This window comes from Nymphalis io, chromosome Z (genome assembly GCF_905147045.1).
Source record: "Nymphalis io chromosome Z, ilAglIoxx1.1, whole genome shotgun sequence".
Lineage (NCBI taxonomy): Eukaryota > Metazoa > Arthropoda > Insecta > Lepidoptera > Nymphalidae > Nymphalis > Nymphalis io.
The window spans coordinates 13,693,395-13,816,032 of NC_065918.1; the positions used below are offsets into that span (position 1 = coordinate 13,693,395).

Consider the following 122,638-nt stretch of genomic DNA (forward strand, 5'->3'; position numbering starts at 1 on the left):
GACAGCTAGTGCCGCTGCTGTTGCTGGCGAGATCATGTTGGGAATGGAATACTACATTCCTAGCTCAGATCTCGTCAGTAGGAGTACGCGTAACCGTTGATTCACTCGTGAATGTGCCGATGCTGTATCATCTAAGCAGGCGGCATATCGCAAGTGGATCAACGGCTGCATTAGCGGGGCATCTAACATTGACTCACTGAAAGCAAACTATAATAAAAATTCCAAGTCCTGTAGAAAGGCATACATGAGAGCGGATGCCCAGCGCATTGTACAGATTGGTCATGACCTTGTTTCGCATCCTAGGGGCTCCCGTAGCTTCTGGCGTCTGACCAAGTCTGTGCAAAACAATTTCTGCCAACCTTCGCTGCCACCGCTCAGAAATCCGGATGGATCGCTAGCTCACAGTCCGCAGGAGCAAGCTGATCTCCTGGCTAAACTCTTTGCTGACAATTCCGCCATCGATGATTGTAGTGCACTGCCACCTACAATACCTTCATGTGGCCATACGATGCCTGTCATTAAAATCAGGCAACGTGATGTGTGTGCGGAGCTGCAATCACTTGATGTACGGAAAGCTAGCGGTCCCGATGGAATACCAGCCATAGTGCTGAAGAAGTGCGCAGCGGAGCTGTCTCCTGTGTTAACGCGCCTGTTCCAACTTTCTCTCTCTTCGGGAAGTGTGCGGAGGCTTGGAGAAGAGCTAATGTGCAAGCGGTTCCCAAAAAAGGGGATCGGTCTGACCCGGCTTATTATCGGCCAATAGCTATCACCTCAGTACTTTGTAAGGTGATGGAACGGATTTTAAACAACCAACTGATCCATTACCTAGAAGATCACTCTTTAATTAATGATCGTCAATACGGGTTTCGACCAAAACGGTCCACAGGTGATCTTCTAGCGTACGTAACACACCTCTGGGGTGAAGCTATCGACAAGCATGGAGAATCGTTGGCTGTCAGCCTCGATATCTCCAAGGCTTTCGACAGGGTCTGGCATAGAAGTCTTCTCTCCAAGCTGCCGGCATATGGTCTGCCTGCTCAGCTATGCACCTGGATTGCTAGCTTCCTATACAAGCGTAGCCTTCGTGTTTTAGTTGATGGTTGCGCTTCACAATTCTATGTAGTGAATGCTGGGGTCCCCCAGGGATTTGTGCTATCTCCCACACTCTTTCTTTTGCATATCAATGATATGCTCTCTCTTGGGAACACCCAGAGAGAGCATATCATTGATATGCAGACGATAGTACAGTGCATGGTGGATACCACGGACGCGCAGTGGCTGGGCGAGCGGAAATTGAGGAGAGGCGGAAGGATCTTGTCATTGAACTCGATAGGACGTTAGAGCTCATCGCCAAATGGGGCTCTGATAATCTTGTTGAGTTTAATGCCAAGAAAACACAGGTATGCGCTCTCACGGCGAAAAAGTCAACATTTTCCCCTCTTCCCTCCCTCTGTGGTACACCGCTGGTGATGCAAAGCAAAATCGCCATGCTGGGGATTGACGTTCGCTGCGACCTTAGTCCAAGGGATTACATCGAGGCTGTTATAAAAACAGCTTCACGGAAACTCGGAGTTCTGAACAAGGTGCGGCGCTTTTTCACGCCACAACAACTGTGCCTGCTGTACAAAACACAGGTACGGTCTTGCGTGGAATATTGCTCGCATCTTTGGGATGGCTCCGCTAAGTACCTACTTGAGGCCTTGGACCGGTTGCAGCGACGTGCCGTACGCATTATTGGCGACGTAAAGGTCACAAACACCCTTGAACCTTTAGAATTGCGTCGTGAGATAGCAGCACTGAGCGCTTTCTATCGACTGTATCACGGCGAGTGCTCTGAGGAATTATTCTCTCTAATTCCTGCTTCCCCCTTCCTGCTTAAGTCCACGCGAGCTGGTTCTTGATGTCACCACCTAACTGTGACATCAATTCCATCGCGAATAAAGAAATTTGGCAACTCCTTTCTTTGTCGCACTTCCAAAAAATGGAATTCCTTACAGCTCACGTGTTCCCCTCCTCTTACAACCCGGGTTCCTTCAAACGAGGTGTGAAGGGGCATCTTGCGGGCCGGCAAGGCGAAGGCGGCTAGTGCAGAACATTTTTCCCGTCTGTACTGGCCGTCGTCGCGTTTGGACTCTACTACCACTTACCATCAGGTGGAGTAGAGTCATTTGCCCTCCCGGCGAATATAAAAAAAAAAGGGGCGTGAGAAGGGTGCTTCCGCTAACCCAGTTTGCCAAAGAAAAGTTATAAATGTTAAAAATTTATAACATTTATAAGTTTTTGTGAAATTTACAATTGATAAATATATAATAGAAAAAATAGTAATTTTATTGAATAACAAAATTGTGTTTATGGAAAAAAATCTGACGAGTTTAACTCACCGGTTACTTCTAGTAAAACCGGTAGCAGTATTTTGAAAATAAGTTAAATATATGTCATAAAAAATCAATAATGTATTTGAATTTCAAAACAGGAAGTATTTCCTTTACGATAAATAAAAAGTAATTATTTAAAATAGATATTAAAATAAAACATCGCATTTTTGGATATCTATTTAATCATTACATAGAATAAGTATTACATTTCAAAATTTAATTTAAGTAGTATCCAGTATTATATCGTAAGTGCAATCATACTATTTATGAATTAGATTTGGAATAATATTTATTTTAATTATTAATCTTTTAATATTAATAAATCGACTACGAAGAAGCAAATCTTAATTTTAAGTCATGCGGGCTCACACATGAATTAAAATTTCACTTGACCGTAGTCGGTTATTAAACAACAAACTAGAACATTCAATTTACGGAATTACTCTTACGTACTATTTGGTATACATAACTGTTATAACATTTATTTAAGGACTAAAATTACATAATATGCATAATATGATATATTTTCCTCTACAGATCATTTAAATCCCTACAATATCTATCACCACCATAACAATCATTAAAAAAATATAATAAGAAATGTCTGTAGCTAATATGATATTGTATTTTAATTTAAGGTTTATAAGGCCAGTCCCTGCTTCCGTTTAAGTTTTTAAAAAAATAGATTCCATTTATAAAATTAAATTTTGTACATTTGTGAATAATTATTTGCAGAAAATATTTAAATATCTTTAAAATGAAAAGCATAAATCAAATATTCAATGTTTTTCCAAAAATATACTTCATTCTTCTTTACCCAACAATTACTTACATCAATTATATTTTGCATGTCATTTGTCAATGATTAAAATTTAATAACTATCGAAAATTTTAACGATAATTATTTTTAATAATAGTAACTTTGAACCATGCCTTTCGATTTTACAATTTACTCTTAAGTATTACGAGAGTTAGTAGAGCAACACATATACATATTATGCGAAGCATTTTTTATAATCAAATAAAATATATATTTATTTATGGATTTTAGTATGAAGTTCTACTATTTTCTGTTGGTACTCGTAAATCATCAGGTCATCTTCACCAAAGACGATGACCATTATAAAACAAAAAAAAAAAAAAACCATCATATCTGTTACTTGAGATCAGCCATCAGTGAGATATTAGTTAGTAAGATTTATTAATTAAATTTCTAATTTTTTTTTTAATAAATTTTCTACGTAAATACGTGTTCAAATCTACGGTCGCTACACGACTACATTTAATAATAGTAAAGGTTTTTAGAATATATTAATTATGAATTAATTAAAACATATTTTAAAGTTAATTATTAGCTACTCATAGACGGCGACGTCCTGAAGATGGATATTCAGCTAACAGTAAGCAGCCGAAGAATGTCCACGCAGGGACATCAGTGGTCCGCAATCCGTGGTCGTTACAATCGCAAAACGTGAATTGAACAGGTCATCCACGCGAAAATGCTTTACTTTTTTCTTTGATTTGGTTCTCCGACGACCAAAATATCGAGAACCACTACAATGTTTTCATAATTAAGAGAAAATCTGTTATAATTAACAAACAAATTGTGTATGTCCAGAAATTTATGGTGTAAGTTAAATGTCAATTTGTATATGGAATATTTGAGACGGTTACTTATTTTGCAATGAGTTCTTATAGGAAAATTAATTTTAATTAATTAGTTAAAATAATAATGTTACGAAATAATAAAAATATATGAAATCTTTCGATATTGAATCGGTAGTTTTTCTTTCGAAGCAATTTGGAAGTTCGTATCGAAGGAATTCAGTACCGCCTGCGCATTGCTTTTTTAAATTATTAGGACTTCGTATTTAACTGATTGAAGTGCAAATTAATAGTAGTGTTGTTAGTGTAGTGAAAAATATCGGCGCATGCGCAGATTTTAGTTTCAACGTATGGAAAAGGTCACGTACGTGTTTGTATGCATACGAATGTTCCTCAAATAACGAATTCGTTGTCAACCATGGGATCTGAGGTGTTATGTCCCTTTTGCCAAATAGAACTGATTCATTCGCCATAAACAAGAACACATAATTACAAAGAATTCCTGGGTTATGTTTAGTTATTCTACCGTCAGATAGCAGTATAGCTAATATGCGATAGAACAACTGATCAGTGGGTAACTCCCCAGGTGGGCTTGCACATAAATAATACACTAGGTGGAAGGGACGTCCCTTCCACCTAGTGTATTATTGATTCACACAAAAATGATAAAATATTAAAAGTAAAAAAACATTTTAAGCGACACGTCTTCGATTGGATTAAGGCTGCCTTACATACCATATCGACCTTCTCCACAGACCTGCTACAATTTAACTTTAAACTCTATCGAATAACACCAATACTATTTCAATACAATTAATTATCAACGCTAATTAATTACTACTGAAAATTTAAAAATTGAGATTAAATATTAATATTACTACTGATATTTGGTTAAAATTTAATTACAATTATTATTACCTAATATATTCGTTCGATATATGTAAAATAAATTATTAACATCATTTGCTGTTTTATATTCATTTATAGTCTTATAAATTTATAGCCATTATCTACACTACTTAAATAAATGTAATTTTTAAAACTCCTAATGCTACATTTTCTTAATTTAAATATATATTTTTTGAAGTTTAATAAACGTCCATATCGTTAAACATTCGCACTACGGTCTTACGCTGGTGTCAGGAAACTTGAATAACAAGGTAACGGTTCTGGCTTTTTCACCAACCGATGTCGCAGATCTAAGCCTGCCTGTAACAAGAAAAAAATGTTTAAAATAACACTGTTTACTACTAATATGAATAATTTTAAATATAAATCTTTATAATAAAATAGATAAATATAAAATTCGCATACCATCAAATGATTATTATTAATATTTCGCAGTGCGCAAATAACGCGTACAATAATAAAATAAATAAAAAATAAATATACATATATACATTCAAAATATAATAGAATATTATAAGTTACATAAATAATCATAGAAAAAAAAGTTTATGAGTAAATGGCGCAGCGGTTATAATAGGGAAAGGACGGTTGCACTCTCAACGAGAATTGTAAGAGAGAGATTAGGCTCAAGGGAAACTAATATATTTTGCTAATTCAACCTGGAACTCGAACCTACGAGCCTTTTATAACTAGACATAATTACTAAACAAACTCAAACGATGATGTATGACCCCTAGGGCACGTACTCTTTTGGTCATAGGGTAAATCGCTGGACCTGCGTCCGACCATTGATGACAGAATACATCCTAAGACGATATATCAAGATCGGTTTGTCATTAAAGCGTTAAGCTCTTTTCGTAACATACAGACAAATAAACGCGTGAATATATCGTCGTATAATACGACAACTTACTTTCCATTTTTAACACAAATATTTCGTACATTTTAGTTTCACCTGGCCGTCCTGTTAACATGGATCAGATCGTGGTTTGTTTTTTTACATTCCCGACGTGGCGGTATGATGGTGAAGTGTGACGACGAAATTCTCCACTACTGTAAAAACATATCAAGAATTAGTATTCTTCTTTTTAAAGACCCAATATTGTCAATCATAAAAAATAACAACCTTTTTTAGAAAATTTGCTGACATGTGTTATATTCGTCACATTGCGACTCTGATTCCTTCCCTTGGTCAATCGAAAGATTAAGCAGCTCTTGTTGACTCAAGTGTAATAAATTTAAAAAAAAAATACATAGCCTATAATAACATATTCAGAAAACATATAATAGAAATACAATAACAAAACATAAAATAATCTTCATTAGCCTGAAATTTTTATAAACACAAATTACACAGAATTAAAAATTTGAATATTCATAAGTCAATTCTTATTCCGACCAATAAGAATTCGACTTATGATAATTTTCCAACAGCTCATAGCAAAATCAAGGTATTGTAATGGTAGAAACACAAAAAAATAAAAGAATAAAGGAGAGTATATCGATATTATTTAGCAAACAATATGTAAATATGTAATATATTTGTTATAAAATGAAGCACGTAGATAAGCTATTCTTTATAATGTAAATGAAAAAGATATTGCAAATGTTTTAAACTTGAACCTACTTACTTTTGCTTACTAATTATTCGTTTCAAAAAACGAGATTAGTAGCAACGTAAGCTTGAAGATAAAACTAATTTAACTTACCCAGACCAATATAGAAATTAAATTAAATCGTAACCGGTATTGGGTGTATAAGGAGAAACTAATAAACTATAATCGAAAACCTTAAGTAAATAAATGAAATAAAAAATGAACTGAAAATTAACGATAACAAAATATAAAAAATATACATTACAAGTAACAAACATAGTGAAAGTATATTTTTAAATATTAACAAATGCTAATACATCCAAACCGTAACCAATAATTCGAAAATATCATAAGATTATTTATAAAGTCTTTGCGTATAAACCATGTAGGCTATAACGAATTATGTGCAATTTAATTGTACATTAATTTTAAAATTAATATATACAAACAGTCGAATTTTGACTAGTATGTGAAATATGAAATCTGTAAACAGCAAATGAAAAAAACGCCTTTGGCAAATAAAGTTCGGACTTATTCTAACGAGATTACAATTAAAAATTATAATTAAAACAATATTTGGTATTCTTATGTTATACCCACTTAACATAATTCCTTAAATAAGTATTATAATAATATTTAAAATATAAACTAAATATTATCTATACTAAGAAAAAAGCACCAAATATTATTAATAAACGAGACAGATAACAGACAGTATGAGAAAGATTATTCTGTTTTTGCACAAGTAGCCTAAATATTTTAAACATCAAATTATTTGATGACCATAGAGCAAATGTCATCATGATAATATAATATTTGAATTGAATAAATAAAAGATTTATTTGTAAATACTAGTAATAATTAAAATTAGTACGTTGCTCTAACAAATACAATTTTGACAACGTGAAAAGACATTGTATTGAAATCAGAAGTGTGTATTTTTGTTTTCAAATAATTTGAAGCTTATAAAAATTTTATTAAATTAAGGAGGAAATTATTATAATAATTGGGTTAAAATGTATCCAAAAAGAAAACAAAAAGAAATTTAACATACTTTTACGGCCAGCCGCCTGACGCCAGAATGAAATAATTCCCAAAGAGGCTTGGGAATTATTTCGTGGGTATTTTTATTTCCCGATACCAAACGGGTTATTGGGGCGTTTATTCGATTGATTGATTGGCCTCAAAAAATTCCCTTAGTCGCCTCTTACGACACCCGCGGGTAGAGATGGGGTGGTTCTATTCTGCTCTGCCGGAACCACACGGCTAAATACATAATAAGTATATTCTAAAATAATATAAATAATAACTTCGAGTTAATAAGATTGTCAATATAATAATAAAATATATAATCATTTAGTGTAAAAATTCCAAATATCCTAATTATAATTTATAAAAGAGTTAAAAAAATAGTAAACCAAGTATATACAATTTCCTTTGGTAGGCATACAAGAAACAAACTAACAAACATTTTAAATACTAACTTTTAGTGAAAGTTGTACCGTCACTAAAACATTTTTTTTTTGTTTTCAACCCTGTTTATTGATTAATTATTTTTTGTAGAAACATATTTGCATAAATTGTTCCGATTAGTTATACCATTCGAAACATATTTCGAAATATTTATAATGAAATTTTAATTTATTGTAGTCATTTAATATTGTGCGTATATTAATTATGTACGAGTCCACTCACAAAATTTATTTTAACACAATGATTAAATTTAGAGCACAATTGTATTGTTTAACGTTAATTGCAATAGTGTAATAATTTTTTTCTTTTTAATCTACCTACAATTTAACGAGAGGTATACATACTGTCAATATTAAGTGTTTTATGTTTTAAGAATAATTTGATCTTGAAAGTTATATAATTATGATAGTTACACTATCGATACAATAAGAATAATTTAAAGATATTCACGAATAAACTCGCATCACTATCATTTTTTTTTATATTGAAATATTTCATTTTCATTTGCTTTAGATAAATTATAATACAATGTCGTTACATTTTCAATATAACCAGATTTTCTATATCACAGGTCAATTTTTAAAGTTTATTTATCAATATTTGTATAAGTATGAGATATTTAATTATGTAATGGTTTCACAAAGAAATCACTATACATTTTAACGTTCATTTCAATAATCAAAATGATTTCGTTGTACTAAGTCAATCGACGTACTAATTCCTTTTCGATAATTATTTCAGTACTTAGTCTAACTGCTTAGTCTAGATAAGTTTTTTAGGAAAAACTCCATAGTTGATTTCACTAAAAATACTTATTCTAGTACCTATTTTGTTCAATGATAAATAATTTCTTTCTGTTATAATTTCCAAGAGTTTTGTTGTTTAATAATCTTTATCCTCTTTAGTCTTCTATCTCTAATTGCTGCTCAATATTTTCACTAATGTATGTATAGTATATGTATATATAGTTTGTTCTGACATTCAGTCAGAATTTATTATCCTCGTTCTTAATAGAAGCTCTTTTTTTCATTAGAAAAATCAGAAATATTTTAATTTTATTTATCAGGTTGCTTGTTAATTTTGATGATCTTAAAGAACATATTTTTTTATTTTTCATGTAGTTTGTATTACGATCTTTTAAGCTTCATCCTGTTTCTAAACATTTTCCAAATTTATTTTTATACTGTAAATACTATCTTATTTAAATTTAGTATTTAATATATCTAAAACTTATAAATTTGTTTTCAAATGTACGTATCTTATGTTTATTTATTGATTGTTGATTTGTCATCAAATATCTCTTATGTATGTATTTAACTTTCTGTAATTTGTTACAGCCATTATAGATGTCGTTATTATTTTCGTTTAGTTCTCTAGCTTTCTGCTTTACATCAAATTCCTTATCAATTTTAATTTTATGCTTGTATAATAAACTAATGTTTTGATTAAAGTTTTTAAGTTTAAAAGTCTTTACTATTAGTTCACATTTTTAATTATCACAATGTCCAATATGTGTTTACTTTTATAATTTTCTTCACTTATGCCTAACACTGTATCACTAAGGTGTATTATAGTGTATACATACACTACAATATTCTAGATGATATCAAATTATATAGTCAGCTTAAGATCAATAGCTTTATTATTATATAATAAAGTTATTTATGCACTACAATTAAAATATATTTTTCTACTGCGCATTTTTTAACTTTTACATTTTTATTACACACATATGTATATTATTTCGTAGCTATGAATGCCACAGGACAATCTTTTAGACGGCGTGTTTCTGCTTTAAATTTGTAATGTGTATTTTGTTCTTTTTATTTTAAGTTTGTATTTTATAAAAATGTCTGTATACTACTTTACTACTCCGCATTATAATTTTAGATATTTAACTCGAAGTTATTATGTAAAGGACTTTATTTTTCAATTTAAAATTGATATACTATTAAATTCATTGATCTTATAATCGATTTTTGTATTAAGCATGGCAATAATATCATTAATGGGATTGAATTATTTTTTTGCGATATCTATTTATTTAATATATTTTTATTTATCTTCTATTGTTGATATCTGATAATCAAATATTTAGTCTGAAGTTTGTTTATAACTTAAATACTATTTAGGAATCTAGCGTAAAATTTGAATTCATATCTTTTTCTGACATTTATGTCAATCACAATTTGCATTATCACTAATAATTGTTCTTTCATATAACAGTTAGTCTATAGTCTTTAGTGTAAGAGTCTTATTTTTATATCCTAAGTGTCTGAATGTCCCGGTCAATGAAACCATCACGTAGACACTTAAGAGGCTTTACACTAGTTTGTTTCGTCATCCTTAAATTCGTAAATATCGGTATGATTATTTCTGCGGCCACTAGCTCTCTTTTTATTTCTGGATTTTCTCGAGGATTTTTTCAAACGTTCAATTTCACAGTTCAGTCTTACAGTTTCAGTTTCAACATCTTCGGTTTCCGAAAAACAATCAACCAAATTTCGACTATCAACACCGTCTTCTGCTTCAATTCTATTTATGGTGTTTACCAGTTCATCGTCACCCTGTAATAAATTATTTGATGTATTTCCTATATTAAAATAAAATTACCGTTTCTTGAGATACAAAAGCGAACATTGACATACGATATCGGTATAATAATAAAGGAAAATCACTAGTTTACTTTAATCATTCATATCAAAATATTCATTCAACAAACGAGGATAAGCAGCGATATAATAATTAATAATGTTATGTTAAAAAAATTAAAATAATTGCATATTTTAACAGATATATATTATCACATTGTATTAACAGATATATATTATCTGTTAATATAATGTCAACTGCAATGTCGAAGATTGCAGGTGTTTCAGAATGATAATCGTATATAATGTAGTCTTAAGTGAGTCATATATAATCAAAGGTTTCATTTAGTTTTACAAAAGTAAAAACCAAAACTAATATCTTTTAAGGTGTAAATGCAGCAATGACTGATATCTAAAAGAAAGTAGATAAGAAGTATAAAAGCCGTTTTAGAAAAGTACCGTAAAAGGAAAACCTAATTTCCTCAAGAATAGTAACCTTCAATTGTGTACGACTCAATTGTATGCTTACCCACACACATGCATTGCCTTTATTACATTTGAAACAACAATTTATTATTATATTTCTATTTAATTTTTTTTAAAGTAAACAAAGAAATAAGCGTAAAAATAATGTGTAAGCCCTTTATTTTTCTCTCAAAGGTAATTGAAAAATCTAAGAAATCTTGTACCAAGACATGCTTCTCGTTAACACATACATATTTCACTTGTACTTTGTATATTACGACAAAAATAAGAAAAGCTGTGTAAAAGTAACATGATATATCTTAAAAAAAATATTGGATAACAAATATTCACTTGATCATGTAAATACAATCGCAGCTGCTGCTCGTATATTAAAAAGATAATGCGAAAATAATAACATCGCCATAGCAAGTAGAATTAAAACAGCAATAGCATTCCTCATAGAGTTTTCAATTCTCAGATAAACGGACTGAAAACTACACAGGGTGATTGCAAGAACCCTATTATTACTAGTAACAAAACTTTTTGCCTCACAAAGCCTTGAATTTTCAAAACGAAATTTTGTTTTAGTTGTTACTTCAACTTCGTTTATAGTCTAATAAAAAGAAAATACGAGTTTCGAGTGAAATTTTTTGAAAATAAATAAATATTCAGATTTCTAACTTAAATTAAATATAAAATTGTTTGAAGCATTTATGGTTTTTTTAAAAAACTTATGTAAAATTTACAACAACTGTAAGTAGTGTAATATATAATATGGTATATAATTATATAATAGTACGGATGGCGCTGCGCTGGCGCACCAACTCAGGATTATTGCAAATCTACTTGCAAATCTTTGTCTCTCCTTTTTCTGTATAACATGTTACAGCTAATTAAGGACGACGTACGTTTGTTTTCTTTTATTTTTATAGATCAAGATTGTCTTTTACTTTAACTATATTTAGGTTATCTGAGCATTGAAAAAATCATATAAGGAATAAATATATACAAACATCAAATTTGGCATCAACGCGTTGCTATGTAAGATATTAGAATATAACTTTACTAATAAAAAGCTTTAATTAGTTTTTGACTATAAACTCGTTGTCCAAATTATTGTTAAAAAAGATGTGTGTATATTTTAAAATATGATTATCAGAGTGGTTTTACCTCTAACAATTGTCTCTGCATGTAAAAAATACATTAAAAATTTTAGTTGCATTAATAAAAATATACATAACTGAATTGATATTAAATAACGTTGTATTACACGTACAGCAACAGACTACTTGAGCTTTAAAAAACCGTTTGAGGGAAATTTACTGATAATATATTTATTTATTAACGATGAAAAAATTATTACTGACTAATTACTAATTCAAATAGTAATTCAATTAAATGATGCTTCACTGACTAAAATCATCGAGTTTATTATATGTATAAACATGTACTGATGAATTTTGATAATTGTGGAAATTTATATGGAAATGATGTTAGTAATGGCTTAGCCCTGTGAGCTTATTCAGCGTTGTTCGTTGTTTTAACCTGAAACAAGCACAGCGGAGCTACTTGTTATTTATCGCGAGCATGTTGCAAGAAGCATTTAAGATTCCTTTATTTTATGATCAATAAAATATTTTTATAACACTCCCATAACATTTCAGTCCGACCGAGATAGACCGTAGCTAGTCATAATTATACACAATAACAGAAATTACTATTATTAATCAGGTCTGTGTATGACGAACAACTGGATAAGTTAAAATAAGCACGAATAGTAGAATATTGTCTTCATAGTTAAAGCGACGGAAATATTCTTAGAATTAAAAACTCACCAGTATCGTGTTAGATGGAGTAATTCTACCTCGTTCTAGGAAGTAGCTATCCTCAACTGAAACAAAATAATTAATATATAATAATTTTAATCGATTGTAATTATTCTTCATGATGAGAGGCTGATTGTTAACGTCCGCTGTAAGGAGTTGGATGCGCGTGTATGTGGGTTTCAGAAAAGGCTACTTACTCGCTAAATTTAACATGAAATCTAAGTCAGGTGTGTCATTCAGCCTTTCTGAGCGACCCCCAACATTAACATCTCTTTTGTTGATATTCTTATTATCGATTTTACGTTGTCTTTTCAAACCTGATGTTCCGGGTGTCGGGTCTACGTATGGGTTCGGTGTACAAAACGATGGTGACACCGCAGGATGCTCATGTAAGTTTGATGGTGAAAATCCGAGGAAAGTGTTAGTGCTTTGCTGAGCTGGTTCATTGATCCGTTCAGTTCTGATGGGTTGTCCAATGTTCTGTATATATGATGGTTTGCTTTCTTGTTCACAAAATAAATCAGACGAAAAGTTCGAGTTGTTGATGTTAAACTCTATTGGCAAATCACGGGAGTCGCTCAGATTATTAAAACTGGTCTCGTCGACGCTCGTATTAGGTGGAGTATTCGCAAAATAATTCATGTATAGGTCGTTCTCAGTAGGGGATATAGGGTGGTTATTGCCTTCAGGGCTCTCCGATGTACACGTACACGACGGACCTTGGCAGATTCCAAGACAAAGCGCTCTGATAATATCGGAGTGATCATCCTGGGAATATATATCACTCATTTGATTCCGTGCGACTTTTCCTGATTCCACCGTCGACGGCAAATTTTTGCTCCTCCGTTCCCTATTGCCTGCCATATCTATAGTTTTAATGACACTATAGCTTTTCTCGATCGCCCTTTGTATACGTTCTCGCTTCGGAGGTATAATAGCCAAATGTGATGAAATTTCTCCCTTACAAGGGTTTTGCGTGTCTGGTGATGGCAAGTTTGTTACAAGGTGTAGAATAACCTTTTCAAGTTGTCTTGGATCTTCTACAGGTAAAGATTGCTGCGAGTCTTCCTGCGAGTACTCCTGTAGGGAAAAAATAAAAAGGTTAATAATTATTTAATGATATAAATAGATTAAAGCATTTATCCGAGATATACTACGGTAAACCGAAAATGAATTGGTCACTTAAATAATATATATCAATAACGTAAGCGTTTTAGACTATAAATTGAATGAATTTACATCAAATTAATGCAAATTTAGATCAGATCATTATAATTTAATTCAACTATATTTTTTATCCATTTCCTGACTTTTGCACTATTTTGTGTGTCTGTATGTTTATAGGTATGCCTGTTTATGCTTTGATGTGCTTAGAGTATTGTATTTACAAACGTACAACCAGTTGAAGAAAGATTTAGCTAAGTGGAAGCATAGTCCATAGCATTTCCATAATAAACATTTTCAAATACATTTCTTCATCTCTTTCTTTTCCACTGCTGGAAACAGGTCTCTTCAATGGCACGCCATTGAGCTCAATCATCAGCTCTCGATTATTTATCCATCCATTTTGCGTATATTGTCTGTCCACCTAGCTGGAGACGTCCATCCTACGTGACGCTTTGGCAAGCGTCACGTAGGAAAGGCGTGGTCTTCACTCCAGATCACGTCTACTCCAAGAGTTGTCAGTTCTGCGACACTTGAGACCAGCCAGTTGCCGCTTCAGCTTACTTATCCTTTGGGCTATGTCGTTAACTTTAGATCTTTTTCGGAATGCCACATACAACTTCGAGAGGAACTCTGTTAGAGATATTGATTCCGAGTTAACGTGTTCATTGAAAATTATCTCGGTATTGTCCATGATCATCAGGAAACCAATTCCAGCATAATAATCAGCCAAGCTGCTCAGCCTAATACACTGCATGTCCTCTACGGTTTCTGCCACGATGATGATATATGAAAGGTGTTCACCGATTAGGCTTATACTCCTCTCTTGCAAAGTCTTAAGCATGATAGTTATGGTATGAGTGAACAATTTAGGATAAATGACATCTGCTTGTCTTACTTTTCGCTGCATGAGGATAGCTTCAGACTGCTGATTTTGAACTTTGACAGTTATAACAGTTGTGTCATACAAATACAATCAATTTGGCATCGTTGTAAGGACTCCATTACATTACGAAAGCACTCTTGCTCCATGCCTTTTCCTCAAAAAGATGATAGAATTAAATATGTGTTTGAGCTGTGCTATTAAAGGATTTCGCCTTTAGTAGCTTCATCGTAATTCCATCTTCCCTAGATGCTTTTCTATTTTTAAGCTGTTCCGAAGCCATCACTTAGGCTTAGGGGTTCAAGCAAGCTTAGGGGTTCTAGCAGCTGTTCTTTGAAGTTGTGGGTTCTTCTTGGAAGTGATGGGTTTGGGTAAATGGCTCTAGGATCCATAGGGTCGGGTTAAGGACGAGGCGCTTCTGATGTTTATTATTAACCGTAGAAGTCCTGCACTTCTGTAAAAATTTAGAGCTTAGTAGCAACTACTTTTATCTTCAAACAGGCAGACCCTCTCAGAGGCAGCTCTATATTTTAAGGTCGAGAACCTTAAAATATAGAGCTGTAGGTGCGTGAAAAGGGGTCTTGCATGTCCTATTTCAGACTGCCCTGAGGAGTCTCTCCAAATCGTGAAGAGGACGGATATCACAGTAGTTTCAGTAGGTATGACTCTTACATAACCTGCTTCCCCCTCAAGGTAGCTGCCGAAGTCTATGTGAAAGATACAACAACTTGAAAAAAAAATGTATCCCCCCCCACGTTAGGTAAGAAGCCGTCCAAGGCGGCAGCAGCTTTGTTGAACTTTTAGCCCATTTGGACAAAGTGCTGCCTAAACTACCATTTTCCGTTTAGGATCAGGTCCAGATAACTCCATTTTTGAGACACAGCAGCTCGACGCCATCTTGGATTACGAAGCCGTGCCCAAGGATGTGGTTCTGGAGGTATCGCACACACATCTGGAGGATCCCTGTACCCGGGAACTCCCTTAAATTTTAGAGTCACGTCGCGTGTGCAGGCTATTCATTGGCACCTCTTAGTAGACAGATGGGTATGGTCGTATGGATGGGTATGGTTGGTTTTTCAGTCCAGCAATCCCTACTTACCCCCCCAACTTTATATGGGAGAAATAAAAAAAGGGCAGGTCGCCTCTTTTAAAATCGCCCTAGCTACCTTAATGAGATTATCGTCCACGTAGCTCAACAATTCCATTCCGGGAAAAGCTAGTCGAAGATGACGTACCACAGGATTGGCGAGAGAACATATCGTATGGATCATCGCAGCCTACCTAAAATTGGACAAGTCGGCAAGCACCCCCCTTCCAGAGGAGGGGGGTGCTCCTCCTTCCCTCACAACCTTCTGAGATATGAAGGTGCCCCTTGGTATCGGAGTGCCTTCTTATAGTCTCGAAGGGAAGGCTGTTGAAGGCATATACTACATCCAGCGTTGCTACCAGGACCACGTCCCCTCAGACCAACGCCTCCATAGTTCAGGCGTTCAGTGCTTTGGAGGTTGATCAATCCACTCGCAACCACCTGAAACGCGATAAGGCCTCGCTTCCTAAATATTTAAATATGATGAGCAGCGAGAACCTTCTCGAAGAGCTTGCCCGCCTTATTCAGCAATACAATTGGCCTGTATGCCGAAGAATGGTCTAATGGACGTCTCTCCCTTGGCAACAAGCCCCACTTCCATGGGCTCGGGAATGGGCCGTTTAAAAGGCATTTGTCGTTTTGGAGAAGAGTGGCTTTGATGAAGAATACCAGGGAGAAGGTGTTGTTGCTATACACAACTTCTTCCTCCCCACTTCCCTGTTTCCCCACCCAGGAATCCCTTATACCAGGCGCTGTATTTCTGATCTCAATCCATCGAGGGCGATAGCCCTCTAGCTAAGCTAGTTCTTGTGTGGAGCCACACCTTCTTTTATCATGGAGTAATGAGCCAGTCTTGATGGAAGCTTTCCAGGGTGGGCAAATAGTTTTCCCCAACCAGGAACAGGAGGAGTTCAATTAGCCGCGTTTCCATCGAGGGTTTTGAATTTACCTCGAACACCACGGTACGTTTGCCCCCACGGGTCCTCCAGGCTTGACTTATTGTCAGCTAAAAATGGAGCTGCAGCACATCTAAGGTCATGTCGGGGTCGTTTTTCCTGCAACAGCAGACCTCGGTCCTTCACGTCACGAGCGAGGCACCGCCATTTCGGGCGACCACCAGTACACCGACGGCGCGATGCCCTATGCTAGGTTTTTGGTACGGTCACATCGTTCACCTCCTTTTAAGCACTGCGCATGAGTATCAGTTTTTCGAAGCGTCTATAGAATCCCATCATTTCCCGATAGCAGCCTCCTTCACACAACTGGTCAAGGGACCACCTCGAGACTGTGGTTGGCACCCTTAGAGGTTCCGTCGGCCTCTGAGAGGTGGAGATTTCGAATCGGAAGTAACTGTAGTCCGACAGATTATCAACCTCTTCTTCTAAAATTTGTGGTTACCTAACTTAGTATAAGCAAATAGCTGATTTTTTTCAAGAGCTGATATAGAAAACGATGAACCATAACTATGATAATTTTATATACGCACTACCCGACCAATTTTCGTTATTTTCAAACAGCCTGTAGCTGTGATTAGAATGTTTTTGAATATATTTGACTTTAGGTGGGTAGTTCAAATTATATTAAGAATAGTAGACTTTTTTTAGGAAAATTTTGTATAGTAAATAAAATAATAATAAATTGCGAGTAAATGTAAGTGCAGTGTAAATGTAATGTAAGTTCTACGTACCAACAGCTTCACGCAGGAGCAACATCACTGAGAAAATTAATATTTTTGAAAGTTGTTCTTACACCGCGTCGTTTTTTTATTACGAAAATTATATACATATATTAAAAAGGCTTTCGAAATTACTAATTTATCACTTTTTCATCACAAGAATTACCAACTTTACTGAAGAGTTTAAAAGTTAAATCAGTTTTTCACTGTTCAATCTGTTCGTCACTTTTTACTTCAAGAAGAAATACCATCATTTAAATTTTTAAAAATACTTGGAGAAATTAATTAAACGTATTTGAGCAAAATATTCACTATCACAAACTATCAATTTCACAATCTCAACGGAAAGCGGGGAATTTTCCTCCACGAGCTTTGATGTTAACTATTGCGCGGTGTCTGGTCCTTGTAACGTCCGCCCATTGCACCTGCATTTATATTCTAGTCACTCACACATAAACAAATAAATCAGACACATAGCCCATATTCCAATGAAGTAGTGTGAAACAGGACGAGGCGTTTAATCTAGGACCCTACGTTGTAAGCCTTACAGTTGATATTTGCAAACCGAAAAGAAATTGGGTCGAGCATACACCAAAGTTCATAATGCACTCGTGAAAACTTTACTAGAATTTACACGTACTACTGTAATCTAGATAGGCGGTAGGCGGAGTCTTCGGTATCTGCCCCTTTTATCAATAAACGAGAATATGCAATATGGCTGTTTTTTACATTAAGAAAGTTTAAAACGTTACCGCCCATTTAAAGGCTAAACTTTTTTAGTTATATACATTTGTAACGATGTTTTCTTTTACGTTTAAGGTTTTTAAGCTCCACCTCCATTAGGAATGTTCTATACAATGCAAAAAAAAAAATATTTTAAGACATGGCATTATTTACGAGTTTTATAGAGGATGAGTAAATGTAATTTCATTTTGAAAAAAAAGATAATACTAACTGTTGTTTTCTGTAGAGTCGAATTGCTTTACATTTAATTTAATTGTAATACAGAAATGCTTCTATAATCCTACTTGAAGTGTAATTTGATTTTTAAATACGTTTTATAATTTGCGTGACAATAACAAAATGTTGATTAGAATATTTTAGAACTTTATCATATCATAAATCAACTCTAAAACTAAAATGTTTTTCGTTGTAAAGTATTTTATTTAATTTTTGTAAAATGAATGGGTTCGTAAATATACCGCAACTGTATAACAGTTCCAGGTATTTACAAAGGCGTCATCTCCAATTAAAATTAAGCTGGGAGCTTAATCATTCATCATGCTGCTATTCAGTAAAATTAATATCGATACATTCAGATATTCGCACTAATAGATATGTTAAATGCGACATGTATAATACAAATTAACACAAATGAATTACGTAAATATTAAATTATTAATTTAAGTAGAAATTAATTTTACAACCGATGTAAGTAAATAAAATAATTTCTATGAAAACGTTCAAATACTGAAGTAATAAAAACACTGCAGAAGGATTCGTTTTACAAATAAAAAATAACAATTTTAATTTGAACATGACGGAATAATTAAAATATGACAAAGGAGATCGTACACCACTCTGCCTGAGTTAGACTGCATAGAAAATTTCCTATTCTGCTAACGGAACGGTGTTACAAACAATATAAAACAACAGATTTTTTCCTTTGTTTGCATGAAAAAGTTAAGAAACTCGACGGTCTTTGTATATAACTGTACAGAATTTATGATTTCATTTTCCATACAATTTAAGTAATCTAAAACTATCGTATTAATGTTTTTTCCTTTATTAAATAAGTTTTGAAAATCAAGTTTCGTTTTTCAATATCAGATAAATGAGTGTAGCACTCATCTTAGTTGCCTTCGTCAATATAAAATATAATTAATATAATATATATTATAATAATGAAATTATATTTTTTAATTATAATATACAATAATGTCCTCCATACCGATTTCAGCCACGGCGGCCAATCTCAAGAGAGATTAGCCAAGGAGAAATTATAGTGCACAAGTGTGTGGCGCAAACACAGGTGCACTCTCTATTTCCTAACTTTCATAATCCGATGGGGTGGATTTGGCTGGTCTTGCGGCATCTAACGGTTTCCCGCGACTCTTTCTATGTCGTCGGTCCACCTTGTAGGGCGCCTGCCAACGCAGCGTTTTTCAGTTTGTGGTCACCACTCGAGAACCTTTCTGTTCTTTTTTCTTTTTAATTCTTCTAATTCTTCGGGCTATATCGGTTACTTTGGTTAGCCTGCGGATTTCATCATTTCTGATTTGATCACGCAGAGAAACTCAGAGCATAGCCCTTTCCATTGCTCTTTGGGTAACCTTGAGCCTTCTTATGAGGCCCATAGTGAGCGACCACGTCTTTGATCCGTAAGACATCACTGGCAACACACACTGGTCGAAGACTTTCGACTTAAGACACTGCGGTATTTTGGATGAAAAGATATCGTAGCTTCCCGAACGCTGCCCAGCCGAGTTGGATTCGAAGATTGACCTCTTTCTGGAAGTTGAACCTACCTAGTTGGATGGTCTGACCTAGGTAAACAGAGTTGTCTACAACTTCGAGTGCAAACTTTCTAACCTTGACTTGAGTCGGTGCAACATGGATGTTCGACATGATTTTCGTCTTGTCCATGTTCATTTTAAATCCACTTGTTGGGAAAACCTGCTGAGGTCATCGAGCATAGTGGCGAGGTTTTCCAAGGTCTCAGCCATAATTACAATGTCGTCGGCGAATCGAAGATGAGTGATGTACTCGTGGTTGATATTGATGCCAACTCCGTTCCAGTCCAGAAGCTTGAAAACATCTTCCAATGCAGCGGTAAACTGGTGGTAGGGCTTTGTGCAAGCTCGTCTGGGTAGGTACCACCCACTCATCAGATATTCTACCGCAAAACAACAATACTTGATATTGTTGTGTTCCGGTTTGAAGGGTGAGTGAGCCAGTGTAATTACAAGGGATATAAAATCTTAGTTCCCAAGGTTGGTGGCGCACTGGCTATAAGCGATGGTTGACATTTCTTACAATGCCAATGTCTAAGGGCGTTTGGTGACCACTTACCATCAGGTGGCCCATAAGCTCGTCCACCTTCCTATACTATAAAAAAAAAAAAAACAGTTTTGGATATCACATCTCCCTGTCTTACGTCTCTCTGCAATTGTATAGGTTTTGAGTTCTGATTCTGGAGTCATCTTGACATAGTGGCGTTCTCATACAAGCATTTTAACACCTTGATATACCGGTAATCGATTTGGCACCTTTGAAGGGACTTCAGCACGACCCAGGTTTCGATCGAATCAAAAGCTTTCTCATAGTCCACAAATGCTAAGCAAACTACTGTGTTGTGTATTATTGAGATATAGGGTAAGGGATTATAATGTTATTTATGTTACTTTATATAAGTAGCTAGTAGTTTACATAAAAAAAATATTGTTTTACGTCAAAATGATGCGGAAGTAACCGACGGATAGCTACCTGTTATTTTTCTTCTGGATCTATTTTCGTGTATAGCGGAAGGTGAACCGGGTTACTCCAGTTTAAATTGGAGGTTTTAAAAGTTGCTAACTTTAAGCGACTTATGTATTATTTCTACGCCGCAAAGCATAAAATGAATGATAAATGAAATGTGAAAACCTTATCTTATTATAACTAATTTTAATTTATTTTATGTTATATTTAGGTGGACAGGCAAACGGCCAACCTGTTAGTAAGTGGTCACCACTGCCCATAGACTTTGGGTGTTGTAAGAAATATTAACTATTCCTTCCATCAACAATGCGCCTCCAACCTTGAGAACTAAGATGTTATATCTCTTGTGCCCAAAGTTACACTGGCTCACTCACCCTTCAAACAGGAACGCAACATTACTAAGTGTGCAATTATATATCGAATTTCTGAAAACATTTAGAATTTAAATATCGCTTACAGAATGATTAGGTTACGCTTTATTTGGGGTAAAAAATTTGTAACAAGAAACTGCTCACCGTCGGTTTGTTTCGTCGATAATTTAAGAATATTTGAATCGAGAACTTAACGTAATATCAATATCAAAATGTATTAAAACTTTTTATAAAGTAGCGAATAAATATAACGTTCATTCAAGTCCGCACACTGGCAAAAAAGAAGCGTAACTAAATTTAAAATAAAATATTATTATAATAACCTCAAGTGTTTAAATCAATTGCAAAATATTTCAGCTCAAGCAGATGGCTTCACGAAGCACAGCCGTAGACAATTCTTTAAAAATATACACTTAAAATGAACAATACAATATTTACAATCAATATAAATAAATACCTGTTCGTAATAAATTATATTTAATATTGTCACACTGTATGTTATTTTTAACAGTTTCAGTAAAATAATGTTCTGCTTTGCTTATCGAATGCGTGTTTCAATTCGCCGTCGCCAACGTACTTCATTAACAAATCACGACTTTCAATATCATGTTAGCTTCGACGATTTAGTCACTACTGAATCAAAAAGCAGAAGAAAATATTATTGTTCAAATGAATATAATTGACAAACTTTGTCTTTAAAAATCATGTATTATTACGGTTAATGGCTAATTCAAAAATAATGTTAGACTACGTGCAACCTTCGTATTAGTAATTGATGATAATTCTAACTCTTTAATACAGCGTCGAAATGATCATGACATTGAGCTGAGATGGCCCAGTGGTTTATAAAACGTAAATCTCAACTGATTATGAACGACCGATCATGCCAATCAAATGCCATGAAATGCCATGAACTGTCATGCGTTTATAATTAAATTCATGTCGGTCACCGTCACGGTGAAGGCAAGAATCGCGAAGAAACCAGCAATTGTCGGAAGAAAACCTGACACATGGTGAATAAATCCGCATTGAAACGGTATCTTGGAAAAAGTTTTCCCATAGAAAGAGTACTGAGGAGGAAAGAATGTTAATAATCCGTTATGTATTTACTCTTACATAATCTGTGCAAAGGTCAGGATATAAAATTACTTCGGGATTTTTTTTCTTTATTAAACATACACCTAATTGTTCTATTTATAAATTTAGGATTCCTTACTTCTTTTTCTTCTTCATTAAAATCTTTCTCCTCTCCGTTGTTGATCATCAGCGTGAATTTCTTCTTCATCAGTTTAATTAGGTGTTTTCCTTCTTGCTCTGCGACGACGGTATTTGTGCACACGAAGCTCGTCACCGCCTTCGTGTCTTTGTCCACATCGAGACGGCCTAAAGTTCTCATGTATATGAATTGACCGTTCTTCGTCATCAAACGGTAGCAGGATTCTCCAACTAGGCGGTGTTCATCGTACACTGGCAGAAATAAGAAACGTTACTAAATTAAAAAAAAAAAACTTATTGACTGGTTAATTCTTTTATTATTATATATATTCTAAGTTTCTGAATTTGTTATTATAATTCATCTCGTGCTTTACGGTGAAGGAAAACATCGTGAGGAAACCTGCATGTGTCTAATTTCACTGAAATTCTGCCATATGTGAATTCTACCAACCAGCATTGGAGCAGCGTGGTGGAATAAGCTCCAAACCTTCTCCTCAAAAAGAGGAGAGGAGGCCTTTAGCCCAGCAGTGGGACATTCACAGGCTGTTACGGTACGGTACGGTAAGTTTCTGATGCCGTAAAACCCATAACACTCATTGATCAATATCGGTTGAGATGTTAGACTATTGGTAGTGGTGTATGATTTAACGAAAATTTGTAACAATTTATCATATTGTTCGAATTTGTATGAACTGTTTGTTTTTATTAATTAATAAATAAAATCAAAAGCAAGTGAAATAAAAAAGTAGTTTTATAACAGTATGTTATGTTATTGTTGTTTAAATGGTTTTTTGTACTGAAAGTCAAATTAAGGATTTCTATTGTTTCGCTTAACGAATTCTATTTCAATTGCTTTTTGCTGGCTGTATATAAATAACACAGTTTGCCGTTACTCATTTTTTTATTATAGTTAAAAGTTGACATTTCAGTTTGGTTAAATATTAATTGAATGCCACGCATACGGTTACCGAATGACCATTGATTACCGAAACTAAATTTACAAACGCTGAAATATAAACTAGTCCTTTGTATTATTTGAGTGATGTCGAAAGCTCGTACATTAAGAGACATTTATGTGAGGGTACTCAAAAAATAGATATTATCCATTTTACCCAAAGATTTTATCGGTTATAAGTATTGTATATATTTTTTGTATTGGCTCTAGAATTTTTGCTATATATCTTGCCTTCCTGAAATAACAGTTAGTCGACTGGGTCATAAAGCATGTTATTATTTATTTTTGCCGAAATTCCCGAATTTTCTTTTTGCAAAACCTTGTGCAAATCCGTCAGGGTAGGTACCACTCGCTCGTTATATTTTCTATCAACAAGCAGCAAGCATATAAGGCACAAGGGACATAAAGTCTTAGTTCCCAAGGTTGGTGGCGCATTGGCGATATTAGGGATGGTTAATATTTCTTACAACGCCCAATGTCTATGGGCGGTGATGACTACTTACCATCAGTTGTTCCACTTGCCAGACTGCTTACCTAATACAATAAAAAAATATAATTAAAAAACTTTATACCGTTGCACTTACTTAGATAAGGCGAATAAATTGAAAAGAGGGAGAATCACATAGACTCTCTATGTGATTCTCCCTCTTTTAGATATAGTAATAGAGTGAGGACGAACATAGTTGCAAAGATATTTTACTAGAAAAAAAAAATAAACCGAGAGAACACACAACGAAACAACACTATAATCCTAAGCTCCTGTGATATGCTTTGTATGTCACGTTTTTGGATTCTACAAAGTCCGTGACATTTTCGTAGACGAGTCATTTACAGTCACATAGAAACACAACGGAAACTATTTTCAAAATTGTTGTAACGAACATATTTAGCGATACAGGGCTTAATTTAATGGTTTTTTACATTATGCACTTAATTATCACATGTAATTGACAATGAAAAATACTCTAAAAATGACGACAGCATGACATGTTTGACAGGAGCTAACCGCATTTCTCTGCTGTATGTTATTCCGAGGCAATGAGGGCGAGGGAATGTTTTATGTTACCTGTTACCACCTTCAATAGGCATTCACGAAAATATAACATATATAATTAAATTATGACCTTAGCAAAGTTAGTAGTATGTATAATATTGATGATATTTAAATCGAATTCTTTAAAAGCGTATTATACGCAATTCCGAAGCTTTGCATTTACTTATTGGTGGTAAAACTAAAAACTAAAAACACCCAGACTCAAAACAAACAGACATGTTCTAAAATAACAATATTGTCATGCAGTAACAATCCTAACTATTATTAATCTCATTTGAATTTTCTCGTGTTTATCATAAAATATTTGAAAAAAACGTAAAAAATACTTAGGATAAGAAATACTAAAATACGGTCAATATATCGCTTTTAATAAACTTGCTAATATTTTATTATAATATCTCAATATTTAGAAGAATATCACAAGGCGAATCAATAATTATGCTCATAAGAAACCAGGAAAGGTGATTAAGAGTATATTTGGTTGGTAGCAAGATTGCAAGGTTACAGTTGCTGTGGTAAGAAGTTAATGAGTGTCTTCTCAGCAAATTCTATTTGATCATTATTAAATTTTACATACACGTTGTCAGTGGTACAAAAAAAGACAGATTGTATCTATTACTTGTTCCGCTGTTATTACGGGCGAAACCGCGGCTAACAGCGAGGGTACTTCTTCATTAAAAATGTTGGTATTATTGAGATGTTTATTGTATTAAAATTAAAGGTGACAATTAGACTGTATGATTGATTATTTGAATGTTTTTTAAAGAACGAAAGAAAATTAATTATAATTTGTTTTCTGCTTAGAATTAATTTCTATGAAACAAGTTCTAATCTACGTTATTTAATTATTACTTTGCGTAACGCGACAAAATAAATACCTCAGACCTGAGATTAAGCGGCGAACGAATCGAGGAGAGATAATTGTTTCTTTTTGTACAATTTTTATTTATGTTAAAACAACCTAGAATGCCTAGGCTCTCCCAGAGTGTATACTTTTGGAGTTTGTGTTTGTATTTCATCTCATCTCACAAAACATCTCAAGGAAACCTGCGTGTGTGTATTCTCCCATTTGTGTGTGATACACTAATCGGAACTATAAGCCGAGATGGTCTAGTGGTTAGAACGCGTGAATCTTAACCGATGATCGTGGGTTCAAACCCGGGTAAGCACCATTGAATTTTCATGTGCTTAATTTGTGATTATAATTCATCTCGTGCTTGACGGTGAAGGAAAACATCGTGAGGAAAACTGCATGTGACATAATTTCATTGAAATAGGCTGTTACTTTAACTTTACACTAATCGGCATTTAGCTAGCTAAAGCTGGTGGTGGAATAAGCTATAACCTCCAAAGAAGAGGGGATTTTACTTAGCAGCGAGATATTTACAACCATTTTCGTAACATTTACTCAAAATATATACTAATCTTATACAGCCCTACATTTACTTTGTTACCCCTTTTAGCTTCGAAAGGTAATTTGTTTAATCCTTATATTATGTACATAAAAAATTCTAGGATCATCTTTTTGATTATCAAAAACGGTATAAGTAGCGGCAATCAACATTTTTATGTATATATAATGTATAGAAAAATATCGTATTGATAATTGTAGTTGTTTTGTAAAATCTAATTTCAAGTCGAAATTTAAAATTCAAAACTCTTTTTTGTAAATTTATAATTGGTGGTCTTACTATTAGAAAAATGGTTAGCGGTGACATTGGGGCATAATTGGTTATGTTCCTATTTTCAGCAGAATATATAATCAGTGGATCCACATATTAACTTGATGTACTGAGAAGTACAACGTTGGTATCTTCTATTCATATATTTTATATTTATATGGTATCCATATATTTTATATTTATATTTATATGGTAAATCCAAAGTAAACAGGTTTCTTCTAGGCAAGCGTGCTACATCCTAGACCGTGTCGATGCTTAACATCAGGCAAGTCAACGGTAAACCTATTATGGGTTAAAAAAAAAGTTCGGCACTCATTCCTCTGTGTGTTTGATATCTGATTTTTCGACAAAAGATGCAGTGAATATAAAATGAAATGCACAACAAACACAATTATTATGTATATATAACAACCAGCTGAATGTTTACACAGTTTGTATAAACCAGCGATACAAAGGGTTACGTTGTGTACACACCGCACTTTTTAATTGAATAAAAAGTTCAATATTCACTGTTCAATACTGTAAACCACACAATACGATTTAAAATGGTTCGCGTTTTTTAAAAACGTTTCATTGGCTACGTTGATTGTGTGATTCCTGTTGATAAATTCTCAGTATCATTCTAAAGTTTAGAAGTTATTAGTTTAGAAGTAAGGCACAAACAGCTGAGGGTCTCGCGTCTAATATATTTCTCCGGTCGATTTAGATTTTCATGCATCGCAACATGGGAAGAAAAAATGAGTGCATCTGTGTTTGTGCACAAACTTGTGCGTTTTAATATTACCTACCTCGGTTAGTATGATTTACCAATAAGAAAAATCAAATAATTATTTGTCCAATAAAATATTTTTGTGTCATTGATATTAATATAACGGATATAGTATGGGAATATATTCTGATATAAAAGAACGAAGTATGTATTTGGTCTCCAGCTCAAGATTATTCGTATCTATAAAGAGCATTCAAACTAAAGTATATTTCACGCAAATGTGTGAGTGGTGTTGGAGCTCTTCGTAAGTCCGGCTATCCGTAGGCGCCGCCCACTCATCCACTATAATCACGCCTCTGCACGGTTCACAATGAACTGTTCTATTTCTGTGCGAAATATGAGCTCATAGTAATTAATAGATGCAATTACGTTAACTGTGATGTACATACCTACGTTAAGTTAAACATTTCATCAAACGTTAAAAATAATATAGTTTCTCTATCAAGTTAAAGGTTACATTTTATTGCCTTTAGTTATGAATAAAGATTTGATTAATCATTATTTTTGTGGGTATCATATTATAATACATTGCGTATGACAATAGTCAATGATTGGATACGGAACCTTACGGAACTTACTGGTGGTATTTTTTTTTTATTATATTCGCCGGGAGGGCAAATGACTCTACTCCACCTGATGGTAAGTGGTAGTAGAGTCCAAACGCGACGACGGCCAGTACAGACGGGAAAAACGTTCTGCACTAGCCGCCTTCGCCTTGCCGGCCCGCAAGATGCCTCTTCACGCCTCATTTGAAGGAACCCGGGTTGTAAGAGGAGGGGAACACGTGAGCTGGTAAGGAATTCCATTTTTTGGAAGTGCGACAAAGAAAGGAGTTGCCAAATTCCTTTGTTCGCGATGGAATTGATGTCACAGTTAGGCGGTGACATCGAGAACCAGCAAGTAGCAGTAGTGCTTTGTGCAAGCTCGTCTGGGTAGGTACCACCTATACATCAGATATTCTACAACAAAACAGCAGTACTTGGTATTGTTGTGTTCTGGTTTGAAGGCTGAGTGAGCCAGTGTAATTACAGGCACAAGGGACATAAGATCTTAGTTCCCAAGGTTGGTGGCGCATTGGTGATGTAAGCGATAGTTAACATTTCTTACAATGCCAATGTCTAAGGGCGTTGGTGCCCACTTACCATCAGATGGCCCATATGCTCGTCCGCCTTCCTATTCTATAAAAAAAAACCCTCAAAGAACCGTCGTCGAATTAATTTCGCATAAACGGATGTTTTTTTAAGTCTGTGACATCCTTATTTGTTTCAGGCTTATATTAGGCTTAAATATTAATAACACCATTTTATTTTACGAAAACGAGTAATATTGGTATTGCGGTAAAAATTCTTCGAATGAAGTAAATTCGAAATAAATATTTCAAAATGGAATGGCAACAATTTTTATATGTTCGCGTAAAGATAATATATATTCGGTAAATTATTTTCTTTTTAGTTAAAAAGAAAACAATTTTTTTAATAATAATATAGGAAAATTGTTAGTTGCGTGTGTTTATAAATTGAACATAATGAATGCTAAAAACTATATCACGCATGCTGGTATTTAAGATCTCGAATGAAGACAATATTATAACACGAAAAACCAATTAATTTTGTGCAGTAACAAATCTTGATAGCTGTTTGACGCTTCAATTTTATATATTAACACAGCAGTCTGTCATCTTTACGCTTCTATCCGCTATTTGTAGCTCGCTCATCCGTAAGCGTTCAGTCGACGGTAGCATCGGTTACGGAATGTTTTTATCGTAAATGTTTTGCTACGCCGTGTAGACAGTTCTACAAACCGTAAGCAAAATTACAGACGCAATGATATTTTTCAAACTTATTCGTCTAATATTGTTGAAGAATCGCGAGCAACTAAATATTGACTGTGTGAGAGCTTTACAACTTAGAATTAATATAGCATATAAAGTAACGATAACATCATTCATAATATAAAAATTCTACAGGTGGCGATATGCTTCAAGTGGGAGACGCGACTTGGTTTGCGCCCTGGTGTTTGTACCCCAGGGTTAGTTTTCGGTAACATCGATCATTCGTTTCAGCGAAGTTATTTTGAATTTATCTTATTTCTACTGAAACGAAGATTTATAATATCATAAATATTTATTATAATAACTTTAAGAGCTCATCATTTTATTATAATTAAGTATATACATATATTTAAGGTATTTTTATATTGAATGTAATTTAAGAAAATAGTTATAGTTACTATCATAAGGGTCTTCATAGAAGGTTCATGTTGAAGGACGTACATATAAAGAATAAATTAACTTGTCCAAGTTTCGTCACAATTGGACGAATGGTTTAGACAAAAATACAAATATTTTTTTAATAGATTTCAACAACAAAGAATTTATATAAATTAATATTACTTCTTAAAAAGAATTGTGAATATAATTTTGAAACTATGTATATATGTTTAATAATTCTTATTGTTCTGTATTCTCAGTATATTGTGTTTCCAATGTTCATTGAATATAAAATTTCTTCAGACATTCGTTTACTCTCCGTTTATTATTTGATACATGAAAATGAAATTCGCGCGTGTTACGTGACAGGTCTTAATTTGAAGCGGGTGAAACTGCGAAGCGCAACTATTTATACAATAATATTATGTACTTAAACCTAATCCGAAGCTCGCTGGATTTTCTAGAATAAAGTTAATGTATATTGTTTTTAATATAATTGATTAATTTATTTATATTGATCTTATCACTGTTTTCTTATTTGATAACATAAAAAAATTATACTGATTAATTTTTTCCTACCTACTTTTTTTCAATTATACGTGATATTGGCAGAATATTTCGCGCTCCTAGCGTAGAATATAATAAGGAAGGAAACAATATATTGTCTACGTTACCAGTAAAGTGTTTTGAAAAGAGAATGGTGAAAATGTACCCACATAATTAAAAAATTAACGAAGCATAGTTCATATGCAAGTTTATATAAATTATAATTATAAGTTAATACGATGTTTATATAAAAAATATTAAAGCTTTAGAATATTCCATTCCATTCAATATTGTTTTCTTCATTTTTTATTAATTTATTTAAAAACCTTATAAAAAGTGTTAAGGATAATTTTGAATCGGTTGCAAAAACTCTAGTAAATCCTATAAGACACTCCAGGAATCAAAAGTCTTCTCAACAGCTGTCTCGAATCTCTCTTTTCAGGCAATAATTAAGAATAGACAACATACATTATTATAAATGGAGTTTGATTTTAATAAACTAAAAATACCAATATATAATATAAAGCATACCTACGCGTATTTACAAAATACTACCACTGTAATGTTTAACTATGAAATAAATATTAATACTTAAATATGTATCCCGCTACAGAGGTGAGGTACATACCTACATTATACTTATTCATGTAAACATTATTATAATAAAATTGAACAATAACCTCTATCCGTACTGGGTTCAGGTTATCTTTTGCTTTTATCTTTTATCTCCTATTTTTTTGGACTTATATAGCATTTGCCTTTTTTTTTAGTTTCGTCAAGTTCGACAGATTTTACTACTAAGTTTTAAGTTAAGTTTTAAGTTTTTATTACTAAATTCCTATGTTGTAGGCTACCTTTCAGTCCTACCTATCAATGGGTCCCAAAATACATGCATTCACGCTATTCTCCTTTACATTTCATTGCGTATAAATAATAATAATAAATAAATATATACTTTATTACGTCTCCCCGTACGTCACGATTTATATAGAAGTACATGTATTATAGATACCTAGCAGACAGATGTTTCCTGAAAACGAACCCTATTATAGAACGCCGGATGCGTGGGCACATTGACCCCGTCACACATTAGGGAAACGTTATTAAGGGTGGGAGCCGCATGGGCTTATTGTATCGATCTAAACACTTATGCAGTACAGTGTTAAGGGTATATAACAATCTTCATATATGCATGCACAAAGCATAGTACAACACGCCCTGTGTATTTTTTAATGCGTTTACAAAATATAAATATCTCGTAATAATTTTATAAATACTGATTCGAATTTATCATTTCATATTATAGGATAATAGTTTGCGATTGTACGATTGATTTTTAACAATGTTATTATAAATTACTGTTTCAACTTGCCTATGATTTTTGATTTTGTCTTTTTTTGGATCTGATCTCTCGCCTATTCGAAATCTCGATGTTGCAGGTGCATAAATTATCGCCTGTGCATCAACAGGATGCTAAGACGTGTTGTGTCTTCGTTACAATCTTCAATGCAAACACTTCTCTCGCAAAATGAGAAAAAGCTTTGCAACAGGTATGTTTTGTGTTATCTATGATTCACTGTAATACTGGAATTAGTAATACTGGAATCCCTCTAGAAAAACATTGTAAGGATGCATTATATTACAATATATATAAAATTGTAACTGAATTTTAAAATACTGCGGTTTGGGTTTTATAAAAATAGAACACCAAATCATACAAATTATGTAAATGAATAACTCAATTACTCTTAAAAGTTCAAATAACACAATTGAACACATGCAAAAAATCGCGCCAATAATTAATTAATTACTTTATATTTCTGTTTACCAAGTGAATGGCGGTTTGAAATTGGCACGCGTTTTTAACAACGCTGTTGTTATAGTATAAAAGTATTTTCGAAGTATATTTATTTGTATATAAATATTTACACACGTTGTCTGTTCATAAGGCAGGCAACTTAATGCCTATTTTATAGGTACCAGCCCACTTTTATCATATATAAATTAAATTAAGTATAGCAGTCGGCATTGATTCAGTCAGCATTATTATGTAATAACAAGACTTGCATAATTGGATAAAAGATTAGATATACGTTTCAAGGTTTATATGCAACTTTTTACCTGCTACTAAAGTGTCAGGTTGGCCGAGCGGTCTATGGCGCCGGATATTATCTGGTTCCCGACAGGGAGCGTGGGTTCGAATCCCACACCTGACACAACACGTGAAGCAGTATTTCGTTTTTATTTGTTAATACAGCTTTTTTATTTTTTAATCGTTGGATAAAAGTGAATATATTTTGCGTCGCTTGAGTGTTTGAGCAGCTTTAGCGGCTACCCTGGCTTTACGAGAGATGTTCTGAATTATAAACTTAACAATAAACTCGTGACATAAGTACGATGTAAATATTTAACAATTGGAGTGACTTTGAAATGCAATCTTAACAATTTACATATATTTATATAAATATATCCTAATAATTTTAACTATTGGTGATAATTATATATATTGACACATGAGACGTAACAAAAGAGACGTAGGTTTGATACTAACGATAAGTTTATATGCAACAACATATATTAAATATTTAGAGCAACTTTCAAATGCATTCTTAGAAAAATGAAACGAAGTTAGGTAGTAACAATTGAAGTGACATGCAAATAATAACTTATATAGACTTCCTCGCAATCGCATAGCTGACCGCCATTTTTATTTTACCATAACTTATGAATATTTGTTTTAATTATATAGTTAAGAGATAAACATATTCTAAATTTAAAAGATAAGATAATAAACTTATTACACCATATCGGTTAAAAAAGCTTTACAAATATTTCATTTTAGTACATTTATTTTATTTCAGCTTTAGCTAGTAAGCGTACGTAAACAGTTTTTTTGAAAAATACAGACCAAGATCAGCCCTTTTTGGTTAAAAAATTTACGTAGTATATATAACCCGGTATATATATAACCCAGCCGCATTAAAGGTCCCTCTATATGCGAAAACCGTATCAAAATCCGTTTCGTGGTTTAGAAGGAGTTCGCGGAGATACAGAGCGGGGTATTTAGCGCTATTTTTCAGCTTCTTAAGAAATACTTCCTTGCATGTACCATCACATGAAATAGAACAAATTAATCTAATCAATAAAAATTTGATAAATACAATAGCAATCACACATCCATTGAAAAAACACACTACAGACGATTATCGTATCAAGTTATCATGACGTTAATAATAAAAGGTATACTAATAAAAATATGCAAGATAAGTATGCTTTAGCCATTTCCAAATATAATAAATAATTAAAATAATGTTTACACACAAAAAACCGGTCAAGTTTGTGTCGGAATAAAATGGTTTCGATATTACTCCGTGCCCCGTCCCGTAGTAATTGAAGGATATCGGATTTTCGTTTTAAGGTTTACTTGTTAGCTATGAAGGCTGGACGTTAAATTCTTCTTTTATGTTTGTTGTGTAACAAGCTTCACGAATGCCATGAATTTGGTAATGATTGATTTATTTTTGTTTTATAAATCTATACAAATAAATAAAATTGAAGTGTCTGCCTGCGATTTTAAAATAATTTTTCTCTATTAAAGTTATTATGGCTATTTGCGAGTTACCAAAACCAAACAAGCATTTATTTTTATTTTTGTCTGTCTGTTTATCCGTGCTGTGTATATGTATGCTTAAAACATCTAAAATTTAAAAAATATAAATAACTGAACTATGATAAGAAGTATATCAAGGTTCCGCTTAGTTTTTATTACATTAAAATCGGTGGAGTCTATCGAAAGTTATAAAACCGTACGTATTTTTGATGTTATATTATATCTTGCGGCAATAAGTCCATTGATGGTGGTGTGTTAAATACGTCAATTTCTGAATAGGGGTGTTGAGATTTTCCAGAATGGAGTGACCTTCTGCCATACATATTATTAGCATTCCCGTTTTGTTCTTTGCGTTGTTCTGTACGTCTGTTTTTTTTTTAATTTTTAATTAATTTAATTCTTACATTGAAAATAATAAATACTTTGAGGCTTTAGATTGCAAATATTGACCCAGTAGTTATTTTGTTCTATTAGTCTTAAGTAAATTTATTTTTATTTTGAATTTTATAGATTATTACTTTTTGCTATAATTATGTAGGATGTTCACGTGTAAGTAATACCAATTATCATTGTCCTTGAAAATGGCACTACTACATCTAATATAGTGTAGAAGGAAGGAGGCATTACAATAATTCAGTATATCCATTATTATTTAATTACTAGAATAATAATAATTGCTGTAATATCATAACTCGGGTGTGTTGTTAATATTTGTTACTTTTTAATGCTAAAATATGATGATGCTAACATATTTTGGGCCCTTTTATCACGTTTAACTGGATTTTCGATTATAACGCTGGCAAACCGCCAGTATATATTAAACTATTTACGAAGATAGTGCATTTTATAATAATTATAATTATATATCATTCTAAGTGAGTACGTTTGATACGTTAAACGATGTTTAATTTTTTTTTACACATTGTATTCCGTCCTTCTATCTTTAATTATAAAATTATATATTCACGCTATCTGTAATCCACCTACGACATTCGTTATTAGAGAAAAACAGAGCAAATATTTTTACTATTTTTATATTGACGGAAAATAACCTGTGGCCTTGGCGCCCTTATAGGGACACCCTCGGATTCGTTTTTTCAAGGAATTTACATTAAAAACTGTTTTTTTAAGTAATTCGAATCGAATAGGTTCCTTTCATGTATATATAATCTTGAAAAAATATGACATATTTTTTTTTTAAATAGACACAGATGACACTGACGAAATGGACATATATTATAAAAAAAAATCATAATTTAATATACAAAACAAACAAAAAGAAATCTGCAGTAAGAGTATGTTGTCTTATTTGCAATAGTGGTTACGTGGATAATGGAAACATGAGAGCGATAACAATTTGCACGGTGACACTAAAGTAAACAAAGTAAATAAGTCAGATAACTGACATACTGACTGACTGACATTCGCTTACTGTTTTATCAAATTAATTTCACTGTACAGTATTATTTATAAATTAAAAGTTGGATGGAAGTTGGAGAATATATCTCAGTATTTTATATTTGAAAATAGTATATTTTGAGAACCTATTCGATTAGATTCTTTTAGGTATTTCACTTGTGATAGCGTTTTATTTGAATTCAAATATGTGCTTTAAAATTTTATTTTCTACGCTAAGCATAACATTCCTCGATTTTTTTTTTAAAATATTGAAAAGTCGATTTGTTACGATTTGCATGCAATAGCTATCTAGAATTCATACAAAACAAATAATCTTACGCTGCTTTCAAATTGTTTTGAAAGTTAATACTCATAATAACTAACTACAACATGTAGTTTCTCAGAAAATGTTTTTAATTAAACAATTATTTCATTGTACGCAGCTAAATGGAATATTCGAGAGGTACTCTTAGTGTAATATTTATTATACATAATTATTATGTGCGATAACATATCAATTAGTATAATACAGACATTGTAAGCTAATTCTCTCTATGACCCTATAATCCGGTTAAGTTTAAACGTCACTATCAAGTTATAAACAAATTATTGTAGACGAAGCATGTTCCATGGTTATATGTTATAGCGTTTCATGTCCTTTAGAACGTTCGCAATGCATTCAACAGTTAACAGACGTGCTCTTAAATTGATCAGTACCTTTCACACTTAGTGTCAGGTTTCGCAGATAACGTTGTTTGTCTCGCTCCAACTTTGATGTGCGAGTCAGCTGTAGGTACTCGAAGTGAGAGGTAGATATGCTTTTAAGTAGTAGTCTGCGTTAGGCAGCGCTATGAATTCAATGTACTGGCTGGTTAACTTACTTTCCCGTAAAGCGATGATCACCCAGCGGACGTCGTCACGATGCATGAAGTTCATTGCGTTTACTCCATTCACTTCGTGTGTCATGTAGCCAGTAACTAGCGCGATGCGTTGCTCACATTGAATTATTTCGCCATCGATGGAATGTCGAGTACGGTACTCCATCCTGAAGGACTCTAGAGCGCTCTCGTTTATGAATGTCTCGGTCGTCGGTCGCACCATGCCCACAAACACCTAAAACAAAATAATCTTGCTTTATCAACTATAAAAATTGAAATTACAAATCGCTTTTTATATTTTTTATTGTAAGATCATTCTCAGTTTTGCCTACTGAGAAGATTGATTTTCTAATTTTAAGTTATCAAAATTAAAAGTAAGCTAATACTTATGCTTAATTTTCGTTAATAATATTTATTTTGATTTATTGATTTTCATATTTCGATACGGCTTAAAACCCTTATTTAATTAACAAATCATTGTTATGTCGTTCATAAAAGTCTTCAATTATTTCATATTTCATCATCTTTTGGGTGGTTCGTGTGTGACTCCCCCTTTGTAATACTATTCTTTTAGAAATAAAACATTGTTAAAATTGCGTTCCTCATAATACACGCATCACAATAGACCTTGAAACCTGAATCTTCTTACTCTATACCAAGCCGTAGACGCAATGTTATTGACTGAACTTCTATCATTAGCTCGGTAAAGGTAAGGTAAGCCTTTGATAGTATTAATGAAAGACATGTTACTTTAGTATTAGGGCTAATTAGTAAAAGTATCTGTTCGATGAAATCTTGTAAGCTAATTTCTACTTAGTTTTTAAATATTTGACAAATGTGTAAGATATTATGTTACCACCTTAGATGCTGTTTGAATTAACATCGTCACTATGTTACGTTTGGAGGTCTATTGATTTGACTATAAAAATAGAAAGCGCTAGAATTCTCTAGTAATCTATTTGCATTTGTTGATTCACAATTTATAGGAATTAAATGTGAACGAAAAACATTGAGTGAAAATTTTTAAGGAAACAGTTTTGGGGGTCGACATGATTGAACGGCAAGAATTATTCGATGATACGTACCAAAAATGTCTGCAAATTTCAGATCAATCGATTGAGTGGAAATATTTAAAAAGTCGCTTGATTAGAACCACAATTATTTAAGTCAAGTTATAAGTCAGTAAGAATTTTTAAAAACGTATCTATAAATATACTTGTTACTATATGGAACAATAATTTATCGGTTTTAGGTAAAAAAATGATGTAAAGTTTCTTAAATTAATCTGTCGGTGAAATCTCTCGAATGATTATATGTATGTTCAAATATTTACCAGTTTCCCATTGTTCTTCGGCCACGTAGAAATGTTTTGTGACAATGTACAGGGTTCGATAATAAGCTTTTAAGCCCCATTAACAACATATTTCTTGCAATGAATACATCGACAACGTTGAAATTAGATCCGTATCAATATCAAAAAACACATGTATAGCTCGAAGACAGTTATAAAAATATTGATAATTATATATGAAAATGGATGTCAGTAAGTTTTTGATTAATAGATTTTGACACCGATTCTCCGATCACCATGAAAGTAGGCGCATATATATATATATATACTTACCACTAGATGGCACTAGAAAACATTAACTTATATACCAATCAACCGATCGCTATGAATTTGGATGAATTGACAGGATAAAATCCGCCGGGTCTTGCTAGTAATATACATTTTTTATACCAACAAATGTTAGTAGGGCAACAAAAAACATAAAGTATTCGAATTTTTTTTTTTCGTACCAAATAGAAAAGTGTACTCCTGACAATAATACGATAATTATCTACTATTCAAATGATCTGATAATGAGCCTGGAAGTCGGTTGTATAATTCAAAACTAACTATAACAATAAGCCTTATGAGTTTTGACTTATTTGCTTTGTTTTAAAGAGTGTGTCCTATACATTATAAAAAACGCATACAACATAAGATAAATATTTGATGTTATAAATTAAAAATTAGAGTTATTCCTTTTTTATTTATTTTGAACAAATACTCTCGCTTTACAATGAAACGAAAGTCTCAATATAGAGATAGTCACACGCAAATTACTTGTTTAAAGTCTATTTGAAAAAAAAAATACATTTTGATTTGATTTGAGTAACTAAATGAATTCTTTTTTTTGTTTTCAAAAATTAGTATATAATACGAGGAATAAAAATTTCGGCTGGTGTTTTTCCAAAAAATGAGCAGGGTATCCATTCTATAAGAGGGTATCGTAAGGTGTCTTAGACAGCGGCGATGCTCCTCGCGGGCGATTCACCTTGGAAACTCCAGGCGGAGGCGCTCGCTCACCTGTTAGTATGTTTGAGTGAAATCTTAGAAGTTATGATCGCTTCCGCGAAATCGATTAAGCTGAAATTTGACTGACAACTTTGTTGCTGGTGACAATAATTTTGTATACTCAGCTATGCACCGTGAAAAGTAGCCACCTGCTAATGTTCTACTGGTATAAAACCACCCTTTCTGTTGAGGAGAAGTTTTGAAGTACCAATGCTGCTCCAATGTGGGTTGGTGAATTATGCATTACCAAAGATTAATTGAATAAAAGTTCGTTTTAAAATTTTATTTTTTAAATTTACTTTCGGGCACTCCTCAGTGAGACGGAAAGGGTACCGCTGGTTTTTTAGCGGGTATTCCGATGTTCGAGGCGCACTCGGCGCCTTGGATCCGCCCACTGTTCCCGTGGGGGAAACGCGTAATGCGTATTTCCAGCGAGAAAAATAAGGCTATCCATTCTTTGTGTGTATTTATTGCTTAAACATTATTTTTAAAAGTTAGTAATAATAGGGCAACAAAATAATTTGATTTTCCTAAGCTACTAATGTATTTTATCAATAATTAACAATATATTATATTTTGAAGTAATTTACGTGCTTTATAACAGTGTATATACTTTATAATTATCTGTCTTGTCAAAATATAATATTATAAGATGGTGTCGCAATTATTGAAGCAGGAAGGAGTTTTAACAAAGGCTTATCAAGTTTCAAAAACTCCTAGAGTTGTGTTTCCGATTTTTACACGTAAGGAATTTTTAAAATTAAAGATATGAAAATTTGCAGTTTTTAGTAAAAGTAGAAAATTGCGTATCTTAGATATTATATAACGTACCATAACATAATTTTAGTAAACGCATTAGATGTCAATTAAATGAATTTGCACGCAGGCTAAGTATTATAGCTGTCAATAAGCTTGATTAAGCTTTGTATTATTATTATAGTATTGTAACCATGACATGGTTACAATGCGAAAGTGGAATATTTTTTTAGTATTTCTATTTAAATGTATATTAATTTATAATTAAGAGAGTATTTTTTCTAAAAAATATTATGTCTCTTTTCAAAAATAATATTAACAGTGTTAACAATGAATAAATTAAGCGTTATAGTTATAAATATAATATATAATCGATGACAATATGAATATAATGATATATATTCATCTTAATTGTACAAACTGGATGTTGCCATTTGAAGTAAATATGAAAAAAGGTACAAATTATACTCTCCTAACGCAAATGATGCATGATAAATGTCCAAGTGACCTAGTAAACTGATTTCGAGGCTCAGTGTTGCTAGTGGCGCGTCCCTGTCCAATCCGGACCTTTCTATCGTGCCTCTCTGTCTGTCTAATACGATGCACCGATCATTTCATTTCGCCAACCAGTAAATTTATAATAGACTGAGAGCTAGCGATCGACAGACGCGGTATGTTAGCAAACTCCATATTGATAATAGGTATAATATTTCACCTGCCGTAGGTGAAATGGTATTACACTACAGTACTCTATACCCGTCGATTTTTTCTTAGGGCGTCTCCAGAATTCAAAAAACGCCAACATTAGTTTTGAAAACGAAATAATAGGTTGTCTGCCGTTTTATTATCTTAGAATATAATGAATGGAATGGAATAAGAAAGAAGGTAAATAAACAACTTTAACCTTGAACTCATATGACATTTCAGTCAGGAAGAAATTAAGTTCGTAAATCTTACGTTATTTCAGCAAAGTTGACATTTATATATGTTATTTACATTATTATTATTATACATATACGTTTGAAGCAGCAGACACTACAGTACTAAATGACATTGAAACGGTAGACAACCTGCGATCACGTTTCTAAAAGTCAATTTTGAAGTTTATTAACTTCTGGAAATACCCAAAGGAAAAGGAATCAACGGGAATAGTGAATCACCATTTCAATTTCATCAGGTGAAATGGTATACATAGCATCAATATGGAATTTGCAAACATACCGTAAGTCTGCAGATCGCTGGCTCTTAGACTATAATGTCTGCCCGGTGAATAGTTTGATGCAATTATGACCAACCGTAATCGCACTCGCAACAAATTGTATATCATTATGCAACTAATTTGAAACTGCAATTTTCTTCTCTTTGGAAAATTGATATCTAACTTATTACGCTAAGCAATTAAAAAGATAAGTCAATTTATTTGATATTTCAAATCAAATCAAATCAACAGCCAATCATTGTCCACTGCTGAACATAGGCCTCTCCCAAGGTGAGCCAAAGTTCCCTGTCCTTCGCCTTCCGCATCCAGTTGGTGCCCGCCACCTTCTTAAGGTCATCGGTCCACATTTGATGTTTGTATTGGTTCAAATAAGAAGTCAATGGTATTTTTACGTCATTTTTATCAGTGTTATTCTATTAGTTCGAATTGTTTTCGATGGAAATAATGACAAGTAGAAATATTATATTATGGGATACAAGAAATTAATATTCCTGTAGGCTAACAAGACGTCACCTGTTGCTAGGATCGCGTGTTCGTCGCCTTTATGTATGTGTAACCTACTCTAATAGTAAACGTACTTTACAAACTTTACGAACATAAAATATAAACTTACACAAAAATTGGACGGATGTGAAATTATTTACCCAGCGTTCTTTGTATATATAGTAGCTGATACCAGTTACCCTTCCAATGTTTTTGTTATATTTTCAGTATCACGATCGTTTTTTTTTAAATGTTACAATAAGGTGGACTAGCAATTGGGCCACCGGATGTTAAGTAGTCACCACCGCCTATAGAAATTGATGATGTAAGAAATATTAATCATTCCTTTCATCAAAAATGCCCCACCAACCTTGGGAACGAAGATTTTATGTCCCTTAAGCCAGTTGTTACACTGGTTCACACACCATTTAAACGGCAACGCAACAATACTAATTATTGTTATTTAGCGGCAGAATATGTAGTGAGTGTAAATGGTGGTAACTATCCGTCTGGCGGGCACAATGCCCTACCACCTCGTAAATCATATCGCATGAATATTTTACGTAGGTTTTATTGAAACTTAATTACAATAATATAAACAACTGCGCAAAGCTTGAACTGAAATGGAACAAACAAAGATATTTATATACAAATTCAAATTCTACAAGATTAATACAAATCAGTACAGTCAATCGGATTATTTATGATCTTACACTGTTTCATCACACACCAATAAACAATATCGATTGAGAATTTAAGAGCTAAGTATTAGGTCCTTAGAAACGAAATTAGTGTTTTGTCTTACTGACCACTATGATCTAAAATATCTCCTCTTTAGTTAAGAATTCCAAATTCAAATTTATAAATTCATTTAGCTGGTACATTTGAGTTTTGAAAACAGTCATTCATTTGTTTTTTTTTCCTGATTATTTTTTTCTTTGGCGTCGCTTATTACCACACAATGGAAAACATGAAATATCGGTATATTTACGAGTTCTACCGTGCCACCAGTGCTGCAGAAACAGCTCGAAGGATTAATGATGTGTACGGCGCTGGTGTCGCAAAAGAAAGCACGGTACGTTTTTGAACGTTTTCGTTCTTTAAATTTCGACCTTCAGAACCAACCCCGTGGACGGCCGGAGACCAAAGTGGAAAATGAAGAATTAAAGGCTATTGTGGAAGCGGATCCATCACAAAGCACTTCAGAGATAGTTGCAGGCGTCGGGGTAAGTAATAAAACTGTATTAATCCACTTGAAGCAAATCGGGAAAGTAAAAAAACTTGAACGATGGGTACCTCACGAATTGAGTGAATCGAACTTGCAAACACGCGTCGACTGCTGTGTTACTTTGCTCAACCGACACAATAATGAAGGGATTTTAAATCGAATCATTACTTGTGATAAAAAGTGGATACTGTACGATAATCGGAAGCGCTCGTCGCAATGGCTGAACCCCAAATCACTGCAATGAACCAAGCCAAATCCTGCCCTAAACGAAAATTGATTCAAAAAAAGTTACTTGTGAGTGTTTGGTGGACTAGCACTGGTGTCGTTCACTACAGCTTACTAAAATCTGGCCAAACGATTACGGCAGATATTTATTGTCAGCAATTGCAAACCATGAAGGAAGAACTAGCTGGTAAACAACCGAGATTGTTCAATCGCCCTAGACCACTGCTGCTTCACGACAACGCAAGACCACACACTGCATAACAAACAACCACTAAGTTAGATGAGCTACAATTGGAATGTCTGCGACATCCACTGTACTCCCCTTTGTTATTAAAGAAACAATTGAACTATTGATAAAATAGTAAATCAGACTGAGCATGATCCACTACGGGAAGACTTTTCAATAATGCTTGAGGATAAAATATATCTAATGTACATATAGGTTTCCTCACGACGTTTTCTATTACCCCACGAAGTAGATTGCAAAATTTCTAGTACATTTCAATTCGTACAAATATGATTTCAATATCCGAATATCAATCTCGTTGACTTTATACAGAATCTTAACTTTGATTCACTTGTTGTTAATCTTAGCCAGATATTTGATTATTATTATATCACGTCGTGTATGTGTGTAGGAAGTGTTTTTGAGTAGCACTCATTATTAATCAGTTTCTATTACTTCTGTGTTGGTACAATAAATTAAAAAAAAGTTTCATGTTGTCATTTGAATTCAAGTTTCGAATATATGTCAACGGCATGTTACGGTTTTAGTTGTTATGTTTTGTTTACTAGCACATAGGAATTGAAGTTATATATAATGTAAAAGTAAAGTAATATCCAACACTCGGCTAAAGCTTCCTCTTCAACTACTCTACTCGAATGAGGTTTTGGTGGGTACACATGTCAAAGATTATTATCTGAAATTTGCAGCATCCGTATTTTCCTTACGATGTTTTCTTCACCGCCGAGCAAGATAAAATAGATAAGATTTATAATTCCTAAACGCTTATTAATTATTTTTGGCCACTGAGCCATAACTGTATCAGAATGACCGAAAAATATTTCTATTAATCTTTCACGAATATTTTCAATGGAAGCAGAATAAACGGAAATTAATTTAGTGGGTGTTATAATTATAGCTATTGTTTATCGTCATAGTTTATCTGGAGATTTATCGTGTTGCGATGACAATTTCTCATCAGTCAATTCGAAAAATTGGTTAGTTAAAAATGTTGTTCGCGTATTTAGTTTCCGGATAGCATAAATTCATACACGAACGTTCTGGAACAATACGGTGATCGATGCACCACCTACGTGTTCTACATGTAGTTCAACGATTCAAAGCCTTAACTGCGTGAACGGGATGCAAAATTTATAACATAGCGTAGAAAGAGAAACACTAAACTAAGCTGAATGGTCGGTTTATTTGTGCGTGAATGGTGACGTGATTGATAGGTTTCGAGAAATCGTATCGAAAAATTTAAATCCACCGCGTTCTATTCAATGCGTATACAAAATTAATTAGCTGTTAATTATTGTCACATACCTGGATATACTCGTAAATGGCATTCCTAAAATAGAAAGTATTTGTGTTGCCAGCAATAATAATTATTTTTTAGTAAAATGTTGCTATTAAGAAGAATAGATTATCCTCTTTATTTTATTAAACTCTCTTAAGAGTACGCTTTTTCAGTGTCTGGAAAAATATGAGGGGAATTATTTGTTTGTTTCTTTATTGTATGAATTCTATAAGAGCTATTACGTTCAACTCCAATGTGAATGCGCAATTGAAGCAAAATTATCTCAATTCTTTTGTATTTTCTCTAGTAACCAATTATGCAGAATAATAATAACGATACAAATTATAAGTTTCTTAGTTTACATTGTTGTATAAAAGAAATAATGCTCTAGTATATATGTAATAATATGTATACAATATATATACATGCCTGACAGTTATAAAAGATACAGATTTACAATAATTTGTAGCGTTTGACTATCAATTCTAATACCAAAGATGCTGAAAGTTGACCCATGCTTATTATATTATAGTATGGTTATTATGTAGATACTATTATAGTATGTGCTATGTATAATTTTTTTTGATGCAAAATAAGATATGATGTTGTTTTTGTGTATATTATTTCAAAATCATGTACTTACAATGTCATTCCCACTCGAAAACGGATTCTCCCCCCTGGACCTGACCCGACGTCCGATTTGGACGATCTGATCGAACCGGGTGCCCGCACGGTCCGATTTGCGCAGCGATCCTTCCACATGACAAGTAACATACTGCGGTGGCTCAGAACGTTGATGGCTTAATCTTTTGAACCTATAGAATTATAGAAAAATAACAGCCCGTTAATTTTCTAATGTATTAAGCTATTATGTAAGAAAAAAAACCTAAACGCTATATTACTTAATGTCAGAAAGTGGTATGCGGCATTGACTATAATAATCATCATAACATTTAAAGTGTAATAAGATGTTCAAAATTTCAAGATTGAGATACGAAGTGAGTTCTTACAGCACTGCCTGGGAAATTTTCAATGCCTTTGAAGAATCGTTGAAGTTATATATCACAACAATGGTTTTTGGGCAGTTATTTCATCAGAACAGTTTCAATATTACTATTAATTTTGCCCAACAAAAACACATATGTAATAATAATCACCAAGTATTATATAAATGGAGTAGTTCTCTCAATTCGTGTTATAAGTTATAGCGGTTTTGAAGAAAATACTTGATAAAGTTAATTTAATTAATTGGTACGAATTTGGTTTGCAATCAGTTCTAAGGCAAAAGGTTGTTTGTGCGACAACGTTTCATTAACGAGAACCTCTACGGAACTACTACAACCTAGTGCTTGCTTTTACTTTCTTGTTATATATACTATTTAGTATATTAAAGGGCAATAAGTAAATTAACCCAAGTTCTCGTTTGGTTACACCAGTGTGGATGTTCCCTTACATATAGTTCAGAATAATTACGTTAAATGGTTGTTTCCTAAGATAAAAATATTATATTAATTCAATTATAATTTTCTCTAACCTTATAATGAAACTCCGTTTTTCATTGCATAGCGCTTCTGCAACCGCCTTTTCGGCGTCTTTTTCTCGCGGTAACAGAAGCTGACCATTCGATGTTAGATTACATGATCTTGGAAACAGTTGGTCGGCCAGGAGCTGGTGGTCCTCTTTATGAATGATGGTGGTGACATCTTGGCCGAGTAATTCCAGCTATAAAGTATAAGTAAAGTAACAGCCTGTTAATACCCCACAGCTGTGTTAAGACCTTGCTTTTCAGAAGTAGGATTGGAGTTTATACCTTCACGCTGCTTCAAAGCAGATTTTTGGATAAATTTGTTACAGATTTTCATTAGACAGATGCAGGTTTCCTCACGATGTTTTCCTTCAACCCGTGCACGATATGATTTATAAATACAAATCAAGTACATGTTCTCTGTGGTACTTGTCAGGACAAACAATGTTTTAAGTGTCGTGTTTTGGACCACTGGTGCTTATTGGAGCAGTAAATGTTTTTCAAGCTTATATATAATTTTTTTATGTACATAACGGATGTATATGATGTAGGAAATTTTAAAACATAAAAAATATCTTACAATTACACTATATATCGTAAACCATATAAGTGTAATTTATACATTAGCCTCCAGTTTAATATTGTGTACGTTTTACATAGACAAACATATAACCACGTTGTAAATAATCATATCAAAGGATAACATTATCTTTTTCACTTAAAGCTTAATTCAAACGGTATAAGTAGAGATCCCAACGCTCCAATTTTACCGGATTCAACAGGTTCGAAGGGTGCATCCTCTGGCTAATAACTCATTTATCCGCGGTGAAGCGCAATTAAAATAAGTTAATACTACTTCACTTAAAAATAATAATATCCTGGGATAATAAAAATATCCTGGGTTAATAATAATATCCTGGGTTAATAATAATATCCTGGGACATTATTCACAGACGACCATCTGATCCAAAACTAAGCAGAGCTTGTACTATGGAAACCAGACCACTGATAAACTACATATTCTACTTTTCTTTTGTAAATACATACTTATCCAGATAATTACACCCAGAGTACACAAACAGACATGTTCATGCACACAAGTGCCTGTCCGGGGTGGTAATCGAACCCACAACCTTCGGCATGAAAGGCCTACCAACAAAAATGTCTACCAACCAAGGCAACCGGCCCGCCTCTAATGATGACTTCATTTTGAGGATTTAAAATTATTGTCCTAATGATATTTGCCTTTACAAATGTTAGAAATATTTATTAATTTATTTAAAAAAATATAATCAATTTTCGAATATTGTTTGTATTCCTTTTGAAGAGTTAATGATTTTTTAATATCTTTTCTGAGAAGAAATTCTTAGTGGTTTTCCGGGCTTGGAAGTTAGGAGTGATGAGTGCATGAGACTGGAAAGTGGGTACTTTATATAATATATTTCTAGACCATAAGAATAAGAAGAGTCCATCTCTACTGCCAACAAAAAATATAATATACAACACGTACGCGTACTATAATTTTCTGATGGATAATCATACAAATTGATCGCATTGACGAGAGTCTCGTTAGGGGTAAGGTTATAAATTGTTGTACTATTGAGGCAAGAATTTTATATAATATATTATATGTCCATTCGGTCTAATATCATTTGTTTGATTTTTTAAGCTTATTTTGATGCACAATTTTTAAGTGTCATTATATTGTAAATGTGCAGACCAGTCCAGACCAGACCAGCTTAATCTAACCTGGCGGGGAGAGGGCTTAATTTTTTTAGCGCAACTGACTTATCTGTCTTCCTTGTCTTGTATTTTAAAGCTCGCTCAATCATCTTTTTAGAAAATTATCAGCTACACATTTTTGTAATTATCGCTTTTAAGTTATTGAATTTGCGGTAACAAACGTTGTTTGTGAGTCGGGCGCCCTACTAGTGCGCCCCGGGCGACCACCTAAGTTGCCCGCCTGTAAATCCGCAACATGATGTACTCTAAGAACTCGAATTTCATCATAGTACTTGATCATGAATTAATACCAAAAAGTTATATAGCATTGACTTCACTAATTATAAAATTAAAGGTATACTCATCGAATTAGCGAATCACTGTAAATATTTTTTTAAGTTAACGGTGTAATCGACGATCAAGTATCAAAATAGCATAATCTTTCATTTCATCTGACAGCTTCCTGGTCGAAGTGTTATATGTGTCCCCACCATATAGAGATTAATATCGAAGTACTTAAATATATATCATATAATCATTAAAGCGTTATAGCTCAATGGATAGACCACGTGGATTTATGAAAATCTTGTCAAGCTCTGTGAAAAACATTGAAATATGTCTTGGATTAAATTCTGTCTATCCTCTCCCTAAAACGACCTTTATTCATCAGGTAGGACTAGATATACAATCTATATATATTTCGGACCTGGAGATTGGCTGAAAGATTGACAACCTGTCAAGGTGGCAGTTAAAAAATAACTGAACCATAGAACAGTGAATGGAGAGGGCGCATTATGACATATGAGTCGGCGCCCCCAATACGAGTTTATATATGTTTCACAACGCTAGGTTTTTAATGTGGAAATAATAATTATGAAAGTTTTTCCTTCAGGGAAAGTTTAGAGTGTTCCCTTTACCTATTGATCTAGCTAGTTTGATAAGTGTACTTGTGATTCGACAGCTGATACTGCCGGCTGGAGTTTACTACTAAAGTAAACTATCTAAGTCTGAGCAACTTATTAGTTTTGCACTATGTTAGCTTAACTAAAACATGTGGTATGTGATGCATAGTCAAACAGATGAATCCTTAGCTTACTAATATAATTAATGTTATCTAGAATGTTTTAAATAAACTAACTGTATTTATAATAATCTATAAAATAAAAATATTTGACACAATTACGTTATTTTTTTTAAATTATTCTAAAGTAATTTCTAAAACGCATTTTATTATGTCAAATAAAATACAATACAAGCCGAAATAGCCTAGTAGTTAGAACGTGAGTCTTAATCGATGATCGTGGGTTTAAACCCGGAAAGCACCACTGAATATTCATGTGCTTAATTTGTGTTGATATTTCATCTTCAGAAATATATATATTTGTGTTGATATTTCATCTTCAGAAAACATCGTGAAGAAACCTGCATGTGTCTAATTTCATTGAAATTCTGCCACATGTGTATTTACTGTTACTGTTATTTTCTTATGTAAAAAGTCGTTTTAATATATTTCAAAAATACTTAAGTATCAAAAATAGCGTCATGTTTATAAACAAATTAATGATTACCGCTAACCGTTGTTAATGAAGGTGGAATGTGAACCCCAGAATGACCTATAAATTACAATCAAATCTAGTTTTCATCTTTAAATTTCGATTGTATAACAAAGTTATAAAAACAGGCTGAATAGTAGTATCGAGAACGAAAGCATTAAGTGCTTTAACGTAGTCAATGCTTTAATCTAGTCAAGGTATGTGAAGCTTAAATATTGTCAAAGCACCATTGTTCTTTATTAACCATGATTATTTTTTCGCACTCAGTGGTTGGACAGCGCTTACAAAATGCTTGTGCACGCTTTATCTTTTACTTTCGAACGAAGTTAACATTCTTAATACAGGCAAGCGTCACAATTTAGCGTCACTACTCTTTGTGGGCTTAAATTAATGTCTTCAAACAAAAAGATGAACATAACCCTAAAAAGCTGCCTCCGGGGCAGTTTTAAATTATCGGCAATCAAATGTTATAGTAGCCAAGTCTAAAATAGACAATATTTATTGAAAACACAAAACACATTAGTTATATCCTATACGTATTATTTGCTATATTTTTCATTTAAAACTATAATTTCAATTAATAATTAATTATCGTTAACTACGCAAGTAAATAACCGTTTTCATTCAATGTAAATATTATTAAACAAATAATTAACTTGAATAGGAAATTAATATTTGATTTGCATTTGAATAAAGCTTATTGTTGATAAAAAATAGAATATATTTCATTTAAATTTCGATTTACTTTTTTTAAGTCATGTTTGAATAGATAGACAATCTAACACCAAAAATATAAAAATTTCAAACAAACTCTACCGCTTTATATATTATTATGGATTTGTGTTATTATATTTAAAACGTTGTACGTAATTGAAAGTATTTTTTTTTTATAAATTATTTTGTTTAATTAATTACTTATAACATACCTCAGTATAACCCAAATATTCTTGAATATTTGGCGAGACGACAACAATGATCCCTTTATATGTAGTGGTAATTAGAAAACCTTTAAGGGTCTTCAGCAAAGTCTGCGTAAACGCAGAACTGAACTCGGGACCTCGATCGATGCTGCTACCAAACACTGCAACAAAATATGATAATAAGCTAACTAACTGCTGGATTAAGAGAAAAACAAACTTGGTAAAGGGAGCACCAGGGATATTTATGTTCATTATGGGACTGTTAAATCAAATCAATTAAAAAAAAATTTACTTTTACAAGTACTTATGAATCAAGCGCTACCAACAACCCACGCAAAGGATAGCTTCAACTTTAAGCACATAAAACTTCAGTAGATATGTGTCGATACATTTCGTTGACATGATATTGAAGAGATATAATATGGCAAGTGGGCCGCACGACTATAACTCTACAGCAGCAGACCGGAAATGTAGGAAATAAATGAATCTCCCATTCATTCATTTAATATAATGCTTTTTAGAATATTTTAATATTTTTAGCTAAATTTTAATAGCTTGTTTCATAAACCTTTGCGGGATAGATATACAAAGTTTTTTTCGAAATGTCTTGCTATACCGCCGAGCATTTGATAAAATAAACACAAGTTTAACATATAGTGGTGACCAATAGTCAGCCAGTCATCTGTTATATACGCTAGGCAATCGTATGTATTTTCTATGAAGATAAATAAAGGTTTTATGAAGAGGCTTGTAAAGAAAATTGGTTTTCAATCATATGATAAAAAATACATTTTGTAGCACTCTTTATTAAGTACTCTGCATGTGTTTGAGTAAGCAAACGGAGGGCGTGGTTTCGTCCACGATACTCATCAACATATAGATTGCATTTTTGCCGTGAGTTATGTATTTACGAAGTAATTTTAATCCTTGCATATCATGAATTTCCGCAAAGTGAAGCTTGAATTAATTATTTTAATTAGTGAGCGCCTAGTTCGAAATTCGACCGTATTTTACTATTACAAATGACTTGACGATTTATTCGTTTTTAAATTAGAAATGTGTTGTCAGTTTGAACGTAATGTTTGATTTTATTTAATTCTGACTGCCCGCGCCGATTCGTACGGGTAAAATAAGGATTTTGTCCCGTGCATTTTTTAATCAATAAGGTATAAACATTCGCCAATCGATATATTCACCCATAAAGTAAAGTGCAAAGTGACTGCCTCTTTGGTCTAGTGGCTATAAATAAGGCCGCAGGCCATTAGCTTAGGGTTCAAATTCCAGGTCAGGCCAATAAAAATTTATTGGGTTTTTCAGTCGAAAATAGCAGTCTGAAAGTTGGAAATGTTTACACTCACACACGTACACATTTACACTAGTGTGCCTCGAAAAGCACGAAAAGCCGTTGGTCCTGCGCCTGAACTCTTTCCGGTCGTGTCGGATTGCCGTCCTATCAGATAATGAGCGTTAGGGAAGAGAGAGTGCATCTGTATTTGCGCACACACTTGGGCTCTATAATATATATTGCGCAGTTAGCTAATCTCTTTTGAGTTTAACCGTCGGGGCCGAAATCGGTCCGGAGAACAATATTATATATTATTATCTGGAGCTCACGTCCTGCGTATTTTTTGCACTTTTTTATTGCATTTATTTATTATTAGGTTATGTGTATGGCTTCTATGTGTGAGTGGTGGCTCATCGTACATTTGTCCCACATTATAAGACAGACCCCTTAAAAATGTGGCCCGTTATTTTATTTTTATTACAATAGTTCACCGCCACTCGTAAACATTAGCACTATAAAAATTGTGCATCCCCGTCAGGAAGTTATTTTCAACTCAAATGTGTCTTTAAAGGTCTACATTTAAATGTAGATTTTAAGACACGCTCGAGTAATTATATCAATAGTAATCACTCGAATTACATGTGTATTGATTGTATGTAATATGTTAAAACTTGTATTAAGTTATATGATTAATTAACTTACTTTTCTGTTTTCATTATTTCCCTAAGTCACTTACTGCAGTTTCAGTTTCTCGAATTTCCATCATAAATATGCGATAAAGACACGACATAAGTCCCGAGTAAAACAAAAAGTAAACAAAAAAAGAAGATTTTAAATGATATTTACGTGAATAGAATTGTGGTTACACAGTTGACCGTACCCATTTATTGGAATAGCTGTCCAATATTGATATTTTTGTTTAAATTTGTTTTATTTGTCGTTTAAATGATTATATTCTATTTTTACATATTTCTAAAACACACGAATGTATAGTCTAATGGTTATCGGAAAATATAAGACCAATATTTATCAAGCTGTTAATGTTTAATTTATAGTAGACTCTGTTTTGTTTGTTTGAAAATTTTTATGACATTTGATGCTTAAAATATCGTTAAAATATTGAATTTACTGTGGCAAAATTCAAAATAAAATTTGTTATAACTATATTAAATTTGATTATTTTATGTAATAAGTATAACTTAATTCCATTAGAATTCTGTTAGCAAAGTCACCTGTGGACGGACTGTGTTATAATAATGTTCGTTTATATAATTTGTGTAAAATAAATCATTATTATATAAAATAGTTCGAATTTCTGCAAAATACCAAAATGCTAAATTAAAGACATCATCAATAGTTTTTGCAGCGCATGCCAAATAATTACTTTTACAGGAAAAAAATTATACCTTGGGTTACATTATTGCAACACTGGTAGAGAATCCTAATTTTTTGGAAAATAAAGTATAACCTATATAATGCGCTTATATTGTAGCTTTCTGAATCCTATAAAATCAGTTAATTTTTTTTAAATTTATTTATTAACATATTCTATATAAAATATAGAAGTCTATCAGACTCTATATAAATAGTGTTTTATTCGAATTCTGCTTTCGATGTAACAAAGCTAAATATTGTAATCAATTGAGATCGGTTGAGACAATCCTTTAAAGAACAAACAGCGCCATCTATGATTTTACAACAACTATATACAACGAACAGCTGTATTTGAAAATACTTGTTTATATAAGTGCGGTGCTAGTTTCCACAAAATCTGTTAATTCAGCATTAACATCATTAAACAACGTGAGCTCAAGGTAAGTAAGTAGTTTTTGCGTAAAACGTAAACCGGATTTTTCGGTAAATCCCTCGATTTTGGTCACTAATTAAGTAAACTGCTTGTTATAAATTATAAGGTAATAAAAGATTTTAAAAATTATTGAATATTTTCGCCAGAGTGAAGCGTAATCTTCTTATTTCAAAATTTGAACAAATTTTTTTCTTCGCAATTAACATTTTGTCTGTTATAAGGGAATTATGTGTATTACATTTTGATATTTTTGCAACTTTTCTTTTCTTTTATGGGGATACTATTTTACTATATTCTTAATTCTTTATATCGATATAATTTTAATATAAAAGTGCCTCGTTGATTAATTAACCATTAAAGTTAGATTACTAATCACGTTCCGGATTAGAATCCAGAATGGGTTATTACAATTTATTATAATTTACTAACATCCTGGGTTGGGAAGACGGACCATCCCATAAGACGGTAAAAGTGAAAGAATAGTGAGTGCTTCGCGCTTAACATCTACACAATTTGAAAATAGGTACCGTGGTTGTATACCGTGTTCATTAATGAAAACCATGTGACGATGTACAGTTATATTTGCTCCTACGAATTTTATAACAATAGTTGGTCCGTAATTTCGAGTTTCGATTCCCTTCCCGATTAAAATCGAAGAGATCCCGTTACACACGTAGCCCAATAAACAATAACTGCATTGGGAAACGACACATATGTTGAAAATCGGATTAAAGTCCTCTCCTTGCTTATATACTAAGTACTTTATGTAATCCCGTGCGAAATTGTACCCAAAATACTAAAATTGAAATATCTAAAATCCTCGTACGAATTTATATCAAAATTGAAAATAAACTTGAATTCGAAACGCAATAACACAATCGTATTTTCATTTAGTTAAACAGGTATCTGATTATACAATGTATTCCGATTTTGTATTGCTACACTTATCCGCTTTCAAATGGTATTTACATATTATATTACATATTTATTAAGCTTCGAGCTAGTAATGTTTTTAGTAACCAACGGGTGTTTTCAATTCATTTTGGTTTTGCTTACATTCTGTTTCCATAATTCGAACATGCTGCATATTTATTGATTTTAGGTGATTAATACAAGTTTATTTTCTCTTTATGTAACATAAATTATTTATGATTGAGATCACAAAATCAAGTTTAGGTAATAAAGCAACATTGCACTTTAAAATTCGATCACTGCGACTAACCAGATGATTGCATCAAAAATTATTTTTTAGATTTTTTTAAACTTATTGTTATACGATATGGATCTGAGATGGCCCACAGTTTTAAAACAATTAATCTCAACTGAACATTGGGATTCAAACGGACAAACTCCTCTAAATTGTCGACCTCGAGATTTATTAAAAGCAAAAATTAAGCACCACTAGTGCTTACTCGTATGAACTCGCATCGCTTTTCCGCACCGCACCCGCAAATTAAATAATATTTAAAAATTGAAACAGCACTAAGCAGTGGAAGAAAAGTCAATTGAGTTTTTTATTTTATTTTTTCTTTATGTAATGTCAGAAGTGGGTGCTGAGCATGGTATTTGTTTCATTTTTTAATTTTTCTATTTTTATTGTTGGCTTAGAAGCTAGTGATAAAAGGGTTTTGCCTTTATAAGCTGTTTTGCCGACAATTTAATCAAAGTGATATTATTATTTCAGCGACTTAATATAGACTTAAGATACTTCGTAATAAAATTACATGTTCCTTATTTTAATTATAATAAGTAGGCAGACTGGCATATGGGTGGTTTACCTGATGGTAAGTGGTTACCACAGCCCATCATTACCACAAAACATTAAACGTCACAGTAATTAAACCAAGATGAAAATTACTTAGAAAACAACAATAATGATCTGTACCTATTGTGATAATACTTAAGACTGAAGGCCTCACGTGTTTTCTTCTTATACATTTAACAAAGTATCTTATATTATATACTTATATACTAAAGACACTGAACTGTTATATATAAAAAATTTCTTTGATTGTAGAATTAAGAGCGTTGACCAAATACACATGTAGCAGAATTTCAGTGAAATAAGACACATGCAGGTGCCCTCACGATGTTTTTATTCATCGTAAAGCTCAAGATGAATTATAATCACAAATTAAGCACATGAAAGTTCAGTGGTGCTTGCCCGGGTTTGAACCCACGATCATCTCGGCTTTTTTGTGATTATAATAAATTTGAATTTGTGATTATAATTCATCTCGTGCTTTACGGCGAGGGCAACATCGCGAAGAAACCTGCAATTCCGTCATTAAAGAGAAAAAAACCGATAAGACTGAATTATGACAAAATCAAACTTCAAGTTTAGAAATGCGTATGTATTTGTGAATGTACAACATTAAATATAGCAAAAATACTTAAATTTGATACGATTAGCAAACTAAACAAAAACTATATATAAATTGTAAAGAATTTAAAAGCTTTATCGATTAAAATATTATGGTATTAGTATTCAGGAAGGGGTTTTATAAGCCCCTACTAAAAATAAATCACTGACGGTGTGGAAAGGTGAAAGGTAGGCTTACAAAACAAAACACTCTTTAAACTATAGAGGATATTTTCGTAATTACGATAATCTCTTCCAGCTTTGAATGGGTTCAGAAAATATTAAATTCTGTTACCACCTTATGATTTAAAACAAGAGTATTTTATATACAAGATTTAGGAAAAAAATTATACATAATATACAAGTAAGTACTAAGTTATTAAATTAAACCCGGCAAAGATTTTACAAAGAGTTAACAGTTGCGTCTACATTATAGTAAAATATCCTATTTAGAATATTATGTAGGTTTTTTAACTTTAATGCGCATTAGAAGTTTTGTTTTTTGTAAATAAAATTTTAGTAGATCACTTCAAACCATACAAACATGTGCTTAAACAATGTAAAAACATGTGCGTTTTAAATATATTACGACTTTTAAATCCCTCTATCTACCTGTTTATTTAAAAAGAAGTAACTATTTCTTAAGTATAAATCCTACAGAATTAAAATTCGTCAGTGATGTTTCTTAGACTACGCTTACAATAAAAACGATGGAACAGGGGCAATAAAAATAAAAGCACTGCAAAATTTTGTCGCCTGTTAGTCCTGTAGAATTGAAATATGTCCTTTATTTTTCACAGGCATACTTCGCAAATATCCAACTAAAAGGGTGGCGTTGGATAATCAATTTACAGAGAGGTCACAGCTATAAAAAAATACAAAAAAATATTACTGTTTTTAATTATTTTAAAAACTATAGATAAAGTTTTAAAAATATCAAATCCTATCAAGGTTTGCGCTAGAGGTAACAAAAACGCCGTTTCTAACTATAAAAAAGACTTAAAAATTTCTATTCTATGGATACTCCTGAAATTGGATTTCCGAAAATCCATTACCAAAAGAATGAAAGGGCGGAGTCATGTAGGTGTTCATATTTTAAATCAATCAAGTTTTGACTATGCATCGACTATAGACTAGAAATTTGACAAGCAGGCAGGCTTGTATTTTCCGTCGGTAGTCGTCCGTTTGTAGTATGAAATGTTAATAGTAAAAAAATTTCCAAAAAGTTTGAAATTTTAACTTTTATATATATTATGTATGCTTCAATATTTTAGAAATTATGGTTAAAATTAAGAAAAGGTAATTAGTATTTTTTTATATTTGAGAGTTAGGCCCCTGCAAAAATTATATGATTTTTATTTATTACAAGTTACATTCTTTGCCAAGCGAAACGAACAGATCATCTTGTAATGTAATAATCTGTAAAATATTTGTAGAATAAGTTTTTAGACTGATGTGATATTACAAAATGTATATCAAACATGTATGTAGACTATAAAACGCGCAATACGGCATGCAATACAACTATCGGTATTAGTATTCGTGTGTACACCATTAAAGATGCGGACGCACTATAGTCGAGTGGAACGATCCATACTTTTTCGGTTTTTGCACGAATACATCGTACCCTCCATTTGATAACTTGATTCAGTATCTCGATAACATTTCATTTCTTTTATAACATGGAATATTAGCATGAAATAAATTAAGATGTCTATATTTAAAACTTTTAATGTTAGATTTTCACGACTTTTTAATTGGACAATATAATAACAGTTCATGAACAATCTACTTTGCTAAGTGCTATGAATATTTTATTATAATGAGTTTTACTCATAATGATTCATTCAATAAACGTAAGGCATACTAATTAATTAGTATAAAACGTATGTTAAATTATCTTAGATATTGTTTTATGTGTTACACTATATATCAAAAAATATAATTAAAATTTTAAAACTACTTTCTGCGAAATTTACGTTATATTTAACTGGAGATTTTCCATCACGCTGCTCCGAAACAGTTTGGTGGATAATGTGACAAAATTTCACCTGAGACATGCAGGTTTTTTAACTATTAAGTAGATAATAACTCAGTTACCGCAATTTCAAACATTCATCTGTCTATCTCTGCTATAGATAAGAAAATTGTAGTTGTCAATGTTTATACATACATACGGTTATCAAGACAAATTCGCTTTCAATACTAAGCAATAATTGAACTTCATGTAATAGATATGTATATAGAATAGGCTTGGATTGCATAATTTAATCTTCCTCTGCATAAAACTCAACGGCGTGGGATTCACGTCTGTAAATACTGCAAAGATCTAACGTAAAAAAGGACGTTTATTTTATGTAATTATATATATAAGTAATTTTATATATAATGCATGTATTTGAATATATTTATAACTATACATTTATTGAATTCTAACTTAACAAAGTTGTAATAGTATGATTGTGTAACGGTTTTAAGGGTGAGTGAGCCAGTATGACTACATACACAAGAGGCACCTTAGTACCCAATGTTACGAATTGACGATGCAAGAAATAGTTAATATTTCTTATGACTATAGGCGATGGTGACTACTATCGTGTACATTTGCAAGTCCACCTACTTTTTATGTAAAAAGAGGGAGATGGTTATATTTTTGCCACCCACGTGTATAAAGCTACGTTCGAAAACTAGCTAAATAATAAAAACCACACGATATAAATCATCACTAACGATTACATATTTAATAATTGACATCTATTTAAATATTTACTATACTTATTTTCCTTCAACACATTTAAATGCAATTAATTAATAAAATATGAATTCCAATATATAATAAACAATACCCCAATTTGTATACGGTTTGAATAGCTACCTAAAGCGGGTCGTAACAGCTACCGACGTGACTCACGGTATAACTAGTACGAGTTTGTTGCGTAGAACAAATAAGTTATACTAAAAACTCAACTGCGCAGATTAGTATTTGTAACGTTGTGTATTCATTTTTAATCGTTTCGTATTTATTCTTTACTAGCTACCCATCTCGACTTTGTACGGTAAAATATATATTTTAATAATTCAATAAAAATACCAGGTTGCCCAATGGTTAAAACACCCGCATATTATCGATGATTGCCTGTTATCATTTGCTTAATTTGTGTTTATTATTCATTCCTAAGCAAGCCCTTGATTTTACTTTGATATAAATTATTATATTAAAGAAATGAAAATTAAAATTACTGGTTCCAGTTGCAAAGTGTTTTAATTTATGTAAAACAAATAAATGTTTTATTTTTTTTTTCTTTTATAGAACTGTGTATTGCTTTTGTGTCTTCGAGAGTCACTGGATGTAAGGTCGAGCAAAACGTCAATTCAAAGCCAGATAGCAAGGTGTCAGAATACGCATGTCATAATGATGTATCCTATTCCAACACTCGGCTTACTACGTGTTCAATGTCGGGAAATAAATTGAACTACAGTTACGTATCGTTTATGTTATACTTATTTAATATTTTTTTTATAATTCCACAATATGTAGTTGGAAAAAAAGGCGGACTTAATACCTGAAGGCATACTCTGCCAGTCAACGTTTAGGCTAAACAGAAATCCATGAAGGTGGTAATTAGTAATCAAATATATTTATATTTACATAGTATAAACATATAAATAATAGTGTATTATACAAGATTGATTAGGAACTTTCAGACAAAATACTGCTCACGTACGTCTTGAAAGTAAATTTAGAGGTAGCTTTTTTTTTGTTCAGGTACTTTGTTCCATAATCGGATAGCTTGAAAGGAGTAGGAGTTATATAATTTTATTATTTACCTACCGTGATTTATTTATAAAGATATAACATGCTCTTGATGTGTGTTTATGTGGACTTTACAGAAAATTTCAGTATATACAAATAATACGTGCGATGAAGAAGAAAATTCTTTCTATCTTGCTGTGTATGTCGGTTTGTGTTTCTGAAACTAAAACAAGTCTAAATGGGAATGTTCGAATAAAACGTAAAAGACTTTGTGTTAGGCAGATACCGTCCACGCATCATTTATTCTACCACCAATCGGCAATACTTAGTATTGTTGTGTTCCGGCTTACTCAAACAGCCAGTTTAACTACAAGCACAAGGGCCGTAACATATTAGTTCCCAAGGTTAATGCAGCGTTGGCGGTGTAAGGAACAATTAATATATTTTACAGCTGACTATTTACCATCAGGTACCCCATTTTATAGCTTTCCTATTTTTTTCCTATTTTTTATAAAATAAACAAACGAAATTTATATTTCCTCTTCTAGTATGTTTTAAAATAAGGTATCTTTGATCGTTCTTTAAAAGACTGAGAATATAAGGGAAATTATAAAACCTTTTAAGAATTGTACTCCTTCATAAACATCTTCATTCGAGAAAGTTTTATTGTCCAGTAAATTTTACTAAGAAAATATATTAATTTTTCAGTGAAGGATGTAGATTTTTCTTCTAATTGAATAAATAATAATCTAAGAATTTTCAAAAATGAACTCTAAGCATTCATTGTAAAACGATCTTCAACCATGATTCAAATATAAGTCGTACCATTTAAAAATGTAAAAAACAAACATAATTATTCATAAATACAACAATTTTAATAAGATAATAATTTTTCAAATTGTAAACGGAGATGACAGAACATTGAAATAATATGTATACTTCATTTTGTCGGGTTATATTAATTATATATGAGCGTACATTCCGAGTCATAACAATTACGGACAGGAATGTGGTGAAACTAGATAATTATTCAAAAAACGAAGCGTAGTTCAAACTAGAAACTAGATCATACTATACTGCGTCACAAGATACAAAACGATTATTAAAAACAAAAGAGTTCAGCGTTCAATGGATTGATTACTTATTATGTAAGATCATAAATAATATATTATTCATACAATCATGTATCAATCTACGTGTACATTTATATTATTAACCTGGAGTTTGTTTTATAGAACGTGTTAATCTCAAAAACTAATTGATATAATTATTTTCGCGTTTTTAATCATAAATAATCCAGTTTTTGAGGAAGGTTATATCATTTTATACTGTGACTGAAAGTACAGCGAGGAGGAGGAACGTGAGGCACAACGTCAATCAATGTGGAAAATGTTTGTACCACCCATACGTGATTTAGCTTTATTTAAAATTAGCGAGAAACATAACATTGTTTCTGTAAAATATTTTTGCAATGAATTTTCATAAATTAATTATCAATTGTATGCGCTTTCATTTTATCAAATATTTTCAAACTTTAACGTAAAAGTCTATTAATGCCTCCTCTCGCTTTTGAGGAGAAGTGATTGAAGGTTAGACCACCATGCTGTTCAAATGAGGTTGGAGGATTTACATCCGATGTTTACCTTTACCACCGAGCACGAAATGAAATGAAAATTCAGTATTCTTGCCCGGGTTTGAACTAGGAATCGTCGGTTAAGATTCAAGTCTTTTAGTCATTAAGTCACCATGGCTTTTATTAATTAACAAATTATAATTTGTATAAGAAACTAGTAAGTCGATTTCAAATTACTTCTAATTAATTTTGTGTTTATTTGAAACTTTGCAAGCGTGTACCTGGTTAACGATACAAAAATTATGAATAGTCCCAAAAATATAATAATGATGTCCCGATCGATTTACTCCACGACGACAATTCTCAAGAAAGACTAGCAAAATGCGTGGGACATGTAATAGTGCTCAAGTGTGTGCGCAAACACATCTGCATTGTTTTGTTCTCACTGTCATAATCCGATGGGACGGTAATCAGACGCAATGGTCTTATAAATGTGAGAACTCACTGTCAAGTGGATAGGGTTTTATAAGTATCCTTTCAATTCGTTAACGATAATAATACATGAAAAATTTCATGCGTTTTAGGTATTTTATATAGGCGACAAGTACGCAGAGCGTCCGTTGACACGAAAGAAAAAACCGTCTTGCGTTGTGAAATCGTGTAAAAATTAATTCAGCATAATTTGAAATATTCAAACAACTACATATCATATCATGCTTAAGTTAGTGACAAATATTAAATTTCATTATTTCTCCACACACGGTATATCAGCTTATAAGTTATGTCAGAGCACACACACAAACCGTGCGTCCATTTTTATGCAACCAGGTTCGTGCATATTGACAACTTTTTAAGCCTTTAGAAAAAATGTACTTTGATGGGAGCGTAGGTAGTAAAGTAAAAAAAACGTACCATGTTGATGGGAACGTAGATAGTGTGCTGCAAGTCTAAGTACGTTCCTCTTGTTCATTTTTCGGCCGGGTTTGACCACCGGCGGGACTATCGAGGCTAATCTTGCGACGGATTCATTCATTTTATCTCGCCTTTGCTTCTCGGCTTTATTTCGCAGCTCTCGTGGATTTTCCCTAAAGTAAATACGAAAAATATTTAATAGTTCCATACAGGTCGTATGATGTATATTTAATGAAACTTCAAATTACTGAAATAGTAATTAAAAAATAATCTTTTAAAAACAAGATAAAAATACTTATTTAGGACGTCAGTAAGTTGCATTACCTATGAGTTGAGGCTATAATAATTCATGTCAATTGTAAATATCCGCCGCCGGGATAATCTGAGTAGAGAGACATTATATTTTATTATGTAACTGTTTTCATAGGAATATCCCATTTAATTTTCATTTTGGTTCAATTTACGTAGATTAAGCATCAAACATGCTAAGTTTTATAACCTAAGCTATATTAAGTATGCTTTGTTATACATTTTGTTAAATAATTGAGAAACCAGTTCCGTACATGTGCAGTTAAAGAGGGAGTCGTTTCCAGTTTCTGAAGCTTGACAAAGTTGGATTTACTAATCTGAATAAATACTGAACGCTCATTGGTCGTCTATTACGTCATTAGCTGCCATCGACCAATTATAATTAAGATGAAAGTAAAATATGTATTAACGAGCCATTGATCAGCGTTTCAGAAAGTAGTTAAGGGTTGTTCCCATTGGGAGATCATCTTTCAAAAATTTAATATATTTGTTTTTTTAGCAATTCGTTATCGTATTTACAATTGTTTTCGTAGCTTATGTGTCAATAAATGAATACAACGGATCAAACGGTTTCCTATAGAGAAATAAAAGGGTTGAGGTTAAAAATACGGGTACAGAAATACGAACAATTCGTGGAAAATGCAAGTTTAAAATGTCTTTCTTAATCGATTTTATCTGTTAAATTCGACATTGTTGTTATCAGTCGACTTACAGTGAATCAGTAACAGTAACAGCCAGTAAATTCCCACTGCTGGGCTAAAGCCTCCTCTCCCTTTTTTTGAGGAGAAGGTTTTGGAGCTTATTCCACCATGCGACTCCAATGCGGTTTGGTGGAATATTCATGTGGAAGAATTTTAGTGAAATTAGACACATGCAGGTTTCCTCACGATGTTTTCCTTCACCGTCAAGCACGAGATGAATTATAATCACAAATTAAGCACATGAAATTTCAGTAGTGTTTGCCCGGGCTTGAACCCACGATCATCGGTTAAGATTCACGCGCTTACCACTGGGCTTAATAAACATGGAATAAATATTTAATAATAATTAAAACACTCTTATCTTAGTTATTTTTATAAAAATATGTCATCTTAATATTAATATATATTACCAAATAGCATTACATAATCATTTCATATCAATTAATCGAGTAATATATGACAAAACAAAGTTCGTATTAAAATACACTGAAAATTGAGAATCGTAAACATTTCTCACCTACATGTCAGCTAAGCGCATAACGCTGAGCTGACATGTAGGTGAGAAATGTTTTACATTTATATATTTAAGCACTATTCATATGATTATGTTATCAGCAAATTGTCCGCATATATATTTTAACATCACACTTTTATCTCTATAAGGTTAATTTGAAAAAAAAAAATGTTTTTATCTGTACACCTCAACACTAAGTTTTGTGTAAATCGATATGATAAGGAACTTTCAAATAAACTTTCAATTTACCCCTATTTATAAGTTAATAACATTTTGAGTCATATATTAAAATTTAACTCATACAACTGTACGGTAATGTAGAATATTAAATAAAAGTATCATTTTCACTTGTAGTTACAAATTGCAATTAAGCTTGTAGCTATTAAAACGAGAATATCTACTAAGCAAAATAACGAGACACCGCTGCTAAGAGATTCCATGTAGTTCATTTGATTCCCGCAGCTATTTGAGAAAGGTCATGATTATCATTTTATGACATCATTTTAAACATAACAACATCGATGCAATTTCACATCATAACTTCTCAATTCGTATATTTTATATAGTATTAAAAATACCTCTTATTTCCTCTTTTTTTTTCTTTTCGCCATGCGTAATGATGTCGAAAAGAGATATATATGTCACTGAGAGATACATATATACCCTGTCATTAAGTTTATGATTTCGAATCAGCTAATCGAAGCTATCTATAATTTATATGAACTTTGTAGCAATTACAGTAAAATTAAAAAAATATAATTCATGTTTGTAGAACAATAAATAATTATTTAATGAAAAATGAATAAAGGTTAATGGCCCAAAACCTGCATGTGGTAGTTGTAATTTTTGTTACAATTATCCACCAACTCGCATTGAAGTAACGTTGTGGAGTATCTCCTAATCTCCACCTCAAGAGGAGAGGAGGCCTTAGCCCAGGAATGAGACATGTTCAGACTGTCACTTTATTACTTTTTACTCTTGCTGCTTACTGCTACTGATTGCTTTTACAATAAAAAAAAATGACTTTATATTCCTCCCGTAAAAAACGCAAAAATTTCATATGTAAGGACCTAATTTTATATTACTATGTACAGTTAATATATTTTAAGTAAAATATATTATAATACACATGGTATATAAAACATTAGATATAACTGCAGGGAATTTCGAGGTGAATTAATCAAAGCAAAAGTATTCAAGAAAAATGATCTCGAGGAAAGCAAATTTTGGAACTGAGCTCAGTTCAGATTACAAACTAGAAAATTGTTAACCTGAAAGTAAAATTTCTCAGAGCTATGAAATCTAAACTTTACTTTTTTTAACCCTCAAGTTAAACATAACATATATGATTACCTGACATCTCTTTGGAAACTATTACATGACAAAATTATAAAACTGCAATGTCTGTATATTAAATATTAAAATCATATTTGTATATCTTGCATCATGCTAAATGATATAATATGTATTTTCAGCTACACTAAATGCCAACAACAATTATTTAAAATTAACTTAATTATTAGCTTTAAGAAATACAAATATTTCGAAATAAACTTAATTCTGAGCGAGCCAAGTTTCGGATATAGCTTAATATATATAGCGGCATTACAATGATTATGTTTTGTATATAAATCGTGTAAATATGGTATTGCATACGTAGTGGCTTATTTTTGGAATATTTTATTTGTAGCATGAACAAGCCAACATAATATATTTATTACTTTTCTAGAGATATTGCGGAAGTACAATAAAGTATAATAAAATATAAGCAGTGGTAACTTGACTCGACTTTACTCGTTATAAATCATATTTCTTCTATATAGTTTCAACGGATATCTCGAAGAATCCAAATCAACAATATATTTTTACTTTGCTGAATACACCGAGAAAAGCGCTGGATTCTCGTTTTTTCCTCTCATTGTGGTGATATATATATATATATATTTTATTTTTTTTATAGAATAGGAAGGTGGACGAGCATATGGGCTACCTGATGGGAAGTGGTCACTAAACGCCCTTAGACATTGGCATTGTAAGAAATGTCAACCATCTCTTATAGCCAATGCGCCACCAACCTTGGGAATTAAGATTTTATGTCACTCGACCCTTCAAACCGGAACACAACAATATCAAGTACTGCTGTTTTGCGTTAGAATATCTGATGAGTGGGTGGTACCTACCCAGACGAGCTTGCACAAAGCCCTACCACCAGTAAATAGTAGTATATATATAATAGTAGTATATATATATCTATATATATATCTATATATATATTTTATTAGATTTCTTTATACAAAACAATAAACATTAGTATTCGAAAAAACAATAAGTCAAATAATTTATTTGAAGTGTGTCAATTATTAATACAAAAAATATATATTTTAAGTTAATACATTATGTCAACGTTTAATCCTAGGCAGAGTTATAAGGAACACGAAATATAAATAAACCAACAAAAATATAAGACATATTTGATACTAAATAAATTTTATATATTATATAATAAGCATGTTTCAGAAAATGTTTAGATAAGGGATTCTCATGTGAGACCAGGTGTGAACTGTTATTATTTTAACTGTTCATATCCATTGTCATCTAATGTTTATAATTTATATGTATTGTAAGATTACGTTATTTAACGTTACTATATTTTTTTATATGTTACAGAGTGAGCTTTGTATAAGCCCACCTGGTCGGTACTATTCAATCTATTACTCCACTGTTAAACATCGATAGATAGCAACAAGTAAGAGATTGGTGCAAACTTATGTCACGGTTATGATGTAAGAAATGGAAATCCACTAAGCCTTACTCGCTGTTATGATACGTAAAATATTTTGAATTTTCGTCATATATATTGATTAGTTTATATAAAGCCATATTTAATGCACTATAATATTCGATTTCATTTGAAACATTACTAATTATTGAGTCTACTGGTTTCTGCATCGCCTTTTTCAATTTTGATTCTCGCTTTATTATTTTTTTCACTATGCTTCATTTACTTTGCACATTCGCTCTATTCGACGAAATAAAATCATTGCAAAATCATGTTGTGCGAGTGTACTTACATACTAATCGATAGATTTGTAATACATGTACAATATGTATAAACTTTATATATATATATACAAGTATGACGGTCTAATGTGAAAACAAACTAATTTTAAACATTTGCCAAACACTAAATTGTTTTTACGACCTGACACGTTCGAAAGTTTGAAGTACTTATTGATGTATTAATTATTTTGGCTCGTCAATATGTTTGGAAATATTCAAAGTAATGTATTGCTTTTTATGACGACATAAGTATTTCTTTTCTTAAGAAAAGAACTTTTTGTAAATAATTGGGTATACATTTCAAATTCGTATTTGAGGGCAACGGGTTTGACAGACACATTTTTAGGAATGTTACTGAATATATAGATTATTTAAAGATAATCGTATGAAATTATTAATATAAATAAGTTATCAAGTCACTTATAGAATTTCCCTTTGAATATATATAGACAAGTTATTCAGACATGCAGAATCATCGTAAAATCATGATATCATATTAAGAGAGTAATCAATTTGACATTCTAGCAATATAAGGTCGGGAGACTATAATTCGCCTTTGTCAGTATAGAAGGTCGTATGTAGAATTAAAATGCGAAGAGTCGTGTTTAAATATATTTAATGGTGATTTTTACACTTTCAAACTTACGTTATATATTTAACCCGTAATAAAAGTATAATCAACAATTTAGACGATTTATTTAATGTAAATAAGCATTCGTTTATCATGTAAAAAACCACTGGACCGATTTTTTGTCTTTAAAAACTTATTTTTAGACTTACCAATATAAAAAAGTTCCAGTTAATGTCATATTCATTAATGTGCGGTCTTTTTTAAATGACCCTACATCAGACGCTTTGCCACCGGGCCGAAAATATTAATCCATACTAGTATTATAAATACGAATATATGTTTATTAATGGTTCGTCCTTTGAGGCGCAATAGAATTTATCGTATATAAATATAATATGCGATATATAACATTACATTCCGGAAAAAATACACGAGAGAAATGTATCTAATGAAACTTGCAAATTAATATATGAATAAAGTTAATTCTGATATTGTAAAGTATAAAGAAATATAAATTTCCATACACTCATTTCGAGTGTATAATTCTTATATTCGACATTTAGCATTCACAGTTGCAATAAGTACATCGAGCACCGCGGTAGAGGGCATGCCAAGTTTTAAATATAGCAACATCTTGCCATTAAAATCTATTACCGCCGATCGCCAAGTCGCGTCGGGATATAAGGTATAAGAAAGTACTTTCATCTGCGACAAACACTCATATTGATTGACGCACGCCAAATATACAAACACGATTTCATTGTATTGCACCATATTATTTCCATTAAACGTTAATGTAATCTTGATTAATCATTATAATGTATTTTAGAGAAATGTGTAATAGATTGAACGTAAGAATTTAAATTAACCAAGGAACAGATGCAATCATAGTAATTATGCATTATCAATAACTATTGTCAAACGAAACATCGCAATTACTTGGAACAGTCCCAGCAACACCGATGCAGGCGTAACAATGTATTTGATTCATTATATTTTAAGTGCAGATTTATCTTCTATTAATTTTACGAAACTATAAAAAATATATTAAATTTTATCTATTATGAATAAATACCCTTTGAATTGAGATTGCTTAATAAAATGCAATAAGTTTATTACTTCTTAATTATAATATAATTGATCGTATACGAAATTGAATTCAATTTGTATGACAGCTAAAAGACCCAAGTGGCTTATCAATATGTCAGTATTTGAATTTATGATTTAATATTTACTGTCAACGTTCTGCTTTTTATATTCCTATATAGAATTTATATTGATTTTTTCATTATTAGCCATTAATAGTGATACGTTCGTGTAATATAAAAAGAAATAGAAGAAATAGACGAAAATATTGCGCAAATATTATCAAGCCAAGCGCTCTTCCCGACCGTACTGAGCTAATAAAATCATCGCACTTCCGACGTTTTTTTTATGGCTTCAATTGAATATTTTGTAGAACTAGCTTTAGCACAGATTAAACCTTCAGGATCGCAAAATTTAAATAGCAATATTTCTTACATCGCTTATGTCTAGAGTGGTGGTGATCACTTCGAAATTTCAAAGTAAATTTCTTTCCGATTTAATGCAATAATTTATCGCGTAAACTCCACGATATGGCCTTTTACACCAAGGAACAGAATTTTATATATAAAAAAAAACATTTTTAGTAACTGATAGATATAAATAATCACCTCTAATGGTGTTAAATCTGGAATCTTTTGCATGTTTTCGATTATTATATTTTAGGATTTATAAGTAATTAATGTTTATTCGCTGTGAATGCACGCGATATCGCAACAATATTAATATTTAATTGTACCTTTTTTAAATTTGAAATAGTAATACAAATCACAGAAAAGCAGTACTCAAAATTAATGTTGACATGCATATGCAATAAAAAAAAGCATCGTTTCGTCATAAAAAATATCCACGAAACGGTATGTTATAACATGATAAGAATGCCTTTCGACGTGTGACCTACCCACCTTTAACCTCAGAGCCGTTAAGGGAGTTAATCGCTATTATCGATAAATTGCAGTTTTACTAGTTTTTTAGTGCCGTAACAGGTGTCTGGGATCGTAATCGTTTCCTGATCTATTGAAGTGAAGTACAGTGTTACCAGATTTTAAAACCGGAAACATAAGCAATTTTTGTCATTATACTATTTTGATACAGTATCTAACCCTATACTATCTATGAATATATGATGAACTTCTTCTCCATCTGGGTACAGAGGTATTTTTTTCATCTGAGAAGAATCAGCGTAAGAAACCCTTTTCATGTCTAATTTTTCTATCGTTTACAATTTTCAATATGAGAAATAAATGGCAAGGGTTTGAGTGCTAAAAATGGGCATTCCACGGGGATCAATTTTAGGAACATTTCTATTATAAATATACATAAGTTATGGAAGTTTTATTTCAAAGGTATTCTTGAACTTTTCGGAATATTTTAAAAAAGTTGGAATCATTCATTTCTTACAATGACAGAGACATCAATGTACATTTACAACAACATCTTGTATATACAGAACAGTATTGATTATTTTTATAGAAACAGTGACGTACATTGTATGAACACGAGAAGTAATATACTTGTACATCAAGATTGCATCTCCGCAAACTCTAAAAATATCCTCCCTTGTATTTTCGCTACTGTAATATAATTCCGTAGATAATTTTAATTATATCTATATATATTTAAGGGTAATTTAACTTAATTTACGGAACTATTTCATTTATTAATCAAATTGGAACCGAAAACCTTTCATATAAATATAATAAGTACGCACCATAATCTTTTTATCCATTTTTTACATCTCAATAACTTGTGGGTGGTTCTACAGTTTTTTTTTCTTGTTTCATAAATAATATTATTTCAAATAAAATTTCGTAATACATTGTTGTTTTTCCTACATAACTTCTAGTTATGTCTAGAGTTCATATAAGCATCAATATCAGGATGATACATTTCTACGCTTTACAAAATATTATAGTTTGTTAGATCAAAAGTAAAAAGTATTCATATCTATATTTATGTGATATGCATTGCTGATTAATAAAGTCAAACTACATTTGAAAATAAACAGTACGTAGTCCTATCGATATGAACCATCGAACTTTAAAATTCACTTAAAATACTAACCGAAAAATTAGCATAAAAACACACATCAATAGAAATGTCGAGATATACTTTTAGTTACAACTTTTGTTACTAATATATCCAGACATCAGAACCTAAATCTTTTACTAACAATATGAAAGTTTTTTAAATAGACTTAATAGGTACATAAATAGTTAAATGCATTATTGTCAGAATTTAGTAAATAGGTCGAAATCGTATCACTCAGGTTTCTAGACATTCGAGTTCAATAAACTTGTTACGTAGGAAATTATACGATTCGATTTTTAGCCGTTACGGCGACCAGATATTACCAACGTGATCGGAAGTCGGTTTCAGGATGAGAAAATATTGACTTTACTTTATTTGACTTAGTCTTGCGACTATTATGAGTTAAGAAATCTATGCCATTAGTGGTGCATAATTAAATAACATTCATAGTGTAAACTTTTCGCATTTTTAATCTTAGAACTAATATATTCGTACTAATAATGGTTCGTATAAATCTTAGAAATATATATATATATATATTTCTAAGATTATTATATATATATATATATATATATATATATATATATATATATATATTTCTAAGATTTATACGAACAATTATATATATATATATATATATATATATATATATATATATATATATATATACCTATATATATATATATATATATGTGTGTATAAACGTAATACATACGGTTACCAATACGGTTCTGAATGTTGGGTGTTGAGCAAAAAAGATGAGAATTTCTTGTTGGTATTTGAGCGCAAAATACTAAGACGCATCTTAGGAGCTGTGGTAGAAAACAAGAGATGGCGTACGCGTTATAACCACGAGCTATACCAAGTGTACGATGAACCTAACGACATTAGGACCATAAAGTTCGGACGCCTGCAATGGGCGGGAATGGACGAGGCCGGAGTACTCAAATGCCTCCTGGAAGGCCGGCCGGACGATCGCAGAAGTAGAGGCAGCCCCAAACTCAGATCAGGTTAAACGGCATCGAACAGGACACCAAAGTCTTAGCAGTGACAAGTTGGAAAAGGAAAGCCACAAATAGATCGGACTGGAGTGTTACTGAACTAGGCTAAGGCCCACCCGTGGCTGTAACACCTCAGGTGATGATGATGATAAACGAAATACCACTGATTGAATTATCACGAGATCTCTGAAACTATACATCCGATTGACTTGAAATTGGGAAGTTACGTAGACGTTAACTTAGAACGTATTGACGCAAATCCTACCAGAAATAAGTTTTTCATTATTACACTCGTATTAAGTCCTGACATGCAGTTATTTATTATATCAATTTATAACATTAACTTTTATAAAACGATATATAGTGTTATAAATTATTTATATGACCGAATATTATATGTATGTTTATTTTTAAACACCATATGGCGTTGAATGATATATGTATCATGTTTGCATGACTATGTACTTTAACATCCAAATATGGTGTTAAGTGTCAAATTATTCAATAATGGCCGCCATATTGTAAATTATGTTGCTGATATTGATTATTCGAATACTAATATGTATATAACTGTAAATTTTCAATTCTTTACATTTGTAAACAAATTGGCTGAAATAGAACACTATGCAAGTATTAATTAAGTACGTTTAGTTTTTTTTGTGTTTACTTCATTACATATATTATACACTAGCCATTAGGCTATTCGAGTAATAAGTTATCACCATGGATGGTACTAAATGTAATCCACTCTTTATGTCATCAATATGCTGGTAATCAAGCATTCAAGATATTACATCCCTGTACACTAGCTCACTCTGCTATCAACTCGGAATACAAAAAAATCGAGAACCGATGTTACTAATGACTGGATTATCGTCTTTTATGTAGCTTAATTAATTTTAATAACTTTTGCGATAAGCACATATAAATTCAACATAAATAATACGCTTAATTATAATTCGTACGCTTAATGAAATTACATAACCTGCTTATAGATATTGCCGAATCATTAAATTTATTAATAGCGGATATTAAGTTTGCATATTTCAATAAATATTTGCAATTATTCCGTTGAATCGACTAATTCCTGAAGCGTTCAATGATATATGAATACAGAACTGGTATTCCATTATATTAAAAAAATATTTGAAATATAGATTAAGGTTTTATATATTTTAAAATATAATAAAATAAAAAATCATCAAAATGAAAATAAAAATAATATAACTTTGCACGAATGTATATAATCAATAGCTTTCAAGATAAATAGCGTTATCGAAGGTTATAATATTACATAAATACGAATCAAATTGAATTTACTCTAAGATTATCATTAGCAATAATTTCAGATACACAAAACAATCATTGCTATGAAAATCTTTGTTGACGAAACATGTTTTAGTATCTATATAATAATAACTTGGCATTGTTAAACAGGTCCTGTACCTACACTTGTCCAACCTTTTTGTTGGCAACCTCGTTGAAGTTATTGGGTCTCTGTCCAAGAATTAAAAGTAACGGACTGAGGTCTGAATACTGGAATATTGGACATGATGAATGAAAGCTTTTCAGTCGCATCGGATTTGCAGTCCCATAGATTATGAGAGTGCCCTTGTGTTAGCGCACACACTTGTGCAATATAATATGTCCTGTGCATGTGACTTGTTTTCTTTTAGAAGATTCGCCGTGGTTTGGATTCGATTATGGGGAACTTAAAAACGTTATAACGAATCGAAAGACATATTTTTAAAGGTATTTTTGGAGGATATGTATATAAGAAAATTTATTAATTCAACATTACATTCACCTACCCTTAATCAAATTATTTGGGGTCGAGACACCCTGTTTTTTTTTCATTTGATTCTATTCATAGGCATATCAACCAACAATTTATAATACACGAAAATATAACTGAACACTTTTCATATAAATATAATATGTTTCTCGCTTTAGGACGAATTACAATTTTTATTTTTATTTATTTTTATCTAGTTCTAATTTAGAAATATTAGATATTTATGTAATGGAAATTATTAGTTTATAAAGTGAGTCAAAATAAAAATGTATTTGTTCCGTTCTATTGAAAAAATCGGTACGTCCAATATTTGAATGTACAGAAATAGTTTGTATCAAACAAAACGGAAACCGCTAATATTAGCTCGCTGTTTTACAGTATTATTTGCCCTAAAACAATCGGCTTGATTGGACAGATGGAGCGTGAAATGGCATCCATATTTTATTTTTACTTGATTGAATCGTTTGGATTCGGTTTCAATATTTCCAAGAATGTTAATCAATTTTCCCTCTATAATGCATCATTTTGCTACTAGCAGACAGAGGTTGATTTAAGCAAAGCGAAAGTTATTTTTGAAATAGTTACATACTATGCTAGACACAAAATGTAAAGAAGATTACGAATAAATTTGGTTAGGACTTAAAACTTCACTACCTTTTATAATAATAATAATAATAATTTATTTATTTAAGTAACAAGACTCATATACAAAATTACAAAAAATAAAATAAACACTACTATCTACTACTTATATAATTTACTGGTCCAGCCGAAACTTTACAACAGCGGTTTATAAATATACAGTCTAGTCAGTTAGCTACCATGATTAGAATTTCGTTTGAGCTGGCCCGCACCCTGTGAACCAAGGATGATGATCAACAAGAAAATCCAAGTTTATTTCTTTACTTACTTACTAACTTTACTTACTTACTAAAGTACTCGTAAAAGTTGCTTTGGCTTATTTAATCTCTTTCTGTCATTATTGATTTGACATTCAAAAGAAGAAGACACAACATTTTTTTAATAATCACCCGCTTAACAATAATATAAGTAAGGTTGATAATCTATAATTCATCAAAACGTTAATCGAAAAAAAAAATAACATAATGACAGAAATGCGAGAAATTAGTATTTGTTGATTGAAAAAGCTTAGAAAAAAAAATTTAAATAACTCCAACCATGAAGGGTCAAAAGACGGTAATAATAAAACAATCTTTTGTAGAAAATTATATATTTATCGCGTTTATTCAATAAAAGAAAACTTTCTTTCATTAAACTTCAAATTGACGATGGCGATGGTAAATTTTATCAATAATATTCAAGTCTGAGTAGAGCAATTAAAAGCATCTCCGCTAATAATAATAATGTCAAGAGTGATAATCTCAAGAGTGATTAGCCAACTACGCAGGAGATATTATAGTACACAAGTGTGTGCGCAAACACAGGTGCACTCTTTATTCCCTAACTCTCATAATCCAATGGGACGGCGATCCGACACGATCGGAAAGAGTTCAGGCGCAGGAGCAACGGCTTTACGTGCTTTCCGAGGCACGGGAGTGTACACACTTCCAACTTCCAGGCTCCGGGCTGCTAGTGAGAATTTTCTGACAGAAAAACCCAAAAACATTTTTTATTGGCCCGACCTGGGTATTGAACCTAGGACCTCCCAGTCTGCGGCCTTTCTTCAAGCCACTAGACCAACGAGGCAATCGCCGCTATTATACGCATGTCCAAACATGACACATGTCAAGTTGCATATATAGTACAGCTGTCGATGTCAAGGTTCTTGTAATCGTGTTTCGTGTTTCCGATACAGGATACCCCGGTGGGGTTGTTTATTATAAATGAGGTTATTATGAACTCATCGTTTGTTCATGTGTTGCCGCTGTTAATTAAAAGTAAGACCTATGTAACAATAATATTGTTACATATAAAAAAATAAGATACATAGTAACTGCTAATAAAAGGATATTTAATCTACTAAAAATCCTTTCATAAACTACATTGATTTTTCGCTTAAAATTATAAACTTTTACCATAAAAAAGATGGTATTAGTTGTTCGTAAACTGGATTTTATTAAATCGATTCTTATTTGTCTGTATATTAGTTTCTTTTTGGTCTATTTAATAATTTTAAGCTTTTTTCCTATATTTGTTTGTTTGTATAATATGGAAAACTTTTTATATTCCCAATAATTTTGTATAGTCCCATATATATATATATATATATATATATATATATATATGTATTCCAAGTTTGCGTCTTGTCTTGCGTCACATTTTTTCTCACTAGTGTGAGATTTAAAAAGAGAAAATAACTATATTTAAAAGTTTTTTAATTTTGTCACCCTAAAACGTTTTCAGGACAATCTGCTTGGGATAACGAGGATTATTTTGTATTCTTCATTCCATTTCAATAAATCCGTTCTGATAAGTCAGTCAAAGTTCTCATAAGTCATAGTTCAGTTGTTCCGCGGTCTACAAAATAATATTTTCTTGAAAATTTAATTTAATTTATACCATTGTAAATAGTATAATTGAAAATAACTTTTTTTGGCAATACAATTTAAACCACGTGCTCATTAAGATTCAGGCTAAGCACAAAAAGACGTCACATTGTTCAAATAACATCTACATAATACGTAACAGTATAACTCAACCTATTTTAACGTAAAGGTGCGTTCACTATTAGATGCTAAACTATGTTTTTAAGAAGACTTGACATTGAATTGAATAACAGCCTTTCCATCTTAATCTTCTACTTTGTGTTTTTAATTTATTACAATATTGATCGATGATATACTTAAGGACATAGAGTATGCGACATTGTTGCCAGACAAATTCACACAAATTATAACTATTTTGTATTGAAAGATATGTCGCGTTATTTAGCAGAAATAACTATAGTTTAATAGCCTTACTAGGGACGTTAAGTCTGGACGTCGCAGACGGCGTGCGGGCGTATCAGAAATCAATTGCTTTGTGACTTCGAATATTTATCTGATTTTAACAAAATTATGTCGATTTCAGAAGCGTCAATAGCGTAATGGTTTACGGAGCTCTTAGCGATGTAAAAGCCGCAGGTTTGATTCTGACCGCTTTGGCTATAGAATTTAAAGCTAAAACTGATTCGGAATATAGATATTACTCTGAAGAATAAAAATAATCTGATCAATTGTATCTTATACGATTAAATTTATATATTACATTATAATTAATCTATGCTCTCAATTATCTATAATTATATTTTTATTTTGTCTTATTAAAAATATATATGCAAATATATACATATCATGTTATAATTATGTTAAAAGTCCCGCCACGCTTAAATTTCATCAAACGAAACCACCCCAACTAGCGAAACTAATTATTTAGTAGTTTGGTTCACAAACTCAAGGTCACATAGCGAGCTATAGAAAGGACTTAAAACTAACTTATCAAAAATGATAAGTTGAAGAAAAGTCACGGATAATACGGTTTTTAATTTTATTTATAAATAATAAATTTTCATTCAATTAATAATAACAACATAAAGGCATCATAAAAGAAATATCCGTTTCTTTTATTAATCATAAAACTTCATGAGGAAATCGTTAAATGTAAAATTTAAATTAAAAAAAAATTGTATTAAAAAAAAAAACCGGTTGTCTCATTACACTCTTTATTTAAATGTAAAATAATGTAATTCATTACCTGTTGTTGGTTAAATTAGGGACATGTCACAATAAACTCCGCTGCAAACTAATTACTAAGCACCGGTATAATTGTAACTACACCGAACTTGAAACCAAATAATTGGTTTAAATACTGCGAAGGCTTTACTAAACATACAAATAATCCACTTCATTTTTTGTCTGAAATACCACTGTGAGTGCTATATTGATTGACAATTAGTTCGCTGAAGCGAAATTCTGTTGTAATACTGATTGAAAACATTATTGACCGATGCTACTATTGGATATTTCTGTCAATATCACATTACTTGTATCGGTATTCCTTAATATTTAACATTTATTTTATGTTCCGTTCGAACTTCCACTATCGATTTTTTTAAACTGTTTTTTAAATTGTTAACGATCACAAATTCATTACTATAGGAATAGGTTGTAATTTCCATAAATCGTTCAAGTTTCATGAAGAAATTTATTTTCTAAAATTACTTTACCGCAACTTTTGAATAAACATATCTATAACGTAACTCTAACAATATACGTTCAGGTTACGTTATTTGCAAACAACGTTATTTCCACGTGAAATTTAAACTGCCACAAGAGAACTAAATTATCATCGGTTAACTAATCTAACTGCTACTATTTATTTATATAAAAAGAAAGATAAAATCTCGTTATCGAAGTTAAAAAACCGGTTACTTGACTTCGATAAGCAATAATTAACCCATATGATATATTAATAATCGAACATATAAAAAAAAACTGTATTTAAAATGTCAATAAAATTGAGAAAGAGATATGGGAAATGATTGAAAATAATAATGATTGCCGAAGTGGAGTGGATTTCTTTGTATCTGTCTTTGAGTCTGCCAACAATCATAAAGTCTCTAAAGTTTGAAAGTTTTTTCGAAGAATGATCGTGAAACTTACTTAGTACCTATGATTAAGATACAACTTATTTTTACAATGACGCATAAAAATATAACATAAATATTTCAGTTTAAATTTAATTTCATAACACAATTGTAATTGTTTGCCTGTAATTAGTAATTCTGCCACTAAATATCCATTCTTTAATGAGCGTATTTCGGTTTTAAGGATCAGTGAATATCAATATTAACAATACATTATTTTTTACAAGTTAAGCAAATAGTCGCCTCGTAGAACCCTTTTCTTAGAAGCGATTTGAAGAACTTTTCAAGCTTCGGTCCAATATAACTTACAGGCTCTGAAAAAATACTTGTTTATTTTTAAATAAATATTAATTATCTAAATTTATTCACTAAACAAAATAGAATGTCTATCTATACGTAAATTAAAAATGCACCCAAAATTTATATATTAAATTTATTTATTTTTTTAATTTTAAATTTAATTGTTGTAATAGTAGTTCACAATTTGCGCGTGATAAGTTTATGTTATTTTGTTATTTACTTTGAAAACTGAATCTATTAAATATAGAACAAAATGTTAACTTTTGTCAAACTTAAATGATGGTTTTATAATTTTGACTTTTCCGAAACATTTATTAATCGATTTTTTCTTACCTTCAGATGTTAGTATGTTTGCGTACTGGTTGTGTTGAGTAAATATTTCAACATAATTTTAAACCAGTTCCAGGCGGTTGCCTGGATGAGCTGAAATTTTGTTCACCCTTTTGTTTTAGGCAACAAAACAGTCTAATGTCCGGCCGCTGAGAGAATGTGTTCCTGTCGGGTCCGTGATTAAATAGACGATGTCTGCTTAAGCGCCGAAGTTTTAGTATTGGATAAATGATTCATTTTGCTCAAAAGTTTATCAATGATTATAATAAACATAAAAAAGTGAAAAAAAGTATTATCAGAAAAAAATTCGTGAATTATAGTTTGCTGGTCATTAAGTCAATATTTCAATGAGAAGCAAAAAAGATGAACAACCAAATAACGAATGCCTTTCACAATCTCTTCCTTAATCTACATAAAGAAACATCTAATATTACTTTAAATACAAATCACGAAAATCACAATAAGTAGCATTAATCAAAAAATTAGTAGTTTGGGGGCATTACAATATTAAATAAAAACTTAAAGATGATTAATAAATCATATTTTTTTCATAAATTATATATCTTTTTCCTAGCGCGATATTATTATGATAAAAAAATAATTAAATAACAGAAAATTGCATTTTGAATGAATGAATGAATCGTGAAGAATCATATCATACTTTTTAAAATACAAAATAACTATATAATCTTTAGTATTTCGTTCAAAAATTCCGAGTATTTGATTATTATTAGCAACTTTATCGGCATAATACATTAAAACAGCTTATCATTTTTTATAATCTAGTTCGTCTAGTGAAAAGATTTTTTTAAAAATCGAATTATGCATTTTTAGATTTCATGAAAATTTTCCAATACTCCATTAAACACCATGTCTTATTGCTTTCAATCCATTAGCGTGGTTCATTTTTCGGAATTTCAGCTGAACAGAGAAATGCTTCTAGCATTCATGCCCTCGATCTGTACGGTCACAATTTCTACTGTTTATTTTATTTATTTAATGAAAAGACGAGCGATTAAAAAAAATTACTTCAATAAAACTTTGCAATGTTCCCCATCAGGTGGCTGTTCTTTTATTCATTTAAAATGGCTGACGCAATGGTTATTTTTTAGCATTTACTGTAGGAAAGAGTAAATGTCAAAACGAGTTGTATAAGTACAGAATTTAATATGAATTATGAAGACATTTTAGTGGTTATTTATTTAAGAATCGAGTTCACAGGTACTTATAACGTAACCCATTTTCGGTTGATATCCATATATTTTATCAATTAGACTATCTAGGCCGTTAATAAAAAAAAAAAAACAAAAATTGATATTTAATAAAACATGGGGACTATTCGTATCAGCCTTTTGCCGTCCACTGCTGGACGAAAGCCTCCCTCATAGAACGCCAACCATCCCGATCTTGGGCAGTCCGCATCCATCATCTGCCACCTTTTTTAAATCGTCGGCCCATCTTGTCACAGGGCGTCCTACACTACGTTAGCCTAAGCGTGGTTTCCACTCTAACACGTGTCGGCTCCATCGGCCATCAATGCGCCTGAAGACATGACCAGCTCACTTCCACTTCAGCGAGCTAATTCTATGTGCGATGGCGGTGACTTTAGTTCTCTGGCGAATGTCCTCATTTCGGATTCTATTTGCCAGAGAAACCCCAAGCATAGCACGTTCCATTGCTCGCTGAGCGACCCTAAATTTGTGGACCAGTCCTACAGTAAGTGTCCACGTTTCGGCACCGTAAGTCATTACAGGTAGGACGCACTGATTGAAGATCCTGGTCTTAAGCGACTGTGGGATCGACGATTCAAAAATATGACGTAACCTCCCGAATGCCACCCAGCCCAAACGTATTCTTCTTTTAGCCTCCTTCTCAAAGTTGTGCCGGCCAAGTTGTATAGTTTGGCCCAGGTAGATATATTCCTGCACAACTTCAAGTGGAGAGCCATTTACGACCACTGGTCTCGGGGATACTTGACGGTTTGCCATAATTTTGGTCTTTTCAATGTTCATCCCGAGACCTACTTGTCTTGAAGAATTGCTCAGGCTGTTTAGCATCTCTTTTAAATCCTGCAGAGTCTCCGCCATGATGACAATGTCGTCGGCAAATCGCAGATGTGTAATGTGTTGGCCATTTATATTAATGCCGCGTCCGTTCCAATCGAGCGTCTTGAAGACGTCCTCCAATGCATTTGTAAAGAGTTTCGGTGAGATTACATCTCCCTGTCTTACCCCGCGATGCAATTGGATTGGTCTTGTGCTCTGATCTTGTACTTGAACGGTCATGGTTGCGGCTTCGTACAAACACTTCACCACCTGTACATACCAACAGTCATTTGGCATCTCTGCATGGATTCCAGAACAGCCCAGGTCTCGAAGGCTTTTTCGTAGTCCACAAACGCTAGGCATAGAGGCTGATTATATTCCTCGGTCTTCTGTATTATTGCCTTAGTGTGCGTATGTGGTCTACGGTACTGAAGCCTTTTCGAAACCCAGTCCGTTCCACAGGTTGGAAGTCATCGAATTTTCGGGCAAGACGATTCGTGATTACCCTCGAAAACAATTTGTAAACATGGCTTAAAAGTGAAATGGGGCGGTAGTTTTTCAGAAGAGCTTTATCGCCCTTCTTGAAAAACAGCACCACCACACTTCTGCTCCATGTCTTCGATTTTATACCATTGTGGAGGACGGAATTAAAGATGTTTGCCAGCTCTCTCAGAACTGGCGTGCCTCCAGCTTTGAGAAGCTCTGAGGTAATTCCGTCATCTCCTGGAGCCTTGTTGTTTCCAAGTTGCCCGAGAGCAATCCTAATCTCGCCCAAATCGATGTCGGGAAGATCGTCTGATAGGTGGCGTGTTAGTCTGGCTCGTGGGTCATCCGCACTGTGGGACTCAGGTGGAGGTACTCGTGATGAGTATAAATCGCCATAGTACTTTTCGACTTCACCTAGAATCTCTGGTTTTGAGGTGACGGCTGTGCCTTGTATGGTTCTGAGTTTTGTCAGGTGACAACAGGGGGTATGTGACTTTGCAAGAAGAACTTTGAGCCCCTATTGAGTGCTATAGCATCTTCAATATTCCGGGTATTCGCTCGTCTTGTGTCACGCCTTATTAGTTTTTTAACCTTACTGTTAAGTGCCTGACACTCAGATGGCGTCATGTTCTGCTGTTCTCGTCTCCTCGTCATCTCGTTCAGAGTTTCACCTGAGAGCTTCAACTTACGTCTTTTGTAGAAAGTAATTTTGGCCTACCTCGCGGATGACACGCACCAGACCATTGGTGGTGTCGTCAATGCCCTGCCTGGTTTCCAACATGGCAAATCGGTTCTGTAGTTCCAGCTGGAAGCTTTTGCAACCAGCTTTGACCTAAGGCAGAGTTGGTCTAAGAGTCTACTTCATTAACCGCGATCGTTCTATTTTAGTGTTAATATTCAGGGACTAATGTAAATTTTTAACTAATAACAATCTACGCGTACATGACATGTGACACGGTGTAAGTACGACTAATATGCACCTTAGATAATTGAAAATAAATTGTCATAAAATACAGCTCCCCATGAAAGGTAATTTAGCATTTGAAATTTTCTTACTAAAAGCTATGTATATAATTACATTGCAGTTAGTTAGCAAACATAGGTTTTTTATTGTGGAAAGAAAATATTATATCTTTGTTTTAACTAATTTCCCTTCAATGAATATATTCAGTATAACTTGGGGTGTCCATAACAAAATACTACTCGTTAGCAAAGGTATACGCTAATAAGGTTTATAATGTTATAACTATGGAGATATAATTAATCTATATATTAATATACTGTCCGATTCGATGCTTTCTCCCTTAAAAAAATGACAAAACGATAGCCTGACAAAAGACAATTTGACGCTATATTAAAGATTTTAAGAATGTATCGAACTTATAAAGTGAAAATGATTAAATTACAAGCTTGCTGCAGTTTAAAACAATGCTTTTATGACACTCGGAAATTTTTCCAGAGACTACGTTTTGAATAAGTTTGACAGTATCGCGTCGGAGTTTAATAAACGTTTTTTATTATTATTTATTTACACGCTTAAACTCTGACTGGAAAAATGTATTTGAACACACTCGTACACACCCTATTTTGAAAGGACATATCGCAATTGTCTTTTTTAGTATCGAACTACAAAGGGATATTGCTTTGTGCTTGGAAATTTTAACGTTATATATATCAACGCAGCCGTATAAATGGACGGCTTAATATCTGATACACATGAGTTTTCAAACAATTCGAGAACAAATATGAAAAGATTGAACAAAAAACATATTTCGACTGGATTTACACCGGGCGACGTGTAAAGGACATTCCTTAACTTGTCGCACACAATACAATTTTCATGCCTTTGTGTATTATTTTATACTTTTATGGGAACCGTTGAATTTCTTTTATGTAACATTTTTATTGAAATTTTACAATAATTGAACATTGATTAAGACATTTTTAATTTTTTTAACTTTAATTAAACAAATCGACGCGATCCTGACATTTAGAAAGCCGGTGAGTTCACCTGCTCTTATTACTTTCGTTTGAAGTACATTTAAATTGTAAATGTAAAATTTATTTAACCTCAATATAAGTATTATTTAAAATATTGGGATACTAGTTTTCGAGTGCGGCTCCGCTTGCCTGTGAGGTAGGCTAGGTGCCCTATGTTTTTATTTTATTTTTATAACAATAAAAAGCTTTTGGTGCTTATTATACATACATTGTCTTTTCACATAAACATCATCTCCTGTCGCATGTTACCCATACTTCAAACACACTTTATAGTTATTGGGTATTCCTGCCAAAAATTTCTTAGTAGCAGCCAGGATACTTCACTGAAATCTTTCCGGTTATGTCGGATTTGGCGTCCCATAGGATTATGAGAGCGACAGAATAGAGAGTGCACGTGTATTTACGCACATTCTTGTATTTTACTTCTTCTTTTATTCTGCTATAATATGTCTGCGCTGTTTGTTAAACCTGCCGAAATCGGTCAGGACAGTACATAACGTAAATTTAGTTCTTGAATCTTCTTTCTGGCACTTGTTCAGTAGTTACAGCTAATTTGCTATATCCTTTTCTAATTTGTGTTAATTAAAAATATCTATCTCATACAGCGTGTCAATCATATGTGTGTAGTATATGTATATAATGCGTTTGCAACGTAATCTTCCAGTACATTCCAATTCTATGTCGTCCCACGCTTGTTATTTTGCGCAGCGGAAAATTATGAAGGACTAAGAGGGGATTGGAAATAATTCTTTTATTATACAAGATCTCTATTTCTGTTGACAAGATGTTAAATTTAAATATATCATATTGTGATGTTTGATTAAAACATTCATATTTTATAATATAAAAAAAAATAAGTGAAACAAATTTCAATATGCAATTTTTGGCGTTATTACATCACATTTCTATATGTATTATGTTATAAATTTACTGAGTTGATAATTATGTCGGATGCACTAATCAAGTATTAGTATAAAGACATATTTCAAAGACATATATTGAGGTTGGTTTGGTAACATACCTTATATTATGTATAATTTCATGCTACAATAACAATAACCACAAATGACAACCATTATAGCCAAGTATCGCTGATTATATATCAGAAATACATGTTTATGTAAAGTTAAATTCTTATATCCCACTGCTAAGCAAACGCTCCTTTAGAATGATTAATGACAACATGCATGTGTCCGCATCCGCCGGTGGATGCGGACTCATGCATGTTGCCTTACGAACTTCTTCTACACTGCAACTAGTTTAGTTTCTATATTATTTTGTTGGGTTTCAACCAACGTGTGCACTGAGCCATCTCGGCTCTTCATGGTTATGTATCCGCATCAGCTATGTGTATAAAATATTAAATATATAAAGCGCGCAACATATCCGGCTTGTTAAAACTATATTGTTTGGGATTCTGTGATAATACCATTACAGATGCCACTGCTGTCGATTCAATTTCAATCAATTTACTTTTCACGTATCGTACTAAAATCTACATTTTCCAGTCAAACGTACACTTAACTTAATTAAAATGCCTCGGATGTGCGCAATACTAGGGCTGCCACAAAAGTTTTATTTCTATCCAAAAACTTCAGTTTGTTTCCTGTAAACAATAAGACTTATTTCATTTAAAATTCTTTCTTATATGATTTCTTCTCATAGACTTGTTCTGGGTAGGTATCACCCACTCATTAGCTTTATATTATTCTAATATGATATTGTAATCATAAAGAAATTATATATTATAATTATTAATATAAGAAGTCCAGTTAAGATCTCGATTCTCGGTTAATCGATAATTTGGTCAATCTTCGATATTTGTCGACATAAGCTTTGTGTGCAAGCCCTTCTGTGTAAATACCACCCACGGTTGGTAGCGCATTGGCTATGTAAGGGATGGTTAATATTTTTTAAAGCACAGATGTCGATAGACCGTGGTGACCATTTACTATCAGGTGGCATTTGCCCGTCCGCCTCCCTATTTTATAAAGAAAATGTGATAAATCAATTATTCATGATGATTATTATTGAATAAATTTGGTATGAAGCTTGAAGGAAGGACATATGCGATAACTATTTTATAATGATGATTCAGTAACGAAATGAAAAACACAAGAGAAAATTGGCATTTCTCTGAACTCAAGCACGCAATCTTATGTTAAGTACCACTTGTTTTATTCACTTAGCCATCTTGGTGTTTAGAAATAATTTAATATTCTTAGTAGTAGTATAAAAATATTATAAATTTCCTTGGAAAAAGAAAAGAAACCGGAATAGAAGTGAGAAAATGTATTAAGGAACGTAGACATTTCTTTGTGATAAAAATACATTCGTGTTAAATTAAATTGCAAATAACAAACAACTGTTGCTGTACGTATTTTAAAATAATTAAATTTTACAAAGCTTAAAAGTTTCATAGAATATTTTAAGTAAATTATATGATAAAATCGGACGATGTAACTATCGGAATTAAAAAATACTTTTTATAATACGGAAATTAAGTTAAGTACGCTATTATATATGTAACTTATTTACCTTTATTTATTACGATATCTTGTCTTTATTTTGAACCTTGGAAAGTTGAACAGCTGGATGGTCAGCTTTATCATCAAATCCTTAGGACTGAATGTAATGTATGGAACTCATCAAAAATCCTGAATGAGACGCGACATTACGGGCTTACTGTTGTACATTGAAGAGTTCCATTAAAGGGGTGGGCCCTATAATTCCATCATCAGAATAAATGAAAGATATGGAACTCGATAAAAGAAACCAATTTAGTCTTTTTATGAGGAGGTTACTGGTGCCCATTGAAGATATCCACTTTCTATCTTCTAGCTAACTTCACAATCGAAAGCCTGGTGCTATTATCAGACGAGCTCGATGGTGTCAAACTATTGTATTGTCATCCTACTCATTTATACAATTACATTGTTTCAAATCAATAATTCAGTAACTCTAAATATGTTAAAAGCGTTTTATAATTGGATATATTTAGTATCTTGTATCTAATATAAAATAAAAAGATATTTTAGTATTTGGATGCTTTTAATTGTTGGAATTAAAATATTTCTCAAGGATAGTTCTGGACAATTTACGTTATTAGGCGATGCAACGCGAACGCAATCACCGCTCATTAGCGTAGGTACTAATTTTTTAAATGACGCCCGCAACCATTTTATACGCAATATCGCAAATTATTTCCTACAGTTCTAACTGACTCAAATCTAAGTAATATTATCATAAATTTTAAAGGATTAATTCGTTAAAATCAGAACCTAATTAGAGAAAATTCTTCTGTATTTACTTTCTTAATTACTCATAAGCTAATTTTACTTCAAATCGTGGTGATCATTAATTTGAAGTAAATTTCGCTGCTATTACTATGAATATGATGAAATATATGATAGGTACATATGTAATTAAGAAACGGGTAATATGTCGTATGCCTTTTACAGGAGCAGCGAGTGGAAGTAGACAAAGAATCCCTCCCTCCCTCATTTTTCAAGAAAAAGAACGAGAGATGAGGGAGGGAGGGATTGCCAGATGCCATGTGCCAGAAAGAAGTGACTGACAATACAGAGAGCCAAATAGAGCCAAAATAGAGCCAGCGATGATAATAGACGTGTAAATTTAAATTTATTTATTTAAAAGAAAATACAACTTTATAAATAAAACTATATAAATTATTTTTATTGTATTTATAATTCAGTATTTCAATCTAATGTAATCGATGTATTTTAAGAAACACTTTTAATATCTGTGCAATTCTTTACCATCTAATTCTCTACCTGCTTCAAGAAGAAAGTTGCACATTTATCAAACGAAGACTCAACGCCAGCGCCGCGCCTTTTATGGTTTTATGAGAATTATAATTGCGCGTTGGTCTGTCCGCTTACTCGTAATAATAAATTACTCTTAACGGTATCAATTCTCCCGAAAGGATATAATTTAAGTACAATGTACTTGCACAGTTTTGAAGATCAAGAAATTGGAGCCATTTGCGTATTTTGTTTCTTTTTTTTTTAATTTAATATATTATAATAATGACTGTAGATATTTTAATTTAAACTAATATCATTATTATTTTCAAACAAAAGACCATTTCTAAAAGAATCCAGCAAAATATTGGAATCAAGATACATAAGACGAAAGAAAGAAGAGACGAAACCCTTCATCAATAATTGTTCCCTATTGTCAAATGACAAATCTTGTGCTGACCTCAAACAATGGATAAAAGGGCATGCGAATTATAATAATATTACGGCTCACATCAGATACTTTGTATATACGTACTTTTCAATAACGTGTAAGAGTTAGTCTCTTATTCAAAAGAAATAATAATTCTAAAACATTTATTCATTATCTTCCGATTCAGCAAAGATTAATAACAATATGTATATATAATTATACATAAAAGGGAATGTACTGAATCACATTTGTATTTTTGTCCTAATGATGCGTAATAAGGATGAATTTTGTAAAAATTTGTTTTATACGAAGCGCTGCTGTCTCTCCAGTCATTAGCTATATACAAGCGACCCTTTCAATTGGCAATCTTTTTAATACGCCAAGACGACAAATGTCGTCAAGTACTTTTTCGGGATTCGAACTGGAAACACACAACTATATTTTTTTACGTAAAACGGACAATAGCGTTACAGGTAATGCTATTTTAATACACGAAGACTGAATAGATACTTGAACGAGCCCTCCGGCCGCGATAAGCCCCATTTTTACAACGGGGTACATCCCAGTGTATAAATAAATATTGTTCGTCATAATTATGATTCTTGTTTATTATTTCAAATAGGCAAGCATATTGGCAAATAGACCACCACTGCCCAGTCATTCGAAATTCGAATCGGAACACAACAATACTATCTATTAGGTATTATACCTGTACCTTTTAGCGGCGGTTACTTTTTATCTGAAAACATATGGTTTCATACCCAATATAGTTTACATTTTGCACATAAAGTAAGTAACATGTGTCCAAATCCCGAATTATCATCGCCTGTGCCAATCGAATAACAAATTATTCAACCAGTCCCGCGATAAATATATTTTATAGGCTACCTACTTGATACGAACAAGAACTAGATCGATACGAACTGACCTTATCAAAAATGCATATCTTTTAGGTCGAGCACCAAGCAGTGGATGTCATTTACATCCCGGGATATAATATTGACAAGAAAGTGAAATTCACGTTAGTCACGTCAATAGTTTAAATTTATAGCGGGTGATACTGCAAACCGACGGTAGCTGCATTATCTAATCGTATTAAATACTAAAACCTCCTTTTAACGTGTTGCATGTTCTGGTATAAGTTTTTATATTATAAGGCATTTTATATAAAATGCATAAAATATTCATTATATATATAAAACAATAGAAATTTCGAATCGAATAATTAACAAATAACGCTCAGTCAACAACTCTACCATCCGTACGTAAAACGAGTCGTTACTTGTATGTAGAAAGTTAAGTTAATTAAATCCTTACTTACCTTTAATGTGTAAGTTAATTTGTTCGTTTAATTGTTTGTTAGTTACGCATTAAGTCTTAATTACTCAATCAATCATATGAAATTACATACACATTTTGCATGCAAACGGATATATGGTGCAAAACACTTCTTTTATAAACTACTCTAGATATAAATGAAGCAGCTTATCAACATTGAATCTTATTAGAAAATGATTTTAATATGTGTAAGTCAGTTTCGAAGCCGACAATTAAGATAGAAGCTTGTTGCAGCGATCCCCACATCAATAAGCTGTCATACAATAAGCGATAACAAGGAAATAATTATCACTCAATAGTTATCTCTGAACTAAGGGAATAGTTAAATGGTTCACGTGATATCTCATCAGGTGCAGGTATAATAATTGATCTATATGGTATATGCCTTTCTGTATATTATTACTATTAATCGATATATTTAAAATTAAACAAAATGTTTACGTATTTTTTAAATAATATATATTTTTTTTATTTTAAGAATAAGAATCATATATGCTAGCATTACATCAGCAGTGCTACAAAGCTGCCAAGTAATTAGTCTATATCAATTTTGTTGCGTATCCTTATGTTTGTGTGCAAATAACGTATATACAAGCATATATACAGTAATTATGCATGGAATGCATAGTACTTATGCACACTTTACTTGGAGCTGGAGCTAGAGCACTTGACTTAATGGCAGATTGGTCTAATTTTTATCAAAATCCAGTTCTGATCATGATGAATTAATGGAACTCCTCCAACATTATAGGCCAATTCAATCAAGCATTTGCAAGGAGTATCATTCTGGTAAAATTTAAATAACGAAGAAAACTACAGATGGCCACCGGAAATACTCAATAATAAATATTTCACAGGTGGCACCGAGTAATCATTATTTTTTTAGTTGGTGGTAGGGTTTTGTGCAAGCCTTGGTGGTAGGGTTTTGGAGTATCTGATGTGTGGGTGATACGTGTCAGGCTATCGCTAAATAGCAATTGTGTTCCGGTTTGAAGGGTTAGTGTGCCAGTATAAATAGGCACAAGGGAGTGACATCTTAGTTCCCATGGTTGGTGGCGCGAAATTCATACGCATTTTTTGGGTAAGCACTGCTAAATTTTCATGTGATTAATTCGAATGTATTATTCATCTTATGTCCGATTGCGAAAGAAAGCTTTGTAAATATATCTGTGACAGATAAAATTCTGTTATATGTATCCAGTAACTTGGAACAAATAAACGAATGTACAGAATAAACAATAATTTTTAAAAATTCCTGCTTATTCCTGTTGCCAATAACGAAGTTTACTATTGATCAAATTAACGATTGATCGAGATTTTGATTTGACTATTTATATTAATAATTAAATTGTATTATTTCTGAATCATCGCACAATAAGATTAAAATAATGTTAAACATATTATTTTTTCTGTGACATGATAAAAAAAAAAAACTAAGCCTCATAAGATTCGCCCTTCGTCTCCTCTAGGTGAAATAGACATTGAATCTCTTATCGATAATTTGATAAATAATATTTGTCATTGGATGCATTTATTACTTATTATCTAAGACACGCTAAGCATATTGCTGTCAGTTCTCCGCAAACAACTCAAGTAATTTACAAGACGAATCTAAATTAAAATCTAGAACTATACGACCATCATTAAATAAAACGTCTTCATATAGACGTAATTAAAAACAGCACGTAATATAGTAATCGTGGATTGTTATCATAAAAATATAAATTGTTTTATAAAAATTGTAAAATATTGAATTAGTATTAGCAATTACCTTGCGAATAATATAATATCGAGCATTCCGCCACTTTAAAGTGCGAGCTATTAATAATCTAATCATAACAACATAATAAAAACAATAACCTAGTGTTACAATGTATGAAACGACCGATAAATTAGACAGCTCACATGTGTCGATCATGTCACGCCAATAATATTAATTGATACCACTCTAGGCAAGCAATTGTTACGTAACTATAATAATAAAAAATAATACGTACACTTTCGGGGCTGGATTGTACTCGCATAATTGCTGCGTCCCTTGTTGAGCGGGGGAAAGTAAAACGGTCAGCGTTGGGGAAGGACATTGGAACGGCTGCGCTTGCGCTGCTAGGCATTGCGCAGCCGCAGGCTGGCTTTCCTTGTCTTGGTAGTACGGGAAGGGAAAAGTGTCGAACGCGCGATTGGGGTAGTCGGGTCCGAGAAAAGACCACTCAGCCATGTTCGATATCTCGTGGTTGAAAGCGGACTAACATGTAGCATTGCACGCGTGCATCACCGGTCACATCGCGCGCGCACTGACTGCGTCCCGCCCGCACCTCCGCACACAGAAGCGATATAAACAACTGCAAATCCTTTATCTGCCTGCCTCGCGATTGCACTGCGGCGGTTAAAGACTGATAAAGCCCACTGCCAGTCTTTATCGCTCTTCTCTCTGAGTTCAATCTCAAAACTATCTCTATCTATCAAATCTTCTATGTAAATTAATTAAATCTTATAATTCACCTGATTAACTTACAAAAATTTCTGTTTTAAGCTTCTAGTACATTTTAAATAGCTTTCATGGTCTTGACAACTTGTGCCATGAACACATTGAAGATTTATTTTTTGAAATCAGATTGAGAAATTGTCAACATCTATAAAAATAATTTATTTATATATAAGATTATTTGAGAATATACATTTGGAAAATTACAGGAAAACAACATAAAATGGTCACTGATAACCTCATAGATGGATGCACTGACCCCATGTCAAGCGATCAAGCTAAATATTGTCACACAGCAAGAGTGCAAGGTGACCGTACCTTGGATTTATTAGGGTCAATAAACTAATAATTTCTGCAGTATACGGTAACAACACAGTTGCATCGAAATACTCGTTGTTTGTCTTGATTTCTGCAATCAACAAATTAGATTTCATTTGGCACACGTTGTTCAATCGCAACAAAATTACATCATTAATTTATTATTGTTGGAAATGTATTAGTACTCTATTATATTGTGAACTTCTATTGAGCTATAATCTAAATTGTTATTATGTATGAAACATATTTTATTGTCTTTTAATGGTATTATGTGTTTTATTACAAATTAGTGTAGATTTGTAAGAGCCAATGTTGCTCAGTGATCAGAAGAAGTGAATCATAACTGTAGATTTCACGTTCAAACCAGAACAGCACTCAATTTACATTTGCTTAATATGCATATAATAATTCATCCCGTGATCTGCGATAAAGGTAAATCTTGTGAGGAAACCTGCATGTGATAGCTTAAAGTCTGCCATATGTATATCCACCAACCAAAGCTATTTCTTAAAACTAAAGAAAGCCTTTGCTCAACAGTGGAGCAGTGACGGGCTGTAACTTATTAGAAATGTAGTATTATATAAAACAATTGCAATTTAACATCCTGGGCTACGTGAAGATGAAGCTTGCATAGTACTAGGAGTAATTTCGAATAATTTGATGTATATTGACAGCTTAGAATCTACCAATGACCTGCTTATGATGTACAAAGACTACATATCAAGAGCTCATTCTACATATTGAAATTATTTTACTGCAAGTGTGCCAGGTGACCTGACCTTTAATTTATTAAAGTCAATACCAATAACATCGGTACTCCATTTTCACTGCTCAGATTGTCTCAAAATATTTTGTTTTAATAGAATTTAAGTTTTATTTTACAATAAGACTTAGACTAAGTACTTTAGACAGTCTAGACTTACTAAAGTACCAAAACAAAGCATATCAAGGCATATCTAGCATTTTTAGTGTTTTTTTTTATATATTTGATATTCTTTATTGAATGGCTATTTTGTCTGTCTGTTCGGTAAAATAGATTTTATATAGCTTTCCAATTTCTTGAAAATATCGATTATGTAACTTTTTTAACCGACGCATCTATTATGTATCTTTAAAATTTTATTTGTGCTAATACCTTACTTACTTTTTTACTGGTGGTAGGGCTTTGTGCAAGCTCGTCTGGGTAGGTACCACCCACTCATCAGATATTCTACCGCAAAACAGCAATACTTGATATTGTTGTGTTCCGGTTTGAAGGGTGAGTGAGCCAGTGTAATTACAGGCACAAGGGACATAAAATCTTAGTTCCCAAGGTTGGTGGCGCATTGGCTAAAAGCGAAAAAAAAAAAAAAAAAAAAAAAAAAAAAAAAAAAAAAAAAAAAAAAAAACCTGATCTAGTTCAGCTGTTACAACATAAAACTGTCTAAAAGTAGACTATTATTGTCTAGGGCATCTAGCGGAAGTTTGATAACTTGGAGCAGATAAAATCTACCCAAAAGAATTGCAATTTTTCTATGGATGATTCACGAGAGATTGGTCGATGCGGACACCAATATTGCATTTCTATTATAACAACTATGAGCACGCCTTGAGGATATTTTACTGCAAGTGTGCCAGGTGACCTGACCTTTAATTTATTAAAGTCAATACCAATAACATCGGTACTCCATTTTCACTGCTCAGATTGTCTCAAAATATTTTGTTTTAATAGAATTTAAGTTTTATTTTACAATAAGACTTAGACTAAGTACTTTAGACAGTCTAGACTTACTAAAGTACCAAAACAAAGCATATCAAGGCATATCTAGCATTTTTAGTGTTTTTTTTTATATATTTGATATTCTTTATTGAATGGCTATTTTGTCTGTCTGTTTGGGTAGATAAAATCTACCCAAAAGAATTGCAATTTTTCTATGGATGATTCACGAGAGATTGGTCGATGCGGACACCAATATTGCATTTCTATTATAACAACTATGAGCACGCCTTGAGGATAAGATCGAACCGTATGTCGTGACAGCGGACGTCATGCAGCCATGCTTCCTCTTCGCCACAGCTCTCTATTCCCCTGTGAGTGGCACGTATACTTTATGTTCTTATGTATATTCGTTGTTATATTTTATTATTAAAATAATCAGAAAGATATAATTTATTTTATTAACAAAACACAAGCGATTACACATTTTTTCTAAATATATTATTGTTGTGTTATGGTTTGAAGAGTGATTTTCTGAAAAGATCAGTTTTCTTTCTAAGAACCCCTGACCTTCTATATACCTATCTTTTTCGCAACAAATTTATTTTGTTATCAATTATCCTTGATTTTTTATATTCGATTGTCGGCCAATCAAATTTTAAGTTGAAGAGAAAAAACAGTGCATGTGTGATTGTTTGCACTCTTGTTTATTATTTAACATCATGCGTAGGTAGCTATTCACCCTCAATAAGCGGAACGCCGTTGCTGAAATTCGGTCAGTAGTTCAGCCGATAATCGATACAATGGTACATATTTTAAGAATCTCATTTTGTTTTAATAAAACTGAACTTTGTCGTTTCGCATATTCATTCCAAATCACTTCAAAATTAAAATAAAGTATAATTAGGGCTATTTAGGCTATATTTAAAATAGAGCTACCACCAGAAGCAAAACTCAATTGATAAAAAAATAATTATTCATATAACTTTTAGCTTCATAAAAGGCAGTAGCTATAAAAATATAAAACCTGATTAGACTCAGTTGAATCAACAAAACTATAAGCATCCTAATTGTAAGCTATGATGAATCAATTCCATCGTGCACGAGAAAATTTGGGAACTCTTTTCTTTGTTGCACCACTAAAAAATGGATTTCTTTATTAGCACACGTGTTCCCCTCCTCTTACAACCTGGGTTTTTTTAAACGAGGCGTGTCTTGCGGACCAGCAAGGCGGGGGCGGCTAGTGCAGAACATTATTCCCGACTGTACTAGCCGTCGTCGCGTTTGGACTCCACTACCACTTACCATCAGGTGGAGTGGAGTCATTTGCTTTCTCAGTATATAAAAAAAAATAGGTTATAAGTAATTAGAATGTTATTTTTCAAATTTAGAGATTGAAGGTAAAATTCCTTAGTCATATGAATTGAACTGACCATTGGTGCTTCGATGGATGAACTGATTTTACTGAGATGATTTCCAGTGAGCGAGTCGTAACATTGGATAGACGTGGACACGGATTTGTCATAAGTCATTGCATTTGTGGACCAGCGATCTTCGCTCAAAGACTCGACTGATCCAACATCCATCGGTCTTTCGACATATGTGACCAGCGCACTAGTCTTGTTCTAAAACGTACTTGACAAAAAATCCAACACATTCATATGTGTCAATAGGTTCATAACTAAAAAGTTTCTTTAATATCGGTTATTTGTTTTGCTTCCTCAAGATGCCCTTGTAGCTCTGGTTCTCTTCTCATTTTTGGAATTTAAGATCAGACACCATTATTTGGATTCTTATATATTTTCTATTAAATTGGTACCTTAGTAATTACCTTAGTGTCTGTAAATAAACTGACTGACGCACATCTCGTAACGGAATGTCAATAACAATACATTGTTGTTTAATAGCAAATTAATTGGTTATTGGGTTTTGATTCCTGCCTCATCGGAAATATATATTTACTGATTTATTAAGAAATAGAAGGGCATCCGGGTAGTCGGTTGATCGATGGTAAATGCACTGTTACCATTATTTACGTCATCTATGAGTCACCAATCATGGAAAAGTTATTATGTCAGCCGAGCACGAGTCTGTAATTACGAGTACACTAGGGCGATCCCTGCTAGAACACAGCGACACAGAGCCTTATACCAGTAAAATATGCATGTGTGATAGGTGACAGGAGGGCTGGTTCATTTTACAGCCAGAGAATCAGAATATCGATTCAACGGTAAAGTGCGGCTTCTTGCCATCATTCTAGGTTATGATTTCTTCGGTAGCTAATAATGAATTACATACGGTTGGAAGGGTGAGTGAGCTAGTGCAATTTCAGGCACAAGGGACTTAATTTCCAAGGTTGGTGGCGCATTGGCGATGTAAGGAACGGTTAATATTTTTTACACCGCCAATGTCTATGGGCTGTAGTGACCACATACCATCGGGTGGCCCATTTGCCCGTCCACCTAGCTATTTTCTAAATATATATGAATATAAAACAGATAATTTAATTACGTTTATTCGAAAAAAGAAAAGAATACATTTCCATTAGCATTATCAACGGAACAAAAGTTCTCCATTATGCTATTTCCCATATTTAATTATAATTTGAGCTTTGACAATGTACCTGTGAAAAAATTACTTGCCACTAAAATGCTGCAAATATTTTCTTAAAAATATTAAGCATTCTACTAATATTATAGATGTGTGACCTACCCGAATACGGGCAACGTTGTGGAATATGCTTGAAGCTCTCCTAGAAGAGATCTTTGGGATTTACTGGACGTTACTTAATTACAGAGGTGATATGTGAATGATAACATTTGGTTTTATATAAATTAGTAGTTTCCGGCCGCTGCTTATTCCGCGTGTGTGGGGGTTGGGGGAAGTTTCAGGTGTCCTCTTCATTGCCCCCAACCCTGATGATCGGTTGAGTAGTTAAGACGTAAATACGTAACAAATCAACTAATAAAAAAACGGCTCACTTTCGCATTTATAATGTCGTGTGATGTCAACGGCAGAAACAGCTAATCCTGCGAGACCTTTTATGAGTTTAATTAATAACCAGCGGTCACTCAGGGATTGGAATTCGACCACAATAACAGAATGAGGAATTTCATTCCATACAAATATATATTATTGAACGGTACATATCTTGAGGTATTTAATGCTCACTGAAACCCATAAATCGCGGCGAGACATAATTTTCCCCTTCAGCGCGCCGCTTTGGTTATCGGAATAATTGTTCACTAATGAATACCAATACAATATACCAAAATTGACAAGGATAAAGCTGCATTGTGGAAAATATTCTAAATAACAACATCCATTTTATTTCAATTAGAATTTAATATTATTAAGAACGGTATAATAATATTATTAAACTAAGTAGAAAAAATTAATTCATTTCAAATATATATTTATATTTGAAAATATTTAATTTAGTAAATAAACGATAAGTATAAAAAAGAAGCAAGAACGGCCCGGCCCAGTGGTTAGGAGACGTGATTTTCAAAAATAGGCAAGTGTTTTCTAAATTTCAATGTGCTAAATTTTTATAATTCACTTCCAGCTTGCGGTTAACGATTACGTCGTGAGGAAGCCTGCATGTGTCGAATTAAAATCTGCTGCATGTGTAACTACCTCCAAAATTCATTGGATCTGCTAGAATAAACTCTAAGCCCAGGGTTACAACGGGTTTTTACTATAAAAAAGAACTTTATTTCATTATACCACTGGGGAAAATAAGGGCTGAGCCTCATCACTTTTCAATCGTCATGTATCGAAATAAATATAAAATTACCGCCAGTTAAAAATGTAGGTTCCACCGAAAAGTACCCTCAAGAAAATTTGTAGTTAAACTTTTAATTACAGAGCCAATCAAATGCAATTAAATTTATGCATATCCCTCTTAAATCAACAAAAAATATTCTACGCTTTTTTATCATTTATATAATCTTTTAATATGTACTGTTCACACAACTTCGTAGATTTCATTGGTTAACATTAATGTGTTATGCTTACAGTTTAATTCGTAATTAAATTACTTACCTATTATATACAAATCATTTTCATATTGTTGTAAGCGTTTTATTTTTTATACAGTATTTTATTTTTGTCGGTGGTGAATGAGGCGAGACAGGGAATCTTAATCGAAGATTGCCGTTCGAAACGATAATAATTAGTGTTTGTAAATTATCAAAATATTATAACAAAACTCCTCGTACTTATGAAGTATTTAAAATACCGTATGATGCCAAATCAACCATCGGATAGTATTTATCTAATCTTTGTGCTTGAATTCATTCAAAGCATCTGTGAGACGAAAATATGTAGATTCGAATGACGTTATAATTTCGAAATACAAATCAAAGTTCCAAATACCCTATCGATGCATCAATCCTGTTATGAAATAACAAGATAAACTATTCGTGTAATTACTTCACTGTTCAATTGGAATTTAATTTCAGTATAATTCAGTTTGGAGTCTTTATTAACATACCATTTCACGGGTTTGGAGGTTTGATAACTGTGCTAGGAGATAATATATATTTCAAACAAATTTAGCAAAATTTAAGTTTTAAGTAACTTATTATTATATTCTTGATAAGCCGATAAGCCGACGAAGGCTTAATGCATGGGTTGAAATCCTTAAGGTGATTTAACGATCGTCAGAAGAGTACCATGGCTCCCCCGTGGCGTCAGCATAGTTTTTTTCACGCGTTGCTGCTGCTGTACCTTTACTGCCTTACACTTCAGTGCTCAAGCTTATCAGTAGAATAGCGTGGCCGCGAAAATAAATTAGGTGGGCCATAACCTACCCAATAAATTCGTGTTAACGAAATGTTTTTCGTTCAGCAGTCGACTTTTTTTTATAGAAAATGGTAACGAGCATATTGGCCACCTTATGGTAAAAGGTCACCAATGCCCATAGACATTGGCATTGTAAGAAATGTTTACTCACATTGTCAATGCACCACCAACCTTGGGAACTAAGATGTTATGTCCCTTATGTCTGTAATTACACAGGCTTAATCAACCTTCAAACCGGAACACAACAATACCAAGTACTGCTATTTTGCGGTATAATATCTGACGAGTTTGTAGCACAAAGCCTACCACCAGTAAATGGACTGCGACAAGCTGAAAAAAAACGAAGTGTAAGGAGCACGTCTTAAATTTTTTTGTTATTATTTAAGCGTTACTATATCGCTGCTTTGAATAAATATGTGGTGCTCTTCCTAAGCATCTTGAGAAACATTTTAAGCCTCTTAAATAAGTTTAAGGATTTCATATTCCTTGGTGTTATGCATCATGTGACAAAAAGTAAGGGAAAATCCTATCAGTCAAGCCTTTGATCCCCTTTATTCTATTTATAGACAATAACTTTCCTTAATGGAACAGCTAATCTACTACTGAAAATGCATGTGATATTCTAATTTTTTTTATTAAGCTGTGACAAAAATAGCAAAGAATTAAAATAAATTTAGAAGTTATATCGACTGAATCACGTCAGTTCAAGAACTGTAAATATTAGTAAAATATTAACACACTATTACGTCATTGAAAATATATTTTAGATACCATTTTTCATTCTATATTCACGACACAAAATACGGTTGAATAAAATTTTTGTTTTCATTTCTCTTTGACTGTAAATTTTAATTTATATATATATATATATAATTTTAATTTATATATATATATATATATATATATATATATATATATATCAATAAATTAAAATTATATTATATATTATATATAAATTAAAATTATATATATATATAATGTATAATTTGACACCACCATTTAATAGTTCGTAACTGTATGTGAAGGTAATAGTTGAAAAAAATTCGTAATACGAGTACATCGATTATGTTTAGCGGAAACTAAAAAGCGTCGTGTCTTATAGACGCTTGAGGTTTTACATGTCATTTTCCAGGTGGATATATACATAATATGTCAAGCAGCATAATATGATAATAAAAACATTTGTAAACCTGCTTGAGATTTCGTTTAATTTATTAATAGTAAAAAAAAAGCCGAGACGACCAAGTAGTAAGAACGCGTGAATCTTAACCGATGATCGTGGGTTCAAACCCGGGCAAGCACTATTGAATTTTCATGTGCTTAATTTGTGATTATAATTCATCTCGTACTTGACGGTGAAGAAAAACATCGTAAAGAAACCTGCATGTGTCTAATTTCACTGAAATTCTGCAACATGTGTATTCCACCAACCCGCATTGGAGTAGCGTGGTGGAATAAGCTCCAAACCTTCTCCTCAAAAAGGAAGAGGAGGCCTTTAGCCCAGCAGTGGGAAATTCACATGCTGTTACGGATTAATACTCCTGACGTACCTGTAATAGTTTAATCGTTAAACGCCAAGAAATTGTTCTTTTCTTGACTTTTCGTTTATATTTAATTTCAGACGTAACACATATAAGAATATTCATAATGCTGCTTATTAAAATTACATATAGATTGATGATACAAAGTGCGTGAAAAAAAATACAATTAACAAACAAAATCGACCTAAGGATTATCATATTAGTCTCTTATACCCCTACAAAAAATAAAACACTGACACACCTCTAATAGTAAGCAATATAAAAATATACTTATTTGGTTTATAAAATAATAAGTTTCTTAATACGTATTATTAACCTATTTAACTTTAGAAAATTTAGGATTTAAAAATTTCTATAAACCTACATATAAAGTTGTATCAATTGAGGGATGAAGGCCTGGTGATCTGATATGCAGTATCTATCCTTTTAAACACCAGTCTCCGCAAAAAGGATACTGTTCATAGCTGATAAGACGTTTTTGTAATCCATACGGAAATATATAAATTCATTCACTCATTCATTCATCCAAAACAATTGAGTATTATGGAATACCAAATTTCGGAAATAAATGGACTTAGAAGTGACATTAGCACCCTTTGGTATATACATAATTATTTTTTATATAGAAAGTATAAAACTTAAAAAAAAAAAAAACATGTTATATAAATGTTACATTTACGTTTTGTTTTATCGATAATTGAATTTATATTGAAGGGTTCTACAATTTATCGGACACTGGTTATTCATCATATTAAACATTTAAGTACATTTTATGTCAAGTTCTAAAACTATTTCTTTATAATGAAAGTGAATGATGTTACTATCACTAAATCCAAACAATAGGAAATAAGTTTACCTGTAGCGCCTATTTTTAAATAACTCATACGTACAAAGTACTGAGCACAAGCTCTTTTGCTAAATAAAAAAATAAGTTGCAGTACTTACCGCAACACTGACCGCTAGAGATTTATAATAGTTTTTAAATAGAGCTATATATATTTACTTGGTTGTAAGGCTTTGTGTAAGCCACTCTAAGAAGTCAGCACTCACTGACCAAAAATTTTACCGCCAAGCAGCAATACCTAGTATTTTATCATGGTTTGAAGGGTTAGCGAGCTAGTGCAATTATAAGCACAAAAGTCATAACATTTTAGCTCCCAAGGTTGATGCCGCATTGGCAATGTAAGGAATGTTAGTTAATATATCTTACAGCATCAATGTATATGGGCGGTAGTGACCACCACGTGGCCCATTTGTTGCCTTCTTATCATCATATTTTTATTCAAATAATATTACCATAAGCTTTTCAAATAACGATAATTTACCTTTTTTGTTCTCTTATAAGTACACTAATGAAACGTATTTTATGTTATGCTCTTTAATATTTTCAGTAACAAATAATTTGCGAGCTACTGTTTTACACGTCTCGTATATGGAATGTTCTAATATGTCGAAAATTTTTATGCATTTTTATTTCAAACTGCAAAATATGACGAGGAGAGTATATTGTATTATTCACTTAGACATTCTATACTATTACTGTCATTTTTTAAGGTAAATAACACGAGTATTTAAAACACACACGTCTTGTAATAAACACAGCGCCTTTGCCGGCGGGTTGGAAAAAATATATATTTATTGCAAATAGCGTGACTTCAGCGCTTATTCTACTCGTCAGTTTTCAGTGCTATTTTGTGACAACTCATTACTCACCCAAAAAATATTGACAGTCGACTTTTAATGCGTGTTCTTGAAATATTAAAATTATAATGGTCAATGTCGCGTATCTTTATCTGACATTTTACGACCTTTTTCTGCGGTGAGTGAGTTTGTTCTTACAGAAAGTTACAGTGCTAACGACATAAATAAACGTATATACTAAATTAAATTAGAGCTTCAGAAGAGGTACAGCAACGTTGTAATTTCTAAAAAACTTTGCTTAATTCACCTTTCAAAACAAAGATTGTCTCTAAGCATCAAGTCTCCACATCTTATAATTAAAGCGGTGCGTTGAAAGTCAATCAGAAAAATTGGCTTTAATATGTATGAATAAAAAAATCCAACACGAATTTCCTATCAAGCGGGTAAAATGGTATTTATGGATTTAAACACAAAGCCGATTCAAAACAGGATGGGTGGTATTGTAATACCGTCGGGAATGTACCGGTGCCGAGAGAAAACAGCGCTTCTATACGCACGTTATGGGCTATTATATAATAAAAAATTAAAATGCTAAATTTAATAAAAAAACAATTAACATAGATTAACATAGATTGTTTTCACATTGCTCAGGACTTATTTGAATATCACACTTAGTTAATTTATTTCAGTTTATTTTTATCCATCAAAATTATAAATTAAGGATTAAGTTTTAATAAATGTAAGCTGTGACTGAAAACTATATCACAGTCAGTCCCGTTGCCGTTTGTATATAGAAATTGATCGATGGTTTCATAAACTTTGAAAACACACTGGTATCAACGTACTCGCAGTTCATACAGGGGTACGTCATCGAACAGTAGAAACTGTATAACTTTCGGTTCTGAGATATAATAAAACAACACAAAGTTAGTTGTACTTTATACTATAGTATATTCTTACGATATTATTCTTATTTGTTCATTTGATATAAAATATAATGTTTTTAAATCGAAGGATGGCGTATCGTTAAATAATTTAATTTTTAAAATCCTAATCTCTTTGTAGCTGAGACACAGATTAAAAATTAATACGTTTCAGGTGTACAATGTGGCTAATGTCCCCCCAGGAGCTTACCTCGTTTGCATAGTCTTCGTAACGTCAGCAACTGCTGTGGCAGATAAGCTCACTGTAAGCCCCCAGACTCGACAGCACCAACACCGGTCACCTTTGTCGTATGTGTTAATGGGGACTTAATCATGAAATGGCTCTGACACTCGACGCTCGGGCTATGATTTGAATTTGTTTAATTACCAAATTTCTGAATCTTTTATCGTATTATTATTTTCGACTCCAAATAATGACGTACAATTTGATTTACAGATGTATCTTGTTTGTATTTTGAAATAAAAAGTTTGTATTCACAGATGTTATGGACGAGATAACTTAAATGATTCGTTTTTTAAGTAGACCAATGGATTACCTCTAAAGTAGCTTATGTTCTGGGCGCACTGGTTGAATACCTACCTAATTACTGACACATCGGTTAAAGGTGCACCAAATACAATTGTGCACTTGTAATGCTTTCTGCTCACTTCGGTAGTCACCGTTGGAAAGTGCCGAGTTCGGCCCTGACCTATTAGTATATTTTCGTTCCTACTCCGAACACAGGTTTAACGCTTTATTTGAGTAGATAGTATATAATTCAAAATTCTTTAACATAATCTTAGATGCTAAGCTCCAATAAATCGGCCCCCATATTTTTATAAGAGTGGGTAGATGGGGAGTGGGTGCAGAGCTTATTTTCATCCAACCAACAGCTTTACATGCTTTCCGAGGCACGAGAGATTACACACTTTCAACTTCAAACTCCGAGATAGGCTATCGCTGAATTATTTTTAGAATTTTTCATTATAAAAATTTAGCTATACATTGTTTTTGTACAACTTTAACTATTCAAGCAGAGCACGCTGTGGAAGCTTTCAAGGTGCACGCCTATTTAGAACTAAGGTGATGAATATCATCATGAGTTTAGTTTGATTATAAATATATAATGTCCTTATCTCGAGAGCGATTAGCCAACTGAACAGGACATATTGTGTATGCAAGTGATGTGTGTTTGCAAACACAGGTGCAATTTCTATTCTCTCACTCTCATTATCCGATGAGACGGCAATCCTGTAAAGAGTTCAGGAGCAGGACCTTATCTCTTAAATTAATTGACTAAATTAAATAATATCCCCAACGACGTGAAAAGCAATAACTATTGCCATACAGCCAAGGAGTCGATTTTGAAAAGTAAATGATTCCATCTCAATAATATTCATCCATCATCATTGGCCCATGGCCAGTTTCTTTCATGAGTCTCAACATGAAAAAAATTTATTCTGAGTAAATTATAATTATTTATAATGGGGTATTTTTCTTTCAATAATAATAATTATTTATTGATTTCCGGGTACAGAGACAGACCATCTCCGTCCAGCATCTCTCGCTACCGAGTATGACGATAGTCATACACATATGGTCACCAGGGAATGGCGCTGAGGCCCAGTCTTCTTGAGATGCAACAAAATATTACGCATTTGAATATTGTGTAAGAGGAGCGTCATATCTTTCGTGAACTAAATGTTAGCTAATCAGTTCCATTCATTGATAGAAGATTGCTTTGAAACATATTTTATTAGCCTTTTAACCTGTTTATTTACCTCCTAATACGCAATATCAATAAACTTCTTAATATGCAAATTAACTTAGCGTTTTTAATTATTAAAACATATTATAAAAAAATACTCTACTGATAACTCATAAAATAGGTACTATAAACTCTCACACACACACAAACAAGCGTGCATACACGCGCGTGTATACGAATTTCTCGCATGAATATTAAGTCAAAATATTTTTTATTAAACATATTATTACTTATATTTTGTCTGTACTTTTAATTTTCATAATATAGGACTGTAATCCCATGTGTAGTAATTAATAACTGTACAAACATTTATGTAATGCTGTTGATTACAAGTAAATCATTTTCTATTTATTGCATATTGTGTACAAATATTCTTATACTCCGTGTCACTTCTTAAACTGTTCAAGTTCTACTGAGCCTTCTCCTTACAATAGTTCTCTTGTAAATATGTTTTCCTAACCAGTCTATAGTCTGTTTACTAAAACTTTTTTTTCTCGCAGTGGAAACCTTCAGAAAGGTACTCGGGTTCCATGGGTGGGGGATCAGGCTACGCCCTATCTTTTTAGTCCCGGGCGTCGGGGCTGTAGGAGGGCCGAATCACCGCCGTCTCCACCGAGCAAGATCGGCCTTTTCTCGTTCCCGCTCCGCTGTCTCCTTCTAGACCATGACGATCACAGAAGGAGGTTACGTCCCACCACACCGATTTCCTGCGGCACATCGCTGACACGATTGCTTGCAGGGACAGGTCTTGCCTGACTTTGACTTCAAGGACCAGAATCTCCCTCTCCGCACTCCACGCGGGGCACGCCTCCAACGTATGCTGAGGGCCATCGATCGCACGACAACGGTATAGAGGTGAACTTCCTCCCTCGGTCCCCCGAGATTAGGCAGCAGTCTGTGCATGGCACCCGCTACTTTCTCGATCCGGGGGACTAGGCGCTCAAAATGCTCTTCGAAGCCCCAGCGATCATCCAGGGTGAGGCCCATGTATTTCATGTATCTGGCCACCTAGACGTTTAAGTTACCAACGCGGACGTGTGCTTCGGGCGGTTCCCTGCTCCTCGGTGGCGTATGGACCCATAGCGCCTCCGCCTTATGGGACGCTATGCGAAGGCCCAACTCGTAGATCTTATCGACGACGATGTTCACCCCGAGCTCGACGAGCTCTTTGGTTCTCTCAAAATTCTCCCCCGATGCCAGCACCAACGTCTCGTCTGCATAGCAAACGATGCTGACACCTTCAGGGAGAATGAGGCGCAGGACATACATAAATACAATTATTTGTTCAATATTTCCAAAACGCCGAAACACATTTCATCGAAACTTTCTAGGAAGTATTTAGAGTTGTTATGAAGTAAAATAAAAGTATTTTGAATGTGACACTTTTTTTTAATTCAGTACATTTTTCCATAGTAGAATGAGCATTCTATATTGGTATGAAGTTATACTGCTACCACTGCACTGGACCTTACTACTTATATTAACAGAAATACCTTATTTTGTAGAACAATACCTTTTATTCATATCACAAAATTAATATTGAACCCTACTGAAATTCCTACAAATAGAACATAAAAGAATTATTTTTACTGGCATCAATAGCTCGCTCACATTGATCATTACATGTGCAGCGCGAAAGTAAAATAAGGTATGCACACACGTGTACATAATACGCATACATTTACATTGCCCTTTATTTTGGTTCATTTCGATTTGAATTCAATTAAAGTCCTAGCAAATGAATATTTATTGTTTTTTTTTGCATAAGATATAAACAAAACAATTGTAAATAAATATAATGCTAATGACATCATTTTTCAGCCGGCGGTTACTTAAGTCTAAGATATTTCTTTTCGTAACGTTATATCATTTTTTACAATCAATAAACAAATGTAATGCTTCTTATTATGGATTAGCTATTGAATATTAATTCAAAGATTATTTCTTCGAGTTCGAATGATCCGTCGCTAATCGTTTTATTACAACAAATACCAATCAACGAGGGAATATGATTCGAAATGTAAATACCGTATAGCCGTCGGTTTACCTACTAAGAGTCGGGTCGGACTATTCATCACGACTGGCTGAACCACTGGGTTTAGCCGGCTAAGAGCACCATTCGTCCTGCTGTAATATTGGCGGTGCTTAAACCCGACTAGGATAACGCTCACACTTTAGCGAAAAAATCAACAGGCGCCCTGTGACAGTCACATCTTTTTCGTTTATTTGATTTTTTTTAACTTCACTATATATTAATACCTACCTTATTTTACTTATTAAAATTATTAATCAAGTTGTAATGAACTAAATCCATACTTAACTAGCTCACCGTCCCGGCTTCGTAGTTTAGTAGGTGTTCCGAGAGGGTATCCGTTTTTTGTTTTAATCATGACTACATATTACTTTATTATACCAATAAATAATATAGACTTATCCACATTAAGGTCTTTAGATAACTATAAGTTCTCCAACAATTATTACGGTGAAAAAGACGAACATAAGTTTCCGCATAGCGTTCTCAATATAAAAGAATAATAATCACCGACTTTTATTTTTACTTTCATCTTTGGACACGTTTCATCACGATAAATATTTCACGAGGCATACTAATATAATCATTTATTATAATGTAGCTTCCTTCTAGGGATAATTTTGGTTTTGGTTTTTGCAAATATTAATTGTGCAGTGACATCTGTTGTTGAAAAGACTGGTAACTTAGCAGATCTACTTGCCGCTAGATGGCTCTGGTCGAAAACTAAATCAAGTCTTCAAGCTGTAAATCGGAATTGCAAATGTAGTCTGTATGTTTTTTTCTTTTTAGAAATATAATTAAAAGGTTTATAAAACGAGTGCGAAATAATTTATTTGCTCTAATAATGGAAATTACAAAGTTAACACTTCGTTCTTACATACATAAACTAGGTATACTTACTAAGTCACGGTAGCATGCGAAAGCGATCCCGTGGCGCTCCTCGTTAAGACGGAAAGGCTACCGCTGGTTTTTTTAAGTGAGTATTCCGATTGTGGACATCAGAGAGCCCCACATGCCCCCCCACTGTTCCCGTGGGGGAAACGTGTAACACACTTTTCCAGCGAAAAAGAAAAAGGTACACTTACTAATAAAAAATAAATATATCCTAAACTAAAATGTATTTAATATATTAATTAAATTATATTAAATTACATATTATTACATAAGTTCACAAAGATCTAAGATGGCGTGAGTGAATAATTAAAAAAAAGTAAGTAAGTAAAAGTGTCTTGTTATATATATAGCAAGATAGTTAAAAAAATATTTGGAATTTAAAATTTTATTTCGTATTTCATCTCATTTTTAGTCATTAGCTAATTGATATCAGGAATCCTCCAGAAATAGTACTGAACGACTGTTTTTAGTCGTTCTCTTTTGTGTTTCGCGCCTGAAGGGTGGAATCCCTTTACTACAGGGACGCAGATTGTCCTTCTGTCGATTAGCTATAGTTAAATTTTTCATATAATACAAATATGGCCGCTAATGAACAAATACATAAAATCAAAACCGTTATCTCAAAATTCAGTTATATTATTATATAAATAACAAACACTGTTATATAAATTATTATTTTTTTGTCCATAAGTGTATATCTTAGTATGCAGCAGCTTTTATTTTTATTCTAAGTTACTCTAGAAATAGTACATATGCAATATAACTTCACTTGTGCCTAATAATAAAAATAAATAAATTCATTCTTTACTGGTTACACAGATACATACGTAAAATATATAGTCATTAAAAAAAAACTCATTTAATCTGATAATGAGCTAAAATTACTGATTTATAGATATTTATTGAAAAAAAGAATTGAAGTAAATGCTTAAAATTTTATTAACTACTTTATTAAATCAAACTTGTCATATTAAATGATTTATCGTTTATCTTAACTAATATTATAAATATGAGAGTGAGAGTTTGTTTGTGACGCTTTCACACTTTCACTACTGAACCAATCATCATGAAATATTGTATATGTGTTGTCAGAGGTACAGAAAGGACATAGGATCCCTAACAACCTCTCCCCCCCTCCCTTCTATAAAAACGCGGGCGAAGCGGAATCTAGTATATAATAAATAAAAAAGGAATATCTCAATTGGTGTACCTATTGTATAATTTGCAGAGTTCCCTTTTGTGCATTGTAAAAAAAGCTTTAAATATTAAATTTTAATTACAAAAATTTAGATGAATATAACCATAGATAAATAATAAATAAATAAATTACATTGATAATAATATAGTTAAAGACCTTATTGGTTTAGTGATAAGGGTCAAATTTCCACTTAAATGTAACCCACATTACAGTAATACCCTAAATGCCTTACTCGAATGATGAATGTGCTGAGGAATCAAGAAAGGCTTTTAGAAGCTAACATGAGCCACAAATATGACACATCGAATTTATATTACGGAAAAATGGCAACAAAAGGCTATTTTTTTTTAATGATTTTGTAACGTAAACTAAAAGAAAACTAAACTTTTGTATACAAGTTACATACGTTTGTCATATAACAAGATGGTTATTGGATGGACTGTGAGGGATGACGTTACGTGCATAAACTACCTAAGCACATGATAGTCGTAGTTATAACGATATTGTTATTTATTATATACAATATTAAAAATTTTGCTATGATTCTCGTGTGTAGGCTTAGAAAATAATAGCACTTTTATAGTCTCGTGAATCTTGAATCTGTAGATTGTGCAGAATATTGATATAATTTTTTATATGAACAATATTCACAATCAATATAATAGGCTGGCTGTACAATTGATCGTTAATTAAAACAGATGAATCATAATCGACGATAGCGGGTTCAAACGCGGATAAATACCGCTAAGTTTTTATAACTAATTTCGTGCTCGGTTGAGGGAAAATATGGAAGAAACCTGCATGTGTCGGATGAAATTCTGCCGTATGTGGGTACCTTGCCGTTGTTTGGCAGCTTTACCAACAAAATCTTCTTCTAATGAGTAGAAGACACCTTTAACTAGCAATAGCATTCACTACTACTTTTATACACTAGCTACCCGTCTCGGCTTCTCGCGGATAGAATCACTCTACATAAAATGTTTATATTGAAAGACAAAGAAACAAAGAAAAAATATATACACTAAAACAATTTGTAAGTGTTTTCAACAATTATAGTCAGATTAAAGTCTAATAAATTAAAGTCTATTTTAAGATTTATTTCAATTTTATTTTCGTTTTTTATAATATTTAACGTAGGTTTTTATATTCGCCTCAAATAGAACTTCTGACTGCAAATATAACTCGATTTTAAATAACACTAAATCATTTATAGGTATTTCCATTTTATAGGAACGCTGATTTTTTGTTTGCGTTCATTGTTCATCGGGGCTTATGAAAAATATATTCGAGAGAATTCGAGCCTTTATTTAAACCAGGATATATCTGTGTATTCTTTACTTTACATTTAACTGGCTTTACACGTTGCGCTTGCGCCCGCAGTATGTTCGAAAATATTAAATAATATAGCTTTCAGCGCAACCTGTTTTTCTGATCACCAAAATATATGAAATCATGTACTTGTTTTAATGAGCTGAAAAGATCAACAATTTGAACAAGTCGATTCGAATAAGTTTAAAGTGAAGCATCTTTTCTAAACTAAATATTTGCTAATAAATTCTTAGTTTTATGCAATTCCAAAGATCTCTTTTAAATTTTAAGTTTGTATCTATTATTTTGTGCGTAGCTATAGTATATATGTATAATTTTATATATATACGTCATCCAGCCAAGACATGGCCTTTTATTTATCATATAGATGAACTGGTAGAGATACATTTTGTATGTATACAATATTTATTAATCGCTCCGAGCAACTTCGACCGATTCGACGCCATGTTATATTATAAAGTTGTTTCAAAACTGACTGTTGGAGTTATCGCGTTCAAACAAACAAACACTACAACATTATATAACCGTAGTATTTATATAAATTCTAGAAACCTTAGCTTATTACGTCTTGTAATAAAACATTCGCAAAGTATTTTACGAACTTATTCAGAAACTGGTAATATAAATAAAAAGATATAAAATTAAAACCTTGGCTCTCTTAGATAAATTATTAGTGTGACGTGCATATTTATTAAGAGTCATTGTAAAAAAATAATCGAAATAAATGTGAACGTATTGAATTTAAGCAATAATTAAAGGGACGCATGATCACAAATAGACTGACCTCAGTCGAAGCATCGCAAACTAAACACCAGCACGCCTGACTTACTTCTTCCAAGGTCAACCTTGTATAGTTCCTGATATGTCGAAACATGGCCCATCGTTGCGCTAGCATAAGCTTCCATCTGCATCAGACCTTCAGAACCATGCCTTTCTGGAATCGTGTCGTTAATCACGTAGCTGACTTTACCAAACGCAAAAAATTCTTGGTAATAAAATAACAATGACTTCCGTGGACATTAGCATTGATATACAACGCAGCTGACGCGACTTTGCAAGAGCAAATATTATTACATTTTTATGGTATATATTAGTACATTTACATATAAAATAAAGCTTTGAGTGAGTCTCTCTGTTTCTATTTGAAGGCCCATTTGACTAATGAAAAAATAATAAAATTAAAAGCAAAATGAATATATTATTATTATTTATTTTAATTACATTAGGAAGGCGTACGTGAAAGTGATCCTCCTGATGGTAAGTGATCACACCCACCCAGAGTCAGGATCGAATCTGCTGCTTTCACCATTGAGATATTTAGGCTATGAATTTGTATATTATTCCCAGATCCTACTGTTATAACGTTAGGATCAGCGAGGTGAAACGATACTTATTGATATAAGGCAAACATTAAAGGTCTGCATTCCTGTTAAAATTAAATAAAAAGGCGTAATAAAAGTATATACATGCTGTATTGATCTCATTCTGCGACATGACATTTTCAAGCCGTAGAGCAGGAGCGTGAGCAGAGTGCCTCCGGGGCACTCCCACTGTCCTCCGGTCAGCGAAGTAGGACAGCGCACTTCGCTGACCGGGGACCGGGGAGGAGGCGTTAGCGCTATGCACTCGTTTGGAAACTAGTATTCAATAAAAGAAACTATAACCTTCTTCAGGAAGTCATAGCATTGGCGCTTCACATTGTATAGAAGGTAATCTGAATGGGTGGTTCGCACGTTTGTGCCTGCTCTACTTTCGATAAGAATTTTAAACTAGTTATATTAATGTAATGTATCTCGTGCGAGTGAACGAGGTCCCAGTAAGGGGAATTATGTCTTGTTATATAGAAGGTTTTATATAATATATATATATATATATATATATATATATATATATATATATATATATATATATATATAATAACCTTACGATTATCAAAAAATGATTTTTCTTTGATGCTTTCTAGGTGGGAGGTGTTAACGGTAGGTCTTCCTTTCAGTTCAATATATTTTAATACTATAAAGCAAAGACTCTAATTTCCTTATTCTCTAGCTAACACCTAAACCATGCAACGGATTTTGATAAGGTTTTCACCAATAGATATACTATCATACCAGGATTGGTAATATATATAATTCATATGTATTATTTTGTACAAAATAGCTGAACTACGTCGGCGTTTTGCCAAAAAAAAAAACTGTTTTCATACGCACACATATAAAAAATACGTACAGTAAAGTCCACAAGAGTATATATCTATTACCTTAGATACACTCACAACACACTCTTTTAAAAATTAGTATCAATTTATAAGATTACTTGCTACAGAAATAATTATTATGGCATTCAGCTGTGCGATTGCGGGGAAGTCAGTACGCCCCGTACTAAATAAATAAACATACTTAAAAGTATGTTTATTTAATAATATTATTTTTTTATTAGGGGAACTTAGTAAATTGAATCCTTGTGAAGCCAGCGGAGCGGGGGTCGCAAGTATTATATAAAAGTCTTTTGGGAGATTTTCGAGTCTAAATTTATTTTTAAAATATATAATATAACAAAAAAAAGCGATGCGCTATTTCGTGTTTCGTGTCAGGTGTGGGGTTCGAACCCACGCTCCCTCTCGGGAACCAGAGCTTAAATCTGGCGCCTTAGACCGCTCGGCCAACCTGACAGTTTCATTAGTGGTAAAAAGTCACATGTGTACATAGAAGCAAATATCTAATCTTTTATCCAATTATGCAATTATCTAGTGATTGCATAATAATGACGACTAAATAAATGCCGACTGATATGACTTTATATTATTCATATTTATATATATACTATTTTTCTTTGACGAGTCTTTGTACGCACAAGCATGTTTTTTTTACTTTAGATGTGAATTTTGTCAACGTTGCTTATTCCATATTTATAAAAACAATAATAAGAAAGATATATGACAAATATTTTTTTTAAATTTTGCAACAAAATCGCAAAATTAATTTTTTTCTAAGAGAACAACTTCATTTTTTTTATTTCTTTTCTTTTCATTTAACCAAACCAGACAACAATTTAGGGGAGATGGGCCACCTGCTGGTAATCGGTCGCCACGACCCATGGACATCGGAGCCGTAAGAAATATTTACCTTTCCATCCATCACCAATACGCTACCAATCTTGCGAACTGAGATGTTATTTCCCCGGTGGTGGTGTGGTGTATTTAGTTACACTGGCTTAAATACTCTTCCAACCTTTACAATACAACACGACGTACTGCTGTTGGCAGTAGAATATGTGATGAGAGGGAGGTAAAGGAAGACCTGGCGGTTCGGGTAATACACAGGCAACGACATGATTTTATTGTCATTGCTATTCTGGATATGGTAGTTACGTAACTATAACATTTGATAATTGAACATGACTACAATATGATCATATTATAATAATCATTTGATATTGAGAATGACACTGCTTTTCCTTGATACCTAGCAAAATAGGCGAGTAACAGTCATTAAAAACAATTCTAGCTATCGCCACTAAATATAAGGTTGCCATATAAAATGTCATTTTAATTTTGTAAAAATTGTTGTGGTTGGACTTGACATTGAAAAGCTAATGAGCAAAAAGTATATATACTTCCTATGCTAGAATTGAGCCATTAAGAAAATTATATACCTATTTTAACCTCAGAACTCTGTCATTTATTAAACGATTGAAAAAAAAATTTTTTGATATGAAATGATATACTTTCAGATTGGTAAAATTTTTATCCAAAATCCAGTTCTGATCATGGAATCCATGATGAATCCAAGGGAATTCCTGCAATATTATACTTCATATAGCGATTTTGGTATTTTTATCAACAAGTCAATCAAGCATTTGTAGGGAGTATCATTTTGGTGAAATGTAACTAACGAAGAAGACTACAAGTGGCTACCAGAATTAATTAAATAATTATATTATACTTATACTTAATAATTAGAATTTTTAGCATTGTTGTGTACCAACTCTTAAAAAACTTCTTTCACTAGAGGTTTTTTGTGAGAGATCGTTATAAGCGATATGACCATTTGTTGTTTTCTGTTAATAAGATAAATAAATAATTAAAACTGGCTAACATTCCTGATAGTAATTACTAATATTTAGTAGCAGTAGTAGTAGTGATGAGATGATTTATCTAATGTAGTTAAGCAAAATAATACACGGTAAATATGTACTCTACCCGGTAAACACACTTCGACTATCGGCTTTGATTATAAAAGTTGTTTAGGGGGATTGGTTAAAAAAAAAATTAGTTAAAAAAAGGTCTTTTGCTGTCATTATTGATTTGACATTCGAAAGAAGAAGACACAGTATTGTTTAACTAATCACCGCTATATAAACGTTTATAAGAAAGTCCGTATGGATTTAGGTTGCAGTAGTGAAAATTTACTCTGGTTTCTGGTTTGTGAGCGAAGTTAAACCCCGCAGAGTGCCGAGAATAATATCGATCTACTCGAGCCGTGGGTGGAAAATAGTTGTTACAAATGCTTATATATATTCCCAGGCATTTTTATTCCCTTAAAAATAATTTATTTAGCATAAAACTGCTTATTTTAAGGCTTACTATCGTTTATTAAAAATAGTTCGAAGACTTATACTGCAGATTTTATCTCACACATACTATTTTGCTGTCTGTACGTAATACTTGTTATAATTTTGTAGGTATGTTTTTCCTGCAATAGATTGTTTCTTTTTTTTTTACTCAATGCAACTTCACACAGTCACTATTAATTAATTATTTTGCTACCAAAATTATCGTATTGTAATGGTGTGGATAAAAAACTATACGAAGCTAAAAGTACTTAGAGCTGACCTTTTAGAAATATAAATTAAAAAACGAACGCTATTTATATATTATGATAATAAAGTCTATGTATTTTTGTACAACAATTAGTCATTATCAAACTAATTTCTTGATTAAATGGCAATATTTTTTAAATAGATTGATTATATTGTGTTTCAAGTTCGAAAAATATTTTAGTTAGGATGTCCTTCCACAGCAAACAGAGTGCTATCCAGTGAGTATTCTACCATAATTTTTTAAATAATCTCGATCGCGTAACATTTTAAATTATTTTATAAAATATTTTTTAAGTCATAGTTTCATTGCTCGCAGAACCGACGGCCGCTGGGGCAGAAAGGTTCTCGAGTGACGACCCGGAAGACGCAGCGTGGACATGGTAGTAACTTGGAGTTCGAAAGTTGCCAGTGTTAATCCCCGTGCCTCGAAAAGCACCTAGATAGAGCCTTTGCTAGCGCAGTTGATGCATCTTCGGTAATTCCGGATTGCCGTCTCATCGGACTACGAGAGTAATGGAAAAGGGAGAATTCACAATTTTGCTATAATTTCGTTAGTCTTTGTAATTTGCCGCCGGGTCGAATGCACAAGAGCATTTTTTTAAATTAATTTTATATTGTTTGTCTGATGCTAGTTAAATACTAAGCATGAAATCAGCTATAATTAAAATTGCATTTATTTTATTCCCCTCTTATTGGTAATGTATGTTGGTAAATACCGTAAAACAGCAGTATTGTGTTTCGGTTTGAAGGGTGAGTGAACCAGTAATTACACAGGCACAAAGGACATAACAACTTAGTTTCCAAGGTTGATGGCGCATTGGCGATGTAAACGTTTATTAGCATTTCTTATGAACGTTGGCGACCACTTACCATCAGGAGGTCCGTATGCTCGTCCGCCGACCTGTTATATTAAAAACAAATAAAGTTAACTATAACTTTTATTTAAACTGTAAGCGTACATTAATCTAGAACATTTGATCCCCTACATACACTTTTACAACGATAATTGTTTATTGCAATTCATAGTATTCGCTTCACATTGGAAGGTCATCTTAATATGAGTGGGTGTGTGTTTGTGTTCGCACTAGTTACGATAATAATTTTAAAGTTGTTCTTTTAATTTATCTCGTGCTCCTTGGCGTGACCTTGTTATAAAGAATCTTTTTTTAGTATACGATTGTGAATTAAAATAATTTTGTCCCAGATAAAGATAAAAACAAAACATGCTTTGCAGCAGATTTGAATATGGAGGTTTAGATTTTTTATAGAGTTGATTTATTTATTTCACAACACATATGTCAGTATATCTGTAGGAGCAATACATTATTATAAAAATTAGATAGACTATGATATTTCATACTGCGAGCACAGACAGTAAGACGTGTATTAGAGTTAGCTAGGCACTAGGTTTAACTGAAAAAATAAATAAATAAAGAATCGGTTGTAATTAAGAAAACCTGACTAAACTATATTTTTAAATATTTATTTTAAAAACTGTTTCAATGCCTTTTATACCGGTACAATTTAGGCGTGAAAATGTCTAGAGATAGATCTCAGCAACCGAGTCGTTTTAGGTTCGACACATTCTGTAGGACTACGAAACTTTTGTAGTACGAAGTAATACATTTATAAAGCCTAAATAAAATTAGTTAAACATAATGGATTGCCTACTACCTCCAATTAAGTGTGAGACTAATGCGAACGATAACAAAACTTAAATAAAAATTTAACTCTAAAATAAATAAATATAAGTCTGAATACATACACACTTTAGGTATACGTAGGTAATCCGAGTAGGTACAAAGATATATGTTAGCAGGTATGTAGTTTGGTATTGAGCGGTCCCTCGACACGACAGTTTTAATGTAAATAATTATTTTATCTTGTGTTATAAATTCTAATATAATGTATTCGGTGGACATTTTTATACCAACCTTACTATTAATTTTTGATTGTTGATACATTTATAATATTCATATATTATTTATTACTTTTTAAAGTTTTATTTTACACTTTTTAAACTTAGATTTAGGTAGGAGGTATTGTCTTGTTTCAATATGAAATATAGGTACAAATCAAATATATTAACAAAATCCTCCAAATCAGTAAATTTATCCCCTTCCCCAAAACAACTCACTCCTCCCCCCTTTAAACAGGCAATTTTGTAATACACAAATCATATCCATTCATTTGATACCTCACTCGGATATATCCGCTTACTATCATTAGTTTATTCATTCCATTTTCAACCCCCTATAACTATTAAAAGGCTGAATCAATTTTCTTCAAACATAGCCTAAAATACTATCGACTAAGAAATCTTTCAAATAAAAGCATCTAAGCTAAAAATTGGTTCATCCGTTCGAGAGCTACGATCTCATGTAGACAGAAAGACAGAGATACAGACAACCACGTCAAACTTATTTTTACGTTTTTTTTTTTATATGCCTCGGGATGGCAAATGACTCTACTCCACCTGATGGTAAGTGGTAGTAGAGTCCAAACGCGACGACGGCCAGTACAGTCGGGAAAAATGTTCTGTACTAGCCGTCCCCGCCTTGCCAGCCCGCAAGATGCCTCTTCATGCCTCGTTTGAAGGAACCCGGGTTGTAAGAGGAGGGGAACACGTGAGCTGGTAAGGAATTCCATTATTTGGTAGTGCGACAAAGAAAGGAGTTGCCAAATTTCTTTGTGCGCGATGGAATTGATGTCACAGTTAGGCGGTGACATCGAGAACCAGCTCGCGTGGACTTAAGAAGGACCCCTTCCTTCAGGAAGCAGGAATTTTACGTTTTGGGTCGGGGGTTAAACCAGCCCAGAATCGATCCCAGGAATGTCACATCTGATGATGATGATGTTTACTGTTGAGAATAAGAGAAATGAAAATCGTTTAATGAGTTTATCGTATTGAGAATTTTGATATAATTTATCATTTATTAAAATGTATATATATTCCTCATATTTTAAAAAACGGTAGGGGATGGACACGGACTGTGAAATTTGTCACCTATAAGAAACTAGTCACCATCACACATAGACTTGGCACTGTAAGAAATATTACCTACTTATTTTTATTGTAAGTTAATCCAAACCGTGTGTGTGTGGGTGTGTAAATGTGTGTGTGTGTGAGTGTATGTGTATGTGAGAGTGTGTGTGTGTGCTATATTTGACAGTGCGATGTGAATGTTCATTTATCAATTAGGTAATAGTATCTCAACGTTCTCATAATTAAGGTTGTTTTAACTATGTTTTAGTTTTGTCTTTTAATTGGTAGTTATGATGATGATTTTTATAAAATCTAGGTGCAAGACTGTTATATTGTTGCTATGCAAATTTACTTTAACTTCATTGTAAGGAAATCAATCTCTTCTACTGAAATTTTGTGTGATTTATGGTATTTTTGTATACAAAAAGGTGTACAAAAAGGTTTCTCACAGATAAAACATCCCGCCTTCTCATAAACCCTTTTTGTGGAATATCGGAATGGTAAATACATAATTACTTTAAGTAGTGCTTGCTGGGCACGCTCAGCCATGTAACAAGGTAAGACTATAAATATCCCAAAGCTGGACTATTCTTCTCCTTTTCCACTATTCTGACCTAGTGCGAATTTTTGTATACACAAGCAGAGTACAAGATAATTTACATATTGATCTCATCAAAAATCGGCGTTGTTTGTTCAGATTTGAATCCGCGTTAGCCCTCAATAGATCCTGTCGCCTATAAACATAGAAGTAAGTGTTCTACCTTTTACATAAGAAAATATCACATGATTTTTAAATTGTATAAGCATCCTCACGAATTCAATTCCAGTGTCTGAGACGTTTAAATAATAGCCGCTAAGTTATGTTGACAAACCAATATCCGCCATCGGAAATCAAATCCGCGAATCAGCTTTAAGGGGTTTCAATGTCATTTTGTAACCAGATCAAATAGACTAATCGTGACCGTAACAGCAAAATGCAAATCCTGATAGATGGCAGCAGCGCTATCAGCGAATGACTTTCAGCTACTGCGGTCACCAACCCGCCTGCCAAGCGTGGTGACTAAGGCAAAAAGCCCCCTTAAATGAGATGGTTGGCGTTCTATGGGGAAGGTTTTCGTCTAGCAGTGGATGGCGATAAGCTGAAAAAAAAATATATGTAGGTATATTATAAAAAAAAATATAATGTCACCCTGACCGTTTAAGTTCACGGCGGCCAATCTCAAGATAAATTAGCCAACTGCACAGGATATATTATAGTGCACAAGTATGTGCACTCAAACACAGCTTCACTCTTTATTCTCTCACAGTCATAATCCGATGGAACGGCAATTCGACACGACTGGAAAAATTTGGGCGCATAACAAACGTGTGCAAGTGTTTTCCAAGGCAGGGGAGTGAACACGCTTCCAACATCGACAGAAAAACCCTATAATTTTTATTGGCTTTTATTTGGATTTGCATCCTTTTATCTAGCTACTAAACGTAAGTTGGTGTCAAAAGAACGACTAATTCAATGTAACTTAATATTGTACAAATAACAGATATAAACTGAATAACAGTAGACAAATCAACATAGTGGCAACATTTACAACAAACATAATATATTAATTAAAATTTGTACTTGAATTTTACCGTACCTAATACGTAGTAGATTCTTTTTTGTTACCCCCATAGTATATATAACTGTGGCCATTGAAATCTTACTGAATTATGTTTTTCTTTACTACTTTTCTTATTACTTATAAATGTAATATAATACTGGGTGTATGTCTACAAATAAAATTTAGAGTTATACTTATACTATATCATATATAAAATATATTATATATTATAAATAAATAATATATTATAAATAAATATATTATATATTATATTAAATTACCAATTCTTGTATATATATTCCTGTATCTCAGAAACGGTTCTAACAATATCGTTCAGATTTTGTATTTAGATAAGGTTTTATTTTTTAAGTTGATTACTTATTGGTGATTCTTACTGGTCGTAGAGCTTTGTGCAAGCTCGTCTGGGTAGGTACCACCCACTCATCAGATATTCTCCCGCTAAACAGCAGTACTTGGTATTGTTGTGTTCCGGTTTGAAGGGTGAGTGAGCCAGTGTAATTACAGGCACAAGGGACATAACATCTTAGTTCCCAAGGTTGGTGGCGCATTGGTGATGTAAGCGATGGTTAACATTTCTTACAATGCCAATGTCTATGGGCGTTGGTGACCACTTACCATCAGGTAGCCCATATGCTCGTCCGCCTTCCTATTCTATAAAAAAAACGTGGTATTTAATACTTTTGAAGACCAAAAGAGGTCCTGTATTCTATGACTATTCCCAGAAACTAAGGTCAGAAAATTATACCCGTATGAAATTATACGCATCCTTACAAAATAATGCAAAGGATCTATGGGAAAGAAATAATCTTGGGCTATCAATTAGTATAGGTATTCCTATAAATGATTGCCCATCTTGTAGGAATTAGACACCCGAGTATTGTTACGAGCTTGTAGGTAATAAAATTCCGTCGGTGGAAAGAAGTGATTTTTTATCAAATAATACATAGAAAATAAACTAATAATTCGATATACTAAATAACTTGTTCGTTCACAAAGATCCATAATCTTTGCAATAGACGTTCTTATCGTCCTTGTACTTCACTGTGAAGATATATGCACCCTCCCCTTTTAAAAGTAAAACTGATGCTGTCATAACACGCTATTTTATACCGTTATTATTTACTATCGTTAACATAATATATGAAACATCTAAAAATCTAACACATAATAGACAATAATAAACGTTACCTTCCGCGAATCCAAACTATAAAAAGCATTTTATAATTTAAATTCGCGGAAACAACTTTATAGAACAGACGATATTAGACTTTACATACATGTGAATAAAGACGATTTTAGTCCGCATGTCTGATAGTCATTGAACTTTCTCGAACATTGTTAAGCATATGTGTTAAGATTCTATATATTCTATAAATAAATTCTATTTAATTCTATACATTCTATAATAATAAAATTTTCTATAATATTTATAGAAAACTAATAAGAATATTTTATTTTTATTTTTTATTTTTTTATTTTATTTATTTTATTTGGGAAACAAACAGTAACATAATACACAAATATATGATTGAAAAAGATAATACAGATACCAATTAAGTTTCCACTTACAAATAATACAGAATTAGAGCAATTTGAATACAATGATATGAATTTAATTAAATATATTAATTAACTAATCTAACCTAATATAAAATCTGAAGAGAAAAGCATTTAATTAAAATAAAATAATGTTAAAAATAATAAATTAATAAAAATACATCAAATTACATCCTCTTTAAAAGTAACTCTAATTACGATTATCTAAAACATTTTTAATTAATTTTTTAAAATAATTTAGTGTGGTTACAAATAAGTCACACTAGAAAAGTATTTGTTATAGTTCCTACAAGATCGGAATATAAAACTGTTTTGTGTGAATTTGGTTCTTGTAGTAGGTACATCAAATAGACACTGGTGGCGAGAACTTAGTCTGGGACATTTAAAATTTATGTTGTATAAAAGGTAAGGGGAGTCAACTAGATTCCTTATAACTTTAAATAAGAAAACCTGATCTCTCAATATGCGTCTGTCGGCCAAAGGTAATAAATTATAGGAACAAGAATAGGAAGCACTTTGTTGTACTTTAAACTCAAGGTGTTTAACAAATTTTTTTTGAACTTTCTCTAACTTGTCAGTGTAGATATTATATTGAGGATTCCAGATCACGGACCCATACTCGAGAATTGAGCGAACATATGCATTATATAAAATAATTAAAGTTTCCAAGCCTCTGAAGTCTTTGCCAATCCTGAGTACAAATCCAAGCACCCGATAAGCCTTTGCAACAGCATGGTTGATATGTGCATTAAATGTGAGTTTACTGTCGAGGTATATCCCCAAATCTCTCACCTCGGATACCCGTCTTAGACTAATACCATTTAAGTGATAGCTGAATTCTATCGGTTTTCGTTTTCTCGAAAAAGATATTACATTGCATTTATCAACGTTAAGAAGTAACTGGTTATCACAGCAATATTGAAATAATCTATTGAGGTCTTCTTGTAGATACAAACAGTCAGATTGTGATTCAACTTCGAGAAATATTTTCATATCATCAGCATACAAAAGTGTAGTCGAGTGCTTGATGATGCTCTGGACATCGTTAATAAATAAATTGAATAGTAATGGTCCGAGGTGAGAGCCCTGAGGAACACCTGAGGAAATCGGAACAAATGATAAACACATTTTTATCAAATGCCTATTGAATTCTGTATTTAGAATTCGTTAGTCTTGCACGGCTTAAATCAAGCATTTCTGACAAATATATTGCTTGTAAAATTGCCTAATGTTTAACAAAAAAAAAATCAAATTTTATTTTTTAAAATATAGTACAATATGTGAAAAATATAAGTACACCAGTATGTATGTATCATTGGGGACAGATCTAGTGAAATCAATGGAATTACTTATGATTACTGTTTATCCAAAATTGCAATAATATTGTCTACTAGCAATACACGTACAGACTGTTGTGACAAATTTCCTTCAAAGTTTACCATTTTAACTTTCAATTTTGTTATCGAGCGACCTATGATAGAACGGAACGGAATAATTAATTAAATTAACGCTCTTTTAACAAATGGATTGATCTACGATCGATATTATGGATCAATTATAGAATGGATTAGTCGACGTCGACAAACAGTTCCAAGTTTATACCAAATAATCGATATTGATATCGGTATTTGTATTTCTCAAGCAATACTGATGGAGAGCATGTCAAGCAATCGGTGATCGACGTTTATTCGATAATAGTACCTACTCGTAGTGCGTGTTTTTTAACGTATTCGATAGCGTTATAACGTTACGAAATAACAATAATTATAATAATTATTGTCATTCATATAAATTATTTAAATGATTAGGTTGCAGCGGTAGTCAAAAAAATTACTTGTTGTAAATCATGTTGTAAATCACACATGTACAAGCAGTTCATAAGAGTTTTTATTATTATTATGAAATTATATTAAAGAGCACCCCGCGTAACGTCAATGCTATCGAATAGTTAAAAAAAAACACGCACTACTTTTTTTTTAATAATATTTATTATTTGATTGTGGTAATTACGTTATAAATATATTTTTTGTATGTAGTTAAAAACCTCCTTTCAGTGATGAGAATTTGTGCTCACTTAACTAAAAGCTATTAAGATAAATTTACTAATTTAACATTAGATAAGAAATCACAGTTCGCAGCTTCTGGATTCAAACGAGGAAATATATTAATCAAAATTAACGCTTTTTTTTTTGTGAAGATTCAGTAATATCATCAAAATATAATAAAACGATTTGAAAATTTCGTCCAATTTTAATGTCGGAACACAAACAATTTTCTGGGGTAAAAGTATTAAGCTAAAAACAAATTTAAGAATAGTAAAGCATATAAAAAAAAAGTTTAATATAGTTTTAGATTAGCTACTATCATTTTTGTACTATAAAATATCATACTACTCTCCTAGGAAATACTCTTCCTACAGTTATTTTCTTTATAAATATAATTTTTATGTTATGTATAATATGTATATTGTACTATTTATAAGAGTACAATGTGTATATTGTACTATTTGAAATGAACCTTTATGAAAAATAAAGAATTAAAATGAAATATGAATATTTATTTCATTCCTCTGACTATCGCGTCCGCCGCATTTTTCTTGACTAATTATTATAGAAACATTTGTCTGTATTGTGTCTACGTTAACGTTTATAATAATTAGTAAAACTAACTACGGGACTAATCCACAAATTCGAGACCACGGTACGGTAAAGTTAGCGAAAGGTATCCTCACGCCGAGTGGATCGATGATCTAAAGAATGTGGCAACTGATTGCGGACCAGAGAACCGGCAGCTTTTGTCAACGTCTTAGGAAGAATCTTTTTCCAGCAGTTATGATTGGCTGACATGCAATGATGACTATGATGAATTATGTTTTCATAAATTTAAGTTCCTTTTTTATCTAATTCAGCGTGTTATTAAACCACTAACATAGCAAGACATACCATAATAATTGGTTATAGAGAACTACTATCTACGAAACAAATGTCTTTTAATTTGTCACAGTTGTTTACAAAATTTTACTTAATTTTTAGCAAAGCAATCAATATTTAAAAAAAAACACTATTTTTTATGATCGGAGTCGAGAATAGGTTTTTTTAAATATTGTACGAAGCCAGCTTCTGGAATTTGATGGAAATGTAAATATTAAATTATGATATTTTGATTTTTATAGTTTATTATTTATATGAAGTTTTATGTAATAAATATAATTATTTATTATTATTATTATCCTTTAGTGATCATTTACAGATAATAATTAAATAAATAATATAAATACAATTAGGTGAGACGAGAGATTTGCATTTATTAAATTGATCTCACAACTGCTATTACTATTATTTTTGTTATTTTTTTTACTATTAATAGGTTACCTATAGGTGAACTATTCAATTGGGCCAACTGATGGTAGGTGATCACCACCGCTCAAAGACATTGGCGATATGCTTCACAAAGCGAGAAAGTACTGCACGTCGGCTCATCTATGGAGTACTGCTCTCATCTCTGGCTTCGTCCGTTAACCGCATTCAAAGGAAAAACAGCTTGAAATGTTCACGATGAAATTCTTTCCGATCGGCTCGCTCCATTGTATCTGCGTAGAGCTATTGGATCACTATGCATCTTCTACCGCATCTGTCACGGGAAATGCTCTGAGGAATTATTTGCATTAATT

At 32.5% G+C, this 122,638-nt stretch overlaps 1 protein-coding gene and 1 non-coding gene across 5 annotated transcripts; both read right to left on the reverse strand.

The window, feature by feature from the left end:
- Positions 1-2,589: 2,589 nt before the first annotated feature.
- Positions 2,590-89,645, reverse strand: LOC126780474 (hypoxia-inducible factor 1-alpha-like). 4 transcript variants are annotated; one of them, XM_050504992.1, is made up of 10 exons: positions 89,345-89,645; positions 61,004-61,176; positions 49,317-49,471; positions 45,125-45,312; positions 44,234-44,405; positions 35,819-36,050; positions 22,716-22,966; positions 13,157-13,919; positions 12,849-12,904; positions 2,590-5,189 (listed from the first exon to the last, which is right to left on the reverse strand). In XM_050504992.1, exons 1-10 carry the CDS (start codon positions 89,563-89,565, stop codon positions 5,109-5,111), a joined length of 2,292 nt encoding a protein of 763 aa, XP_050360949.1. In that variant the 5' UTR covers positions 89,566-89,645; the 3' UTR covers positions 2,590-5,108. The 4 variants fall into 4 exon arrangements, with proteins under 4 accessions (XP_050360949.1, XP_050360948.1, XP_050360947.1 ...); XM_050504991.1 differs by having other exon boundaries at positions 13,037-13,919; XM_050504990.1 differs by lacking the exon at positions 2,590-5,189 and adding an exon at positions 7,370-10,524.
- A 20,924-nt stretch (positions 89,646-110,569) lies between these two features.
- Positions 110,570-110,653, reverse strand: Trnal-uaa (transfer RNA leucine (anticodon UAA)). Its single transcript has one exon. It is a non-coding gene; the product is annotated as a tRNA-Leu (tRNA).
- Positions 110,654-122,638: the final 11,985 nt, after the last annotated feature.

Excerpts from the sequence above, each read along its gene's own strand:
- LOC126780474 (XM_050504988.1), bottom strand. The coding sequence starts at position 89,565 with ATGGCTGAGTGGTCTTTTCTCGGACCCGACTACCCCAATCGCGCGTTC. Across the intron at positions 61,177-89,344 it reads TACAATCCAGCCCCGAAAGT|GGAAAATCCACGAGAGCTGC; the intron begins GTACGTATTATT and ends TATTTACTTTAG. Across the intron at positions 22,967-35,818 it reads GATCATCGCTTTACGGGAAA|TGTACGATGAACACCGCCTA; the intron begins GTAAGTTAACCA and ends TATTTCTGCCAG.